We start from the raw sequence: 144179 nt of genomic DNA on the forward strand, positions 1-144179 counted from the left end.
AGTCTGAGCTTGCGAAGGAGGCAGATTAAAAGATGAACCTGCAAAGGGATGAGAAACAGAAAAGGATGAAAGAGCATTGTTAGAGGAAATGCCAAGATTCGTAGCTGAATACGAGTTCACATGGTTAATTTCCCTCTGCTTGTCATCAATATCACATGACTTGATGACAACCATCACTTCAGCGAGAGAGAGGCGACTGAGATCCTTAGTTTTCTTAATGACAGCTACATTCATGTCCCAAGATTTTGGGAGAGCATTCAGTAGCTTCTTGTTCACTTCAGACTTTGTGTAGAAAACTCCAGCCACAGTCATTTATGTATTAAGAGTTGTGAACCGCTGCAGTTGTGATTCAAGGGTCTCTCCGTGAATATATCTAAACATATTAAAATGTTGTCGCAGCATATCCTAGCGACACTCTCGCATATCTTCATTCCCTTCATACACCTCAATCAGGGCCTCCCACAAGGCTTTAGCCGAGGTATACTCTCTGAACCCCTGAGCAATATCTGGTGACAAGGCCATAGTCAATATGGCCAACGCCTTTTCCTGCTCCTCCACACTTTCAAAGTCTTCATCAGTATAATTGTCTATTTTCTTATCAACCACTTGCCTCGCAACTGTAGTAGTTACTCTGACTGAAGTCTTTATAACACATTTCCACAACTTGAATTCTTTCATTTTTATGTACTTTTCTATTCTATACTTCCACTCGGGAAACCCATCAGCAGACATGAGCCTAGGAATTTGCGTGGTGGTACCCATGACAACATCAAGCTCTTGAAATTGGTTTTGATTTTGAGATTCCATTTTGAGATTCCATTTTGAGTTAATTAAAATTAATTAAGATTCAAAAAGTAGAATAAAATAGAATTTACTGCTGAAAACACGATTTACTGCAAAAAGAATTTACTGCCGTAAGGAGCTTGTGGCCGTAAACTAGGAGTTTGCGGAGTAGAATTTATTGCAAAAATAATTTACTGCCGTAAGGAGCTTGCGGCCGTAAACTAGGAGTTTGCGGTCGTGAACTCCAACTTTTTGATTGATGTTTTTGGTTCAATTATTAACAAAAATTCAAGAGATTAATTTAGTTCACTGTCCAGGGTTCTTTGCGATTTACGAATATGGTCTTCAAATTAACAAACTTGCACCCAAAAATCGGTTCACGGCCAAAGAGCTTCAATTTACGGTTGAGGAACTTGACGGGTTTGCGGCCGTGTAAAGGAGCTTATAGCCATAAGCTTGGACCGGAAACTCCAAACACTTCAGATTTCTGATAAACAATAAAAACCCTTTGCAGAGAAACACGAACGTGTACCAAAAACGATTGTAGAATGCCTTTGACACCGGTTTTGCTCTGATACTAATTGTAAGGTCCAAAAACGGATCTTACCAGAGATCAAACGCAAGCAACAATCACATAAAACGAATTAATACGCAAATAAGTAACAAACCAAGCTTGCATATGTTTTATAGCTATAAACGTCTGATACAACTTGGTGGGAACCGTGAAAACAAAAGGCATCAACAACCAAAATCATCTAACACAACCCACTATTTATACGCCTATAGATCGTGAAGAGTTTACGGCCGTAAACTCAGTTACAACCATAAACTGCATTAAAAGCTAATTACAAACACACGCTATCATTAAACTGCAAGACCTAGACCAAACCACTATTCTAAGCCCTTCAGCACCGAAGACTCTCACACTTGAACTTCAAAGATACTAATAAACTGGTGCTTGGTGATCATGTGCGTGGACTTCCTGTTCTCAAATTTGAAAAAGATCACCTGTGCGCAGCATGCGAGATGGGCAAGTAGAGCAGAAAGAGTCACCCTTCTCGTATCAATACAAAAATCATCGAACCACTTGAATTAATGCACATCGACTTATGTGGTCCTTCGGCTATTGAAAGCATCGGTGGTAGTAAGTTCATACTTGTTATTGTAGATGAATTTTGATGCTTCACCTGGGTTTTCTTTCTTAAACAAAAATCAGAGGCAACTACCAAACTGAAGGTTTTCATCAAGCAAGTGGAATTGCACCTGCGAAAGGTGGTAAGAAACATAAGAAGCGATAATGTTCTAGAATTCAAAAAGAAAGACCTTGAAGAGTTTCTGGTTGAAAAGGGAGTAACTCACAACTTCTCTGCTCCCTATACTCCACAACAGAATGGGATCGTTGATAGGCGAAATCTTTCATTGTGTGAAGCAGCCCGAACCATGCTGAGTTTCGCTTCTCTTCCATTATACTTATGGGCAGATGCTATAGCTGTTGCTTGTTACACGCAGAACCGGTCCTTCCTCAACTAGCGATTTTCCATCACCCCATACGAAATCTTGAATAATCTCAAGCCCAATGTAAAGTTTTTCCATGTGTTCTGTTCGAGATGCTTTATTTTGAACTCCAAAGAGAACCGAAATAAGTTTGATGTAAAGGCAGATGAAGGGATCATTCTTGGCTATTAGCTTACTTCGAAATCATATAGGGTTCTGAATAAACGCTCAAGGAAAATTAAAGAAACCTACTATGTAACTTTTGATGATAATTATATGAAGAAAATTCAAGCAAGCTAAGGTCCAACGGAAGAAATATTTCCGACATCAGGACAAGTCTTGATTCCCATTTCCAATCTATTAGAATACATGTTGCTCTTTGATGAAGCAGAGAAGGCGATCAACTCAGAAGCGAAAGCAGCAGATAACAAGATCGATTCCTTGAAGAAAATTATCGATGAAGCTGCTAAAGTCATGGAAATTGAACCTCAACAACCAACCAAGAAGACGACTCAAAGCGAACCTACTGCATCAAATGATCATCCAACCACCAATGACCCTCCAAGAGAAAGCTCAATACTCCAGGGGGAGGGTTCGTCAACACCAAAAACAACCGAATTGCCTTTCCAGGGGGAGAATCCTTCAAAAACACCAACCTATGAAGATCTATATAAGGGGGAGAGTACTGAACCTGACATAGGATTCGGTTCGCCATTTGAGGGGGAGAATGAAAAAGCAAATGACGAAGGCGATCTGTCATAACTTGAAGAAGAAGTCAATGCTGAGTTGGATCCTGCCTATGATCCAAATTACCCTCCTCTCATAAAGTGGACAAAGGATCATCCTATAACTCAAATACTTGGTAAATCATCTGAGGGAGTTCTCACACGCTCTCAACTGAAGGCGAAGCAAGCTGCTTTATTCTCTCAAGTAGAATTCTACATGTTTAATTCATTTGTCTCCAAAATTGAACCGAAAATGGTACATGTTGCTCTTGATCACTCTGATTGGGTGCAAGCTATGCAAGACAAACTCCATGAGTTTGAATGAAATCGTGTTTGGAGGCTGTTTCCCACACCAAAGGATGCATCTATAGTTGGTTTAACATGGGTTTTTAGAAATAAGTTAAAAAAAGAGGGTAACGTCATTCGCAACAAAGGGAGGATAGTGGTGAAAGGATATTGCCAGGAAGAAGGAATAGATTATGAAGAGACCTTCGCTCCCATAGCAAGGTTGGAATCAGTGAGAATCTTTTTAGCAGATGTTACACATAAAAACTTCGAAGTTTTCCAAATGGATGTAAAATGTGCTTTCTTGAATGGATAACTAGAAGAAACGGTATACGTTGAGCAACCACCCAGATTTGTGAACGAAAAGTATCCTGATCATTGCTACATACTGGATAAAGCAGTCTATGGTTTGAAGCAAACCCTGAGAGCCTGGTATGAAACTCTAACACGTTTTCTAAAAATGTCAAAATTCAAACAAGGTTCGGTTGAACCAACCTTCTTTTGCAAGAAAAAGGGCGAACACTTAATGATAGTTCAGATTTATATCGATGACATCATCTTCGGCTCCACGAATCCTAGCTTAACAGCTGAATTCAGGAAGTTGATGGAGAATAAATTTGAAATGAGCGCAATGGGTTTGATTAACTTTTTCCTTGGATTGAATATAAGATAGGGACAAGAAGGTATCTTCATTAATTAGGAAGCGTACACGAAGACTTTGCTGGCGAAGTTCGGCATGACTAGAGATTCCAAAGTAAAGGTTCCAATGGCATTTGGCATGAATCTAACTCAATCTCTTGAGAAACCAGCTGTTGATGAGACTCTCTGTCGTCAGATGATAGGATCTCTAATGTATTTAACAGCTAGTAGACCGGACATAATGTTCTATGTCTGCTATTATGCAAGGTTTCAAGCAAATCCAAGAGAAACTCATATGGTTGTAGTGAAAAATATCTTCCGGTAGTTGAAGCGAAACTCGTCTCTCGGTCTTTGGTATCTTGCAAAATCCAGCTTCTTTGTTCAAGCATTCCCTGACGCTGATCTTGGTGGATGTGGATTGGACCGATAGAGCACAACCGGTGGATGCCTGTTCCTTGATGGCAAACTTGTCAGCTGGCAGTCAAAGAAACAAACTTGCGTGTCTCTTTCCACATCCGAAGTTGAGTACATCGCTGCAACATCCTATACATCACAGATCATATGTATACAAAGTCAACTTAGAGATTATGGCTTAAGCATGAAGAAGATCCCTCTCTACTGTGACACAGAAAGTGCGATTTGTATATGTCACAATCCAGTGCAACACTCGAAGACTAAACATATTGCACTTAGATATCACTTCATAAAGGACCATGTGGAAGATGGTAACGTTGAAGTTCACTTCGTTCGGTACTCAGATCAACTGGCTGACATCTTCACTACTAAAGCCCTACCAGAAGCAAGCTTTAATAAAATTCTACAAGGTTTGGGAATGATGGATGTTGAGTCGGTACCGAAACCCATTTTGTATCACTAAAAATTGAAGAAGTGAAATAGAGCGAGCGCTCGGTCTATTTTGGCTCTAAATTTTCAGGAACCGAAATGAACCGAACGCTCGGTCTATTTCGGCTCTAGAATTATCTTTCACCAAAATGAACCAATCGCTCGGCCCATTTCGCTTCATCTTTTCTAAGTTATGGTTTCGGTTGTATATTTTTGTAAAGCAATTTTATTCTCTCGTGTGTTTACATTTAGTATTTATTTTCTTTTCTGTTTTTATTATTTTTCAGAAATTACAAAAATCCAAATATATTTTTATTTTCTGTTTTTATTCTTTTTCAGAAATTTACAAAAATCCAAAAATATTTTATTTTTATTCTTTTTCAGCGATTTTCAAAAATCCAAAAATATTTTTATTTTTCAAAATTTTGTTTTGTTTTGTTTCTTTTGGTTTGATAATCACAAATGCTATCTCGATTGGAGCCGGGGCAGGTATAACACTCTTATCTTTGTACTAGTTAGGTGTCCCTAGAAGCATGCTGCTACATGTAGACTGAAGCCTCCTAGACTATGAATGAAGCCTTAATGATTCGATCGACACCTATTGTTTCTTCCTAATAAGGCTGCTAAATTTACTCTTCTCACAACGAGTTAAGAGTTTTTTGCTTTGTCATTCTTTATTAGCAGAGGTACTTTCGGCTCTTTAACCACCTCATTATTCTCGATCACATTTCGCTTCACAATTGTAACCCTTGAGACATAGCAATTACCACTGAGGTTTATGGTTACATAACATCCGTGTTGATGATCTTGGTCACGATCACCACGTGCTGAGTGAGACCCAAAATCCAACATCTTGAATGAATTGACGGTGAACGCTAATATGTTCAAGCTATTACTTGTACTTTAAGAAATCTCCTTTTTAATTTTTGCGTGATCTTTATGATATCGTCTATCACCAAGACGTTTCCTCCCATAAGATCCAGTTTTAGTTTTGTTTTTGAGATTTCTTATTATTATCAAGTCACAACATAAATTCTCCAAACCTACTTGTTCAATAGACCACATCGGTCTCACAAGTACTTCATCTTACTTTCGGTCTTATTTTAAGTATCGAAGTTCGGTTGAAGCTAAACCACCCAATAAAGCCTATACTTGAAAAGATGCCTTTCAATGTTTCTTAACAAACATTTGATCGTATTTTATGGGAAACCACACAGACACTTCTCAGTCTTTCTTGACTTTGAAGGAAGAGATTCGTGCCCGGGATCATTCGTTTTATGTCTTTCAAGGCATCACTTTTATCCCATACACATCTTGCTTTATTTCTTTTCTTTGGCACACTCTTGCATAGAGATCTTTATGATTTTCCAAACTTTTGATTGTGGTACTAATGGTACTTTTCAGATTTGTGCTTTCGGTTCTAACAAATATGGTGGTTCACTTTCTTATTGAGGAGCGAAGGTGGTTTAACATGAACCTTTTTCAGAATTGAAGAGACGATATTTGGATAAAGACAAGAATTCTTTTTTGGGCGCGTGAATTTGAAACGGTTTCTACACCCACGCCTGCTGACGTGTTTCTAGGGAAACCAAGCTGTCAAATCCCGCTTTTACAAGCGACGTTTCAGAAATCGTATCATCACAACCGATGTTTTCTCTCTCCTAGAAACAATATAAAAGGAAGTTCCCACGCCTATTGTACCTTCTTACCTTCTTCAACTTCTCTCTAGAATACACTGGGCGACATACAATTGTTTATCTTCTTGAGTGCTTCAACAATGGCGGAATCATCTTGTATTCAAGATCAAACAACTTCTTCAACCTTGCTTAAGATAAAACCGAATCAGAATCTCATCATTCAATTGGATCCTTTTCTTTATGATTCGTACATGCTTCACGTCGTAGAGTGTCTCAATTATTCTCCATTGGTGATTGCTCTAACACAAGTCGAATCTGTTCCCATGTCTCTTTTATCACAAGTCTATTTCACTGCTTCCTACGACAAACGTTAGGAACGGATCTTTTTCGAAATCTTTAATCACAAGACATCAGTATCCAAAGCACGCTTTTGTTCTCTGCTAGGGCTTGCTGTTGATGCTTCTGTCATCTCTTCGGATTTCATAACAACCACTCAGTTGTTTTCAATGTTCTATGACATGGGATACACGGACGTTCTAACTACGGTGACGAAATTCAAGAAGTCCCGTTTACTGTCACACCCCAAAACCAAGAACGGCGGAAACGTTCTGGGGCGGAGGACGTCATGTACAGTATCACAACAATGAAAAGTAGTAAACAAGCAACAACATAATCCATTGCATTAATAATATAATTATTATACAAGTGTGTTCTGTCAAATTTTGATAAACACTAAAGCATAAATCAAAATGAAAGATGAGTCTTGAATGAGCTCCATCTTCTCTAAACCTTGCATCAGTACCTGTCTATGTTTGACCTGAGGATACAAGTTATTTTGAAAGAGAGTATCAGCTTTATAGCTGGTGAGATCATAAGTATTTTAGTGTCTTAATTTGTATGTAAGAATTTGTATGTATATGAATTGTAAGTATTGAAAATGTATATGAATTGTAAGTATTGAAAATGTATATGAACTGTTAGTATAAAAATGTTTGTAAAGCAACTGTAAACGTTTGAAAAACCCTAGAAATCCATATGATTCCTACTATTATATAAGGGTGTCTTCTACCAAGACCTGACTGTTCTAAATGTTCGTTTTTTGTAAAAGTGTGTAATTTTCCCAAGTGTAACTATCATTAACAAAATATAGTTTGTACATCTAATGTTTAAGTGAAATAATCACTAAATATATGTAAAGGGTAAATCAATGTAGTATTGTAGTGTAGTGCTATAAGAACTACTGTTGTACTAACTACCTTAAACCACATTTATATTAAGGTATCATGTGATTAATTGCACCATACTATCGACTGGTAACAACGACAAAGGTATGGTCGTAAAAAGAAATGACATTTGGCACCCGCAGACCTGCAAGTCCGGCTGCAGCTAGCAGCAAGGTGTAGGATAGTCAATCCAGTATAGATCTATACGCAAACTCACGCTCTCCCTCCAAGAGACTCTGGCTACAACACGGGCCATGACATTGAAGGCATGCTTCGATACAGTGGATCACAATTTTGTTAACGTATTCATGTATATGTACTCATGTAAGCGTAATCATGTAAAAGTATATGAACGTATGCCTTTGCTACCCAAAGGTACTGAACTGACTGAAAGGAACTATTATGTCCATATATGTATACATGATATATAACTAATGTTTAAACGACCTTCGGACGGGTACCCGATATCCCACCAGACCACATCCAAATCGAGGAAAAGAAAACAGGGTGGATAGCCTTCCTAAGTCTTTTAAACATTACTTATATAACTATACATATAGAGGCATGCAATTTATAATATAAAACCATAAAATGAGTTTTGTAAAACCTTTCAACATAATTATTATCTAAGAAAAGATCGATTTGATGTTAATCTATAAAACAGTTTGAAAGCATGGGTTTGATAAAACAGTTTAAGTATAAACAAACATTTGTTTGAAACACAGTTGTAAATGAGTTTGAAATGAAACAAAAAGAGTAAAATGTACAGTTTAATAAGGACTTTTAAACATATAAAGTGTTTATGAAAATCATTTGAAGGAAACTGTTTGGTAAAACGGCTAATGAGTAGTAAATCATTTGAACGCTGCTTATTAATCACATGTGCTTGATATAATAAGTAGCATGATTCTACTTGTATCCCCCCCCCCCCCCCCATAAAACATTTAAAAATAGTTAAAATGTTGATTAAGGGGTATGAACTCACCTGTTGTGGGTGATTCGGATTAACTGAAGAGGTAGGACTGCTAGGTGTCAAGTGAAGACTTTAGACACACACAATGGTCCTAATTAAATATGAAGACATATGTATATAAACAATTAGTGATTATAACACTAATTAAACATGTATAAACATCCTAATGCGATGAAAACACTTTTGGTCAAGTGCTAGGAGGCTAATGGGTTGCAACAAAGGAGTGCAAGACCTCTTATGGGAGTTTATGGTCAAAAGTGATGGGTTTTGAGCAAAACATCATTCCTATGGTGTACATGCAAACCCTAATAGCTTTTGGATCTAGTTTGTCTAATGAACATGCAATTGAAAATCCAAAGCTATAAACCCTATATCTAGCATACAATTAATCATATTAACATAAGATTGGGGTTTGTATCTTACCTTGATTGTTATGTAGCAATAACAATCTCAAATCCTCCTTTGAACTGGCTTTAGAAAGCTTAGAGTCACAAGTGTCACTCCTCTAACGGCTTACAAACACCAAGAGCAAGAGGATGAAGAATGATAAGAGAGGAGGCACCCAAAAACATGTAGAAACCCTAAGGAAACTCTTCACCACGTTTTTGGTGCTCTAGGGATCCTTAAATAGTGAGCCTATTAGGGTTATCTAACAAGGAAACCCTAATTTGATTGCTTAGGCCCTAAGCAACCGATGAACTCCATCCTTAGAGGCCTAGGATGATTTCTAATGGGTTTCCCCATAGAATTTGTCCACCCCTCTAATATGGAGTCCATTAGCCCAATATTCAACTATCATATAATTGACAGTTCTAGTCCCTTAAGTTTAATTAATGTCTTTTAGCCACAAAATTAATTCTTAATTAATTATTGACTAATATTAATTAAACAATATGATTTTTCCTTTAATATATTATTCTCATAATATATTAATAAATCATAATTAATCATCTCTCTCCATAATTCATCCTATCAAGTTGCTTTGGTGAAGGCAACCCAAAAGGACCATGCACCATCGGGTCAAGTACATACCAAAATAGTTATGGACTTAGACACTAATCCAACAGTCTCCCACTTGGATAAGTCTAATAACTATTTTGCGTATGAATTCAGATCCTGATCCACAATCGTAGCTTTCATAAGTCGCTGTCAACTCTGATCTTGTCATATACGCGTCCTTTAGATAAGGGATCGTATATTCCTCCATTCTAGATATCGTATAGACTGAGACATGGATTTAAATCATTATCTCTATACTTTTTTCCCGATTTCCAATTTATGGCGACTGACAATAGACTACAATAGAACACATCAAATTAGTCCCGGCTTGGCCAAGCGCTTAGGTGCCATCACTAAATCATCGAGGGGCCCACATATATCGCTTTCATCCCACTTTGGATAAAAGGAACGGATAAATTTTGATTCAATACTTTCTTGCACTCACTCACCGAATCACACACAACAATATGTTTTATGAAACCAAGTTACTGGTGCGTTTACATATTATCAATGTGTAACCGACTCACAAGATACAACTCACACATCTTGGTTTCAAGAATATACGATATTATCGTCTCACCAATCACTCGTGATAAAATCCATGAAGTGATCCAAGTGAGCGTGGGTTTATTCCAATGCTCAAATCATATTCATAAGCACTCATGAACGTTGCAGCAAACATTTGCTTATGTCTAATACACTTTAGACAATCCACACACCAATTCACGACAGTCTTCATTCATACCTACTTCCAACATATGAACGACTATGGTCCGTTCGAATAATTTGATTGTTCTGAACCAATTTAATTATTCAGGAAGTCGAAACATGCAAAGTGAAACACAAGAATAATACTAATCCCATATGGCCCAAACTCTGGGTATAAATAAAACATTTTATTTAATCACCATATTGATTACTCATTATTTGTTGTTTTGGGTAATCAACTTCTTACTTGGATTATTATTACACTTGTCCCATGCTCTCAGCATGCACACAATGTTTACCTACAGTCCTTACTTTGTGAAATAGATCAAATGAGCACATATCCAATTATACTCATTTCACAACTCCCAATCCTTATCATAAGTAGAAGAATATCAAAGTCTTGTTACTTATGCTAGATTCTAACATTTTATGCGTTGATTCTTTCGTAAAGTCATAGCTCAAAATCATCAAGACTTGGCCAATCTCTATCAGAAACAATTCTATAGATATGATGTCTCTCACTCAAAGTACATTCCTTTGAACATCCTTCTTGCATAAAAGTTTCTAATCTAGATATAGATTCTCAATATCCAACTCCCAATATGGAAACATTTCCATATTTTCCATATGTCAATTCATTCTTAATAGAATCTTATCTATTCATAATAATGTCATCCAATAGCATACTTCCAACTACTCACAAGCAACCAATATGGAAACATTTCCATATTTGCCATATGTCAATTCATTCTTAATAGAATCTTATCTATTCATAATATGGACCGAACTTTCTCAATCTTGATTTATTGCCTTATGGTAACACGAGTGCCCACCATGTCTTCCAAGTAGTTAAGTAGCTCACCCTTTCCTATCAATGTACTTTTCATTGATCAAGGTGCTTGCCTTTTATGCGTTCAAATGAGAACTCATAGAACTCAAATGCATAATTAACTCAATTGGAATGGCATAGAAACAAAATAATGTCAACGCGATAGGTCATAAACCTCAAGTCGTGTGCTAGTGATGATCGATAAGGTTTATTCTTGATTAGATCTTGAAAGTTTTCAAGACCATTAAGACTCCCACCGACTCCTTGACATATAAGATTCTTTTGTCAATAAACATTTCTTGACAAACAAATATTCAAGAGTTAGTGTAGCTTTTATCAAAACACTTCACAAAATTGGTCCTAGTTGGTCATTGTCTTATCCAAGACATCACAAATTTTCAATTTCAAATGTGCAAGAATAAGAAAACCTTTTCCAAATTCCACATTTGATGAACGTTATAAACCTTCTTGAGACTTGTCACTCAATTCACAATCTTAACTCTAAGACTTGTTTTTGGAACGAAGTATGATTGACTTCTTGATTTAACCATTTCTTCAATTCTTGATTCCTCTTCTCAGACATGCAATTGCACTAAGACCTACTTAGAGGATCAATTGAGATATGGTTCTTAATCATTAAGACCTATCATAAAACATAATAAAAAGTACTCTCCCTTCTTTTCAGAATAGAAAAACTTTTATCTTTCTGCCTACTTGATTCTTCTTATTCATTCTGCTATTGATTTGAACTCTTTCAATCAACTCGGAATTACACTTAATCTTATAAGTATAATCATATTTACTAAACATTTAGTAAATCATGACGAATATCTTTGTCACTCTTGTGGTGGACTTGATCAACACACAACCTTGTGTACTTGATATCCTAGTCCTTCACTTGACACTTTGTCAACGAATTAGTCTAATTTCCAAATATGAAATTTGTCATTCATTATGCAACCAAGTTGTATGATTCCAAGTTTCTGTCCAATTGAAACTTGGGCGATGAGAAACTTTCCCTATTCTTGTAAATTCTTGACATTTCCACAAATAACATAATTAAGAATCAAATCCATTATTTCTAATAATAGAAACCTTCAAACATCAATTTTTCATACACGCCATTGCAAGGATAAATAAATAATATAAAATCAAAATTTATTTTATTGCAGAAAAATTTGTCCTTACAATGCAATTCAATTGAAAAACTATGTTAATACATATTTCTTAGCAATCTTATTCTAACTCCAAGTATTAGCTCAAGAATCTAATCTTCAAGTAATGCGATCGAAATCCATTTCTTCACGATTAGATTCCGCTCACTTCTTCCCTTAAGCTTCCTCTCTTTTCTTCGATCCTACAAAACATTAAAATGTAATCTTATCACATAATGTATTAAGAATCTAGAATAAAACTTAAAAGAGTTAGTTAATGGATTTTACGTAAAGTAAAGCCATACGTTTTGACTCTCCCATCTCTTAGATCTCTTAAGTAAATAGGGCAACTTCGTCTCCAATGCCCCTTCTCTTGGCAATAGAAGTAAATGGATTCTTTGGTATGACAGAAGGAACTATCTCAGAATCTACCTTTTCTGGATCTCCAATGTCACCATTTTCAATATCCATTGAAGTTTGGGAGTTTGATTTACCAGACAAATTTGCTTGACCAGCTCGCCAAATCATTGCTGATTCAGCAGCTATAAGCAAACATGTAAAATCAATAAGGGTCACGTCATGATCCATCATATAGTACTTTCTAACGAACTCACTATATGATTCAGGAAGCGATTGAAGAACCCAGTCAACAGCCAACTTACCTAAAATCTCAACACTTAACATCCTTAACCTATCAATGTATGACTTCATCTCTAAGACGTCTACATACACAGGTTTCCTATGTTTACTTGCCAAAAGGGCTTGAGTGAGCATGAACTTTTCAAGCCTTCGAACTTGTGGGTTAGGGAGAATAATTGGAGGAGGTGGAGGAAGTGAAGCATGATCTCTTGTTCGCCGATCAAATCGTGGAATATCATCTTCATGTGGAAAGCTTGTTCCACGGGATTTCGGAAGACCATAGTTGTCATACTTTGACATCTACAAAATGGGAGAAAAATTCAAGTTAGTTGATTGATTGAGTCCTTAATAAATCACCCAAATGAGATATTAAGGCTAGGACCCAACACAATATTCTATAACTTAGGAGAGGATGCCGTAACCCAAATTGTAGAACATTTGAAGGTAAGTGAATGACGATTCACTAATTTCCACCATGAAAATCAAAAAAGAAATTTAAGTTTTAAATCTATTGAAAATTTCTAGATCTTTTGAGATTCATTGAACATTTCAATGGCATGTTTAAATCTTGATATGCCCCTCGATTTGTGACTGGGATGCCGAGGATCACAAAACAGGGTGTGAAAAACCATGCAAACTTACATGGTACCCCCAATGTTACAGTCACCTATTCGATGTGTCAGTTAACCACACACGCTCCACCGAACTATGACAAACATCGAGTCACCCTTTGCCACCTTTGCTTAGAACCATTTAATGTGCCGGTTAACCACACACGCTCCACTAACGTCTTCACAAGGGCACAAAGTCTAATTTCATGGAATTGCATCAATTCACTTTTGCCTAAAGTAACTAAGATTGGGAATTTTGTAAAAGCATTTAGTTACTTTTGTACTTCATTATACTTATAATGGAAGGTTTCTGTCCTATCCTACCCGTTCGGCTAACGACCCTCCACTAGTCAAGAGTGCGGTGGGTAAGAGTGGATACCCATTCAATCGCCATTTTATAGGCAATTTCCTTAAACACCCCTTATAGACCAGCTTCGTGAATGAGGCCTACTAACGGTAAGACTGACTATTTACTCATACATATATAATACTAGACTTTTAATGTTATATATAGTATAGGGTGTATTTTACACTTTTAAAATACTAGGTGGTCTAATTTAATGAATTATACTTTTAATTTAACTAAATGTGAACCATAACTTTATGGATTTATTGAATCTCTTTTAATTATACACCTTAATTAATTAATAAAACCATAAGGGTGTGATTTGAACTTTTCAAAACAATACTAGGGTTTTAGAATTAACATTTCTAAAATAAATTTTTAATCAACTTTTAAATTCCAAAACTTGAGGGCAAGTTTTGAAACATTTCAAAACATTAGCGTTTAACTATTTAAATTTCAAAAAACAAAACTTTTAAGTTAAAATTTAAACTATAAAACCTAAAGGGATTAATTTGAAACTTTTGCAAACTTTATCAAGAATATTCTAGATCACAAATTCAAATAAGGCAATTAATAATTAATTGGTGGTTATCTAATTTGACCTAGTCCAAATTCTTGCAAGAAATTCACCAAATAAGTCAAATAAATAAATCTAATCATATAAGGTAACAAATATTTGATTAATTGGTAATTATCTTCTATTTTGGTAAGGATATTCACCCAAAATCAATAAAAATCGGATTTTATTCATCAAAAACGTTTTTGGTAATAATCCTAAGCCAAAATAGCACAAAATCCCAATTTTCCCTCTTTCTGACCAGCTGACTCGTCGAGTCAGGCATGGACTCGGTGAGTTCATCTGTGGACTCGGAGAGTCCAGCCCCCAGAAACCCTAAATTTCGAATTTTAAGCAAGGATAATTCAGAATAGCATCAAATACATCAAACAAACAGCCATGGCTTTGATACCACTGATGGGTTTTGAGCAAAACATCATTCCTATGGTGTACATGCAAACCCTAATAGCTTTTGGATCTAGTTTGTCTAATGAACATGCAATTGAAAATCCAAAGCTATAAACCCTATATCTAGCATACAATTAATCATATTAACATAAGATTGGGGTTTAGATCTTACCTTGATTGTTATGTAGCAATAACAATCTCAAATCCTCCTTTGAACTGGCTTTAGAAAGGTTAGAGTCACAAGTGTCACTCCTCTAATGGCTCACAAACATCAAGAGCAAGAGGATGAAGAATGATAAGAGAGGAGGCACCCAAAAACATGTAGAAACCCTAAGGAAACTCTTCACCACGTTTTTGGTGCTCTAGGGATCCTTAAATAGTGAGGCTATTAGGGCTATGTAACAAGGAAACCCTAATTTGATTACTTAGGCCCTAAGCAACCGATGAACTCCATCCTTAGAGGCCTAGGATGATTTCTAATGGGTTTCCCCATAGAATTCGTCCACCCCTCTAATAGGGAGTCCATTAGCCCAATATTCAACTATCATACAATTGACAGTTCTAGTCCCTTAAGTTTAATTAATGTCTTTTAGCCACAAAATTAATTCTTAATTAATTATTGACTAATATTAATTAAACAATAGGATTTCTCCTTTAATATATTATTCTCATAATATATTAATAAATCATAATTAATCATCTCTCTCCATAATTCATCCTATCAAGTTGCTTTGGTGAAGACAACCCAAAAGGACCATGCACCATCGGGTCAAGTACATACCAAAATAGTTATGGACTTAGACACTAATCCAACAAAAAGACCATATGTGTTGGAGTTTATGGCCCAGGGGAGTAAACTCCTGGCCGTAAACTCTCTCTTAGGTCACTAAATGAAGCTTAACAATATTACAACTTAAGTGGTGAAGAGCTTCTAGTCTTAAACAAGTGTTTGGGCTTCTTTTTAACTCCTTTGAGGAGTTTACGGCCCATGGAACAAATCCCATGGAGATTACGGCCATAATCTCCCTTGGGAGGGTGTTTGTGGTGTTTTCAAGTCCCTAATTTATCCAAGAATGAATCAAGGAAATTGTCTAAGGCTTTGGGAGAGATTATAGCACCATTTGGCACTATTTCTTGGAGTTCACGGCCCTGGAACTTCTTGGGCCGTGAACACCTTTTTCTTGGTGTTCTAAAGGTGTTTGCTAGTCCTAAACTCATCTAGGTACATGTCTAAATTAGTCTCTTGGCTTAAGGAAGGCTTTTAGGGCATTTTGGCACATAAAAATGGAGTTCACGGCCCAAGAACTTCCTTGGCAGTGAACTCACTTCTTGCCTTTGTTTCTAATTGATTTTGTGGTCTAAAAATGTAATGGTGGCTTCTAGTTTGAGTTCCAAGGCTTTGAGGGACATTGGGCACTCTTTTAGCCCTTAAAAAGGAGTTTACTCTCCAAGTGTTCTTGGGCGGTAAACTCCCAAATCTTGGGGTTTTGATCCGATTTTGATGTTATAAAACACAATCTAAGCTATATAATACAACTAGATAGAAGTACTCACGATTTGGGATAAAAACCCGAAGATCCGTGCGAGAGAGAATTCGACTTTTCTCTAGTTGGAAATGTAACTAATGAATGAATATGGTTTAGATTTCTATATATAGTCCTGGGATTTTTGGCAGAAAATATTTTTATTCCGGGAATGAACTCTAATATCCTAGAGTATTGGAATAACAGTGTTGCACAAAACCCTAGTGCATCCACTCTCCTGATATCTCCTTAAGTGCTAATGCTGAAATACTCAAACTTATACCCAAAGTCTGGAATTTCACTGTAACTGTTCTAACTTCTATTGGCTTGATATGGTTTGTTCAAAATGGAAATTTCGGGTTGTCACATTTACCACCTCAATGGAATGGTCTACTTACTCTTCTCTACAAAGGGTTAGCAGAACGAGTTGCAGGGTCATATGGAGCAAGTAAAGGATTCATGACCATTCTTTATGGTCTCTACCAGGGAATCAATTTGGATTATGGATCACTACTCTAGTCACAACTGGTGTAGAGTCTCAACTCCTCAACCAAACATTCTGAGATTTCATGTGCTCGTTTCTGGACATTAGTCACTCGTAGAGCCATTGAGACTTTTCAGGTTCCTGTCATGGCGGATGCTCTGAAGTCTTCTATTGCTACGTTTCACCCGGTCAAAATTATAGTTACTGACCCTACAAAGTTCATATACATCGGTTCTATTCCTGAATCATTGAGCTGATGTGTCACCAGTGAAAGTAGAGTCATGGTGGATTACAGCAAATTGACTCCTTCGGGTCCAAGACAACTCACTCCTGAGATGAAGAGTTCTTTAGAGGCTGCTGACAAACCTGCAAAGAGGGGGAAGAAATCGGATTCTAAGAAAGTCGAAAACGAAGGTCCCCTATCTCCTAGAAAGCAAAAGGCTGATACCGCTGCACCTTCGGCTCCCAAAAAGAAAAAGGTCAAGAAGATGGCAAAACGACCGAAGGCTCCAACGCCTTATGATTCCGATTAAGAGGACCAACCAACCAATGAAGAAGAGGATGTTCAACATGAAGGCTCACCAAGGGGAAACACTCCTTCCCGTTCTCCAACTCCTGAAGTACATATTCATGTTCCTACTCATCCTCCTTCTCCAAAACAAACCACTATATCAATCTCAGTTGCTCCCATTTCACCTTCTGTCTCTTCTCAACCCACTACTACTGCTCCAATACCACCACCTATCTTTTCTCAAGCTACAACAACCACAACCACTGGCCCTTCGGTGAGTGTCAACGTATTTGATACGGGGGCACATACCGTTGGCATTGACACCCCTGTTACCACTAAACCTCTCTCACAATCACCATTGACAGACTTTGAGCCTATTCAGGGAGGCGAAGACTTTGACTTTGACTCCACTTACTATAGTCCCTATCGCATTCCAAGTGACGATGATGATGTTGCTCCGGTGACAAAGCAACATTTAAAAGATATTAATGATAAGCTTGATAAGTTGCTTACTTCCTCAACACCTTATTCTGATGTTGTGTGTTGAATAATAAAAGTGACCCTCTTGAACTCAACTACCGCAAAGGTTCAGCTCCCGCAGCCAATCCAGCATCCGAAGTCAAATCTGCAACTATAACCGCAACCATTCTTCATCAACAACCATCTCAGTATCCGGAGTCATCAAGTCTTCAGCATCCACAGTCTTAGTTATTTCTTTTACTTATCCTATGTAATGTACTCTATTGTCCAGCATGCCTTGCACGACTGCTTATAGAGTCTTAGCTTATTTCAGAGTCTCTATAAATAGACTCATTCTCTTGTAACAAAACTACTTATTACTACGCTTCTTAACTTCTTAATACACAAGATTTCTCCTTCAATCATCTCTCTTATCTTCTTCTTTTCTCTATCTTATTACTCTTCACACTCAAACTGCTACCGGAACATAACCTCTCTTTAGAGCAAGTCTTCTAGACTTAATCACTAAACTTGATCTCGCTTACTAACTCGGAGTGAACGCATTCCTTGTTATGAATCAGTTTAAGTGTATTCTTGATATAACAACTGTTGTCATTTACATTTCTTTACTTTCTGCAACTAACTATCTAACTATCTAACTATATTATTGTTGAGCTTTTAGATCCTTGAGATTAACTCTATTCCGTAATATACTTGTACTAACGTTTGTTCAAGTGTGTCTCCAAGTTTTTCTCTCAACAATTGGTATCAGAGCCAAAGTGGTTGCTTTTTCAATATCGGAACTCTGATTTTTCATTAAGCCTTCTATACCACTAAAGCTCATTTCTCAAAAAAAAAAAACAAAATGGCACAATCGTTATCTCTGAATGTCTCTAATAGTGTTGGTGGTTCTAACCGAGCCCCAATACTGGTAGCAAATGAATATCATCACTGGTCACAAAGAATGGAGAGGTACTTAATAAGACTGGGTAGAGATGTATGTCGATCCGTGGAAGAAGGACCACATGTTCCAATCCTCACACCAGCTCAAACTGACGACGCGGCAACCCGACTAGGAGGAGGTCAACCAACTATGAGCCGTCCTACCAAAGATGATCTCGATAAAATGGAAAATGATGTTGTTGCTTTTTATGAAATTTCTTGTGATGTCGCTCCTGACAACTTTGATATTATCATAAACTACAAGTCAGCAAAAGAGATCTGGGATGTACTCAAAAACGTGTACGGAGGCTCAGAACAAGCACAAGATAAGAAGCTCACTACCGCACTCAACGACTTCAACAACTTCAAATCTCATGCTGGTGAAAGTTTGGAAGACTCCTTCAAGAGATTCAACCTGATAGTCACAAAGTTATCAAATGCTGGTACCGTCCGCAGCAACCATGAAACCAATCTTCAGTTCCTTAATGGCTTAGGACGACACTGGACTACTGCCAAAATGATAGTCCAAGGTGACAGGAAGATTCACTCTTTATCACTCTACAAACTCTTTGGAGAACTTTAAGCACAAGAATCCACCGTACTCAAATACTGTGCTGACTTCGGAGGACCACTTGCTCTCATAGCACAAGATCCACCACAATCACCTTACTCTTTATCGTATGACACCCCACCGCAGTCATATGAAGCGGATTCAGAGTATGATGATGAAGAAGAGTTTCAGAAGGCTATTGCTCTCGTTAGCCAAAAGTTCAACCGCATACCACATTCCTCTTTCCGCAAGAATCAACAATTCAACAAACCTCCATTCAACCGTAACTTCGGTCCTCAGAACAACAACTCTCGGTATACTAAAGCCTCTCAGAACAATCAACCTAAGGAGGTACCGCAGTCTCCTCAGAATAATGACTCCGGTACTCAATCCAAAGACAAGACTGATGTTGTGATTTGTCACAAATGCAATAAAGAAAATCACTTCGCCAAAGACTGTAAGGCCAATGTAGTCAAGGACAGAGCTTTCTATCTTAGAATGGCTCAAGAGTTGGAAGAAAAAGAAAAAGCAAGGGCATATGTGGCTCAAGTTAAAAAAGACCACCAAGTTTGGTCATCAGGAGATGAAGAAGAGACCATCAGCAGTGTTAAGGGAAAATGAAAATCTGCATGTTGGCCACTGCGGATGATGATGGACCAGCAATGTTGAACAAAAACTACTGCTACATGGCGAAACATGGGACTCTACGCATCATCGAACAGGTAAAACTCATGATCCAAACTTTAAATTATAACATGCATGACTGTCAACCATACACAGATGATCTTAATGACACTTGTGTTGCCGTCCTTACATACTATAACAAAGCCCTAGATGAGAAGAACATTGCGTCCCAAGAGATGTTCCATGTGAGAGGAAGACTGGATAACAAGAGACTTAAGATGGTAATGTTAGAAAGGGATCTAGATATAGAGAAAGATGCTAGAATGTTATGTGAAACCCAGTTAGAAATAGCCTTGAATCAAAGAGATTTAGCTCAAAGAGAAATTGTACGATTGAATCTTTTAATTGAAAAACTGTTTAATGAAAGTGAGGCTACTGAAAATTTGGTAAATAATGGAACCGTGGACAATACATATAATTGGGGTTGGTCAAATGGGTATCCTACCGCAATGGATTCCTCACTCCGGTTCAACAAAGACAGAGTGTATGTCCCTCTTGATAGAGAATTTCATTTCCCTGCCAATGACAAGACTTTTCCCGAAGATATCCAAACTCACTTTGGTATATTGCACAATTTGAGAAATAATTGTGTCATTGAGGAAATTGTGCCCGAGGATTCTAGTCACACTAATCCTGTCCATGCAACCTCGGACCATGCATCATTTAAGAATACATTAATCGTCCCTGGCTCCAAACATGTTTGGATGCCTAAACTAACCGTGTAATTCTCAGGCTTTGTGCAAGGAGGAACATGAAGAAGAATGGTTAATTGACAGTTCCTGCTCCTTGCACATGACCGAAAGGTTAGAGTACCTTCGGGATTTCATGCCTATATGCAACGGTGGAAATGTCACGTTTGGCAACAATGCAAACGGTGTCATCTGAGGTTACGGTGTTCTCACTACGGGGAACTTTTCCATTCAGAAGGTTGCTTATGTAGAAGGTCTTAAACACAATCTCATCAGTGTTGGCCAACTATGTAAAGCAGGACATCGTGTTGAATTTGATAATCAATTCTGTTACACAATGACGTGTGATCACAGTACTTGCTTAATCAAATCTCGATCCGAAGGCACGATGTACCCTCTTGATGTTTCTCTCATCATTGGTAAACCACAGTTGTGTTTTCTGTCCAAAGCTGTATCCGAAGTCTGCTGGCTATGGCACCGCAAGCTAGCTGATCTCAACTTTCGCTACATCAACAACCTCGTCACAGGAGAACTAGTCTGTGGTCTCCCCATTCTCAAATTCAGCAACAACACTCTTTTTCCAGCGTGTGAATATGGTAAACAAGCAAAAGCAAGCCATCCTCTGATAATGGATTCTTCTATCACTGAACCACTGGAGCTATTACACATTGATCTCTGTGGTCCTTCAACCGTAGCCAGTCTTCACCACAAAAAGTATAAACTGGTTATTGTTGATGACTATACACGCTTCACATGGGTCTTCTTTCTTAGAATCGAATCAGAGACACCGCAGATCTTCATTAACTTCATCAAAGAAATCGAACTTCAGATCAAGCTTCCAGTCAGACGCATCCGCAGTGATAATGGAACAGAGTTCACTAATCATCTTCTCAACAGTTTCTTGGTGTCCAAGGGTATTTCTCACAATTTTTCAGTACCCTATACACCTCAACAAAATGGTGTAGTAGAGAGAAGAAACCGCACACTCGTTGAAGCAGCCAGATCCATGCTTAACTTCGCCCAACTTCCTCTCTACTTCTGGGCTGAAGTAGTAGCAACTGCATGCTTTGTTCAAAATTGAACTATCATATGCAAGCGTCTCAATAAAACACCATATGAAGGTCTCAACAATCGCAAACCCAATGTTCGTTTCTTTCATATCTTTGGATGTAGATGCTTCGTGATCAACAATAGAGACCAACTCAACAAGTTTGCACCAAAGTCTGACGAAGGTATCTTCCTTGGTTATTCTACTAACAAGGTTCCGTATCGTGTACTTATCAGAAGAACAAGGTTGATCATCGAAAGCTTCGATGTGAAATTTGATGACTCTCACATCCGCAGTGCACCTCCATCCATTGAAACAACTGCAATCATGGAAAGTGACATTCCAGCTATTTCTGGACCTCTGAATCTAGTTGAAATCAACTATGATGATCTGTTTGATCCCATTGAAACGGCGAAACTATCCGAAGTCCTAGTGTCACCCGCAACTCAACAACAACATGCCGACGTATCTGGACCATCTCTATCTGAAGTAGTATCGCTCAATACTTCCACCTCTCCAGTTGAGGGGGAAAGCTCTACTTTGGATCATTTAGCAACCGTTGAGGTTCCAGTACCTGATGCTGCTTACATTCCTGCCCGAAGTGAAACCTCACCATCAAACGAACCTTCGGAGGACTCAGATGACGAATTCATAGAGAATATTGACACTAGATCCGATCCTAGAATTGTCACTATCCCATCCGCATTCCAGGGGGAACCTTCACAGGTTCCAGAGGAACTCCCATCCGCAATCTAGGGGGAACCTCAACCTCTGCTAATTCCTCAAGTAAATTCTGCTCCATTAGATCAAGATGATTTAGCAGGATGTTCTCAAGTCCAGGGGGAACTGCCTTCCCCAACCGCAGATTCCCCTGACATCCAAGATATCTCTTCTACCGCAGCTGCTGATCATCTGATGCCACGACTTCATGTATGGAAAAGAGACCACCCACCAGGTCAAATTTTTGGAAACCCATCCGCAGGTATTGTAGTGACAAAGAACATGGTTTGGCATGCGGAATTAAAGCTTGCACATTGAACATGGTGATTTGGGTGTTTAAGAGATATATTGAATGTATATGGTGTTACAAAAAAGATCTAGATCTAGACTACATAATTAACACACACTTACACACTTACTTCTACATCTCTCAAGCACACCTCTACAAGTGGACAAACCCACCTTATATAGAGGTGTTTACATGTCTCTCTCTCACTCTAAGTAACAAATGGGTCTAAAGGCTAATGCATCACATGTTAGTGGGTTCTACAAAAGTCAAACAATTACAAAGTTAATCATGAATAACTTTGCACCCCAACATTCTCCCCCTCAAAGTTAGGAATGAATGACCCACTTCAAATCTTCCAAAATCAAGCACTACGCGGTTCGAGCCTCAAAGGTGACACATGTCGAAACGAACTTCAATCTTCAATTCTTCCATGACTCTTCAATTTGGGCTCTAGGATGTGAGACCATACAATCCGAGCAGCAACGAATGATTAAGAGTATTCCAAACTCCAAATAATCACCCAAAAGTTGCGCATAAAAACACACCCCAAAAATCTTCAATAAAACCAAACCCATTTCGAATACATCACTTCCGAACTTCCAATTGCATCATCTCGTAGGCTTCAAAACTTCAAGATCACTTCGGTCTTCAAATCCGCGTAATATGAAAAATTCAAGTTCGAATTTCCATATAAAACTTCTCCCCCTTTTTATAATCGAAATTTGATTATAAAACTCCAAAGGAAAAAGAACGTGCTCTATTCGGAATTTTTCGTGTCAAAACTCCCTCTTAACATGTGGCATAAACTTTGTGCTTCAATCCGGAAAATCCAAAAAATAATGAATTTTTATCTTCGTTCACGGATCGCCTTTGACAAATTTTCTCAAAAATGGGTAGAAATTGTCAATTCCAAAATTCTACAGTGACCCGTTGCGCCCAAGACAGCAAAATATGCAAAACTCTCCCCCTTTTCCAAAGCTGTGTAGAAAGCGTCAATTTGCACAAACAGCAGGGGCCTGAAATGCACAATCTTCAATTTTCAGCAAAAAATAGTCCTTTTCGAATTTGGGTGCAAACTGCCAAAAATTCGAAGTCTCAGGGACCATCTTCGAAAATTCTGCTCTTTGTGTTCAAACATACGAAGACTTGTTCCAAAAATGCGAAGCCTCAACAATTTTCGAAGTTGGGTGAAAAGTGTCAAAAATTCGAAACTTGCTTTAATTTTCGAAGTGTCAAAAATTCGAAGGTTTAGGGGCTATTTTTGAAATTGTGTCATTTAACCAAAACATTCGAAGCTTTTTGATGCCATACATACGAAGCCTTTTTCCAATTGACAACTACTCGAAATTTAAAGGACTACATTCGAAAAATTTTCTTCTTATATTCATACAAAGCTTTTTGTGATCAAAGATACGAAGACTTTGGCAAAACATACGAAGCATACGAAGAGTTGACTGTGAACAGTAATGAACAGTGATACCCTTCGTATGTTAACCCAGTTCTTTGATTCTTCGTTAATTTCATTACATTTACAGGGACCCTTCGTTCAAATCAAAACATCCTTCGTATCTCAATCACCATTATACTCTTCGAAAATTAGTAACCTAAACCTAACATTCATCCAAACCATTCGCTCAAACTATAAACTGCTTGACCCAGTTCACAAACAGAGAAACCCTTCGTATATTAACTATCAAAATCATCTTCCCAAATCTTTGTTCTCATAGTCTTCGTTTTTTTTTTTTTTTTTTTTTTTACTTTCTTACTGTTCTTCCCAAATCATCGATCAAAAAACGAAGGCTTCGTTTTTATCGACCAGCAGGGCTTCGTTTTTAAGCATCGATTTCAGATCACCAACCTTGAACCCTTTGTAAATAAACGATCAAAATTCTTCGTATATTCAAAATCGATTTCCACCCAGTTCATCAAAATCAAAATCACTGACCATATATGAACCCTTCGTTCAAAATCCCAACTATTCCAAATCACAGGTATTCGCATTTTGTTCAAGTACTCAAATACTCCATCCGTTCTTAACATCACAGCCCTTCGAATCATTAAAACATCCAACTCCAACCCATCTATCAACCATCGACCAAAATTAACATCTCTACTCCAAATATCGACTTCAATTCTTTGTTTTTCATATAACAATCCAAAATCGATCACCAAACTCAGTTAATATCAACAATCAACAACTATTCGCTTTGAAATTAAAAACACAATTCCAGTCATCGCTTTTTGATGATCGACATCTATCCATTGAGCAACTCAGCTTTTCCAAGTTAACATCAGATATCGAACTTATAACTCCAATCGAATTACCAAACATAAACATCATGCTGGTTTCGAAATCAAATACAAATCCGATTGATCTTCCTTTTCAGTCAATTTCAATTTTGATTTGTCAAGAACATTTATTTTGACTTCAGAAAGTCAACTTGAATAAAATCAACAATATCGATAGCAAATTAGATTTCATGAGATTTCTTGACATGAATCAAATCATCAATTATTAAAACAATTTAATGAAATCGATAGAAAAAAAATTGATTATACTCAGATGCGTTATTGAGGAAACGATGAAGAGCAGACACAATGATACAATCAAATAGCGATAATGTACAAGTCGATTGACAAACACCATAAGATTCAACCGATTTTAATGAATCATTGGGCTCCAATGATTGGATTCAATTACACTTGGGCTTAAAAACAAAGGTTAAGGAACAGTAACGAGTTCAATCAGAATGAATCATCAATTGGGCCTTCGAAAATGTGAATGATGAACAGTGAATATCAAGATTTTTGTTTGGGCTCAAAATTGATCATATAGTAATTTCAACGAACAGTAAACAAACACAAGATTTTGATTTGATTTTTCTAATTTGATCTTAAAAAAAATATGTTGGATCATCAATGGGGTAAAAACGGATTAGATCCAACGAAACAAACTGATCAAAAATTCAAAAACGTTATGCACGATTTAAACGAGATTAATAGAGATCATAGAGAGAGCCTCACCAAAATTGATCAAATTGTGACAAAAATTTCCAAACCGAGAATCGTTCTTCAAATATCACCTTGATCTTGAAGACCCGCTCTGATACCAATTATAGTGACAAAGAACATGGTTTGGCATGCGGAATTAAAGCTTGCACAATTGAACATGGTGATTTGGGTGTTTAAGAGATATATTGAATGTATATGGTGTTACAAAAAAGATCTAGATCTAGACTACATAATTAACACACACTTACACACTCACTTCTACATCTCTCAAGCACACCTCTACAAGTGGACAAACCCACCTTATATAGAGGTGTTTACATGTCTCTCTCTCACTCTAAGTAACAAATGGTTCTAAAGGCTAATGCACCACATGTAAGTGGGTTTTACAAAATTCAAACAATTACAAAGTCAATCATGAATAACTTTGCACCCCAACAGGTATCCAGACTCGATCTTCCAAAGACTTATCTGACCACTGCCATTATGCAGCATTTATGTCTTCAGCAACCTCCAGGCTTTGAAAATGTTGAATTTCTTGACCACTGCTACAAGCTTGAAAAAGTAGTCTACGGTCTGAAACAAGCCCCAAGAGCTTGGTATGAGACACTCTCTGAATTTCTTGTCTCATCCGGGTACAAAAGAGGAGTGATTGATCCCACATTATTCAGAAAAGCAAATGGTGACCATCTTATGATGGTATAAATATATGTGGATGATATCATCCTCAGATCGACCGATCAAGGCATGGTAGATGAATTTGCAAAGTTCATGACCAACAAATTCAAAATGAGCATGAATAGAGAGATTAATTTCTTTCTAGGTCTTCAAGTTAAACAAATTCAGCAAGGAATTTTCATTCACCAAGAGAAATACACCACCGAACTTCTGAAGAAATATTCAATGGACAACTGCTCTCCTGCTAAGGTCCCTATGGCCTTCGGTTATAAGATCTCTGTTGATCCCTCTGGTGAATCTATTGATCACAAGACTTATAGAGGTATCATTGGTTCGATGATGTACCTCACCGCAAGCAGACCTGGCATTGTCTTTGCAACTGGTGTATGCGCAAGATACCAGGCTAATCCAAAAGTGTCTCACATGACCGCAACCAAACAAATTCTTCGGTATCTTAAAGGAAGCAAATCTATGGGCTTATGGTATCCCGCAGGCAATGACTTCAGTCTTCAAGCCTTCACCGATGCCGATCATGCAGGTTGTAAGCTCGATAGAAAAAGCACATCAGGTGGATGTCAATTCCTAGGAGGAAGACTTGTGAGCTGGTCCTCAAGAAAACAAACGTGTGTATCTCTATCTACCGCAGAAGCAGAATATGTGGCCGTAGCCAGCTGCTGTTCCCAAGTTCTTTGGATGAAGACACAATTGCTAGACTACAGGTACAGAATGATCCGGATACCAATTTACTGTGACTCTGAAAGTGCTATAGCGATCTCTCATAATCCTATTCAGCACTCCAAGACAAAACACATTGAGTTACGGTATCATTTCATCAAAGATCATATTCTGAAAGGTAATATTGAACTCATTTTTGTTCCTACTCATGAAGAGATTGCTGATGTTTTTACAAAAGCTCTTGACTCTACCAAACTCAATGCATTCTTACAAATGTTGGGAATGATGAATCCGGACCCGCAATTCATTATGAAGTGTTAGCTACCGCAGACCATCATTGGTCTCCGTTGCGGTTCTAACTGAGAATTACATATGACAGATGGTTTTGGTACTGCAGTCTAGGTACCGCAACCATATGTCATACGTATCTCTCATGGGTTTTAATGTTCTTTTATTTCTAATTTTTGTACAAGTGTTTTCTCACAGATTCTCTTTGATGTCTTTCTTTGTTCATCCGCGATGGAGTTTTTCAACCGCAATGATGTTTTCATCCACAATCACCTTAAATAAATTCCAACAGATTCATTAACTCTCATTAACTCACAAATCCTTGTGTGCTATTTAATGATCTTTCATTAAATAAAATACAAACATTCCCTTTAGAAACTGTTACATTCCCTTTCTGAATAAACCCAGGACCAGACCTATTTTAGGGATAATGACAAAAAGAACGATTTCCAAATCAAACCGTTCTCAACCTGTCTTTTCTTCTCTCAACCACGTCCCATCAGTTACTACATTCTCTCTCATCAACCCTCGATTACCTGACGTATTACCATGCGTCAAATCCGCCATTAAATGCAAAACCTCTTTAAAGATTTCTCAAAATCTCTTCAAAAACCGCTTCATATTCGTGTGGCTGAGATTCAATCCCATAATAATTGATTCCCCCCAAAAACCCCATTCAACTTCTTACCCCCTTCCATCTTTTACCTAGGGTTAAAATTCTTTTACCCTCTTTATAAACCCACCTTCTTCTCCAAAATCGTTTACGCTCTCTAATAATCGATTATTCTCTCTCAAACTCTCCAAAACTCGCAAAAGCTCTCAAGAACTCCAATCTCAATCTCTCAATGGTGAAATTTGGTGCATCAAAGAAGCAATCAAAGGCTTCAGGCTCCATGACTCAAACTGGTTCCATAACACCAACAATCGCCTCAAGCAACTTCCGTGCAGTGTTTGAAGATCATCAATCGTATAATGCTCCAACAAAACTGATGATCAAGCATCTCAAGAGTCACATCCTATTTGGCCCATTCGACGCATTCACTGATGTTGTTCCCGTTTCTACACTCTTCAAGTGTGCTTTTTCTGCATACAGACCACTGGAAAACCCACAAGAAGTGCATCTCAACCTCATCAATGATTCCTTGGTCATCTTGACCAAAGAGAAGTTCTTGACTGGCATAAACCTTTTGATTCATCCTTCCATCAAGATCTTCACACCATCATTATCTGACATCACCACCGCACTCTACCAAATGGGTTATCAGAAACCGATCCGAGGGATTGGTGAATTCAAGAAGAACCAACTGCCTGCGGTTTGGCAGTTCGTATGCCACTTTGTCATCCGCTGTCTGTCTGGCAGAACCGGAGGTATAGATTGTTGGGTTTTGAACAATCTAACACTTCCTAAGTGCGCATGGAACCCTAATAAACCTTGGATCTATGTTTGTCTAAATACATGCAAAATAATAATTTTTCCAAGGTTCATAACCTATCTAACATGGCATGGGGTACTTTTAAACATAAAAGAATTAGATGAGATTACATACCTTGTGATGATGAGTTCGATTCCTAAGGAGTTTGAGGGCCAAGCACCAATAGTGTGAATGCCTCAAATGGAATCACAAATCACCACAAACTCTTGGAAAACTTTGAGAGAGTACACACACTTGTAATTTTCGGCCACACACAAAACTCACACAACTAGTGCCACTAGTGGCTATTTCATGCAACATAAGCATGCTTATATAGTGTACATGATTAGGGTGAAACCCTAATAACCCATGTCTTTTCCTTTCCAAGGATCCATGGGTTAAAAGCTCCATGGATCATCCATGGACTTCCATATAAGCCTAGCCCATTAACAAATGAGTGTTAGCCCACATTATATAAAACCAATAGCCCACAATCTAATTAGTCTTCTTTTTAATCTCTAAATTAATTCATAATTAATTTAAGACTAACACTAATTAAATAACTTCATATTAATATATTATAACTTACAATATATTAATAAACATATGTGTATAACTCTCATAAAATTATCCATAAATAGTTTGGATGAAATGCAACCCAAATGGACCATGCCGGGTCGGGTCAAGTATATACCAAATAAGTTATGGACTTAGACACCTTATCCAACAGACTCCCACTTGGATAAGTCTAATAACTATATTTGCGTATGTTACTTCAGGAACCAACCAGCAATCGTAGCTCTCGAAAACTCTGTTGAACTATGAAGCGCCATTTTAGATAAGTGATCATATACTCCTTTGTTCTCATGATATCAGCCGGAAAAATACATGGAACAACGTCGTACTTATTGTCCAGCAGTTTGTTTCCCGATTTTCGATTTTTTTGACAAAGAACTTAATCGAACACATCAATTTAGTTCTGACCGGCCGGTACATAGGTCACAACAAAATCATCGAGGGGCCCAGATATCGCTTCTATTTCTAGAAGGAACAGATAAACTTTGACTCATATGCTTGTTCTACTACTTGTTGAATTGTACACAAAGGCACGTTTTATAACATCAAGTTACTGATGCGTTTACGTGCAATCAATGCACAACCAACACATAGGTAACACCTCATATCTCTAGGTTTGAAGATTTATATGATATTACCGTCTCACGATCACTCGAGATAAATTCCATGAAGTGATACAAGTGAGCGTGGGTTTAATCCAATACTCATAACTTATGAGCACTCATGAATGTTGTAGCAACCATTGCTATGACTAAACCCATTTAGCCATCTACAAACTCGATTCATGACAGTCTTGATTCATACCTACTTCCAACATATGAACGACTGTGGAGTGTTTAAATAACTTAGTCATTTGGAAAGAATAACCTAGCTATTTTGGAAGTCAAAACATGCAAAGTGAAACACAATAATAATCGAATCCAATATGGTCTCAGAACCCTTTTGAATATAAATAGAACCACCTTTTATTTATCACCATATTGATTACACATTATTCATTGTATAATGTTTCAAATAATCAACTTAATACTTGAATAAAAACAACAGTCGTCCCATGCTCCTAGCATGTACACTTTGTTTTTCTAAACAATAGTTATGCCATACTCCAAGTATGCACACTATGTTTGTCTATGATCCTTACATTGTGATGTAGATCAATTGAACATGATTCCAATGATACTCATTTCACAATCCCAAATCCTTATTGTAAATGTGAGAATCCCCGATTCCTATCATTTACCAAAAAAACTGTTAGATTTTAAACTTTTATGCAATGTTCCTCTTGTAATGATTATGCACAAAGTCACCAAAACCTTGTCACCAGTCATTACAAAGTATTCCAAAGAAGGTCAACTTCTATGGAACGGAAGTCTCATATTCAAAGTACATTGCTTTGAACATCCTTCTTGCATTAAGGTTTTCTAATCTTACATAGATTGAATAACTTCCACCTATGGAGACATTTCCATAGTCCAATTTTGACTATCACTTCCGAACAAGAGTTACTTCTTTTCAGAATATATCAATATGGTCCTTTCCGACAACTTACATCATACTTCCAATTGTCCCTGAGCAACCAATCTTTGACGAACCTCAGATTTGTCCTCGACAATTGCTTAATCACTTTAGTCATATCCAGTTCTAGACTTTTTCCTTCTTAATTCCTTAAGCATTTGGAAAATTTAGAAAAGATGAATATTATAGCACATGCAATCGATCCTATATCCGAAGCATATGGGACACGATTCATGATGTTTGACATAAAGACATGATACTAGACAAGTCTTTTGCTACAATATTTTTTATTTGCCATGTTTTCAAAATTTAACTATGAAGAGGGATGCCGTAATCATAATCGAACTTTGAAAACGCAATATATATAGAATTTCTTCAAGTTGAACCATTCCAACATAAAATTCATATATATATTCTTGACTATAGATGATTAAAATCTCAATCTAAGCTTTAGAATTGAAATGAAGTATAATTTCCTCTCCCTTAATTATAGCAAAACAACTTTTCAACCCCTGCAACTTCATGAATTGAAACTTTGTTTTCTATAATTAACATTGCTAACTTGCAACACTAAACGTAATAATCATGCTCCCACTAACATGATGATTACCATCATAACACTTATGCTCCCACTAGCTCTGACATATTTCTAGAAATTTGCTGGACTTCTGAAATTTAGATTCATACACCCTTTCTTAGATAGCTCACATGTGTGTCTAAACAATTTTCAGAACTATGAAAAGGGATGCCGTAATCATAGTCTCAATTGCTTAGGCATTTGCCATTTCTCACAAGTCCATGTTAGTGTGCCAGTTAACCACACGCGCTCCACTAACGACTTTTGAAAATGCAAATAACACAATTGATATCTACGTAAAATCTACTTAGTGAAAGCGTTTCCTCACCATCATTTTCATGAATCGGAGAGAAACCTTATGACACTTAGATTTTATAGTGTATGAGTTCCTATCTATGTGAATGTGTCAAAACCATGATCACAAGATAAGATAAGTGACAAATTCAGCCTAACATGGATTAAACTTGTTCAATCTTAGTTTCTTGTCACCTTGGTAGCACAAGGCCCACCAATGCTTCCAAGTTGAACTCTGATAACTCACATGCAAATTCAACTTATTTGAAGTAGGTACAGAAATAAGAATTATGTCAACACGATAGGTTGCAAACCTTAAGTCGTGTGCTAGTGATAAATTACAGGTTTTACTCTTGATTAAATCTTGAAACTCTTTCAAGATCTTTAAGGCTCCCACTGTCCCCTTGACATATAAGTTTCCCCAGTCAAGAACCATTCCTTGACAAAACAAATATTCAAGGGATAGTGCGGATTCTTATCAAGACTAACACTTCACACAATTGGTCTTAGTTGGTCTTTGTCTCATCCAAGACATCACAACTTACCAATCTCAAATGTACAAAGGTAGAAACATTTTACACTACATTTGATAAGTGTTTTAAACCTTACTTTATGTCACTCAATGTTACAATCTTGGAGTATGACTCTAAGAATTATTTTGGAACGAAGTATGACTCATCTTCTTGATTTTAACCAATCCAACAATTCATGTCCTCTCTTCTTAGCCATAACAAAGCACTAAGACGTCCTTAGAGTATGAATTTGTGATATGGTTTCATAATCATTAAGATGATCATAAAATATGATACTAAAGTACTCTCCCATCCTTTCAGATTTGAGAAACTTTTATCTTTCTGCCTAATTTGATTCTTCTCATTTGTTTTGTCATACATTGTAACCTTTCCAATGTTACAGAATTATACTTAACCTTATAAGTATAATCATATTTACTAATCTTCAGTAAATCATGACAAATCAATCTTTGTGGTGGACCTTGACCAGCGCACACCCAGTGTACCTAATTCCTTAGTCCTTCAATTGACTCACATATACATGTGATCAAAGAATTAGTCTTAATTTTCAAAGATGAAAATTCTCATTCATCATACAATACAACTTGTATGATTCCAAGTTTCTGTCCAATTGAAACTTGGGTGATGAAAAACTTTCTTCATTTGGTAAATTCAGACGCTACCACAAATGAAAGAATCAAATCCACTTTCCAATATTGCTATTACTGGAAACATATAAGCAACAATTTTCCACAGATGCCATTGTAAGGATATTTTTAAAATAAATAAAATTAAAACCCTTTTTTCTTTTATTTTAAAACTTTGCGGAAAAACTTATCCTTACAATCCACATGAAAACCTTGTTGTTATCTATTCATAAGCAATATATTATAACTCTTAAGCAACAACTCAAAATTCTGATTACCGAACCATGCAATCGAAACCCACTTTCGCAATCAGAATCAACATATACTTACTTTAAGCTTCCTATCTTTTCTTTGATTCTTAAAAACATCAACATGTGACCCATCCACATTATGTAATAAGAATCTCCAAATAGGAACTTAATAGAGTTAGACAGTGGACTTTACCCGAAGTAGAGTCAAACCTCTTGACTTGATCAACCTTATGACCTTTCAGGTGAATATGGCAGTTTCGCAATCAGTGTCCCTTCCTTTGGCAACAAAACACATGGACCCTTTGGTAATGGCACATGGGACTATCTCAGACTTAGCCTTTCTCTTTACCATTTGGTCAACCGAGTTGACTATGGCCGATTCCTTTCCATTGGGAAGAGAAATCTTTTTCTAGATATCCAATGCTACCATTGTCAATGTCCATGTAGACTTGGGAAGTTGTTCTTTTAATCAAATTTGCTTTACTGGTGTTCCAAATCATTGCTGATTCCACAACACCAAGCAAATAGATAACATCATTAAGGGTCATGTCATAGTCTGTCTCATAGTAGTCCCAAAGAGACTCACTATGTTTCTAAGAAAGTGATTGAACATCCAACCTTCACGAGACTTTGACACCCAACTCTCCCGGCTTGTCAATATGTGACTTTATCTCCAAGATGTGAGCACACATAGACTATGCTTGCCAATAGGGATTGAGTGACTTTAAACTTTTCAATAACTTGTGGGTGAGGGAGAATAATTGGAGGAGGTGGAGGAAGTGAAGCATGATGTTGAGGGACACCATCTTCAAGAGATTTGGGAAGATCATAGTTGTCTGAACCAGACATCTATAATGGGAGAAAATCAAGTTAGTTGATTCAAAGTCCTTAATATAACACCCAATATGAAATATTAAGGCTAGGACCCAACACAATATTTTATAATTTGGAAGAGGGATGCCGTAATCCAAGCTATAAAATATTTGAAGGTAGGCGAATGACGATTCACCAATTTCCACCATGAAAAACGAAATAATTTATTAGGTTTTAATTGGATTTGAAATTCCTAGATCTTTTGATATTCATTGAACTTTTCAATGGCATGTTTCAATCTCGAGTGTGCCCTCTCAAATTTTGTGACTGGGATGCCGAGGATCACAAAACAAGGTGTGAATAACCATACCAATTCACTTGGTACCCTTAATATTATCACCTAATAAATGTGCCGGTTAACCACACACGCTCCATTGATCTATGACAAACATTAAGTCACCCTTCATGATCCTTACTAGTCCAAGTTAGTGTGCCGGTTAACCACACACGCTCCACCAACGACTTGGTAAGGTACAAAGTGTGAATTCCATGGGCTAGCACCAAATTCACATTTTTCCTAAAGTAACTAAGATTAGGAATTAAATAAAAATATTCAGTTACTTTATAATATTCATTATACTTTTAATGAGAATTTAAAGTCATTGTCCTACCCGTTCGGCTAACGACCCTCCACCAGTCAAGCAAGCGGTGGGTGAGAGTGGACACCCATTAAGTCGCCATTTTATAGGCAACAACCTTATACCCACCTTATAGACCAGCTTCGTGAATGAGGCCTACTAACAGTAAAACGACTTGTTCTTATACATATATATAATAATTAACCATTAATGTTATAAATAGTATAAGTGTTGAATTTTAACTTTTAAAATTCTAAGTGTTGGAATTAAAGTTTATTAAAGTGTGTGAAACTTTTCCAAATTCCAAAACTTGAGGGCAAGTTTTGAAACTATTCAAAACTAATTAATTCCATGATTTATGTGTTTAAAGTAGTTTTAATCCAAAAACTCTTCAAGCTCCATAACTTGAGGACAAGTTATGGAAGACTTTAAACTAATATATTTATTAATGAAGTGACTCTTGAACCTCCATAACTTAAGGACAAGACTCTTTATCTTTTGTAACCATCCAAGACTTTTCATTTCATAACTTATGAATTAAAGGTTCATAAAAATTAAGACTCTTCATTTTCATGTAACTTATGTGTTTTAAGTGTGTGTTAAATAAAAGTGACCTTTGGATATCCATAACTTGAGGACAAATTATGGACTCCATTAAAACACATAAATGATCAAGAATTAATTCTAAACAATTCAGCAAATAATTTCTATCATCTTCTAAATTAATAAGAACATGAACATGATCATCAAAATTTCAAGAATTATAAGAACACATAAAATCATGGAATTTTGATTATAACTTTGAAATTGGTCCACCATCATCATTACCACATCAAAAACAGGTTTTATGAGTCCAAAACAGTTTAAGGTAATGATTCTAGACCAATTCCAGCACCAAAACTCGAAGATATGTTGTCTGGGGGTCCAACTCGTCGAGTGCATGAACTAACTCGCCGAGTTGGGTGAGTTTTGCCTTGGACTCGTCGAGTCCCTTCATGGACTCGGCGAGTCAGCAGTGCAGACAGCATAAAATCTTCGATTTTCAGCAATTTGCATCAAGTATTCAAACAAGCAAGTCTAGGCTCTGATACCACTGTTGGGTTTTGAACAATCTAACACTTCTTAAGTGTGCATGCAACCCTAATAAACCTTGGATCTATGTTTGTCTAAATACATGCAAAATAATAATTTTTCCAAGGTTCATAACCTATCTAACATGGCATGGGGTACTTTTAAACATAAAAGAATTAGATGAGATTACATACCTTTTGATGATGAGTCTGATTCCTAAGGAGTTTGAGGGTCAAGCACCAATAGTGTGAATGCCTCAAATGGAATCACAAATCACCACAAACTCTTGGAAAACTTTGAGAGAGTACACACACTTGTAATTTTCGGCCACACACAAAAGTCACACAACTAGTGCCACTAGTGGCTATTTCATGCAACATAAACATGCTTATATAGTGTACATGATTAGGGTGAAACCCTAATAACCCATGTCTTTTCCTTTCCAAGGATCCATGGGTTAAAAGCTCCATGGATCATCCATGGACTTCCATATAAGCCTAGCCCATTAACAAATGAGTGTTAGCCCACATTATATAAAACCAATAGCCCACAATCTAATTAGTCTTCCTTTTAATCTCTAAATTAATTCATAATTAATTTAAGACTAACACTAATTAAATAACTTCATATTAATATATTATAACTTACAATATATTAATAAACATATGTGTATAACTCTCATAAAATTATCCATAAATAGTTTGGATGAAATGCAACCCAAATGGACCATGTCGGGTCGGGTCAAGTATATACCAAATAAGTTATGGACTTAGACACCTTATCCAACATAGACAACATGGGCTTAAAGCTGTTAGAGTTGGTGTGGAGCATCTACACAAGCCACGATGTCAACTACGGTCAGATTCTCTGGGATGATTTCCTCCAGTACATTCCCAAAGAGCACCCTAGAGATAACCCAACCGAGCTCACCTTTGCTCGATTCTGGTCTCTATGCATTTCTAATCTACATGCGGATGCTGGTCTCGACATGGGCAGTGACATCAACTTCTTTGTCACCAATGATCTAAAAAGGTACAATCCCTCTCCTGATCAAACTCTTTTTGGACCTATCCATAGGCTCCCCATTCACATCCTTACCTTGCTTGGTCTCGAGACTACTGATGTCTCAGATCATATTGAGGCTACGGAGGGTATTATCCCATACCCTTCTACCCCACCTCTTCCTTCTACTACCATTCTTCCTGAGGGTACCACAGCCCCCTCTGCCACTACATTTTCTAACATTTCTCAACGGAGAAAATCTATGGCTTCTAAAAAGAAAGCTACCACACCCAAGAAGAAAGCCCCAAAACAAACCGCACCTTCCAAGAAACGGAAAACCAAAACTACCACTATATCGAGCAGTGATTCTGATGAAGATAGACAACCGATAGCAATTCTCAAGAAAAGAAAGACAACCGAACCCACTGGCCAAATGTGTGACCGGACTGATACTGCAGCCTCTCAACAGGCTCCGGTAGTCCTTGGGGTGGCCGCACACCCATTCAATACCTCTATCGAATACCACTCAACCTCATCATGTAAGATTTTTTCATCATCTTCTTCATCCGAATGTGGAGACAGCCCCCCAGTTTTATCTCAAGTAGATAAATCTGGAAAACGCCCTAAGGTCTCAAGGGCTTCCAGACTACATATCTTTTCTTATGAGGAGTTAGACTCCATCCTCTTGCAAGTATCCCAAACACTTCAAACATCACTCCATCCGCAGGGCATCTCTTTCGCCCATGCCAGAACTGGGCCGAGGCCAGACTTGACCACGGGTCAAAGAGACCGAGGAAGCCCAGGAAATCCTACTCTGCTTACATCTTTATCAGGTGGTTTTGGCATGGTGAGCACTAATGTGCCAGGATCCGTGAACCCAAGGGACACCTTGGTGCGAACTCAAGGAATTGACGATGACGATTCTAGTGACTCTTGGAGTTAGTATCAACCAATTACTGATGCTAAAATCAAGAAATATGCTGCTTTCAAAAGAGCATTCCAGGCCCGCAAGGAGCAACAAGTCAAACAACAACAGCAGAAGGAACAAGAAATCTTGTTTGTGGCTAAGTACTGGGCAAATGCCATCAGCAATGCCCATACTGCTGCCACAATCCAAAAGGTTCAAACCTGGATGGATCAAATGGCAGAAACCGTATTGAAAGCTCAAGCCTCAACCGCAGCCGCAGATACATCTAATGTTCCTCTTACTTCAACTCCTGTTCCACCTACCACAATCAACCCAATCAAGACGAAGAGCCAGCTATTGAACTCAGCTCGGCCCCACCCTTCGGTTTTGATGATGAAGACATACAAGAGGTCAACAAACCAAATCCTTCCGATGATGACCTAATGATGTTCGAAGAAGAAGAAGAGTCCAGTGGTTCTCAACACTCAACTTCTAAGCCCAAGGAAAAGAAAAAGAAAAAGAAGAAAGTTGCTGTCACAAGAAAAGAGTTTCTCAATCTCCAAGCTAAAGTCGATCAGATTTTAGCTACGGTCAAGCCTACTCAATCTCCACCTGAAGATATTCCAGGACCGCAGTCCCTCATTGAAAGCATCGAACGACTTGAGACAAGAGAGCGTATGGCTGCTGAGCGCATCTCTCTCAAGGTCGAAATGGGGATTCGATCGCTTGATAACAACCGCAGGGCCGATCATCAAGACTTTATGGCCACAATGGAACGCCTCATTACTGAGTTGACCGCAATCAAACAAGGCTTACAAACAGCCATTGCGGATCAAGATGCTTTATCTCAAAGAGTAATACATGAGACTCACACTGCCTACGAATCCACTATCTCTGTTCTTCATGCCACAATCAATCGGATGCAGAAATCCCTTACCTCCAATTTTCATGGCCCTGAGATGCTTCAGCATACAAAATACATACACAAGCTACTCTTTAACTCTTCCATTCCAGACAACTCCCAACTGGCTGAAACAATGAAAATTCACTTTGTAGAAGTCTGTGCCAAGGTGGATGGATTAAAACAATGGCTTGAGGAAGCACCTACGATGCATACCTCAAGAGGGGGAAGTGATGAAGAAGGTCATCGCTCAGACACATCCATCCGTCAGAGCCCTCCAATCACCACAACAAAAATTCCCACACCGCAGCCTTCACTTCCACCATCTCAAAATATTCCATCTCCCTACTCATCACCCAAAAACAACCTGAACAGACCTGAGACTCCTCCTCATTTCAAAAACCTTGAGGAACATATGTCTTCAGAAAGCTCCACAGACTCCCCTGCCACAGCTCAAAGAAAACAAGACTGGAAAGCAGCCAAGTTAGCTGAACTTATCCGGAGAGACTGCGGATTCGATACTATGATCGATGAATCGCTGATCAACTCATGGGTCAATCTGCACCGCAGGCTGCTAGATGAAGAATACACTCCCCGTCTCACTTATGCTGAACCACCATCCGATGGTTATTCGGATATTCCAATCTCTCCCAATGCCAAGTATTTTGCTGTTTTTGAATCCTTCGACCGCAGTCTTCCTGACCACAAGCGACTGCCGATGGAATTTGAAAGACTCACTCACTTCTATGCGAAGCATGGCTCTTCAGTGGAAAAACGTATGGTCTAACGATAGACCATCCGCAGTGAAAAACTACAAGATGCGGAAGTTTATGAAAGCTGAATTTGCTCAATTCACTCTTACCAAAAGAGAGCATGACTACATCCGCACCCAGGCAGACTTCCCCTGCATGAACCCTGAAGAAATATTTCTCATTGCCAGAGTCTTTCAGAACAAAGCAGAGAAGCATCCGAAGATGCAGATTGCTCTTGACAAAGCCAAAACCTTTCTTAAGGACACTGTTTGCGACTTCGCCAAGATTGATGCGGACATCCACCCCACCATCATCAAGAAATTTGACCTTCCACCACTTGAACCAGTGCCTATGCTTACAGAAGGCTATGAAGAAAGATCTCTAGGCGCAACCAACTTTCCAGAACTTGGCATCATATTCAAACGGAAGACAGACAATGTCAAATACTTCATTCCGATGAATGCCATGCACCGCCTGCCCAAGAAGCAACTTGACATCTGCAAGACCGCAGTAGAAAGATCAAAGCACACTACTGCTGAAGTCAAGTTTGAGATCACAAAAAGAATCACTTGGCTGGAAAATGTTAGAAAATTTTGGTGGATTTTGATCAAGTTCCTCAAACTTGATAACTGAACCGGAGTTAAAGAGGTCACTTAGGGGGAAATTGTTGAATCATAAAAGTGACCCTCTTGAACTCAACTACCGCAACCTTCTCTTTACTACCGCAACAGTTCAGCTCCCGCATCCAATCCAACATCCGAAGTCAAATCTGCAACTATAACCGCAACCATTCTTCATCAGCAACCATCTCAGCATCCGGAGTCATCAAGTCTTCAGCATTCGCAGTCTTAGTTATTTCTTTTACTTATCCTATGTAATGTACTCTATTGTCTAGCATGCCTTGCACGGCTGCTTATAGAGTCTTAGCTTATTTCAGAGTCTCTATAAATAGACTCATTCTCTTGTAACAAAACTACTTATTACTACGCTTCTTAACTTCTTAATACACAAGATTTCTCCTTCAATCATCTCTCTTATCTTCTTCTTTTCTCTATCTTATTACTCTTCACACTCAAACTGCTACTGAAACATAACCTCTCTTCGGAGCAAGTCTTCTAGACTTAATCACTAAACTTGATCTCACTTACTAACTCGGAGTGAATGCATTCCTTGTTATGAATCAGTTTAAGTGTATTCTTGATATAACAACTGTTGTCATTTACATTTCTTTACTTTCCGCAACTAACTATCTAACTATCTAACTATATTATTGTTGAGATTTTAGATCCTTGAGATTAACTCTATTCCGCAATATACTTGTACTAACGTTTGTTCAAGTGTGTCTCCAAGTTTTTCTCTCAACATTGTGTTAAAAGCGTTTCTTGACACTGCTCTTCAGCAATATACAGCCTCAATCAACAAATCCACAAAGGCTGTGGATGCCTCTACATCAACCTGCAAGAAAGCAACAACCAAAGTAACTGATATAGTTCACGATTCGAAGATCTTCTTGGAATCGTTCAAAGGCCATGCCGACTCCAATGCTGCGAAGGTCAATGCTTCGATTGATTCTCTCACCAAGTCCCTTCAAGAAGAAACAACAAAGTTTGATTTTGTTCGAACTGAGCTTCAGGCTGATCACACTTCTCTTCTCACTTCGGTCAATTCTTGCCATGGAAAATAGGATTATGGATGAACTTGCTCTAAAGACCACACAAGTTGAAGTCAGAAACGCTCACCTTGCTCAAGCTCAGAAGGAGATTGCTTCACTCAAGACCGAGAGGGCCATTCTTAAAATCAGTGTTAGGGATGTTCTTTCGATTCTCAGTAATGTTGTCAACACTCATGATCTTGTTCTCACCCTCACCATCCAGAATCATTTAACAGCTAAACTTCTTCCTGCTATTCAGATTTTAAGTCAGATTTAGGGTGTTACGGAGCCTGTGGTCACTCCGCAACAAGGGTGAGAAGCTGATCAAAATCCTCCAATTCCACCCAAAGTCACTATCAAAATCGAACCGAAGGTTAATGTAGCTTCGGGTTCTGGTGGACAAGAAAAACCAAAGGGTATTGTGGAAGATAGTGATGATGAAGAAGAAGAAACTATTGCTGATGCTTTAAAGCAAAAGAAAAGGGAAAAAGAGGCTGATGAAAATTTGAAAACAGGCAGAGAGAGAGAGAGAGAGAAGATGAAGAGCGAAAGCCGAAAGCAGCTCAAAAGAGTGTTGTGGGAGATAGTGATGATGAAGAAGAAGGTACTATTGCTGATGCTTTAAAGCGAAAGAAAAGGGAAAAAGAGGCTAATGAAAATTTGAAAACAGATAGAGAGAGAGAGAGAGAGAGAGAGAAGATGAAGAGCGAAAGCAAAAAGCAGCTCAAGATGATCTGATTTGCAAGCAGGCTCTCTTTCCCACCTAGACACGAAAAAGATTAATTAAAGAAGCAATTGAGTCTCCTAGAACTCACTGGTTGGAACATGTGACCTCTTTTGAATGTGAAAACACGACGGATTCTCAGTTTGATATGCCTATCACCTGTAGGGCATTCGTGTTCCATTGTTTTGATTTAACGGTTGAAGTCCCTTCTCCTCACCCACAGGTTGATCGAGATCTAATACATTTTTATTTTGAATGTGCTCAACCCCAATACTTGACATGGAGTGCTCAGAAAATAACCTCTGTCAAGGTATTGAAACCATATGATGCTGGGAAATTTATCAACGTGAAGTTCAGGGTGACCCGAGGTTCTGATAACTCGGTTCATATGATTTCGTTAGCTGATATTCCAAACCTAAACCCACATGATTGGATTCTGTTGTTCAATATTCGACTTACTAATCAAGAGCAGTATGGCACGATCCTCAATCACATTAAGAGAATGTTGGCTTCCTACATCCATGAGGTTGCTAAGATGGATCAGGAGATTGCAAACGTTCTGAGAAAGAAGCCAATTGTGAAGAATATTGGGAAGCCAGGTGATTTAAATAAGATGAAATTAGGCAAGATTGATCCAGTCCATCACACTATCATGTTCACTAGAAGCGAAGGTGAAAGATTCCTTTTCGCTCTTGTTAACAAACACATGTTCTCCACTTCCTGCTTGGAGCAAGTTCTTGACATAACTCACATGTGTAAACAGAATAGTGATTCAGATAAGAAGAACTTCTCTGACATGGTTCTGTGGTATATATCCTTTCGTCACACTCTTTTGTCCATTATACCGAAGGTGTTCAAGACCGTGAAGAATTTTGTTCTTTCTCAACCGAACTAGTCTCTCGCCTCTATTGACGCAAATGGGGAGATTGTTGGGTTTAGAGTGTTGCGTCATATGGGCTTAATGTTGATATTTTGATTACCCGGTTTGGGCCTGTCCAACCGTGGTTTAAGCTTAGGGTTAGACTATATATTATGCATGCATGTAGAGCTTTAAAGATGTCGTTCTCATTAATAGCTTTTGGATCGTAACCCTAAAACACATCTCTACAGTCGAAGTTCTTCATCGAGCTCTTCTGAGGTGTGAGATATTAATCATTCAACATAATTTGATCAATTCTTGTGTTGTTTGATTACTTCATTCTTGTTTATCTGTTTTGAATCTGTCGATCTACTAGCACTATAATCTCATCAAAAATAATGAGACTTTAATGAAATAATGGTAAAATAATGAGACTTTAACGAAACCGAGTAAGTATTGAAACCGATAAACCGGAAAATATGGTCAAATCATCATTTTTATCAGTAATTAGGATTTTTTCATAAATTATGGTGAAATATTAAGAATTTTCCGCATATTATAATATATATATATATATATATATATATATATATATATATATATATATATATATATATATAGTCTGATTTTTTTAAATGACTTAAATTATTAAGAAAGTCATATAAAAATGCATATGCGCATATGAAAGATGCGTATATGCACAAAGGTCGAAAAATGCATGCGTCCACCTTTCGTGTATGCATATGTTTTTACAAACACATTTTTATTTGACCGACTTAATGCTTTTAATCACTTTTTTAATAAAAAAAAATCACACGAAAAGGTTCGTAAGGTTTGTGGATCTTTGATTTCTCCATTTTTTATGCTTATTTGCTTTCTTTGTAGTTTGATACTTAATTAAAACCGAAAACACTTAATCTCAATGGTGGTGATGGGGTGGTTTTTACATAAATAAAGGGATAAAAGAGGTGGAAGGGTTTTGGTGTTACATTTACTTGGTGCAATGGTGCGAATATGGTGTTCGTCGTGGTGGAAAAGACACTGACGGTGGGTGTTTTTTTGACAAACGATGGTTCGTAATAGAAAAAGGGATCAACCGAGCAGATGTCGACTTTGGGTGGTTTAAGGTAGAAGGAGTAAAATCAGAGTCTAGGGTGGCAGCGGTGGTGGTGAAGGCGATGATGCATGGTAACAACAACAAGTTGTATAGAGGTTTAAGACGGAAGGAGTAAAATCAGAGTCTAGGGTGGTGGTGATGGCGATGAGGCATGGTGACAGCAGCAGGTGGTAGAGAGGTGGAGGTAATGATTATGTTTTATGAAAGAGAAGGGTTAAGAGAATAGAGATAAAGAATATAAACAAAATGCGGATTACAAACCGTCTAAATAATTGAAATTAGAACCACCGCTCTTAACTCCCATTATCTAATTACCATTTTACCATGGGAGAGTTGAGGAGGGCAAAGTGAGCAGCCGCACATGTCCAATTTTTTTATTACATATTTTTATTTAAAAATAAAAACTTATAATAACCATAAGGACATTTTTTTATTGTTTGTCCTGGGCTTTTGAAAATATTTACTCTCAGGACCGACCCTGTATTTTACCCAAAATATTTTAAATAAGCTTTTAATTAATTATAAATGATTTAATATTATAAACTACATGTGTAATATTCTAATTGCTCTTTTCATTTTCGATATATATATATATATATATATATATATATATATATATATATATATATATATATATATATATATCAACGGATGAACGGACGGGGCTCAAAGCAAATGTGGGGCCATTTAAATTGGTAAAGACAACGTCAAAGCATCCGTTTAAGGGGACATGTTAGAGTGTTGTTATCATACATTATTGGTGGAATGGTGGGTGGAGCTTTATATAAAACCCTCAACTATGCATAACAAGCCAGCAACTTATATCTTTGCCTTTTGCTCGAGAATATTAAAGCCCCTCATTTAACTACAAGTTAACTATAAAAATTGTCATTCTAGTTGTTTCAATATTGTATGTTTAATCCAACATTTAAAAAATTGATATATCTTTTTTTTTTTTATGGTTTCAAAATTGCCTCCATATAAAAAAAATCTAGTTATCCTTTCTACTCTCTCTCTCTCTCTCTCTCTCTCTCCCCCCCCCCCCCCCCCCCCCCATATTTTTAAGTAATATAAAAATAAAAATATCCATACCACCTCACACTTATACCCCTAATAGAGTGTGTAAGCTCGAGAAATCCATGTATGGATTGAAACAGGCACCTCGCAGATGGAATCTTTGCTTCGATGAGAAAGTCAAAGAGTTCGGTTTTTTGAGGAGTGAAGATGAATCTTGTGTCTATGTCAAGGCTAGTGGGAGTATAATTAGCTTTTTAGTACTGTATGTGGATGACATAATACTCATAGGAAATGACATCCCAACCTTGCAGGAAGTGAAGACCTGGCTTAGGAAATGTTTCTCTATGAAAGACCTAGGAGAAGTTGTCTATATTCTAGGGATAAGGATTCTGAGAGGCCGGAGTAAAAGACTAACTGGACTTAGTCAGAGTACCTACTTGGATAAGGTGCTGAAGAGGGTCAGCATGCAAGATTCCAAGAAAGGAGAGTTACCCATCCAGAGTAACGCCAGACTGAGTAAAACTCAGAGCCCGAGTACTGAGGCTGAGATAGCAGAAATGAGTCAAGTACCTTATGCTTCTGCAGTAGGCTTGATCATGTATGCTATGACCTGAACTCGTCTTGATGTGGCCTTTGCCTTGAGCATGGTCAACAGATATCAGGGGAACCCTGGCAAGGCTCACGAGACAGGGGTAAAGAATATCCTCAAGTACTTGCGGAGGACTAAGGAATGGGTCCTTACCCTCGGTGGGAGTGATGACTTGAGAGTTGTAGGGTATAGTGATGCTAGCTTTCAGACTGAGAGGGATAATTTCCGCTCTCATTCAGGCTGGGTCTTTACCTTAAACGGAGGAGCAATCACTTGGAAGAGTTCAAAGCAGGAGACAGTGGCTGATTTAACTTGCAAATCAGAGTACATAGCAGCAAGAGAGGCAGCAAAGGAGCCGATATGGTTGAAGAACTTTATTGGAGACCTTGGAGTTGTACCAGCTATAAAGGAGCCAATGGAAATTTTCTGTGATAGTGAAAGTGCAGTTGCCTTAGCCAAGGAACCAAGGGATCACGGGAGATCCAGACACATCGACAGAAAATACCATTTCATTAGACATCGAATAGAAGGACTCCTCGTGAAACAGGGTATCATCGGATGAGAACCCAGTAGATCCCCTCACGAAGGGACTAAGTCGGGTTAAGCATCTCCAGCATGCTCGGAGCATAGGGCTGAAGGATGATATTAGTTTTAGTAGTTAGATAATTTTTAAATTTGTAAAGTGTAATTGACATTTGATGATGAATAAAAGTTGTGTTTATTTATGAGTAAAGTTTTGCTATCTTTTGTCAATCGTTTACTATATTTTTTTTGCATGTTTTGACTTCCAGAATAATTATGTTTGGTATATCATATTATTCGAATTCTCCATAGTCGGTCATATGTTGGAAATAGGTATGAATCAAGACTGTCATGAGTTGGTTGCAGAGGTCTAAGCTGTTGGACATGGCTACAACACTCATGAGTGCTCGTAAGCTCTAAGCATTGGATTCAACCCACGCTCATTGGTATTACTTCATGGAATTTATCTCGGGTGATCATGAGACGGTAATATCATATAAGTCTTCAAACATAGAAATATGACTTGTTGCCTATGAGTTGGTTATGCATTGATCGTACGAAAATGCATTGGTAACTCGATGTTATAAAACGTACTTTTGTGTATGATTCAACAAGTAGTAGAACAAGCATATGAGTCAAAGTTTATCTGTTCCTTCTTGGATTAGAAACGGATATCTAGGCCCCTCGATGATTTTGTTTTGACCTATGTATCGGTCCCGGTTAGAACCGAATTGATGTGTTCAATTTAGTTCTATGTCAAACAAATCGGAAATCGGGAAACAAACTGTTGGACAATAAGTAAGACATTGTTCCATGTATTTGTCTAGCTGATATCTAAAACAAAGGATTATATGATCACTTATCATAAATGACGTAACATCATCTTCTCAATTCTGAGAGACCTTGAAAGAGCTACGATTGTTGATCGGTTCCTGTAGTCATACTTGCAGTTATAGTTATTAGACATATCCAAGTGGGAGACTGTTGGATAAGGTGTCTATGTCCATAACTATATTTGGTATGTACTTAACCTGACCCGACATGGTCCATTTGGGTTGCATGGCATCATGCATTTGGATAAACTAAAATGAGAGAAATAACACTTATGGTTAATATATTATAAGTTCTAATATATTAATAATATTATTTAATTAGTATTGATCAAGAATTAATTTAGAGTTAATTAAGTGATCAAAATATGACTAATTAAATATATGGGTTGATTATGTAAATCATCCATACTTGAATAGTGGACTAGATACTCCATGGATTATCAAGTTGGGCTAAGGTCCATAGGATGCTCAATGGGAGTTATAAACTCATGGGTCATGGAAATGAAGAGTCATGTCACATTAGCGTTTACATGGTGTAACCATAGATGTAACACACTATATAAAGAACATGATATCATCTAAAATCGGCTACACTAAGAAAAGAAGAGGGCTAGACCAATTTTGAAGTGTTCTCCATTCTGTCAAAGTTATTCCAAAGCACTTGGTGTTGTGTGAAACATTTGAGGCATCACACTTGGGGTGCTAGGATCTCAAGGTTTTCAAGGTATCAAATCAACTACAAGGTATGTAATTCTAGCCATCTTTTATGTTAAAAGTTCCCCATGTATGCTAGATTGGTTTATGAACCATGGAAATCATATTTTGCAGGTATTTTAGACAAACATAGATCCAAGGTTTTTTAGGGTTTCATGTAAACTTAGGGGTGTTAGAATGCTCATAACCCATCAGAGCCATCATTTCCTTTCTTTATTTTTGAAGACTTCCAGATTTCTTTGATTAGACTTTGATAAATTGCTCGATTGAGGGTTAAAGGTGTAGCCAAGCAACATTCCTTCAGCCCATGAATCATGGACTTGAATTCACTATGTGCAACAGGAGGATTAACCAATAAGATTGCCAGATTGTGACTTTCTGCAAATTTAAGTTCTGCCATTTTGACTTACATGAACCGAGCCAACTGAGAAAACATATTATTTGAACGATAAGGCATATGTTTTGTCCAAAAAGATTTAATATGGCTTCAATTTCCAAAAAAAATTGAGTTTTTGGTTGGAAAAGGGGTTTATGGCCGTAAGCCCTTCAATGGTCGTAAACGCCGACGATTTAATTTTTCCGATTAATGCATCGATTCAAGGTCATTTTTCTGTTAGAACAGCTTTTTAATGGTGAGAATGTGCATACCTACAAGATCGAACAGTCAATTTCGAGATTTAAACACAAATTTCGGTGAGTCGATGAATATTCAATGAGAGAATTAGAGGGAGTTTACAGCCGTAAATTTGAAAATGGAGCATAAAGTGTTTACAGCTGGAAACTGTAGCATTTATACCAAACCCATGACCCGGTCCAAGAACACATGGGCTGCACCACTTCAATTCCAAGTCCAATACCACAAATTATTAAAAATAATTCATTTTGAGGATTTTAAAAATAAACTAAAACAAAATAAAATAAATAAATAAAATTTAAACTAAAATAATAATAACTAATTTAAAATTTTAAATTAAATTTTTTTTAATTTTTAATTATAGCAAAATAAAAATAAAAATAAAATAACGATAAAACTGAAATTAAAAATGAATTAACACTAATTTCTCTTTGACCAAAGCTAATAGTATATTGTGAGTTTGGAATCAAAGTTCTTAGACAACCTGAATCTGTTTATTAGTACATTCTCCCTCATATATAGATCTGGTCAATCGCCGGTATTGTGGTCCACTTAAACACGAAAGATTGTGACAAAATTAGGATATACTACAAGTGACAAGACATTTTAATCTTGCCATTTTAAACAAAATTCCTAAGGAACATTCATCTGAGAACGACCAAGGATATTGTTGTCCACCTAAATTAAGCAGCGAGATCTACAGACAACCTATTACTTGATTCATTTTAGATGTACTAGAACATGTTTCTCGCTTCCTGATATACCCCAATAATCAAGAACTTCCGAGATACTCCTTACTTTAGGTAAGCAGACAATTATTATGGGAGATGACAAATTTAGAGTGCATATGTTGTACACCCAGGTCGGATCTTCCGATCACGCAGATGGTGAAACATATGTCGTACCAGATTCAAAAGGATTGAGAAGTAGAATGGTGCATATGTTGTGTACCAGGTCAGATTAGCAGTCACGCAAAGGAGGCATCATATGGCTAACATGTAGAAAGAATGGAATAGAAGGATATGCAGAGAGACAGAGTTGCATATGCTGCAATCCAGGTCGGATCTTCCGATCACGCAGAGGAGGCATCATATGACTAACAGAAAGAAAGTAAGAAAATAACCTTCTGCAGACCTATTTTGTCGGAATTTCCCCGACCGTCCCGTCAATATCAAAATTAAGGACAAAGTCCATACATCGAGGAAAAGTTAAGCCACGGTTCTAGATACATATTATTTAATGTAATCTGCAGGTTCCCATGTATATCTCTCTGTTCAACCTACCCAAGCGTCATATTGTCAAGCTAAATGGATCTGTCTAGGTCAATATTTGTCAAGTCATTTGATTCCTTAAATTCATATATGCCTAGTCAAGTCCAATTTAAAACTTTCGTGCCTACCAACGCATCGAACATAGAGCCTAGACAATTCAACTTTGATACTTTACACAAATTCAAATGACCTGTTATCACCAAGTTTATATCACTTCCCAACACAACATCTATAGAACAAAGTTAGCACACAATATTTTTGAGTTTTTCAAATCTTTTGAGAAGAAAAATAAATAGAAAAAAAAATTGGATTTTTTAATTTTCGATATATAAATATAAATATATATATATATATATATATATATATATATATATATATATATATATATATATATATATAGTTTTGGTTTTTGTTTATTTCTCCCCCTAAATTTGTGTATGGGAGATAATGAAAACTAAATGTGCAAATTTAAAATAACCCAAAACACATCGTTTTCAAAAATTCGACAAGCACATCGAACCGAGCTTTGTTAAACGGTTTTGTGAACAAATATCCGCCACATTATCAGCAGTGAGAACTTGTTCCAACCGAATGAGTGAACACTCATAACAATCTCTGATAAAATACACTTTGATATCGATGTGCTTGGTTTTCGTGTGTTGGACAAGATTATTGGCAATTTGAATTGAGCCTCATTATCGCAAAAAATGAGGGTTTCTAGAAAATTCAAACCGTAATCCATGAGCTGATGTTGTATCTAGATAACTTGAGAACAACAAGCAGAAGCGGCTACGTATTCCGCCTCTGCTGTTGAGGTGGATACGGTATGCTATTTCTCGCACTGCCATGACACCTACCGATCACCAAGAAATTGACAACCTCTAGACGTTTATTTCCTGTCAAGCTCACAACCTCCATAATTACTGTCAGCAAAAGCATATAAATCAAACTCAGAATTTTTCGGATACAAAAGACCTAGTTTTGGGGTGCCTTTGAGATACCGAAATATTCTTTTGACAGCAATAAAATGTGAAAGTTTAGGATTAGCCTGATATCATACGCATTTACAAACCGCGAACATGATGTCTGGCCTGCATGTTGTTAAATACATCAACGATCTGGTTAATGATCTGTAGTCAGTCCGATCTACGGATTTGCCTTCAATATCAGGAGTTAGTAGAGGCCTCTCAGCCATTGGCGTCAGTGCAGGTTTTGCATCTCGAAACCTAAACTTCTCTAGCATATCTTATACATAATTGGCTTGATTTAGCAGGATTCCGGTTGATTCTTGTTTGACCAGAAGCCCCAAAAACATGGTCATCTCCCCCAAAGAACTCATCTCGAACCTTTTCTTCATAACGTTTTCGAACTCTTTGCACATTTTTGAACTTGTTGACCCAAGAATGATATCATCGATATAGATTTGAACAAGAATTTGATCGGAACCAACATGCTTAATGAATAAGGTTTGATCGATTGTCCCTCGCGAATGGCCATGATCGAGGAAATGCTTCGTATGAGTAGCATACCAAGCCTATGGAGCTTGGTGTAACCCATATAAAGCTTTGTCCAACTTGTAGACGTGATTCGGAAATTTTGAATTGACAAACCCAAGAGGTTGATCAACATAGATCTCTTCCTTCACAGCGCCCTACAAGAAGGCAGTATTGACATCCATCTGGTAAACCGTGAAGTTTATGTAAGAAGCATATGCAAGGAAGATGCAAATAGCCTCCAAGCGAGCTACTGGAGCAAAAACTTCGGTGTAGTCAAGACCCTCAATTTGATGAAATCCACGTATAACCAATCGGACCTTATTTCACACAATAACCCCTGAATCATCTTGCTTGTTTCGATAGACCCAACGCGTGTCAAGTGACTTTTTGCCCTTAGGTAATTCAACCAGCTTCCAAACCCCAAGCTTCTCAAATTGACTCAATTCCTAATGCATAGCATCCATCCAGCTGGGCTCATTCAAATCCATTTGAACATTCTTCGGCTCTATTTGAGATATGAAGCAAGAATAGAAACATGTATTGACAACCCCACTCTGACTTCGCGTTGGAACACCATTACCCAGCTGGCCAATGACGTTTTCGATTGGGTGATCATGTTGAATTCTGGAAGGTAGCTCCTGGCTGATGTCATTAAGTGTTACGAGAAGATTGTGAATATTTACAAATCCATCATCAGCTGATTGATCCACTTAAGACGTTCTTGATGGGTTTGAGCCATAAGAACTTTCCTATGTGCACATGCAAACCCTAATGCTTGGATCTAGATTTCTCTAATTGAACATGCAATGTATCCAAGACTTACAATTCTAGATCTAGTGAAAAAAATTGAATCATAACATATGAAATCAGATCTAGAAGAATACCTTAAGTTGATTGCTTGAAACTTCTTGTTCTTGGAGCTTAGAGTCATAATTGTCACTCCTCTAATGGCTTACAAACACCAACTATCAAGAGGATGATCTTGAGAGAGAGAGGAGGTGAGGAAATCGACTCTAGGGTTTCTATCTTGCAAGAGTGGCCGATTTCCCTCACCCATGGGGTCTATTTATACTATGAGCTACTAGGGTTACACCCTTAACCCTAATTGAATAACTTAGGCCCTAAGCAATCCAAAGATCCTTCTAGATATGAGGCTTGGACGAATTTAAGATATCCTAACCCTAAAATTCGTCCCCCCCTAATATCCATAAGGATTCATAGCCCAAAAACACAACTATCATACATTTGACAGTTTATGCCCCTTTATTCAATTAACCTCTTTAAGTCACCAAATTAATTCTCAATTAATTTATGACTTGTATCAATCAAATAATATTATTATTCCTTTAATATATTATTCTCATAATATATTAATAATATCTCTTCTCTCTTTACAAATCACCCTGTCAAGTTGCTATGGTGAAGGCAACCCAAAAGGACCATGCACAACCGGGTCAAGTACTTACCAAATATAGTTACAACCTTAGACACTAATCCAACAGTCTCCCACTTGGATAAGTCTAGTAACTATATATGCAAACACAATCTGATTAGCAATAGTAGCTCTCAAAGACGCTGTCAAACTCTGATCTTATCAGTATCTTGTCCTTTAGATAAGGGATCGTACAGTCCTCTGTTTAGATATTGTGCGGACAATCTCATGGAACATAGTCATACTTATTGTCCAGCAGTTGGTTTCTCGATCTCAGATTCATTTGACGTAGAACTTAATTGAACACATCAATTCAGTCCTGACCGGGCCCGGCACATAAGTCAAATTTAATCATCGAGGGGCCCTGATATCGCTTTTACCCTCTTAGGATAAAAGTAACAGATAAACTTCGACTTATATGCGTTTACTATTTACTAATCAACTATACACAACAATGCGTTTTATAACATTAATTTACTGATGCGGTTTCGCATTGTCAATGCGCAACCAATTAATAAACAATAAACCATATATCTTGGTTTTAAGACCATATGATATTATCGTCTAGCGATCACTTGCGGTACATTCCATAAAGTGATTCCAGCAAGCGCGGGTTTATTCCAATGCTCAAAACTTGATCATAAGCACTCATGAACGTTGCAACAAACCTTTGCTATGTCTAATACCTTTTAGACAATCTACACACCAATTCATGACAATCTTCATTCATACCTACTTCCAACATATGAATGATTGCGGACCATTCGAATAATTCGATTATTCTTAATAACTCAATTATTCAGGAAGTCAAAACATGCAAAGTGAAATGATAGTTAAACAATTAACATAAGACAGTAGCTTTACTTATAAATAATACTCCTTTATTTAATCATCAAATGTCAATTACATTTATCTATTACATGTTTCTAAACTATCTAATCTAAACTAATATCGTCTTTCAGCCCAATGCTTCTAGCGTGCTACAAGTGCTTAACCCTACTCAGTCCCTTCGTAAGCGGATCTGCTGGGTTATCCTATGACGATACCCTCTTTTCTACGAGGTGTCCTTCTTCTACTCGATGTCTAATAAAGTGATATTTTCTGTCGATATGTCGAGATCTACCATGATCCCTCGGTTCCTTGGTCAAGGCAACCACTCCTTCATTATCACAGAAAATTTCCATAGGATCTTTTATGGCAGGCACAACTCCAAGGTCACCAATGAAGTTCTTCAACCGCATTGCCTCCTTTGATGCTTCGCTCGCTGCAATGTACTCTGATTCGCACGTTGAATTAGCTACGGTCTATTGCTTGGAACTTTTCCAAGTCACTGCTCCTCCATTAAGGGTAAAGACCCAGCCCGACTGAGAACGGTAATTGTCCCTGTTGGTCTGAAAGCTGGCGTCACTATACCCTCGCACCTTTAAGTCATCACTCCCACCGAGGACTAAAAACCACTCCTTGGTCCTCCGAAGGTACTTAAGGATATTCTTGACCGCGACCCAATGAGCTCTGCCAGGGTTCCCTTGATATCTACTGACCATGCTCAAAGCAAAGGCCACATCAGGGTGAGTACAAGTCATAGCATACATGATTGAGCCAACTGCGGAAGCGTAAGGTACGCGGCTCATCTCAGCTATCTCGGCTTCTGTACTCGTACTTTGATTCTTACTCAATTTGGCATTACTTTGTATCGGTAGCTCTCCCTTCTTTGAGTTTTCCATACTAAAACGTTTTACTCCCTTATCCAAGTAAGTTTTCTGACTAAGTCCTATTAGTCTCTTACTTCGTTCTCTCACTATCCTTATTCCCAAAATATAGGAAGCCTCTCCGAGGTCCTTTATAGCGAAGCACTTCCCGAGCCAGGACTTAACCTCCTGCAGAGTCGGGATGTCGTTTCCTATGAGCAATATGTCATCGACATACAGAACGAGGAAGCTAACTATACTCCCACTGGCCTTGACTTATACACATGATTCATCTTCACTTCGTACAAATCCAAACTCTTTGACTTTCTCATCGAAGCAAAGATTCCATTTGCGAGATGCTTGCTTAAGTCCATAAATGGACTTATCAAGCTTGCACACTCTATTGGGACGCTTCGTATCGACAAAACCCTCTGGCTGAGCCATGTAAACATCATCACCCTAATAGACTTTATTTTAGCAACTGGTGAGAAGGTCTCATCATAGTCAACTCCGGGAGTTTGAGTAAAGCCCTTCACAACCAATCGTGCCTTATACGTGTGCACATTCCCATCCACGTCGGTCTTCTTCTTGAAGATCCATTTGCACCCAACCGTCTTACGTCCGGGCACATTGTCAACCAAATTCCAAACTTGGTTGTCATACATGGACTGAATCTCGCTATCCATCGCCTCTTTCCATTTTGCAGACTCTGGGCCTACCATGGATTCCTTATAGCTATTAGGTTCATCTAGATTTATTAGTGTACCATCACTAATATACATGTCCCCCTCAGTAGTAATATGAAAACCATAAAACTGGGGTTGAACTCTAACTCTTTCGTAACGTCTAAGAGGTAAGGACTCGTCAATTGGTTCAACCGAAGTTTCCTCCTCGGGTTGAGCGCCAGCGTTAGAGGTTCCTTCATCGCTCGACTCTTGAATCTATTCAAGATCAATTTGTCTCCCACTGTCCCCTTGGCTTATGAGTTCTCGCTCTCGGAAAACCCCTCTCCTCGCAACGAAGACAACATTGTCACTCGGTCTATAGAAGAGATATCCAAAGGATTTATGCGGGTAGCCGATGAAAATACACTGCTCACTACAAGGTTCGAGCTTGTCGTGAGTTTCTCATCTTACGAAAACCTCACAACCCCAAACCTTGATATGTGCCAACGAGGGAGCTTTCCCTGTCCATATCTCGTGAGGTGTTTTGGCAACCTTCTTTGTAGGGACTCGGTTAAGGATATGGGTGGCAGTCTCTAAGGCATACCCCCAGAATGAGATAGCTAGTGAAGCACGACTCATCATAGAACGAACCATGTCTAACAGGGTTCGATTACGCCTTTCTGCCACACCATTCAACTGCGGTGTCCTAGGTTGCATCAATTACGAAACTATTCCACATTCCTTGAGATAGTCGTGGAATTCAAGACTTAGGTACTCTCCTCCTCGATCGGATCGAAGCATCTTGATTTTCCTGCCCAATTGATTCTCCACTTCATGTTTGAACTCTTTGAACTTTTCAAACGTTTCTGAATTGTGCTTGATTAAGTAAATATACCCATATCTACTATAATCGTCGGTGAAAGTCACGTAGAAGTGGTTCTCATCCTTTGTGGTGGATCTAAAGGGCCCACACACGTCGATATGTATGAGATCCAATAAACCCTCACCCCTCTCACAAGTGCCAGTGAAGGGTGACTTGTTCATCTTTCCAAGTAAACAAGATTCGCACGTGTCATCTTCCCTAAGGTCGAATGACTCCAACACTCCATCCTTTTGGAGTTGGGCTATGCGCTTCTTGTTGACATGTCCAAGACAACAATGCCACAAGCATGCTTTATCCATACTATTGGAAGAATCCATACACAACACATCATTTCCTAGGTTATCTACAACCATAACAATTTCATAAATTCCATTACAAGGCATTGCTTCAAAATATAAAACACCATTTAGATAAGCATAAATCGAACCATTCTCATTATTAAACAAATATCTAAATCCTTGTCTAAATAAACCATGAAATGAAATGATGTTTCTTGCCATATCTGGTGAGTAGCAACAACTATTTAAATCTAAACTCAATCCATTACTAAGCACTAGAGAATACACTCCAATCTTGGTCACAGGCGACGATCTTCTGTTCCCCATGATTAGATTTATTCTTCCAAGCTCCACATCCCTATTTATTCTTAGTCCCTGCACATCAGAACAAATGTGATAACCACATCCTGTATCAAGAACCCAAGAAATATCATGAGATGAATCATTAGATTTAATTGTGTAAATACCTGCGAAAGATGGCTTGATCTTCCCATCCTTGATGGCTTGCAGATATTCCGGGCAGCTTCTCTTCTAATGCCCTATTTTGTGGCAATGGTGGCACTCTGCCTCCTTTGGGTTTAGGTTGGGCTTAGCAGGGCCAACCTTGGTCCCACTAGAAGAGGAACCATCTTGGGACTTTCCCTTGTGGTGGCTTTTTGAAGAAGCCTTCCTCTTCTTGCCCCTTCCCTGCCCAATAGCCAAAACAGGAGCAGCGGGTGGATTGGGAGTTAATGCAACTGACTTGTCCTTGAGGTTGCTCTCAGCAGTCCTTAGGATCCCTTGGAGTTTGCTTAGGGTGACCTCTTCCTTGTTCATGCGGTAGGTCATCCTAAATTGGTTGTAGCACGAGGGCAAGGAGTGAAGAACAATGTCGATAGCCAAATCTTCCCCAAAGTTGACATTCAACTTGCGAAGATGATCAGCATATCTTTGCATCTTTTTCAAGTGCACGGTTAGAGACTCTCCACTTCACATCTTAGCAGTGATCATATTCATTATGATTTCATAGCGCTCTTGCCTCGCGCTTTGGTGGTATCTCTCCAGTAAGTCTTGATGCATCTCGTACGGATACATGTCCTCATAGGACTTTTGGAATTCGGGGTTCATCGTGGCTAGCATAATGTAATGGACTTTCGTTGCATCATGCTCATGGGTCTCAAAGACAGCCATTTCTTCGGGAGTAGCGATTTTTGGATTGATCTTTTCGAGCTTCTCGTCGAGGACATACTCTTTGTCCTCGTAGCGCGCAATCGTGCGAATGTATCTTATCCATTTGCTAAAGTTCAATCCGTCAAAAGTCACTTTTTGACAAAGGCTCATTAGCGTGAATGAGCTAGCAGCAGCGTTGTTCGCGTTAGACATATACAAATAGAAAGGAACAAAGTTTGATTAGAGTTAAGTCCCTAATTAACACCCAAAATGAAAAATTAGGGCTAGGACCCAACAACATTATTTACACATTAGAAAATGGATGCCGTAATCCAACATGCAAATAATTTGGAGGTAAGTGAATGACGATTCACTAATTCTTCACCATGAAAAACATAAGCTTAAGTTTTAAATGTATTGAGAATTCCTAGATTTCTTTGAGATTCATTGAACTTTTCAATGGCATGTTTAAATCTCGATATGCCCCTCTAGTTTGTGACTGGGATGCCGAGGATCACAAAGCGGGTCTGAATAACCATCCAAATATACGTGATGCCCTCATTGTTACAGTCATCTATTCGATGTGCCGGTAAACCACACACGCTCCATCGAACTATGACAAACAATGAGTCACCCTTTGCTACATTTTCTTATAACCAATTAGTGTGCCGGTTAACCACACACGCTCCACTAACTTCTCAGCAAGGGTACAAAGTGTAATTTCATGGGATCGCATCAATTCACTTTTCCTAAAGTAACTAAGATTGGGAATTTTATGAAACACGTTTAGTTACTTTATATAGATTCATTATACTTATTAATGAGGAGAGGATTGCCCTATCCTACCCATTCGGCTAACGACCATCCACCAGTCAAGCAAGCAGTGGGTGTGAGTGTACACCCATTAAGCGCCATTTTATAGGTAGCAACCTTATACCCACCTTATAGACTGGCTTCGTGAATGAGGCCTACTAACGGTAAGACTAGCATTTTAAATCATATATATATATATATATATATATATATATATATATATATATATATATAATTAAGCTTGTAATAATATAATAGTATAGTGTTGAATTTTAAACTTGTAAAATTCTAGGGTTTGAAATTTAAACTATTCAAATTAAAATTTTAATCACAAAACTTAAATTTCAAAACTTGAGGACAAGTTTTAAACTTTTCAAAGCATAAGGATCAAATAGCAAATAATATAAATCAACTAATCAGATTATTTAAATTTTATCTATTCAATATTAATTGCAAGACAATTCACCAATTCAATTCAAATAATCAATTATTATCATATAAGGAAATTATTATTCAATTAAATGGTATCTTTTGTTTGGTCAAGAATATACCCAAATATATGATAAAATTCGGATTTTAATGACCCAAAACAATTAAGGCAAGTATCCTCAAGCAAAACAGCAAGAAATCCCGAAATCAACTCTAACTGGCGCTAGAACTCGCCGAGTTCCACTATGAACTCGCCGAGTTTGAGCTACTCGCCGAGTCCACAATGGAACTCGTCGAGTTCACCAGTCAGAATCACAAAAATCGAATTTTGTTTTCAAGCAAAAGCAATCAACCAAAGCATCAATTCAATAGAAATCAATCAAAGCTCTGATACCACTGATGGGTTTGAGCCATAAGAACTTTCCTATGTGCACATGTAAACCCTAATGTTTGGATCTAGGTTTCTCTAATTGAACATGCAATGTATCCAAGGCTTACAATTCTAGATCTAGTGAAATTAATTGAATCATAACATATGAAATCAGATCTAGAAGAATACCTTAAGTTGATTGATTGAAACTTCTTTTTCTTGGAGCTTAGAGTCATAATTGTCACTCCTCTAATGGCTTACAAACACCAACTATCAAGAGGATGATCTTGAGAGAGAGAGGAGGTGAGGAAATCGACTCTAGGGTTTCTATCTTGCAAGAGTGGCCGATTTCCCTCACCCATGGGGTCTATTTATACTATGAGCTACTAGGGTTACACCCTTAACCCTAATTGAATAACTTAGGCCCTAAGCAATCCAAAGATCCTTCTAGATATGAGGCTTGGACGAATTTAAGATATCCTAACCCTAAAATTCGTCCCCCCTAATATCCATAAGGATTCATAGCCCAAAAACACAACTATCATACATTTGACAGTTTATGCCCCTTTATTCAATTAACCTCTTTAAGTCACCAAATTAATTCTCAATTAATTTATGACTTGTATCAATCAAATAATATTATTATTCCTTTAATATATTATTCTCATAATATATTAATAATATCTCTTCTCTCTTTACAAATCACCCTGTCAAGTTGCTATGGTGAAGGCAACCCAAAAGGACCATGCACAACCGGGTCAAGTACTTACCAAATATAGTTACAACCTTAGACACTAATCCAACAGTCTCCCACTTGGATAAGTCTAGTAACTATATATGCAAACACAATCTGATTAGCAATAGTAGCTCTCAAAGACGCTGTCAAACTCTGATCTTATCAGTATCTTGTCCTTTAGATAAGGGATCGTACAGTCCTCTGTTTAGATATTGTGCGGACAATCTCATGGAACATAGTCATACTTATTGTCCAGCAGTTGGTTTCTCGATCTCAGATTCATTTGACGTAGAACTTAATTGAACACATCAATTCAGTCCTGACCGGGCCCGGCACATAAGTCAAATTTAATCATCGAGGGGCCCTGATATCGCTTTTACCCTCTTAGGATAAAAGTAACAGATAAACTTCGACTTATATGCGTTTACTATTTACTAATCAACTATACACAACAATGCGTTTTATAACATTAATTTACTGATGCGGTTTCGCATTGTCAATGCGCAACCAATTAATAAACAATAAACCATATATCTTGGTTTTAAGACCATATGATATTATCGTCTAGCGATCACTTGCGGTACATTCCATAAAGTGATTCCAGCAAGCGCGGGTTTATTCCAATGCTCAAAACTTGATCATAAGCACTCATGAACGTTGCAACAAACCTTTGCTATGTCTAATACCTTTTAGACAATCTACACACCAATTCATGACAATCTTCATTCATACCTACTTCCAACATATGAATGATTGCGGACCATTCGAATAATTCGATTATTCTTAATAACTCAATTATTCAGGAAGTCAAAACATGCAAAGTGAAATGATAGTTAAACAATTAACATAAGACAGTAGCTTTACTTATAAATAATACTCCTTTATTTAATCATCAAATGTCAATTACATTTATCTATTACATGTTTCTAAACTATCTAATCTAAACTAATATCGTCTTTCAGCCCAATGCTTCTAGCGTGCTACAAGTGCTTAACCCTACTCAGTCCCTTCGTAAGCGGATCTGCTGGGTTATCCTATGACGATACCCTCTTTTCTACGAGGTGTCCTTCTTCTACTCGATGTCTAATAAAGTGATATTTTCTGTCGATATGTCGAGATCTACCATGATCCCTCGGTTCCTTGGTCAAGGCAACCACTCCTTCATTATCACAGAAAATTTCCATAGGATCTTTTATGGCAGGCACAACTCCAAGGTCACCAATGAAGTTCTTCAACCGCATTGCCTCCTTTGATGCTTCGCTCGCTGCAATGTACTCTGATTCGCACGTTGAATTAGCTACGGTCTATTGCTTGGAACTTTTCCAAGTCACTGCTCCTCCATTAAGGGTAAAGACCCAGCCCGACTGAGAACGGTAATTGTCCCTGTTGGTCTGAAAGCTGGCGTCACTATACCCTCGCACCTTTAAGTCATCACTCCCACCGAGGACTAAAAACCACTCCTTGGTCCTCCGAAGGTACTTAAGGATATTCTTGACCGCGACCCAATGAGCTCTGCCAGGGTTCCCTTGATATCTACTGACCATGCTCAAAGCAAAGGCCACATCAGGGTGAGTACAAGTCATAGCATACATGATTGAGCCAACTGCGGAAGTGTAAGGTACGCGGCTCATCTCAGCTATCTCGGCTTCTGTACTCGTACTTTGATTCTTACTCAATTTGGCATTACTTTGTATCGGTAGCTCTCCCTTCTTTGAGTTTTCCATACTAAAACGTTTTACTCCCTTATCCAAGTAAGTTTTCTGACTAAGTCCTATTAGTCTCTTACTTCGTTCTCTCACTATCCTTATTCCCAAAATATAGGAAGCCTCTCCGAGGTCCTTTATAGCGAAGCACTTCCCGAGCCAGGACTTAACCTCCTGCAGAGTCGGGATGTCGTTTCCTATGAGCAATATGTCATCGACATACAGAACGAGGAAGCTAACTATACTCCCACTGGCCTTGACTTATACACATGATTCATCTTCACTTCGTACAAATCCAAACTCTTTGACTTTCTCATCGAAGCAAAGATTCCATTTGCGAGATGCTTGCTTAAGTCCATAAATGGACTTATCAAGCTTGCACACTCTATTGGGACGCTTCGTATCGACAAAACCCTCTGGCTGAGCCATGTAAACATCATCACCCTAATAGACTTTATTTTAGCAACTGGTGAGAAGGTCTCATCATAGTCAACTCCGGGAGTTTGAGTAAAGCCCTTCACAACCAATCGTGCCTTATACGTGTGCACATTCCCATCCACGTCGGTCTTCTTCTTGAAGATCCATTTGCACCCAACCGTCTTACGTCCGGGCACATTGTCAACCAAATTCCAAACTTGGTTGTCATACATGGACTGAATCTCGCTATCCATCGCCTCTTTCCATTTTGCAGACTCTGGGCCTACCATGGATTCCTTATAGCTATTAGGTTCATCTAGATTTATTAGTGTACCATCACTAATATACATGTCCCCCTCAGTAGTAATATGAAAACCATAAAACTGGGGTTGAACTCTAACTCTTTCGTAACGTCTAAGAGGTAAGGACTCGTCAATTGGTTCAACCGAAGTTTCCTCCTCGGGTTGAGCGCCAGCGTTAGAGGTTCCTTCATCGCTCGACTCTTGAATCTATTCAAGATCAATTTGTCTCCCACTGTCCCCTTGGCTTATGAGTTCTCGCTCTCGGAAAACCCCTCTCCTCGCAACGAAGACAACATTGTCACTCGGTCTATAGAAGAGATATCCAAAGGATTTATGCGGGTAGCCGATGAAAATACACTGCTCACTACAAGGTTCGAGCTTGTCGTGAGTTTCTCATCTTACGAAAACCTCACAACCCCAAACCTTGATATGTGCCAACGAGGGAGCTTTCCCTGTCCATATCTCGTGAGGTGTTTTGGCAACCTTCTTTGTAGGGACTCGGTTAAGGATATGGGTGGCAGTCTCTAAGGCATACCCCCAGAATGAGATAGCTAGTGAAGCACGACTCATCATAGAACGAACCATGTCTAACAGGGTTCGATTACGCCTTTCTGCCACACCATTCAACTGCGGTGTCCTAGGTTGCATCAATTACGAAACTATTCCACATTCCTTGAGATAGTCGTGGAATTCAAGACTTAGGTACTCTCCTCCTCGATCGGATCGAAGCATCTTGATTTTCCTGCCCAATTGATTCTCCACTTCATGTTTGAACTCTTTGAACTTTTCAAACGTTTCTGAATTGTGCTTGATTAAGTAAATATACCCATATCTACTATAATCGTCGGTGAAAGTCACGTAGAAGTGGTTCTCATCCTTTGTGGTGGATCTAAAGGGCCCACACACGTCGATATGTATGAGATCCAATAAACCCTCACCCCTCTCACAAGTGCCAGTGAAGGGTGACTTGTTCATCTTTCCAAGTAAACAAGATTCGCACGTGTCATCTTCCCTAAGGTCGAATGACTCCAACACTCCATCCTTTTGGAGTTGGGCTATGCGCTTCTTGTTGACATGTCCAAGACAACAATGCCACAAGCATGCTTTATCCATACTATTGGAAGAATCCATACACAACACATCATTTCCTAGGTTATCTACAACCATAACAATTTCATAAATTCCATTACAAGGCATTGCTTCAAAATATAAAACACCATTTAGATAAGCATAAATCGAACCATTCTCATTATTAAACAAATATCTAAATCCTTGTCTAAATAAACCATGAAATGAAATGATGTTTCTTGCCATATCTGGTGAGTAGCAACAACTATTTAAATCTAAACTCAATCCATTACTAAGCACTAGAGAATACACTCCAATCTTGGTCACAGGCGACGATCTTCTGTTCCCCATGATTAGATTTATTCTTCCAAGCTCCACATCCCTATTTATTCTTAGTCCCTGCACATCAGAACAAATGTGATAACCACATCCTGTATCAAGAACCCAAGAAATATCATGAGATGAATCATTAGATTTAATTGTGTAAATACCTGCGAAAGATGGCTTGATCTTCCCATCCTTGATGGCTTGCAGATATTCCGGGCAGCTTCTCTTCTAATGCCCTATTTTGTGGCAATGGTGGCACTCTGCCTCCTTTGGGTTTAGGTTGGGCTTAGCAGGGCCAACCTTGGTCCCACTAGAAGAGGAACCATCTTGGGACTTTCCCTTGTGGTGGCTTTTTGAAGAAGCCTTCCTCTTCTTGCCCCTTCCCTGCCCAATAGCCAAAACAGGAGCAGCGGGTGGATTGGGAGTTAATGCAACTGACTTGTCCTTGAGGTTGCTCTCAGCAGTCCTTAGGATCCCTTGGAGTTTGCTTAGGGTGACCTCTTCCTTGTTCATGCGGTAGGTCATCCTAAATTGGTTGTAGCACGAGGGCAAGGAGTGAAGAACAATGTCGATAGCCAAATCTTCCCCAAAGTTGACATTCAACTTGCGAAGATGATCAGCATATCTTTGCATCTTTTTCAAGTGCACGGTTAGAGACTCTCCACTTCACATCTTAGCAGTGATCATATTCATTATGATTTCATAGCGCTCTTGCCTCGCGCTTTGGTGGTATCTCTCCAGTAAGTCTTGATGCATCTCGTACGGATACATGTCCTCATAGGACTTTTGGAATTCGGGGTTCATCGTGGCTAGCATAATGTAATGGACTTTCGTTGCATCATGCTCATGGGTCTCAAAGACAGCCATTTCTTCGGGAGTAGCGATTTTTGGATTGATCTTTTCGAGCTTCTCGTCGAGGACATACTCTTTGTCCTCGTAGCGCGCAATCGTGCGAATGTATCTTATCCATTTGCTAAAGTTCAATCCGTCAAAAGTCACTTTTTGACAAAGGCTCATTAGCGTGAATGAGCTAGCAGCAGCGTTGTTCGCGTTAGACATATACAAATAGAAAGGAACAAAGTTTGATTAGAGTTAAGTCCCTAATTAACACCCAAAATGAAAAATTAGGGCTAGGACCCAACAACATTATTTACACATTAGAAAATGGATGCCGTAATCCAACATGCAAATAATTTGGAGGTAAGTGAATGACGATTCACTAATTCTTCACCATGAAAAACATAAGCTTAAGTTTTAAATGTATTGAGAATTCCTAGATTTCTTTGAGATTCATTGAACTTTTCAATGGCATGTTTAAATCTCGATATGCCCCTCTAGTTTGTGACTGGGATGCCGAGGATCACAAAGCGGGTCTGAATAACCATCCAAATATACGTGATGCCCTCATTGTTACAGTCATCTATTCGATGTGCCGGTAAACCACACACGCTCCATCGAACTATGACAAACAATGAGTCACCCTTTGCTACATTTTCTTATAACCAATTAGTGTGCCGGTTAACCACACACGCTCCACTAACTTCTCAGCAAGGGTACAAAGTGTAATTTCATGGGATCGCATCAATTCACTTTTCCTAAAGTAACTAAGATTGGGAATTTTATGAAACACGTTTAGTTACTTTATATAGATTCATTATACTTATTAATGAGGAGAGGATTGCCCTATCCTACCCATTCGGCTAACGACCATCCACCAGTCAAGCAAGCAGTGGGTGTGAGTGTACACCCATTAAGCGCCATTTTATAGGTAGCAACCTTATACCCACCTTATAGACTGGCTTCGTGAATGAGGCCTACTAACGGTAAGACTAGCATTTTAAATCATATATATATATATATATATATATATATATATATATATATATATATATATATATATATATATATATATATATATATATAATTAAGCTTGTAATAATATAATAGTATAGTGTTGAATTTTAAACTTGTAAAATTCTAGGGTTTGAAATTTAAACTATTCAAATTAAAATTTTAATCACAAAACTTAAATTTCAAAACTTGAGGACAAGTTTTAAACTTTTCAAAGCATAAGGATCAAATAGCAAATAATATAAATCAACTAATCAGATTATTTAAATTTTATCTATTCAATATTAATTGCAAGACAATTCACCAATTCAATTCAAATAATCAATTATTATCATATAAGGAAATTATTATTCAATTAAATGGTAATTATCTTTTGTTTGGTCAAGAATATACCCAAATATATGATAAAATTCGGATTTTAATGACCCAAAACAATTAAGGCAAGTATCCTCAAGCAAAACAGCAAGAAATCCCGAAATCAACTCTAACTGGCGCTAGAACTCGCCGAGTTCCACTATGAACTCGCCGAGTTTGAGCTACTCGCCGAGTCCACAATGGAACTCGTCGAGTTCACCAGTCAGAATCACAAAAATCGAATTTTGTTTTCAAGCAAAAGCAATCAACCAAAGCATCAATTCAATAGAAATCAATCAAAGCTCTGATACCACTGATGGGTTTGAGCCATAAGAACTTTCCTATGTGCACATGTAAACCCTAATGTTTGGATCTAGGTTTCTCTAATTGAACATGCAATGTATCCAAGGCTTACAATTCTAGATCTAGTGAAATTAATTGAATCATAACATATGAAATCAGATCTAGAAGAATACCTTAAGTTGATTGATTGAAACTTCTTTTTCTTGGAGCTTAGAGTCATAATTGTCACTCCTCTAATGGCTTACAAACACCAACTATCAAGAGGATGATCTTGAGAGAGAGAGGAGGTGAGGAAATCGACTCTAGGGTTTCTATCTTGCAAGAGTGGCCGATTTCCCTCACCCATGGGGTCTATTTATACTATGAGCTACTAGGGTTACACCCTTAACCCTAATTGAATAACTTAGGCCCTAAGCAATCCAAAGATCCTTCTAGATATGAGGCTTGGACGAATTTAAGATATCCTAACCCTAAAATTCGTCCCCCCTAATATCCATAAGGATTCATAGCCCAAAAACACAACTATCATACATTTGACAGTTTATGCCCCTTTATTCAATTAACCTCTTTAAGTCACCAAATTAATTCTCAATTAATTTATGACTTGTATCAATCAAATAATATTATTATTCCTTTAATATATTATTCTCATAATATATTAATAATATCTCTTCTCTCTTTACAAATCACCCTGTCAAGTTGCTATGGTGAAGGCAACCCAAAAGGACCATGCACAACCGGGTCAAGTACTTACCAAATATAGTTACAGCCTTAGACGCAAATCCAACAGTTCTAGAATCGTGATAGGGGCCTGATATGAACTCGTTAGTAATTGGATCAGGAAAGAGAAGTTTTATAAACGTTTGAGTAGCAGTGGAAGCATCTCTGGACATAAATTCTCTTTCATCAGGAGTAAGAGGAATGGCATCAGCATCTGGATTATTTTCTTTACTTTGAGAATCAAACAAATTACTCAACAAAGATGTATCCACTGAAGGAGTCTTAGACGACACCACCGGTGGTCTGTAAATAACTTCTTCATCCTCATCTTCAATCACAGTCTTCGAGCTAGAAAAGGAACCAGACAGATCATCTGAAAACACATTGAGCGATTTAAACAAAGATGTATAGTCAAACAGCCAATTTGGTCCGACTCTAGCATCCGTCTCATTCTCCTTCAACCAACGCACATCGTAGGATTCCACAATTTGCTTTTTCTTCTTATTGTAAACCCTATCCGTCGTGCGAGCAGCATACCCCACAAAGTAACAGTCATCAGCTTTGGCGTTGAATTTTGGGTTGGAATCCAGATGAAGGAGGGTGCAGGGATAGCCAAAGATACAGAAGTGACTAACAGATGGTCTGTGATCATAGAGAATTTCGTACGGGGTCTTCATATGAGATTTGTTGATCAATACACGATTTTGGGCATAACACGCCATATTGATCGCCTCGCCCAAAAGAAAACTGGAAGTTTGGAGTCACATAACATCGTCCTCGCAGCGTCTTTTAATGTTCGATTTTGCCGCTCAGCAACACCATTTTGTTGCAGTGTGTGAGCAACACTATATTGATGCACGATCCCTTTTTCCACACAAAAATGATCAAGAACAACATTCTTGAATTCTGTCCCGTTGTCAGTTCTGAGCGCCTTCACCCGTTGGTTGGTTTGGTTCTCTATCATCACAATAAACTTCTTAATCAAATCAGCAACCCCAACTTTGTTGGACAGGAAGAAGACCCACGTGAAACGCGAGAAATCATCGATCACAATCAGAAAATATGAATTTCTATTGATGTTGAGGGCGTTGACAGACCAAATAAGTCCATATGTAACAATTGGAGCACCTGGCTGATTGAATTGACATGTTTAGGTAGGTGTGGCTTTCTGTGATGTTTTCCTTGGGCGCACGCCACACACTTTTCAAATGTGATGAAATCTTTATCAGGAAGCCCACACACTATTTCATTTTTATCAAGTCGATTCAAGTTCTTTGCATTGGCATGTCCAAGTCTTTGATGCCACAACATAGCATTGTGCTCTGCAAATTTTGAGAAGAGGCGAGTGACTTGTTCAGGAAGATTGTTGTTCACATCAATGATATATGCATTGCCGTCCCTTTTTGATTTAACAAGAATCCACTCATTTGGGATAACAATGTTTGGCTTCAGAATCAGACATTCTTTATCTGTGAAATGTGTCGAAGCTCAGCACTCCATTTGAAACTGTTCCTTTCTGAGTGATTTTGCCGCCATCTCCTCCCGCAAAGGAAACGTACCCCCCATTAAAATTCTGAATGTCGTATAGTTGGGAGATGTTTCCTGTCATGTGCCTCGAACAACCGTTGTCGACATACCAAGGTCTAGCAACATTCCTCCGCAGTTGTTCCTGCACAATGAGCAATATTATTTAGTTTTGGGAACCCAGGTCATTACAATCATGGGTCTACCCTTTACGTTGACAAATTTATCTTTTGAATTTATTAAATTTACATCAAATACACATTCATAGGATGACGATGATCGGACAATTGTGGATTTGGGCACCCATTTGTAGTTAGGTTTTAAAAAATTTACAGGTGGATTAGGAACATTTTTCTTCTTCTTTGAGCGTTTAGCTTTTCGGCTACGAGTAGTCGAAGATCCAAACGCACCCTTTGACAAAATTGACATTGGCTCAGTTATAGTCGATTTATAGAAAACTTGTTTGTTCGGTTTAGGATATGCCTTTTTCTTGTTATTAAGAATTTTCCAACCATCCTCACGAAGACGAGATCTCGAGGACTTTCTAGTTAAAGACCTTCCTCGAGATTCATTTTCTTTCCTCGGTGTTGAAAAATGCACAAACATTCGGTTGGAACAATTTCGAGCAATATGACTGGCAGTACCGCAGTTAAAACAAATTTGTTTATTTTCACAAGACCTGGTACTGCCCTTAACATTTTTCATGCTCTTATTGACCCTCCTACTATTTCCATAAGAGCAAGTGCATGATTCAGGTTGTGTGACAGGCGTGGATGAGGTGGATGTGCTAGTGACAGATTCAGTTTTAGTAGGATTCACAAAAACAACTCCACAATTATTAGAAGTATTAATGTTTTACACCACATCATCACAAAGAAAAACATTAGTCTTAACATCAAAAACAAGTTCACATCTTTTGAAATAGGAACACCAAATTTTGACACAAAATTATTATCAAATTCAATTCTTCAATTCTCCTGCTTTTCTTGGCTTACTGATGAATCTGCATCAGAAGTAGAAACGTTAGTATCTAAAATCCTAGCACTACAATCTGTTGCATGTTTAGCAGCTGATTTACCATAAACCATAAATGGTTCCCGGTCAATCTCAGCTTGAGTTAATGGTGATCCAATATAACTGTGATTGAATGGGGGAGGGACACTCTCATAGCCTATGCCTACTTGTTTCTGGTCCTTCCATTTCATTTGGTGTTCAATTATTGTTGCAACTCTTTCACTTGACACATCGAATTTTTTGAAGTTAAATTTAGCATTTGCAAAACAAGTCTTCAATGTGTCAAGTTCCGCAGTTGCAGCAGCAAATTCTTGTTCAAGACATTTAAAATCAACGCACTTATCACTGTATTGAGCCTGTAGCTTCCTGAAGTCCTTAGTTTTGGCCTCTAGTTGTTCTTTTAAGGGTTTTTGGCCTTTCCTAAGTTGATATCTCTCGTATTTAAGTTTCTCTATCTCTCTACGCATAATATCAATATGTTCATGTAGATTTTTGACATTGTCAATGCAAGTTTGAGAGCAAGAACTTTCACTGACCTCTTTTGCAGGATCTAGAGTAGATTCCACCATAAACGCGTATTGTAGTTCCATTATTTTTGCCTATGCATCCACTTCAGTTTCTCCATTTGCAGTGTCGTTGATCTAGGCAAGATGCGCATTTTCAGGTCCCGAGATGTTTAGGGCCTGAATTTGGTCATCCCAGTCAAAGGTGTGAGCCACTACAGTGAGATTTGTGGTCTGGTTGCTGGTTGTAGCTCCCCTGTTATTACCAACTGACACCATTGTGCTTTCATTATTTTCTCTTTTGTCAGGTTTTTGGCAATCTCTGGCAAAATGGCCAGGTTCGTGGCAGTTAAAGCACCAGAGTTTGCTTTTGCTGAATCCCACCTTCTTCTCTACATTCATTCCCTAGTTGTTCTTGCCGGTCTTCTTGGAGAACTGTTTTGCACGGAACACTGCCATAGCGATTTGCCAAGTTATATCCATTTCCTCCACATCTTCAGGATGAATTTGATCCAAATCAGCAAATGACAATTGAGGAGGTAGTTCACCCGCCACAAAAGCATTATAACAATTAACAAGACCGGTTGCAAGAGCCAAATTTTCGTCATTTTCTTTGGGAGCAAAAGTTGGAGCGGGAGCCGAAGCAGGTGCCGTTGAAGAAGAAGTAGCTTGTGGATATGATATTGGAGGTAGAACACATTGCATAGATGGAATGACATATGAGGATGGTTGGGTACCAGCAAACAGTTGAACTTGAGGAGTGGTGAAAGATGAAAAAACATTGTTGGATTGAATCCTGAGATTAACAGTGGAGTATGAATTGACATGGTTGATCTTTCTCTACTTGTCATCTAAATCACAGGCTTTAATAATTGCCATTGTTTCAACTAGACTTAGACGATTGAGGTCCTTTGTCTTCTTGATCACAACGACATTCATATCCCATGACCTTGGCAGAGAATTGAGCAACTTCTTGTTTATTTCAGACCTAGTGACCAGGATGCCTGCAGAGTTCATCGCAGTTGTAAGAGTGATGAACCCCTACAGTTATGCTTCAAGAGATTCTCCCAAGATATAATTGAACATGTTGAATTTTTGTCTCAACATATCCTGACGACTTTCTCTCATATCTTCATTGCCTTCATAAACTTCAATCAAGGCCTCCCATAGTGCTTTAGCAGATGTGTATTCCCGAAAACCTTGAGCAATTTCAGGTGAAAGAGCCATAGTGAGAGTAGCAAGTGCCTTTTCTTGTTGTTCAACAACATCAAATTCTTCATCAGTATAATCAACAAAATTCTTGTCAACAACTATTCCGTTTACACGTGTTGTTGTGATTCTGACAGGTCCCTTTAAGATACTTCTCCAGATTTTGAAATCCTTCGTCTTGATATACTGTTCCATCCGAGATTTCCATTCTGGAAAACCTTCTGCAGATAGCAAACATGGAATACATGTGGTTGTTCCCATTATGGAATCCAATTCATGATGAATCGATGAGTTTTGTGAGTCCATTTTTTGTTTTTTTTTTAACTAATTACCTTATATTATTAACTTGAAGAACCAAGAGTGAAACAAAAGTCAAATCAAATAGACTATTTATGGCCAAGAGTTTATGGCCGTAATCAGTTTACGGGCGGAAGCTTGTTTACGGCCATACACAAGTTTCCGGTCCTTGCAGTTTACGGTCTTAGAGGATATGATGTTTACGGTCTTTGCAGATCAACAGATTACAGCCATAGAAAGAGTTTACGGTCGTACTCCTTTCAAAAATTTTAACTGAAAACTTCCAGAAGTTATAAAAAACAAGTTTTTCCAACAGATTTAATCCCTTAAGCTATGAAGACGTAGAATCAAGCCTTGAACAATGAATAAGCTGAAAATCTTTTAACCGTGAATCCGATTGAAATCTGCTTTGACACCAGATTGCTCTGATACCAATTATAAGGTCCCTCAAACTGAGAATCCGAACCAGTGATCAAACAGTTAACAATCAAACAAATCAAGAATTCAGTAGAAGACATATTAATCCAAGCATGCACACGATTTATATCAAATAAACGTCAAATACACCTTGGTTACACACTCAAACCATAAACTCTATAAGACACTCTCTGATTCGTCAACAACCCTGAAACAACTCTAACAAGTCCTATATATAGGGGGTAGTTAGCCGTAAACCTGTTTACGGCCGTACACACATGCACAACCGTAAACACAGATAAAATAAGCAAAACATGACCATGAACTTAATAAGACCTATACATATGATTGCCTAGCCCAAACCACAAAATAATGACTTGTCTCATTTTTCTTCTTTTCTTTAGGCTAACAGTTCCACTACACCTATTTAGCTTCTTTGGTTGCCTTTAGATCATAGTATGAACTAGGGTTTTATGATGATGAATTTTCTGAAGGATTTTCTTCTAGATCTGGTATCCTCTTCTTAATTTCTTCAAGTTGCATGCAAAGAGCTTCTAGCTATTCTTGTTTCTAACTGATAAATCCATATTTCAGATTTCGTTCAGCTTTGAAGCCTTTAACATAAGAATATGGATCTTCTTTCATCAGATTTGGAAAGCAAGACATAGGAGTAACAAAAGTATCTTCGTTTATCTTTCTCTCCACAAATTGTTTTTTCATTTGAGAGAAGTATGTGGTCCTTCAACTGATACTACATCAACCATTACTCGCCACATAGATGAATAAGTATTATAACTTTTGTAATCTTTCTTCTATATCTTGGTAGTATAACAAAAGTTTCTTCTTCTTTTTTATTATTTTTGTGGATTCTGAAAAAAAAAATATCAGACCTTCTATGAACAAATCTTAGAACAGATGTTCTAAACTGCTCTGATAACTTGAATGTATAAGAAAACATATTCAGATACCAATCAAATGTTTGTATCGATCGAATACACTCAAGTATTAATAACAAAGAACTAACAATCAAATCAAAGATTGCACAAAAAAACTAAATAACACGTATAATCACAAAGATACTTTAACAATAAAGAATGTTTTCACCAAGAGAATGAAGGGCACAAAGACATTACATTAGGCTTTCACCCTAATGTTGAATATATACAATTACAATAAATGAAATCTCACTAATTAAGGGATGTATACCTATCAAAATAAAGGCCTGATACTAATCACCAAGATTACAGATCGGATATATATATATATATATATATATATATATATATATATATATATATATATATATATATTCAACATTAGGGTGAAACTCTAATGTAATGTCTTTGTGACCTTCATTTTTTTTGGTGAGAACATTCTTTCATGGTGAAAGTATCTTTGTGATTATACATGTTCTTTAGTTTTTATGCGTAATCTTTGATTTGTTTGGTTGTTCTTTGTTATTCGTACTTGAGTGTATCAGAAAACCTGCTTTGATACCAATCGAATGTTTGTATCGATCGGATACACTCAAAGACGGTCACAAAGACATTACATTAGGGTTTCACCTTAATGTTGAATATATACGATTACAATAAATGAATTCCCACTAATTAAGTGATGCATACCTATCTAAATAAAGTTATGATCCTAATCACCAAAATTACGGATCATATATCTATTTTATATATATATATATATATATATATATATATATATATATATATATATATATATATATATATAGACACACACACGTATGACTCCCTAATATACGACATATATCTTCCTAATATATAATGATCATGGCAATACTTATGTAGGTGCCGGCACAAGCGCTGACGTGGGTGGACAACGTGTGGTGTTTGACTCATCAAATCATAAGGTGTGACCTTACAATATATATATATATATATATATATATATATATATATATATATATATATATATATATATATATATATATATATATATATATATATATAGCAACAGGATTGGGTGAGGACTCATTTTAAAGTGAGTACTTTTGAGGACACCTTAAAAAAATTGAAAAAAAATCTAAAAAAATACAAATCATAAAATCGAGCATAGATCTATGTCTGGGAGAAAAAAATTAGAAAATAAAAATTTTGATCATTAAAATTGAATTATGGATCATAATGATGCAAAATAAAAAATTAAAATTGAATCATGGATCAATTTTAATGATGGAAAAAAAAATCCAATTTTTTTCTCCTGGACATAGATCTATGCTCGATTTTATGATTTGTACTTTTTTTATATATATATTTTTTAATTTTTTTAATGTGTCCTCACGAATCCTCACTTTAAAATGAGTCATTACAGGAACCGGACCGTGTATATATATATATATATATATATATATATATATATATATATATATATATATATATATATATATATATATATATATATATATATATATATATATATCTCCTATCAATGAGTTCAACCAAATCAATATGATTCGAGATAAGTTATCTATCTTGAACCATATTCATTTAAAACTTTTACGACTTTTCATTTTATGACATTTTATATATCGGTCAATTGAAATATTTTTATTACATAACTCCCATAACTTTTCAAATTATGTTAGTTAATTCATCATTTAATTCTAATAGTTTTCCTATATAAGAACATTATTTTAACAATAGGTTGCATACACTTTATTTTCTTCTCTTTTTTTTCATTTCATAATATAGAGTCCATGAAAATTGACAAGAATGTAAATGTATAGGGAATTACAAAGCAAAAGATGATTACACGTGACTTAACATATTGTATTTGTAAATGTGTGGTTTTTTGGCATGTAACATTCTAATTAGTAATATCCGAATAATAAAAGTGTATTTTTATTTTTTCTTTCCATCTCTTTTTTCCATCAACTTCTTTAAATTTCAAGAAAAATATTACAATTGTACACTTTGAGTCAAAAGAAAAGGATGATACGTTTTTAGTTATTTTGTTATAGTTTCTTAATATATGATTGTGGTATATTTTTGTTGAATACACTATTTCAATAATTTGTCATAATTATCTAAGTATATTAATAGCTTTAACGTAGGGATAGAAATCCGTTAGTGTCTTGACTTTTTTTAGGTTGTGATATTCACCACCAATACAAACAAGTATGTTATTCATACTTTTCTAGTATTATAAATCCTTTTCAATTCTATTATACTCTACTTTATCATGACATATTTTAAAAAATAATGGTAATATGTAATACGGAAAAAAGTTTGACATGTTCATTCTAAATTCATATGAATATATACAAGGTTTTGACAAAAAAAAAAAAAAAAAAAAAAAAAAAAAAAAAAAAACAAAAAAACAAAAAAACACGTTCGTTGGACGGTGATAACGAGTTATTTGTACATACACCAATAATAAATATGTTATTTCAAATGATGTTGTTTATGTAATTGAAAAATATTGAAAGATGTAGATTTTAAATTAATTAACAATGACAATAAATAAATTAAATTGAAAATTTTATTAAACTATAAATATATAAAAGTATAAATTATGACAAGTTGAAAATGATATTTGGTATTGAAAAAACTTAGATATGGTCATTCTAAATGCATACGAAGATATATAAGGTTTTGGAAAAAAAAAGAAAAAAAAAACATTTATCTGACGGTGATAACGAATTATTCGTATATACACTAATAATAAATATGTTATTTGTTATTTCAAATGATAAAAAATATTGTTGATGTAATTGAAAAATATTGAAAGACGTTAGATTTTAAATTAATTAACAATGACAGTAAATAAATTAAACTGAAAATTCTATTAAATTATAAATAATGACAACTTGAAAATGATACTTGGTATTTGAATATATATATATATATATATATATATATATATATATATATATATATATATATATATATATATATATATATATATATATATATATATATATATATATATATATATATATATGGTGAAGTTCAATAGAGAACCATAATTAACTAAGGAACCAATTTTTTTTCAATTTTTAGAACTTATTTTTTATAAAAAAAAAACTAAAAATACAGAAATTCATAACTTTTTATCCTTTTTCCAATGATATAAAATTCAGTTTTTTTTACGTCAAATTCACAATATGAATCTTCGAAAATTCACAACGTGAATCCGAAAAATATTTTTTCACATTCACAATGTTAATATATGACGTTCAAATAACATTTTTTTATCATATTAATTATTTGTTGAACAATATATATTTTTCTATAACTTTTACAATATAATTTCATTTATATATATATATATATATATATATATATATATATATATATATATATATATATATATATATATATATATATATATATATATATATATATATATATATGACAAATAACTTATTAAAATCTTTATCCAATTATTGGTTCCATAGAATCATTGGTGGACTAATTAATCAGTTACAGTTAGGGTTAATAATTGATGTACACTTTACTTTCCTTTTGTCTTTGTATTGTCTTTTGTGAGTGGTTCTGATATTTATAATAGTATTGGGTGAGACTTTTCTTTACTTATAGTCTATAAAATGTTCAAACAAAATAGCAAAATTGAACATTTGTTAATAAAAGAAACTATAGACTTATGACATGTGCTCATCTGTATGTGTTTATATATGCGCATATTTCTAATATATATATATATATATATATATATATATATATATATATATATATATATATATATTAGAAATATTAGAAATATGCGCATATATAAACACAATGTTGTTATATAGATAACTTTAAATATAGAACCTTTTAAAATGATTTAGTTTTAAGAGCCAAATAATAATTTTATTTTCTTTTAGTCATGTTTTAAAGAATAGAATCGAATGTTATGAAATGAAAAAGTTCATTATAACTTAAAGAAATCCATTGAAGTTTAGTGGGAAAGAATATAAAATAAATATGAGAAATTAAATGTTTTCCTATTTTTTTGTTCCTATATATCTTCTTAACCAACGAAATGGTGACATGTGTAACATTTAATGCTCATTTAATGATATTTTAGGATACTAATATAACACATGTCATCAATTAAGTGGATAGAAAGATTTGTAGGATTAAAAGGTAGGAGAATATTTAATTTCTTAATAAATATTCAATGAATGTAACTCAAATCGTTTGGTACTTTATGGAAAACTCTTTCCAAAATATATTGAAAACGTTGACCGGATAATATATATATGTACTTTTCAAATTAAATTTCATTCCTTTTCATTTTAAAAGTGACAAGCTTTAGTAATTAGTTTCGATAAAGTTGGCCATGGAATTTCGATGCTATAGCACAATTTAAATCATTTTAAGAATGTACGTGAGTTTATGAAGCATAGTAACATAAAGATCATGCTTTATTTGGATATACAGAACCAAAACTATATTTTTATAGGGTTTGTATATAAGCTTGGTTACATTATATATATATATATATATATATATATATATATATATATATATATATATATATATATATATATATATATATATATATGCTTAGGTTATTTTGTTTTTACTAAGTATTTTGTGTGCCAGAATGCACAGATCTGGACCAATAAATGAAATTAATCAATGGACATGATTTGAGAGTGTATGATATTACAATGGGATGTATCATAAAATCACACAACTTTTAGAGAAGGGTATTTTGGACAATTAACTACATTTATAAAATGAAATTTTCGGATTTTTAGGAATGATTAATTCTCCTAATTTAAAAAAATATGAATTTTTTAATTAATTCAATTTAAATTTTTACCGATTATATTCTGTCAGAATATTTTTTGTTAGAATGATGCTCTTTTAGAATATTATTCTAATAGAATATTATTTTTTTAGAATGATGTTTTTTCAAAATTTTATTCTAATAGAATATCATTGAAGAAAAACAAAATTCTTGAATCAGATATTGAAAAATAACAAACATCCTAATATATTCTTATACATCCGAACTTAAATACAAATTCATACATATTCTTACAGACTAAAATCCTTATACATTTTTAATATAATTATACATATTCTAAAAGAATATGAAGGTCTTCAACGCCTTCTTCCAGCCATTCCTATCACAAATACAACAAAAACTAATAATTGTTAAAAACATGTTACTTGCAATTAAATATCACTTAATATATTCTGGTAGAGTAAATAGAATATAACAGAATACATATAATACATTCTGGCAGAATATATCGATTCTATTATGGTAATATACATAATTTCCAGCAACATATTTGATTTAGAATGCATACAAGGTTCAAAGAGTAAATTAATTTGTGTTGATGAAAAATAAAAAGGCACAAACAACCTAGAATTGTATTCCATACAGAAGTGGAATAATACACAACCGCATTTATTCCAGCCAATTGTTTTCAGCAATACCAAGATCCTTGGCAAGATACTCAAGTGCACCATTGACAACACTGAAATAGAAAACAGATTTGGAATTAGATGAGAATTATATTATAGAACAGTAGTAGTTTTATGATGTAGAATTATGTGATGCACCCTAGATGATATCCGAACAATATTGCTCCCAGACTTGCAATACCAACATAAGGCAAAACTGATCCAGAAGACTTTGATTGGATCTTGAGAGGAGTAATATCTCCATCTTAATTATCATAGAAGTTTCATCTCATCAACAAGAAGTGGTTTAACTTATGTATCATAAAGTTAAGTTGCAGTTTAGAATCAGAGCTTCAAAATTAATTCTATTAACAAGGTACAATAAGAAATAGTAAAATAATAAGAAATACAAATAAATAAACAGATAAAACAAAAGAATTAGTCAAACAAGGAAGTTTTCCAAAATGTGAACCATGCAACTTTTTCAAAAAAGTAATAAAGACCCGATCCAATAAATCTTTTAACTTCAAAGGCCATTAGTTTTATTTCTCCGAGATATCTTCCCGTCAGGATATTCTATAAAAGAGAACACAAACACAATCAAAATACATCAAAACAGATCACATACAAAAAATGACTTTAAATATTTATGTATTGTAGATGGATTCTAAACTTCATGTTTACCAAGAACAGAAGAGATTCAACTTATTAGTCTTTGTAAACAATAAGTTATAAGGTTACAATGTTTGTAACCTTCAAGTTATGAGAGTCACCAAGACAATACTCGAAGCTTTCATTCATTGTGAATCTTGATAGAAACGATGAGGAGCATTTTATTGTTGTAGAGGTCTTTGAATTTCATATGGGAATCGAAGTGATAGTAGTGGCATCAATGAAAATTAGACGTGTCATGTTCATAAATTCACATCATCTCATAAAAATAAAGATAGGCTGTGAGAGAAGGGTAGGACTAGTGTCCAGAAAAACAAGTTCGTACATAGTTCTTTATTATCATGACTCTATGGTATGATACTTAGTGTCTTTCAGCATGTCATCAGCCTTAGGAAGAGTGATGTTGGTGCTGAAGAAAAGATGCAGAGCCAGCTCCAACCAACTCTACTCAGAAGATCCTGCACCAAAGGTTGGATACCCTGATTATTTCCCAAAGGACAAATCAATGATGATCAACACCAAGGAGGGGGGACAGAAGATCTTGAGACTTAGAGAGAGAGATAGATAGAGAGAGAGAGAGAGAGAGATGGTGAAAAGAAAACACATGCTAAATAATAGTACTACAACGTGCAATGTATACTCCTTTGGTAAAATGAAAGCTAAAAGAAATTTCTAGAGCATAAAGTGTTTTATATCTAACTCAATAAAATAAAAACTAGAAACTTATTCTTAGTAGTTAAAAATTGCAAAATGCAATGTAAAGAAAGCATAAATCAATATCGTCAAGTATAAATTGATTCAAAACATGTAAATGTCATTTTTCCTAAAGGAAGTAAGCACGATTGAGTTCTTTGAGTGCATTTATTTTCCTTCATCACCATCAAAAAGGACTTTGTATCCAGCATCACACAGTTGGATGATAGATATGAGATTGTTTTGAAGACCGTCGACATAGAATACATCCTTTATTTCAACTGTGTTTGCACTATATTATTTTGAGACCTTTTTTTACAGTTCCTTCACTGTTATCTCCAAAAGTAACAATAGGATCATCTTTCTCCACATAGTCATTCAAGAGAAACTTAAGGTCAGTTATACGTTTAGAACATCCATTTTCTAAGTACCATGCATGCTATTGGCCCTAAAACATTGAGGAGGAGTTCCAGCTTTACAACATTGACTTCCTTGCAGCTTGATAAAGATCAAAATCAAACTTATTAAGGTTGTTACCATAGATTTCATCAATACGGGCAATAATACCTTTAACCTTTGCTCCTTCATCTTCTAAAGACACATCTTCTTCTACAAATTCTTTGGGGCAAAATCTTTCCTTCTTCAAACGGGCAATAATACAAAATCTTTCCTTCTTCAAACGGGCAATAATACAAAATCTTTCCTTCTTTGCAATGATGGCCTTAGGATGAGATATGTTTTCATTCTTCATGTGGGGCAACAAATTCTTGTATACAACCTCCTAGTTTTTAGAACTTTGAGGTTCTTTCTTATCTTTACAATCCCTAGCAAAGTGATCATGACTTCCATTGTTGAAGCAATTTCCTACATTCTTTCTTTCACAACTACTCCTTTTTGTTGAATTGTTTACCTTAGGCTAAAATCTTCTAGATTTATTTGACCTACTGTAACACCATAAATTTTCAAACAAAATTTTCATCTAAAATCACATAATTTTTATAACACATTTCACAAAAATCTCATTTATTTAATTTACAAATCACAACTCCATAATTGTTTGATTAAAATCCAGGATCCTCAAAACATAACTCTTTCACTGGTGTACACAATCAAGTTGGTTCCTTTCCGCGATCCTGAGAAAAAACTGAAACACATAACACATAACACGGTAAGCACGAAGCTTAGTGAGTTTCCCAAATACTACACATATCTCAATAGCCTCTCATGGCTATACTTAGATAAGACCCTCCGGTCAATGTGTCTCAGTGGGACCCTCCGATCCCACAACTCGGGTGGACCCTCCGGTCCTAACTCAAGAAACTCATAATAATAATACTCAACATAAATCACAAAGACATAATGTAGAATATCACAATACATAGATAAGATCATAAGACATCTCATTCCCACAAAGATACCACTCATGGTAAATATAGTGAAAAGACTCACCTCGGATGATGAACAACCCCTATAAACGTTGTTGTTCTGCACCGGCCTCTATCTCTAAGCAAAACCCACAATTAACCCAATTAGAAACTAAGTCCAAACTCTCACTCATTAGGTCTAAAGGTATCCCACTAACCAGCCCATTAATAAACTAAAACCCATTGGTCCCACCAAGGCCCAATAATAAACAGGCTCTCACGAGGCCCAACTCTCAAATCTAATGGCAAGCCTAACCCAAGGGCCCAAAGTACACACACACACACACACACACACACATATATATATATATATATATATATATATATATATATATATATATATATATATTCCTCTAGTCCAAAACTCTAGTGCAACAAGCCCAAACTCCAGGCCCAACATTCAAAGCCCAAAATGAGACTTAGCCCAAAAGTCCACAGTGAGGTTACGCGGGGCGTACATCCCTTGGTACACTCATCGTACTCACAAATCCAGATTGGGACCCTTTGTCAGTACGTGGGGCGTACTAGAATTACACTCAGCGTACTTCCCAGATTCACTCTTTCTACTCATTTGGTCTTAATCCATTAAGACCTTGGCTCATATCACAGATCTAGACTCCCTAATAGCTATTACTCCATAAAGTAGTGACTTTAAGCCTTGGCATGGATGATAAGGTCACAAACACACAAAAATCTCACTCTTCTATCACAAAATTCTCATATCTCATGCATGGCTTGATTCCAACGTCCAAATCTTGATTTTTATGACATTACACCACTAAATACACTCAAAGGGGTTGATCAAAGTCTCTAGAGCTCAATATCTCATAAAGTTTCCAACTTTTGGCACAAAACCCCTAAAATAATCTACTAAGATGCACAAATCAAAATAGTGAGAAAGTTTGAAGCTTTATACCTCTATATGAAGCTCCCAAAATAGATGCTCATATCCAAGGGCCTGGACCCTCACTCCTTATTATCCAAAGATTCTTCTTCACTCCAAGAACACACAAAAACACTCAAAGGCTCTCAAATGCACTCATAATCTCCAGGAACGAATGTTTAGGGTTTAAGAGGGTTTGAAATCTGAGGATGGTGGCCAGGAATGAGGCCATCTCATTCTTTATATAAGGACACACCCAAAATTAGGGTTTTCACTCTTTGCCTAGTACGCCCAGCGTACTAGGTGGCTACGCTTAAAAATCATGCACATGAGTACGCTAAGCATACACGCACGTATGCCCAACGTACTCAACTGCCACCTTTCTCAAATAAGGAATTATTCCTACAAAAACTTCAAACTTCCCTTGCTTCCTCGATATAACTCCGTTTCCAATGAACCTCATATCGACAGAAAGGTGACGAGATGACATACGCTTCTAGCAACTCGTCGCAACCCCGAGACTTCCTCATGCCCAGGTCGCACCCCACGAACCCTAATCACGGACGATCCAAAACAGGATAATACAATTCCCCCCCCCCCCCCCCCACTTGAATTAGATTTCGCCCTCGAAATCGCTCCTTATCACACATAGATCGAACCCAATAACCCGAGAAGTACCACCAAAAGGACCTCATATCATACAACAATTTCTTCCAAAGATACCTGAATCCAACAGGGACTCCCGACCCCAAAGAAGGATATACCCTTCTGCCGCTGCGGTACTCGATCTGACTCTCCAGAACATGAAAACCCAAATGGTTTGTCTCCCTGCCAGACCACCCTCGCAAAACATCATCATGTTAATCGCTCATCGACTAACAGACTCTAAGAACACTCTACCAACTTTGATTCTCTAATCGATCTCGGTCGAACTCTAGAGGAATGGAAAGGTCATAACCCACTAAGGACCACCGCCTGAACAGCTTTCAAAACTCTTCTAAAGGAACGATCCTCAAAACTTTTCCCTTAGACAAGGAAGAGGTCAAGCCAGCTCCAAACGATCCTCTGAAACCCTTAATCATAACTCCCAATTTATCTCAAATGTCCCTTCCAACACTGAGCACCAGGTCAATTCCGACCCAATAGTTGAACCTCCAAAGGTTACCCACTGCATACCCAATAAAACGGCTTACCGGCTTCCTTATCACAATAACTACCTCGGCTCATTGTGACACACAAGTCACGAAGTTCGCTTTACCCCAACCGAATACTACAACCCCATCTGAAGTCATCTCACCTCCGACCTCTCTCGTCTACAATCTACTGGTTCCAATGCATCTCGCGGTTCTTTCCATACCAAAGAAACTGACCCACTCCGGTTTGAGACATCAGATGGAGATCATTACCCGTCAAAATGAAACCCATCTGCGAATCTGGAACCTCATCTCGCCTACTCAATACACAAATTGTCCCAAACTCAACACGAGAGTCTAATTCCACAGTAGAATTGGAACCACTCATTTCCAATCTGATACTCAACACGAGCCCGCGATTCGCGAATTTATACACACACCACCTTTCCAATTCCTTCCAATTATGATAATCCCTCCTCAATCCGGAATACAATAATCCTCGACCGATACGGAGACCCCAATCTCGCCCCTGGTCCAACAACCAGGTTCCAGAAGACTCAAGTGGTAAGGCTACCCAAGCCAAAGAACTCCTCTGCGTCATACTCTGACTAGTGAATACTACAGCTCCCGGTAGAACAGTATTCACACTTATCGACTACTGAGTGCTACGGTCCCCCATGGTAGTCCTACGACACCCCCTCACTGACTCGTGAATGCTACGGCTCCCCACAGTATCACCACACTCTCTCGCTAACCAGTGAATACTACGGCTCCCCGCAGTACCACGACACTCTCTTGCTGACTAGTGAGTACTACAGCTCCCCGCAATATCATAGCACTCTCTCGCTAACCAGTGAATACTATGGCTCCCTGTAGTATCACGACACTCCCTCGCTGACTAGTGAGTACTACGGCTCCCCACAGTATCACAACACTCTCTCGCTAACCAGTGAATAATACGGCTCCCGACAGTACCATGACACTCTCTTACTGACTAGTGAGTACTACGGCTCCCCGTAATATCACAACACTCTGTCGCTTACTGACTCACCATAGGCACACACCATGGTTTTCCTGATAATCCCAAGCGATTACTCCTACTCAGATCCACTTACCCTCTTATCACCCCATAATCTCATCATCAAGCCATCACTACACTGAGTTCACCAGCTCATGCTCCGCAGCTCAACATAGATAGGTGCATACACCCACCCAACTTATGCACCACCACTCCTGATGTAAGTTCTCGTAGGCAAGGCACTTTTCTCAGCAGAGATACACCCTTGGACAGTCCTACTCTGGCGACACTTAACTGATGGGTTCCCAATGGAACCAAAGTTTCATGGTACTCCACTCCCCATCCCACAATCCGAGTCTCAACATGACCAAAAATTAGGACCCCATACTCGGGCACCTCAGTACACCATCACAACATCTCACGATGTCTTGCCTCAACCACTGATCTTCCATTTATGCAACTTGAAACCTCTAAATACTCCCATCTCACAAATTGAAACATAGACGAATCGTCAACGACTGAAAACAAGTTGACGAAAATCCGAAGCTCCACCCTCTACTGATCACCGCCCATACGAACTACTCACACCGAATCTAAAATTGGTTGACAAATCAACTGCTGCCCCTCCTGGAGTGTAGACCACAATCTATACCTATACTCGCAAATCTTAGCTATTGCAACCTGAACTCAGCGACCCAACCGCCTCGAACTCAACATTTGCAAACCCGAAAAAAATCCTAGCCATAATAAATTCTCTGACCAACGGCCACCTGTCGTGGATTCACTCATCCTTCCTTAAGCACATACCCATACATCATCCCGCCTTGCACCTCGCCTCATCCACCAATAACCTAGGTCTCATGTGTCCGCACCGCGGATCTCCATAACCAGTTCTCTAACCGCACTTGAACGGATCGTTGATCCTCTCAATAGAATACTCAGTTCTCCCCCACTCAGGGTTCGAACCATCACCAATTGGCATACCAACAATCTACTCCATAGACAGCTTCACCAGATATATCACACTTGACTCTTGGAACGTACCACATAATCACTTCAATGATATTCCCGATAGAACCAAGTAATTCCAAATATCCCGTAATTCAGACAAAAATCTCAGAATCCTCCCAACATGACTGCCTCTAGTCATCTCGAATCCTCATATCGATATAACGTCGGATACCCCAACTGTTCTGAATTAGTCCTGACTCTCGGTCCGGAAATAATGCACTATCACACACTTCGTCTCTGACTCCTTGACCAGCCTGCCATCACGGGAATCATCATAAAAGCAAGAGACCCCACCCTCATAGTCGATACACAACGAAGACAATGAGGGCCACCGCCCCAATATACCCCTTTTAACCACCTGAAACTGCCGCTCAAATTATGCCTCCCTCAAAAGACTCCTCCTTGTTCTCTTCCATCATAGACCCATAAATGACTCTCTCATGGTATAAAAAATGCCTCGCAGCAAACATACTGCCCAAAATACTCTGGTGAAAAGGTTGCAACCCTATGCTACCCCACGGGGTTTACCTCCAAACTCTGAAAACCGGAAGCTCGTCATCTCTTTTGCTTCTCCCAGGAAACGGGGATAGCACAACTCTTGCCACAGAAGATGACGCCTCATCTATCATTCGATTGCTCAACTCAGACTGCGATCCTCTAATAAGCACCATCTCTACTCATCCCTGAGTCTTACGACTCCAACTGGCATCTCACCAAAAATCTCTTGGAAACTAACTCAATTTCCCTCTCAAGGTGTGCTCCATTGAGACTCGTTCAATATGGCCCTTTGGCCCCACACTCTATCACATATGATCTCGGTCTAATCAATCCCATCAGGATAACTGGTAAAACCAGAAGCACTAACCGCCACGAATCATGGTACTCGAACCATGTGATCACCTCTCAATCTGCTACGAATCATGGTACCCGAACCATGTTATCTCCCCTCAATCTGCTACTTTGAACCTCTGGAACTCTCCCTGTTTCAATTACGGGTCCTTTTCTTTCAGTATTACGGGCCCATACTACCTGCCACATCTACCCATACTTTCCACATAGATCGTCCCAGATTTCCTAAGTAGTTGCTCAACCTTCTCGATCACAATCCCGTTAAACATGGTCGCTCCCCAGTGAATACTCTCCTTTATCAGCGTACTCATCTGACTAAGATCACTCCGTAGGCTCTTCCTAGGTTCTCACACTTCTGTTCCATCATCTGCTGAAGAACTCCTTATGATGCCAACCATCTACCTCTTGAATATCGTCATGAAGCAAGCAACATTCGAGCATCGAATAATCTCCTCCAACACGTAAACCCACTCTAGGCTACAACTCTATTTTCTCTACTCACACTTAAAAGGTATCACCAAACTCAAGCAACCCTACCTCTCGCAGGTATCTAACTACCCCCTTAGTAGGCTTCTCCAAGGCTCATCTAGGTATCTCTCCTAGATTACTCCTCTACTCAAAGCTCTCTCAAAAAGATTCATGTTGGATACTCTTATTCAGCACATACTCAAAGCACATCACAGATAACAATAATTCCTAGGCTAAAGCATCACAAATCAGGCAACTCTAGCCCTAATATATGAAATACTTAGCCTATCATCTAGCATGCATCACTAATATCTCAATAATAACTCATAACACAAATAAGTAAGGGTATTTTGGGAAATCACCTTTCACGCTCTGGCTGATTGCACACACCGCTCCTTCTCGTTTTCTCTTAGAAACTCTTGCTCGTTTTAGAAAAATCATTTCTTTTGAATTTTTTTCTAAAATCCTCATTTTGAGTCCAGACACACCCGAAGGTGTATCTGAATCCCTCAAACCAAGGCTCTGATACCAACTTGTAACACTATAAATTTTCAAACAAAATTTTCATTTAAAATCACATAATTCTCATAACACATTTCACAAAAATCTCATTTATTTAATTTACAAATCGCAACTCCATAATTGTTTGATTAAAATCTAGGATCCTCAAAACATAACTCTTTCACGGGTGTGTACAATCAAGCTGGTGCCTTCCTACGATCCTGAGAAAAAACTGAAACACATAACACATAACACGGTAAGCACGAAGCTTAGTGAGTTCCCCAAAATACTACACATATCTCAATAGCCTCTCATGGCCATACTCAGATAAGACCCTCCGGTCAATGTGTCTCAATGGGACCCTTCGGTCCCACAACTCGGGTGGACCCTCTGGACCTAACTCAAGAAGCTCATAATAATAATACTCAGGATAGATCACAAAGAAATAATGCAGAATATAGATAAGCACATAAGACATCTCATTCCCACAAAGATACCACTCATGGTAAGTATAGTGAGAAGACTCACATCGGATGATGAACATGATGGGTATTGAGCACTACATCATTCCTATGGTATGCATGCAAACCCTAAAGCTTTGGATCTAGTTTGTCTAATGAACATGCAATAATCATCCAAAGCCATAAGCCCTAGATCTAACATACAATAATCAATATTATCATAATATAGGGTTTCGATCTTACCTTTGATTGTTATGTAGCAATAACAATCTATTCCTTCTTGTAATTGGCTTCTGAAAGTTTAGTGTCACAAGTGTCACACCTCTAATGGCTCACAAAAACCAAGAGCAAGAGGATGACTTAGGAGAGGAGAAGGAAGCACCAAAAATGTCCAAGAAACTCCAAGGAATGCTTAGCCACGTTTTTGGGTGCCCTAGGTGTCTTTATATAGTGAGGCTATTAGGGTTTTGAACTAGGAAACCCTAATATGACTGCTTAGGCCCTAAGAAGCCTCTATGGAGTCCAACTTTATGGAGTCCAACAGCCCAATATCCAACTATCACACAATTGACAGTTCTAGCCCCCTTTATTTAATTAATGTCTTTTAGCCACAAAATTAATTCTTTTTAATTCTTGACTAATATTAATTAAACAATATGATTTCTATTTTAATATATTATTCATATAATATATTAATAAATCATAATTAATCTCTTTCTCCACAAATAATCCTATCAAGTTGCTTTGGTGAAGGCAACCCAAAAGGACCGTGCTCACAATCGGGTCAGGTACATACCAAAATAGTTATGGACTTAGACAATAATCCAACAGTCTCCCACTTGGATAAGTCTAACAACTATTCTACGTACGACTTCGAACCTGATTAGTAATTGTAGCTTTCAAAAGTCACTGTCAACTCTGATCTTATCAGAAGCGTGTCCTTTAGATAAGGGATCATATATTCCTCCATTCTAGATATCATATGAACTGAGACATGGATTTAAATCATACTCTCTATTCATGTGTTTTTTTCCCAATTTCTGATTTATGACGACTAACAACAGACTACAATTGAACACATCAACTTAGACCCGGCTTGGCCAAGTGCTTAGGTGTCATCACTAAATCATCAAGGGTCCCACATATATTGCTTTTATCCCATTTTGGGTAAAAGGAACGGATAAACTTCGACTCAATGCTTGCTTGTACTCATGCACCGAATCACACACAACAATATGTTTTATAACACCAAGTTATTGGTGCGTTTACATATTATCAATGTGTAACCGACTCGCAAGATACAACTCACACATCTCAGTTTCAAGAATATAAGATATTATCGTCTCACCAATCACTTGTGATAAAATCCATGAAGCGATCCAAGTGAGTGTGGGTTTAATCCAAAGCTCAATTTATATTCATAAGCACTCGTGAATGTTGCAACAAACATTTTATATGTCTAATACACTTTAGGCAATCTACAAACCAATTCATGACAATCTTCTTTCATACCTAATCCTAAAGTATGAGCGACTATGGAACGTTTGAATAATCTTATTATTCAGGAAGTCAAAACATGCAAAGTGAAACACAAGAATAATCGAACTCAATATGGCCCCAAACTTTTGAGTATAAATAAAACTCCTTTTATTTAATCACCATATTGATTACACATTATTCATTGTATAATGTTTCGGGTAATCAACTTATTACTTGAATTATAACAACAATTGTCCCATGCTCTTAGCATGCACATTATGTTTACCTATGGTCCTTACTTTGTGAAATAGTATAATTAAATAACATTTTCAATCGCACTCATTTCACAATTCCCAATCCTTACCACAAGTGTGAGAATACCAAATTCTTGCCACTTATATAATATGTTAGATTTCAACATTTTATGCAACAATTCTTTCGTAATGTCATAGCACCAAAGTCACAAAGACTTTGTCAATGAAATTACAAAGTCATCTATTAGATATTGTTACAATACAATTCCATAGTCATGAAGTCTCACATTCAAATTACATTCCTTTGAACATCCAATATGGAAACAATTCCATATTTACCATATGACAACTCATTATTAATAGAATCATATCTAATAATAATAATCCCAATATGGTCCTTTCATTACTATACTTCCAACTGCTCATAAGAGACCAATCCTTAGCGAACCTTAGATTGTCCTCTTGACAGTTGTTTAATCACCTTTAGTCATATCTGGTTCCAATCCTTTTTCCCTCTTAATGCCCTAGGTATTTGGAAAATTTTAGAACACACGAATATTATAGCATATGCAATCGATCCTATGCCCAAAGTATATGGGATACGATTCATAATGTCTTACATAAAGACATGATACTTGACTAGTTTTTTGCTACAATATCTCTATTTGCCATGTTCTAACAATTCGAACTATGAAGAGGGATGCCGTAATCATAATCAAATTTGAGAACACAATCTTAATTTTATATGACTAAATTAGATAAAAAAAATCAATCCAAGCTTTTAGAACTGAAATGAAGTATAAAATTCTCTCCTTTAATTATAGCAAAACAACTTTTCAACCCTTGCAACTTTGCGAATTGAACCTTTTGTTTTCTGTAATTAATATTGTTATCTCGCAATACTTACCATAATCATCATGCTTCCACTCACATGATGATTATAAATTTTCCAAGCATAACACTTATGCTCCCTACTAGCTTTGACACGTATTCAGAAATTAGCTGGACTTCTAGAAACCAATACTTATTGACTTTATTTACAAAAGTTTAGATTTCTGAAACCGAGACGCTTTGATAAGCCTTTATCTAAGCTTCTCGAACTCATACACCTTTCCTTAGATAACCTATATGTGTGTTTAAACAATTTTAGAACTTATAACAATAAGTCTAAACTGTTCAGACCCATTTTCCATTTCCCACAATTCGAACTATGAAGAGGGATGCAATTATCATAATCGAATTTGAGAAATGCAAATTACATAATGCTATCTTCAAAGTCTCTCTTAGTGAATGTGTTTCCTCACAATCATTTTCATGAAGGAGAGAAACCTTATGACACTCAGATTTTGTGGTGTATGTGTTCCTATCTATGTGAATTTGTCATAACCATTATCATAAGACAATAATTGTGATAAATCCAAAATCTTATGGATTGAACTTGTCCATTCTTAATTTCTTGCCATCAAGGGTCCTACCATTGCTTCCAAGTTATTGAGCAGCTAACCCCTACCTTTCAATGTACTTTCCATTGATTAAGGTACCTTGCCCCTATGCAACCTATTGAGAAGTCATAGAATTCACATGCATAGTTGACCAAACTGGAATGGCACAGAAACAAGAATATGTCAACGTGATAGGTTAGAAACCTCAAGTCGTGTGCTAGTAATTAACAGCAAGTTTACTCTCGATTAGTTCTTGAAACTTTTCAAGACTCTAGTGCAACAAGCCCAACACTCAAGGCCCAAAATGAGACTTAGCCCAAAAGTCGACAGTGAGGTTACGCGGGGCGTACCTCCCTTGGTACGCCCAGCGTACTCACGAATCCAGATTGGGACCCTTGGTCAGTACGTGGGGCGTACTATAATTGCGCTCAACGTACTTCCCAGATTCACTCTTTCTACTCATTTGGTCTTAATCCGTTAAGACCTTGGGTAAAATCACATATCTGGACTCCCTAATAGCTCTTACTCCATAAAGTCGGTGAATTTAAGCCTTGTAATGGCTGATAAGGCCACAAACACACAAAACTCTCACTCTCCTATCATAAAATGCTCATATCTCATGCATGGCTTGATTCTAAAGTCCAAGTCTTGATTTTTATGACGCTACACCACTAGATTTACTCAAAGGGTTTGATCAAAGTCTTTGGAGATCAATATCTCATAAAGTCTCCAACTTTTGGAACAAAAACCCTAAAATACTCTACTAAGATGCACAAATCAAAAGAGTGATAAAGTTTGAAGCTTTATTCCTCTATATGAAGCTCCTAACATAGATATGCTCAGATCCAAGGGCCTAGACTCTCACTCCTTCTCCAAACATTCTTTTTCACTCCAAGAACACAAAAAAACACTCAAAGGCTCTCAAATGCACGCACAAGCTCCATGAACGAAGGTTTAGGGTTTAAGAGGGTTTGAAATCTGAGGATGGTGGCCAGGAATGAGGCCATCTCATTCTTTATATAAGGACACATCCAAAATTAGGGTTTTCACGCTGTGCCTAGTACACCCAGTGTACTAGGTGGCTCCGCTTAAAAATCACGTGCATGAGTACACTTAGCGTACACACACGTACGCCTAGCGTATTCAACTGTTACCTTTGTCAAATAAGGGATTATTCCTGCCAAAACTTCAAACTTCCATTGCATCCTCGATAAAACTCCGTTTCCAATGAACCTCATATCCACGGAAAGTTGACGAGATGCCTTACGCTTCTAGCAACTTGTCGCAACCCCAAGGCTTCCTCATGCCTTGGTTGTAGCCCACGAACCCTAATCACGGACGCTCCAAAACAAGATGTTACACCTACTTTCTTCATATCATTAACAATAAGTGTAGCATTGGAAACTAATTCATTAGGAGAATAATCATCATGCATTTCACCCTGATCGGATTCATCAAAGTCGCTAACAACAACGACATTTTCTTTCTCGGAGACAAGAGCCACATATTTTTCTTTGTTGGAATCCCTCATGATATCTTTTTGAAGAGCTTTAGTTTCTTCGTAGTTTCATAGATTTCCAAACAGAGAATTGAGATCCATGAGGTTGATCTTCTCGCTAGTTTTTAGAACATCAGCGTGATGTTCCCAGCTTTTCCCAAGAGAATCCAAAAACTTTAAAACCAACTGGGAAGAATTTTTGGTGATTCCCAACCTGCACATATCATTCACTAAATAGTTAAACTTGTTAAAGGTTTAGGTTAAAACTCACATTTCTGAGCAAAAAAAATTCTTGTATCGCCGGTTAAGGTTATTGATGGTAGCTGCTTGAACTTCCAAATGGCCTTCGCAGGCCACAGTCAGTGTCTCCGTCATCTGCTAAGCAAAATCACCATTTTGAACCAGATGATACATGTGATATGGAAGAGAGTTTCCTATGGTTGCCCTTGCTCTTACATAAAGACTTATAAGTCATTTTTCATCATCATCGTATCTTGACTTTAGTTTTTGTTTCCTCGGACCAGTGGCTACATTCTCAACCATAGGTTGATACATATGGACCATGTTCAAAAATATTGGGCATGTCATAGTCCATGGTCTCGAGAACATCCATGACTTTTGTTTTCCAAATGGCAAAGTTGTGATCACCAAATAGAGGGATTTGGTTAACTACAAGAGACTTTATATTATATGAGGAAGACATGATAACTTGAATGTATCAAAGAACTTGCTCTGATACCATTTGAAGGTTCACTTGATCGGACAGAAACAAGTATAAACACAAAGAAAGATGATAGAAAAAAAAAATAACAGAAGAACAACGATTATCACAATGATGATTTTTCACTAAGAAAAGTGTTCTCACAAAGCGAACGGTGCACAAAGCGGTCACAAAGATGATCACATAGATGCATTAGGGTTTAGCCCAAAAGCATATATACGATTGCGATAAATATAAATCCCTTTATTTTACAGATGTAATCTAATCTATGTATAATCAGATCTTAATCACTAAGATTACGGATCATATATCCATTCTATAAATACAAAGCTATCTATAAATATAAAATATCTAACCTACTAATATACAAAAGTATCAGACTTTATACAAAACCATCATGCTGTCGTTCATGCTATGTAGACGCTGGAGCTAACGTTGACGCTAGCGCTAGTGTAGACACTGGTGGACAACATCTGAAAAGATGTTTGATTCATCAAATCATAAGGTGTGACCTTACACTCCTAAACCCTCTTTATTTCACAAATAAATTTTAGTAGAGAATCTTCAATGGTGATTGAAAATTGGATTATTTCGTCAATAGAAGACAATCAATCTCAAGTAATTCTAAACATTTTATGTTTTTGATGTTGTAATGTAAATTCTTCAATGTTACATCATGATTCTTGAATGTATGAAGTTCGATTAATGTTACATTCATGTATGAAGTTTGAATTTATGATTGTTGAATAATTTGTATTGTTATCTTAAATGCCTAATGTTGATTATTTAATGTTACATCTTGATTATTGATTCTTGAATGCCTTATGTTTAATGGCTAATATTGAATTTGTTAATTCCTTATTCTTGAATGCCTTATGTTCAATGTTACATCATAATTCTTGATTATTTGAATGTATTATGTCGAATACCTAACTAATTGTTTTTAATTTATTGTATTGTAGGATGATGATGCATTTTGTTGATAACACCCCGCATATTATTGATTTTGTTGATACCAATAGTGAAGAAAAAATATTGAAGATCATATGACATTGCCAAAGGAAGAAAGAAGGGCACAACAAAAACAAGATAAAAATATTGGGATTCATATGAAGCAATTTTGGATGAAGATGGAAAGAAAACCAGTAAACCTTAGTGTGTTTATTGCTTTAAAATATTTAGTTCCAATACAAACATAAACAAAACGTCTAGCATAATTAGACATGCGAGAAAATGCCAACAAAATTCAGATAATATTCAAGGAAAAAGTACTTTACAATTAAAAAAAACAAGCTTTTGGGAGGGTAGTAGTGTCACCACAAGGAAACACGATTAAGTTAGTGAAATATTTTTATCTCTAAGAGTCATTATAGAATGATATTTGCTAATGATGTATGGTCCTTTTATGGTTAGAATTTTCATTTAACTATTTTTATTTCTTGAACTTTTACTAACATCCCGAGCAAGCCCAAGACCTTGGATTTATTCAATATCTTGGATTGTCATCATGTTTATTATAATATCTTGTGCAGGGTCTACAAGCTTGACTAGAAAAGAGTAGACCAGGTCAATAACACATGGTCAAAACCTTTTCATCGTTGAATACCATCGAAACAAATGGTTCATGTTTCAAGGAAGATGCCTAAAATGCTAGATTAGTTGTTGTTATCACTATGTATAAAAGCCTAGCTAATCACTTACTAACATATACATACTCACTTCCAGTCTCAGTCTTATTCTCTCAACACTTAAGCACTTTTACATATACTTTAAGATAAAGTAGTACTTGTAAGTTTATTTCGATTAATATAAGTGTTGGATTAGGTGTCTAAGGCTATAACCATAATTGGTATGTACTTGACCCGATAGTAGCATGGTCCTTATAGGTTGCCTTCACCATAGCAACTTGACCGGATGAATTATGAGAAAGAGGTTGATAAATGATTTATTAATATATTATAAGAATAATATATTAATTGAGAAATCATATTATTTAATTAGTATTGATAAGAAATTAATTTGGAATTAATTTAGTGATCAAAAGATACTAATTAAAAGAATGGAGACTGATATTTCAAATCACTGATAGTTGCAATTGGGCTGAAGAATCACCTTGCAATAAGGGTGGACGAATTCTATGGGAGGCTCATAGAGAATTCGTACAAGGACTATTCTAGAAGGGGTCATGGGCTGCTTAAGGATTAAGCAGTCAAATTAGGGTTTCACCTAAAAACCCTAGCAGCCACAAGTATAAATAGACCCCATGGCTTACAGTTTTCGGCCTATTTGTGCTTCTAAGAGAACCCTAGCTGAAAATCCTCGCCTCCATCTCTCTCTCTCTTGTTCATCCAAATGTTAGTGGTGTTTATGACTCCATTAGAGGTGCAACAATTGAGTCACTAAGCTCTAGAAGGTCAAGATCAAGGAAAGGATTACTTGTTATTACTAGTTAACAAAAAAGGTATCATTCCAACTTATGTTTATTCACTAAATCCAAAAATTGTATGCTAGATTAGGGATCATGTTTTGGATAATTGAATTTCATGTATAACTTGAGAAAAATCTAGATCCAAAGCAATTAGGGTTGCATGTGCACCATAAGAATGTTGTAATGCTCAAAACCCATCAGTTGTATCAGAGATTATGGTGTTTTTCTATTATATTTGATGCATTTATGAATTGTTCAATGCAAAAGGAAAATCGATTTTTGTTTCTTCCTGATGAACATGACGTGTTCATAATGGAACACGACGTGTTGGTCATCCACGATGTGTTATGGCATGATACGACGTGGAGACCAATCAGTTGGAAGATTTTTGGCCTAAATTAGATTTGGATAATTACCATAAGTTGTTTTACTAATTAAAATTCGAATTTTCTGATATGGTATTGATTATCCTCATCTAATTGGAAGATTATGATCAAAACCTGCCCTCAAGTTTTGGAATTTAAAAAATTTTGATTAAAAGTTTTAGTTTTGAAATATTAAATTCTAAAACCCTAGTGTTTTGAAAGTTTAAAATACAAACCTTATACTATTATAAAATTAAAAGGTTAATACTTATATATATATATATATATATATATATATATATATATATATATATATATATATATATATATAAAATATGAGTCAGTGTTACCGTTAGTAGACCTCATTCACGAAGCTGGTCTATAAGGGGTGTTTAAGGATGTGGCGTGTAAAATGACCATCATTAGGTATCCACTCTTACCCACCACATTCTTAGCTAGTGGAGGGTCATTAGCCGAACGGGTAGGATAGGACATTAATTCCTCGTTAATAAGTATAATGAAAGTTATAAAGTAACTAAATGTTTTTATAGTTTCCCAATCTTAGTTACTTTAGGAAAATGTGAAAATGATGCTAGTCCATGAAATTACTCTTTGCACCTTGTCAAGTCGTTAGTGGGGCGTGTGTGGTTAACCGGCACAATAACTTGGACTAACAAGGGTGGCGAAGGGTAGCTCGAGAATTATCATAGATAAATGGAGTGTGTGTGGTTAACCGACACATTGATTAGGTGGTAAATGACTCGAGAGTGCCAAGCTAATTTGCATGGTTATTCACACCTTGTTTATGATCCTCGGTATCCCAGTCACAAAATTGAAGGGCGTAATCGAGATTAAACATGCCATTGAAAATTTCAATGAATCTCAAAAGAATCTAGCAATTTCAGTTCATTTAAAACCTAACTGTTCATTTCATTTTTCGTGGTGGAATTGGTAAATCATCATTTACCTACCTTCATATAATTTGCAATTTGATTACGACATCCCTCTTCCGAATTGTGAATTATAGTGTTGGGTCCTAGCCTTAATGATGAGTTGACAAAACTCTTTAGATCGATTAGATCTTCAACGTGTTAATGAAAAACAAATAATCAAAAAATGAAAACAAAAGTTGAATCAAAATAAAGCTTAATGATTCCAATATAGTCACACCTCAGCAGAGCTCGATAAAGAACTTCTGCTGTAGAGGTGAGCTAGGGTTTTACAATGCAATTAATGAGAGTAATAATCTAAAAAGTTAATGATAAGATTGCATGCATGCAACTTATATACTAAACCATAAAACAAAACACACAGCTGGACATGCCCAAACCGGTGACAAAAACTGGACTAACAACCGAGCCCATGACGCAACACTATAAGCCCAACAATCTCCCCCTTTGTGTCAATTGGGGCGAGACTTCACTTCGGTGGAGGTTGAGGAGTTCGCTACACAAGCTTGAAAAACCTTGGAATAATGGAAAGTATAGTTCGTCTGAAAGCCATATACCGCCGAATCAAATCTGTGAACTGCTTCTTGTCTACCTCACTGTTTTGATCACATTCCTGGATAATCTCGAGAATATGATTCAAGCAGGAATCATAGAATATATGTTTATCAGCAAGAGCAAACAGACATCTTTGACCTTCGCGCCTAATAAACATAACAGTCTGAAACTGTGAGTCTATTTTACCCCTCACCATCTGCTCAATATCCCATGCGTTCCCGATTGGATTGATTGAAGGCTTCTTTCGAATCGCTAAGGCAACCTCTAGATCCATCTTAGCTACTTCGTGAATGTAGCAAACCAGCATCCCCTTGATGTGACCTATTATTGGTTTGTACTCCTTTGGGTTGGCAAGCATAATGTTGTTCAGGAGAATCCAATCATGCAGATTCAGATTCAGTAAGTCAGCAAGTGTGATTGTATGAGCCAAACCGTCTGATCCTCGAGTCACTTTGAGCTTGATGTTGAGGAACTTCCCTGCTGGAGTAGGCTACAATACTTTAACAGTTGTGATCTTCTTGTTACTCCAAGTCAGGTACTGGGGTTGAGAGAACTCATGATAATACTCAAGCAAGTCCTGATCAACCTTCAGATCTGGAGAAGGAATCACCACTGTAGACTCAAAGCAGTGAAAGATGAAGGCCTTGCGAGTGATAGGAATATCAAATTGAGAATCTTTAGAATTCTCAACATCGAACGAAAGAACAAGCTCTAGCCAATGAGAGCTTGGTGCTTCAATAACCTCCTTTCTAAGCCTTTCTAACGACCACAGAAGAAACTTCAATTTCCTTTGATTAATTAGATTCGCTTCTCTCTCTTTATTCTCTTAATTGATCGCTTCTTGAACCTTATCTTTAATCTGTTGAACAGAGGGCTTGGCTTTTTAAGGACTTGATTTAGGAATCGTTTCTTCAATATCATCAACATCGTCCTCATCATCATCATCAACAATTTCTTTTCCTTTATTTTGAACACCAGAACTCGAAGCTTCTGTCCCTTTCAGTTCAGTAACCACCTTCGGTTGTTGTGGTTTCGGTTGTGAGGTTTCGGTGGTTGAGATGAAGGCTTCTTTTCTTCTCCCCCTTGTTGCAGAGGGACAACGGACTCCGGAACACCCTCAATGCGACTCAGAATATCAAGCGCTTGCCTCAACTTCTCATCCAGATGACGTCTAACAGAGATTGTAAGAACTGAATCATGGGCTTCGAGAAGATGAAGGAGAATTGAATGAACATCACCCACTGAGGTTTTAACCACATTCCGCTCTTGATTGTTAGAACACAATGCTTCAAGATCCTTGTTCTCTTGATTGAGCTTTAGAGTCTGGGTTTTTAGTTGAGTGGATTTTATAGCGAGCTCATCCATCACTCTGATTTCCAAAGCAAGATCTGCCTGAAGTCTATCCAAAAGCTCAGAGACAGATACTTGAAGCTTGACTTGATCAGAGGTTAAGTTCTTTCGAATCGCCTCAAAATGCTCTTTCTCTTGTTGAAGAGATTGAGTTAAGCTCTGAATAATGGTGTTGACTTTGTTGACATTTTGGTCTGCAGCAACCTGTAAAGACTCAAGAAAAAGATTAGAATTTTGAATTAGTTTATTGACTTTTTCGGTCGCTTCAGTGCAAACTTTGGTTGAAGCATCAATAGCAGAGGTGGCTTTGGTGATTGAAGCTTCATGTTCCTTGATCGAGGTGGCCATCATGTTTTTGACAGCAGATTCAGAAGAAGAATCATCAGTAAAAGAGGAGGCCATAAGCTTGTCAAGCTTTTCGTTCAGCTCCTTGAGATGACACTTGGTGATAGGTGCATCACATCATCATCGCTTTGCACTATATAGGGATTGTAATAGAATGTGTCAAATTCGACATCCTCTCCTCCAAGAACTGGGGCGGTTTCGGTTGATGGTGTAGGTGAGAGAGGTTTAGATGTAACAGGGGTGTCATCCAAGAAAGACTTTGCACCAAATGAGTCCAAAGAACAAAACCATAGTCCAAGTTTACTCCATTGTAAATACCATAGAGAAGAGTCATGAAATGCTTGCTAGCCCCTTCTGAACCAGCAACCCTCTCAGAAATACCTTTGAAGAGCAGGGCGAAAAGGCCATTCCATTGAGGAGGAATGCAGGACTTCTTGACTTTGGTTACTGTCGTGAGGAGTTCTGCATACCCCATATTACAGAACCTGGAGAAGAGCTGAGAAGTGGTGATGGATTCAGGGTTGACCATGGCGGTGTCGTAAGGGAGTCGTAGTAGTGCGAAAAATTGATCCTTGGAAATCGATGTCTTTCGATCGAGAACTTCAAAGAAAACCCTCTCTTTTGCCTAGTCATAGGTTGCTATGGAGTACACCTGTGAGAGAAAAGACATTGGTATGGATTCGACCTTCGTCAAAGCAATGACGAGTGGGGAGTACTTGAGACATTCAACCACATTGAGCATATAGGGATCGTAGGCAAACGGTGTGAGATTGATCAGAAGATTCTGATTCGCCTTGATGGAGAGAAGAGTTGATCGAGCAGAGGTTTCATAGACTGAAGAGGATTCTGCCATTGTTGAAGCTAGATGTAGAAGAAGATGAACAGTGGAGAAAGAATCGCCGGTATTCGCTTTGAAAATATGAGAGCAGTAAAAGAGTAAAGGTAATTGTGAAAACCTTTTATACTGTCAAACAGGAGAGAGAAAGAAATCGTAATCATATCATAGATGAAAAAATCTCAGTCGACGCCTAGAAAACCTGGATTGTACAACTGTTACACCTAGATAGGCGGTGACATCAGCGATCGTTTCAAATTCACACGTCTTTCCATACTTATCTCATCCTTATCGATTCAAATGTCGGACTCTTCATATCCATGCTGACTCATCTTTTCGCTTTTAATAGACTATATTCCATCATAATGAACCGGAGCTATATATATATATATATATATATATATATATATATATATATATATATATATATATATATATATATATATATATATATATATGAAAATAGCTTATTAGAAACCGAACCAGAGATTGGAAAATCAAAGATCCTCGTGCAAATATAGTGTCAAAGATAAAGAAATAAAGCAAATGTTTTGTGGGATAAATGTGATGTTTAGAAAGACATAAAACAATGGATCCCGGACACGAATCTCTACCTTCAAAGTCAAGAAAGACTTCAAAGTGCTTGTTTGGTTTCCCTTTGATTTACGATTAAATGCCTGTAAAGAGACATCGAAAGGCATCTTTTTCTATATAGCTATTAGGGTGGCTTTTCGCTTCAATCCATACTTTGGTACTTAATATAAGACCGAAAGTGGACGAAGTACTTGTGAGACCAGTGCAACCTTTTAAACAAGTAGGTTTTGACCATTTTTAGTGACCGGATGAAAAAGGAAATCTCAAAAACAAAAAAAAAAATAAAACTGGATCTTATGGGAAGAAACGTCTTGGTGTAAGACAATTTCATAAAGATCACGCAAAAATAAAAGGAGATTTCAAGTAATAGCTCGAACGTATACGCAATCCACCATCAATTCATATAAGGTGTTGGATTTTGGGTTACATAAACCTCAGGGGTAATTTTTGAGAATCTCGAGGGTTACAATTATGGAGTGAAAGGAGATGGAGAAATAAGATAAGGTGGTTAAGAAATCATAAGCACCCTTGCTATTTGAAAGTAACAAAGCATAAAACTCTTAACTCAATATGAGAAGAGTAAGGTAGCTCATGAATTGAGTAAATTTAGCAGCCTAATTGGGAAGAAATGATTGGCGTCGATCAAATCATTAAGGCTTCACTCACAGTCTTGGAGGCTTTGTTCTACATACAACAACATGCTTCTTGGGACACTTAACTAGTACAAAGATAGAAGTGGTATACCTGCTTTAGCTCCGATCATTATTGCTCCTGTGATCGTCAAGCTTAAGAAAAGGAAAACACACGAAACGAAACATAAGAGAAAAACATTTTTGAACCTTTGGAATTTTCTGAAAAAGAATAAACTAAAAAAAATATTTTGGAGTTTGTGAAAAATAAAAACAGAAAATAAAGTATTTTTGGATTTTATGAAAAGTAAGAGAAAAACATAAAATAAATAAAGTGTACAAAAGGAACAACCGAAAAGTCACCATTATATAAGAGGCGAAAAGGACTGAGCGTTCGGTTCATTTCGGATCCCGAAAAATCAGGACCTGAAACAGACCGAGCGTTCGCTCTATTTCGCTTCCAACTTCTAATGAGGTGAAAGCGATTTCGGTACAGATTCAGCTTCCATCATGCCTAAGCCTTGTAAGATTTTATTAAAACTTGCTTCAGGAAAGGCTTTCGTAAAGATGTCAGCTAATTGATCAGTGGTTCTTACAAAATGTATTTCGACATTACCATCTTCCACGTGATCCTTAATAAAATGATACCTCAGTGCTATGTGTTTCATTTTGGAGTGTTGCATTGGGTTGTGACATATCCTTATTGCACTTTCAGAGTCACAATATAATGGAATTTTCTTTATGTTCAGGCCATAGTCTCGAAGTTGACTTTGTATCCAAATGACATGTGATGTACATGATGTTGCAGCGATATACTCTGCTTCGGCTGTAGAAAGAGACACACAGGTTTGTTTCTTCGATTTCCAGCTAAAAAGTTTGCCATCAAGGAACTGACATCCTCCACTAGTGCTCTTTCGGTCCAGTACACATCCTCCTAGATCAGCATCAGAAAATGCCTGAACAAAGAATCCTGATTTTCCTGGGTACCATAGGCCAAGAGAAGAGGTTCGCTTCAAATATCAAAAGATATTCTTCACAGCCAACATGTGAGGTTCTCGAGGATTAGCTTGAAACCTGGCACAATAACAAATAGAAAAAATTATGTCTGGTTGACTTGTTGTTAGATACATCAAGGACCCTATCATTTGACGATAGAGGGTCATGTCAGCAGCCGGTTTGTCCAGAGAAGGTGTTAACTTCGTGCCAAACGCCATAGGAACTTTCAATTTTGAGTCTCCCATCATTCCAAACTTAGAAAGCAAGGTCATCGTGTACGCCTCTTGATTAATAAAAATGCCTTTTGGTCCCTATCTAATATTTAAGCCAAGGAAGAAGTTAATTGGACCCATCGAGCTCATTTCAAATTTAGTCTCCATTAACTTCCTGAATTCTGCTGTTAAGCCAGGATTCGTGGAGTCGAAGATGATATCATCGACGTAAATTTATACAATCATAAGATGGTCACCCTCTTTCTTACGAAAGAAGGTTGGGTCAAGCGAGCCTTGTTTAAACTTTGACATTTTTAGAAATCAAGTTAATGTTTTATACCATGCTCTTGGTGCTTGCTTCAGACCATAAACCGCCTTGTCCAGAATGTAGCAATGATCTGGATACTTCTCGTTCACAAAACCTGGAGGTTTCTCTACATACACCGTTTCTTTGAATGCTCCATTTAGAAATGCACACTTGACGTCCATTTGATATGCTTTATAGTTCTTGTGAGCAGCATAGGCCCGAAAGATTCTCACTGATTCTAACCTGGCTACTAGAGCGAAGGTCTCTTCGTAGTCTATTCCTTCTTCTTGATAGTATCCCTTCACAACCAGCCTTGCTTAGTTACGAATTACATTCCTTTCTTTGTCCATTTTGTTTTGAAATACCCATTTCAGACCAACTACAAATGCATCCTTTGGTGTAGGAATCAGTCTCCATACCTTGTTTCCCTCAAACTCGTTGAGTTCGTCTTGCATTGCCTGTACCCAATCAGAATGATCGAGTGCAGTGTTGACAGTCTTTAGTTTAATTTTTGAGAAAAACGAATTAAACATGCAAAATTCCAATTGATAGAATAATACAGTTTGCTTCGCTTTCGGTTGAGACCGAGTAAGAACTCTTTCTGATGAATCACCAATTATTTAGGTTTTTGGATGATCTTTTGTCCATTTGATGAGAGGAGGGTAATTTGGATCATAGGAGGGATCCAACTCAGCATTTACTTCTTCTTTGAAATCTGACTGAGTATCATCATCATTTGTATTTGCATTCTCCCCCTCAAATGATGAGACAGTTACTGCTTCAGGCATTGAATTCTCCCCCTCAATTGGACATTCGGTTAATATGTTGGTTGATGGGTTCTTCCCCTAGAATGGTAATTCAGGGTCATCTGATGAAGATGAACCCTCCCCCTGAAATGTACAACTTTCTTTTGGAGGTTCGCTTTTACTAGGTTGTTCGGTAGACCCCGGTTGTTCTTTTTCCATATGCTTCGCTGTGTCATCACTGATTCGCTTCAAGGTATAAATCTTATTGTCAGCTGCCTTTGCTTCAGAGTGAATGGATTTCTCTGGTTCATCAAATAATGACATGTATTGCTCAAATAGATTCAAAATGGAAACAGTGACTTGACTAGACGTTGGAAAGATTTCCTCCATTGAACCTTCGGTTGTTTGAAGCTTCTTGACGTAGTTGTCATCGAAGGTAACATAATAGGTTTCTTCAATTTTCTTGGAACGCTTGTTCAGAACCATATATGCCTTGGAGTTTAATGAGTAGCCAATAAAAATTCCTTCATCAGCTTTGACATCAAACTTGTTTCAGTGCTTCTTTGAATTAAAAATAAAGCATCTAGAACCGAACACATGGAAGAACATAACACTTGATTTACGATTGTTCAAGATCTCATATGGAGTAATAGAAAAATGCTTGTTGAGAAGAGATCTGTTCTGAGTGTAGCAAGCAGCAGAAATAGCATCAGCCCAGAAATATAAAGGTAACGAGGCGAAACTGAGCATGGTTCGGGCTGCTTCACACAATGAGGGGTTTCGCCTTTCAACGACACCATTTTTTTGTGGAGTGTAGGGAGCAGAAAAGTTGTGAGATATTCCTTTTTCAGCAAGAAAGTCTTCAAATTCATTATTCTTGAACTCCAGCCCATTGTCACTTTGAATATTTCGAACCAGCTTATGCAGTTGAAGCTCTATTTGCTTGATAAAAACCTCAAGCTTTGGTGTAGCCTCTAATTTATGTTTAATAAAGAACACCCAGGTGAAACGAGAAAAATCATCTACAATTACTAGTATATATTTGTTACCATCAATGCTTTCAATAGTCGAAGGTCCACATAAATCAATATGCAGAAGCTCAAGTGGTTCAATGATCTTAGTTTTGACACGAGTTGGATGACTTTTTATGCTTTGCTTTCCCATTTCACATGCAGCACACAGATGTTCTTTATCAAACTTGAGTATTGGTAGTCCTCATACATGATCACCAATAACTAGCTTGTTGATGTCTTTGAAATTGAGGTGCGAGAGCTTTCGGTGCCATAACCAACTTTCGTCAGAGTGTGCTTTCGTTAGCAGACACACAACTGGCTTTCCTCGAATGCGATTCAAGTTTAGTGGGTACATTTCGCCTTTTCTTTTGGATTTTAATAGAACTGTTTTGGATTTCTTCTCTACTAGATCCTTCATCATCGAATGAAACCTTCAGTCCTGTTCCCACTACCAGTTGTAAAACACTGATGAGATTGTGTTGCAATCCCTCTACGTATGCTACTTTTCTGATCGAGAATTTGCCATTTGTAATCATTCCCTAGCCTTTTATTGTGCCAAATGAGTTATTGTCATACTTAACACATCGACCATCCTTAAGAGCTCGAAACTCCTGAAGCTCTTCCTTTCTCCCTGTCATGTGACGTGAGCATCCACTATCAATGTACCATTCGTTGTCAAACTGCTCGTCACGCATAACCTGCAAAAATTTAAGCAGATTTAGGAACCCAAAATTTCTTGGCCCTTGTGTGCCTTTTTCAGAACAGCGTATTACAATAGAAGAATCAACCAAGTAAGTTCGTTTTATTAGAGTTGTTTCATCTTTTCGTTTGATTGTAAAAACTTTGATTTTATTTTCTTTTAACGATTCGACCTTAGGGTTATTGTTTTCTAATTTTTGGTTTTTTTCCCTAGGTTAGTACTCATCTTCTTTTCGTCTCCTAAGACGATCTTCCCTTTTCCATTCACATCTTCTTTAGAATTGTGCCTTGAGTGAGAGGAGTGTGTTTTAGAAACAAAACATTACTTTCAGGTCCTTTCGCTTGAGGATGAGGAGCCGAAACTACCCTTTCAATTGTTGGGTTGAGGATCGAAACTACTCTTTCAATTTTTTTTCGCTTCTATTTCGAGGACCAAAATTTCCTTTTTGGTTTGTTTGACTACATGAATGGAATTAAGCACAAGAAGTAGATTGATTCATTCACACTCCTTTATCCTTAGCATTTGAACTCTTGTCTGATCGAACATAATTGTGGTTTTGGGACTTCCAAAACTATTTCCTTTCAGTAAGATTCTTCTAGTATCTCCTGTTACGTTGATTTTTCTTTTCAGAGACCTGTTTGGGAGTTTTATGGATGTTTACCTTTGGTTTCGATCTTTCTTTATGACTTTCACTCTTCAATGAGGAGGTTTCGCTTGTCACCTTAACTGATTCACTTGGAATCTTTTTGGTACCACTGGTTTATGGCACATCAAAACGTGTAGGTTTGTTGAGTGGTTCTGCCACATATCTGCCTTTAACCCTCCATGAAGTTCTTTCAGAAAGACCGACTGTTTCATTAACATTGTCCATTGGTGCTGACTAAAAAAATCCATCACATCCTCCAACATTATCTTCATCGACTAATGTTGTGAGTTCGGTTGTTTGCTTCTGTGTAACGCCAGTAGCTGTATAGACTTGATTTGGTGTGGTTTGAACCTTCTGATACACCACAGATTTTTCTTTCATGACTTTGGACTTGTTTTGGGACAAACGAGCAAACTCAACAGAATTTTCAGAAATAAGATTTTTGGTAGGTCCGGGTTCGCTCTTGACAAATTCAGAACAATCCACCTCATCTTCTACAGATATTTCACTCATATCATCATCCTCGTCAAATTCAGAAGTATTTTTAATATTAATTTTTGTTTCTGAACTCAACTTGGCGTTCAAAGAGTCAAATTTCTGTATAGTTTCGGTTCTAATCTTCAATTTATCATTTTCATCCAATAAATTCTTAAGCGTGTCCTTATGGTCTTTGGACTGGATAAAAGATTCAGTTTTGTCAAGACCAATTTTATAGCAAGGAGAAACTTCATCAGACGAGACAACAACTTCACAATCATAAACATCAACATCAATTTTTTCATCCTTTAATTCAAGGAAGGGAAGAATCATTCTGTGGATTTTCCTACCTATTTCACAATCTAGATGCAACTGAGTAATATTGGAATATAAACGTTTAGCAATTAAAAAAACGTTTCTCTATTTTAAAAGCTTCAAATTATCCCTTTGCAAATAAATTGTCTCATCCTTAATTCTAATTATCTCTTTCTCCTTTTGCTCAATCCATATTCGCCTCTCCTCACTCTTCGAAGACACCCTTCTAAGTTGATCAGTTAGGTTACAATTTGTGAGGCGATTTTCGGTTAAATTACCACTTAAACTAGAAAATTTAGATTTTAAACCGTTCAATTATTTTTGATAGTTTGTGACAGGGATTTTTAAAGATTCGAGAATAGAGTGTACCTTCTTGATCAATTGATCACACTCATTGATCTGCTCTCCAATAGGCTTGGCAGCAAAGCACCTGTCTTCTTGTTCCTTCCCTTCTTCTCGGCCCCTATCGGTGGTGTAACCCCTCATCTGTGACACTCCAGCTGTCACCATCAAGCACTTTCTCACTTCTTCATCCTCTGAGTCAGTGGACCAAACTTCAACACCACCAAACTCATCATTTGCAACATTTTCATGCACAATAAGAATATTCATAGTGTTATTTGCAACACCTTTCTTCTTCTTAATCTCTTCCAGCTTTCGCAGGTGGCATGCTTCATGATCTTCACTTCCATTCTTCTCTGTCATCTTTCTTAACATACAGTCTTTGGCAAAATGGTTTTTGCCTCCAAAAAAGTGACAATTGAATCCTGAGTCACTTGACATCTTGCTCTCTTTCTTCGGTTCTTCTTGTTGGTGAGTGATCTTTGGTCCTCCTTTGCTTTTTCGGAGCTGTAGTTTTCTTGCCAGTTTCGGTTCTTATTGGTGGGAAACTTTCTGCGAATAAACTTCTTTGGGTTTGACACCATCAATGCATATTCTTCACTGGTCAAATCAAATTCAGACAAATCTAAATCTTCTTCCTCTTCAACTATACTCTTTCCTTTGGAAATTAGAGCCAAGGAACCCATGCTTGAAACGACATACGTTTCTCTAGTCACAGCACCTTCATGTGACTTCAATATCCCTACTAGCTTCGCCAAAGAATAAGCCTTGAATTGTTCATGGTCCTTTATTGTAGATACTACAGCCATCCATTCAGATCTTAGGCCATTCATGAATGTGACCTTCTATTCAATAACTTTCCTCTCTATTCCATGCTTTATCATTTTGCTAAGAAGATGATTAAAGCGATCAAAGGCTTGAATAAGCTTCTCTTCAGGTTTCTACTTGAAGTCTCCAAACTCTGAAAGCAATAGAGTATGAATCGAATGCTCAAGATCCTCATCTGTAGAATATAGCTCTTTCAGTCTGTCCAAAACCTCTTTTGTCGTCGTGCATGAGCTAACCAACCGAAAGGTGTCAGACTGTATGGAAAACCTAATCATTCTAAGCGCTTTAATATTGCATGCAAACTTATCCTTCTCATCTTGAGGAACATCTTTAACATCAACCATAAGTTGGTTGTATTCCTTCTGAGTTTTTATGATTCTTTTTGTGCCATAGTGAGCGAATGGACCAACGGTGATCGCTTCCTAGATCAAATACCCATTACCTTCGGAGCCAATTACATAGTCTTCAAAGTGATGCGTCCATACTTCGTAATCCTATGTATAAAGAATGGGAATTCTAGTTGTAGATCCAATGATGTTGGAAATATTAATAGGGTTTGTGTTGGAATCGTCGTGTGACATGATGATATTATGAAAAACCTGTTCAAGATCAGACGTGTAAACAAAGTTAGGGTAAAATCGAAAATAAGAACAACATCAATAACAAGATGATGGTTTCTAACAGAGATCAATATTAGCGGAAAAACCCTGAAACCTTCTTTAACAGAAGAGATGCGTATAGATTACACAGTCTCCTGCTCTAATACCAATTGATGAGTTGAAAAACTCTTTAGATCGATTAGATCTTCAACAGGTTAATGAAAAACAAATAATAAAACAATGCAAACAAAAGTTGAATCAAAATAAAGCTTAATGATTCCGATATAGTCACACCTCAGCAGAGCTCGATAAAGAACTTCCGTTGTAGAGGTGAGCTAGGGTTTTACAATGCAATTAATGAGAGTAATAATCTAAAACATTAATGATAAGATTGCATGCATGCAACTTATATACTAAACCCTAAAACAAAACACACGGCTGGACATGCCCAAACCGGTGACAAAAACTGGACTAACAACCGAGCCCATGACGCAACACTATAAGCCCAACACTTAATATTTCATTTCGGTGTTATATTAAGGATTCTTTATCTAATCAATACTTTGTCTCTTTTATTTTTCAGATGTCTGGCTCAAACAATGCTTCTAGCTCAAACTCCTCAAGCTCATTTTCTCTTAACAACACTTATGGGAGGGTCACCTTCGATGGGTCCAATTTCAATGATTTGATCCGCAACATTCGTATGGCCCTTCGATACGAGGAAAAAGAATACGTCCTAGATGAAAAGCTCAAAGAGATAGATGAAACCAAAGCTTCTGCTGAAGAGATAGCTGAGTATAGGGTCACGAAAAAGACGTAACAAAGGTGTCGTGTATAATGGTATCCACTATGACTCCTGAGCTCCATCGGTTCTACAAGGACTACTAGCCTTACAAAATGTGCGAAGATTTGATGGAAAAGTACCATCAAAGTACGCGTCAAGAAAGGTATGATATGTCGCCTTGTTGATGGCAACCAAGATAAAAGATGGAGAGTCCATCACGAGCCACTTGCAAAGAATGCAAAGGTATGTGGATCATCTGCTCAAGTTGAATGTCAACTTTGACAAAGAGTTGGTGATTGATATCTTTCTCCACTCTTTGCCTCCTTGTTATGATCAGTTCAAGATGACTTATCATATAAACAAGGAGGAAGTTACCTTAAGCAAACTTCAAGGTCTGTTCAGAACTATTGAAAGTGGATTGAAGGACAAAGCTTTCGCATCCACTCCTACTGTTGCTGCCCCAGTCCTGGCTATTGGGCAAGGGAAGAGAAAGAAGAGGAAAGATCCCTCTAAGAATCACAAAGGAAGGTCTCACGATGGATCTTCTTCGAATGGATCCTAAGGAAAAGGTGGTTCTGTTGCTCCTTCATCTGATCCAAAAGAAGCAGAGTGCTTCTACTGTGACGACAAAGGGCATTGGAAACAAAGTTGCCCGAAATACTTGTAGGATATCAAGGATGTAAAGATAAAGCCCTTCTTCGCATGTATTTATACTATTCAATCTAATAACTGATCACATGCGATTTCTTGGGTCCTTGATACAGAATGTGGTTTTCACATTTGTTCTGATTTGCAGGGGCTAAGAAGAAGTAGGGATGTGGAGCATGGGAAGATGAACCTCATAATGGGGAATAGAAAATCGTCGCCTTTCACCAAGATTGGGTTTTATTCTTTAGTGCTTAGTAGTGGGTTAGGTTTAAAGTTGAATGATTGTTGCTACTTGTCAAAAATGACAAGGAATATTATTTCTTTTCATGGTTTGTACAAACAAGGCTTTAGATTTTCATTTAATAAATAAATTTGCTCTATTAATGCTTTTTATAACGGTGCTTTATATTTTGAATCACTGCCTTGTAATTTTGTATATGAAATTGTGATGGTTGTAGACAACTTAGGAAATAATGTGTTACATATCGATTCGTCTAATAGTTTAGACTAGGCATGCTTGTGGCATTAGCGTCTTGGACATATCAACAAGAAGCGCATAGCCTAACTGCAAAAGGATGGAGTCTTGGAGTCATTTGACCCAAAGTCGGATGACACGTTCGAATCTTGTTTAGTTGGAAAGATGACTAAATCACCTTTCACTGGTACTTTTGAAAAAGGTGAGAGGTTGTTGGATCTCATACACACCGATGTGTATGAGCCCTTTAGAACCACCACAAGGGATGCTAACCGCTTCTATGTTACATTCACCGACGATTATAGCAGATATGGATATATCGACTTAATCAAGCACAAGTCGAAAACCTTTGAAAATTTCAAAGAGTTAAAACAAGAAGTGGAGAATCAATTGGGCAGGAAGATAAAGATGCTCATATCCGATAAGGATGGTGAGTATCTTAGTGTCGATTTCCACGACTATCTTAAGGAATGTGGAATTGTTTCACAATTGACGCCGCCTAGGACACCGCAACTCAATGGTGTGGCTGAGAGGCACAATCGAACCTTGTTGGACATGGTTCGTTCCATGATGAGTCGAGCTTCGCTACTTATCTCCTTTTGGGGGTACGCCTTGGAGACTACCGCTCATATCCTTAATCTAGTCCCAACTAAGAAGGTTGCCAAAATTCCTCACAAGATGTGGACAGGGAAGGTTCCCTTGTTGGCACAAATCAAGGTTTAGGGTTGTGAGGCTTTCATAAGACGACTCACGAAAAGCTTGAATCTCGTAGTGAGTGGTGTATTTTCATCGGCTACCCACATAAGTCTTTTGGATATCTTTTCTACAGACCAAGTGACAACGTGGTCTTCGTAGCAAGGATAAGGGTTTTCCGTGAGAGAGAAATCATATGCCAAGAGGACAGTGGGAGGCAAATTGATCTTGAAGAGCTTCAAGAATCAATCAATGAAGGAACCTCTAACCCTAGCGCTCAACTTGAAGAAGAGATTCATGTTGAACCAATTGACGAGTCCTTACCTCTACGACATTCCAGTAGAGTTAGTGTTCCACCTGTGTTGTATGGTTTCCATATAACAGCTGAATGTGATATGTTTATCAGCGATAGTACACTGATAATTTTTGATGAACCCAACAACTACAAGGAAGCCAAGGCGGCCCGGAGTCTGCAAAATGGAAAGAGGCAATGGATATCGATATTCAATCTATGTAAGGCAATCAAATTTGGAACTTGGTTGACAATGTGTCGGGTCGTAAGACAGTCGGTGCAAGTGGATCTTCAAGAAGAAGACAAAAATGGATGGGAAAGGGCATACGTTCAAGGCACGATTGGTTACGAAGGGCTTTACTCAAACCCCGGGGGTTGACTATGATGAGACCTTCTCACCAGTGGCCAAGATCAAGTCTATTAGGGTTATGTTGGCCATCGTTGCGTTTCATGATTATGAAATTTGGCAGATGGATGTCAAAATCGCCTTCCTTAACGGGAAGCTGGCTGAAGATGTTTACATGTGCCAGCTAGAAGGTTTTGTAGATGCCAAATACCCTAATAGAGTGTGTAAGCTTGAGAAATCCATTTATGGATTGAAACAAGTGTCTCGCAGATGGAATCTTTGTTTCGATGAGAAAGTCAAAGAGTTTGGATTTTTGAGAAGCGAGGATGAGTCATGTGTGTATGTCAAGGCTAGTGGGAGTATAGTTAGCTTTCTGTTTTTGTATGTTGATGACATACTACTCATAGGAAACGACATCCCAACCTTGCAGGAAGTTAAGTCCTGGCTTGGGAAGTGTTTCGCTATGAAGGATCCATGGGAAGCTGCTTACATTCTGGGGATAAGGATATTGAGAAACAGAAGTAGGAGACTAATAGGACTTAGTCAAAGTACTTACTTGGACAAGGTGCTGAAACGTTTTAGCTTGGAGAATTCCAAGAAAGGGGAACTACCAATCCAAAGCAATACCAAGTTGAGTAAGTCTCAGAGCTCGAGTACCGATGCCGAGATAGCGAAAATGAGTCGAGTGCCATATGCTTCTGTCGTTGGCTCGATCATGTACGCTATAACATGTAATCGCTCTGATGTGGATTTTGCGTTGAGCATGGTTATCCGATATCCAGGGAACCCGGGTAGAGCTCATTGGACTGAAGTAAAGAATATTCTTAAGTACCTGCGAAGGACTAAGGACTAGTTCCTTACCCTTGGTAGGAGTGATGAATTGAGAGTGACATGGTATAGTGACACCAACTTTCAGACTGACAGAGATAACTTCTGCTCTCAGTCGAGCTGGGTATTTACACTGAATGGAGGAGCGATTACTTGGAAAAGTTCCAAGCACGAGATTGTGACTGATTCAACGTGCAAATCAGAGTACATAGCAGAGAGCGAAGCGTCGAAGGAGGCAATATGGTTGAAGAACTTCATTGGAGACCTTTGAGTTATAACACTTCATCAGACATCGGGTAGAAGAGGGACTCCTCGTAGTCAAGAGGGTATCGTCAGAGGAGAACCCAACAGATCCCCTCACAAAGGATCTGAGCAGGGTTAAGCACTTACAACAAGCAAGGAGCACTGGTCTGAAGGACGATATTAGTTTTAGTGATTAGATAGTTGTTTAGAAACTTTTAATAGATAAATGTATTTGACATTTGATGATTAAATAAAGGAGTTTTATTTATGCGTAAAGTTTACTATCTTGTGTTGATCGTTTACTATTGTCTCACTTTTGCATGTTTTACTTCTAGAATAATTATATTTTTCAAATTATCCACAGTCGATCATACTTTGGGAGTAAGTTATGAGGTTAGACTATCATGAATTGGTTTGTAGATTGTCTAAGTGCATAGACATGGCAAAGGTTTGTTGCAACGTTCATGAGTACTTTTGAAATAAGATTTGAGTATTTTATTAAATCCATGCTCATTTGAATCACTTCATGGAATTTATCACGAGTGATTGTGAGACAATAATATCATATAATCTTTAAACCGAGATATATGATTTGTTTTTTACAAGTCAATTGTGCATTGATAATGCGTAAAAACATCAATAACTTAATGTTATAAAAAGTGTTGTTGTGTACAATTTAATAAGTAAATAGTATAAGCATATAAGTCAAAGATTATCTGTTCCTTTTATTCTAAGAGGGTAAAAGCGATATCTTGGGCCCCTCGATGATTTTGTGTTGATTTATGTGTCAATCCAGTCATGAATAAATTGATGTGTTTAATTAAGCTCTATGTCATACTGATGTGTGTTAAACGAACTAGTTTTAATCTTAACAAACTCAAATAAAAACAAACAAACACGGGCAATCTACTTATCAATAGTAGTTTAGTTGAAGAAAGTAAGGTATCAAACACAGGGAACGGTAACAGCTAGAATTAATACTATTTATCTAAATAAAACAATTAATTAAAATGGGGGTTTCTCTCTAGTTTTGCAAGACTAGAAAACTTACGTAAGCAAATAACACTAACACAAAAGACAACTAAACAACTAAACTGAATAGAAGGTAACTAGATTTAATGATAAAAGAGACTTTTGTTTAGGTTCGACTCACTTATTCCTATGGTTGATTTCATGGCAAGTGCAATGGATTAATATGTCATTGGATACCGATTTCTAATGTGATTAGATTCATGTTCACTATTACTAATCCTTAGCAAACTAGTTAATTCAAATAGTAGCCAGTCGATTAAACTAACGAGTTTCCTAGTTGTTCAATTCGGATCAAGTAAGACTTGTAGTATTAGCAAACTGAATTTGTCAATTCAATTAACTCATGTGTTGGGATGAAAACCCTAATTGAGATTTGATGAACAAGATGCGGAAAATAAGAACAAACACAAATACGAAGATTATGTCGAATGATCACTCGATTTATTCAAATATGAGGAATAAATTACACTTAAGAAATAAGAATCTAACTCTACAAGAAACCTCATAACGTGGCGGCTACATTTTGCCTCACTCTTAACCCTAATTGTGAATAATACATGACTATTTATAGGGAAAAGACAAGTCTTGGGCTTGTAACCTAGAATTCATCAAAGGGGCCCATTGCCATCATCCATGGAGTGCTTTGAAACCCTACAATCTCCCCCTCAAAGTATGGAATGGATGACAATGCTTTAACTTCCAAAACAAGCATCTAGCAAATAAAAAGATTTGCAACGAGGAATATATGAAGCAATCCACGAATCTTGATTCTTCAATAGTCTTCAAACACGGGCTCTAGGATATATAAATAAAGCACTGAAGTAATGTCTTTAAACTTCATTTTCGAATGTAATCCCAAAGAATCTTCATGAAAACCATACCCGCCATAAAAACCCATTTCAGAACAAAGAAACCGAATCACTTCTTGTCTTTGAAGAGCTCCCCCTCCAAGTCACAATGATCTTCAAATAAGCTAATGATATAAGTCATCAAAAAATATCATGTAACAACCCAAACTTTAAGATTCGTAACGCCACTTGATCGAGAAAATCCAAGAAGTCGGAGATATAACAAGTCCTCAGCAGAGCTCGATGAAAAACTTCCGCTATAAAGGATACTTCTATGTAAAATCTTTAGCAGAGCTCGATGAAGAACTTCCACTGTAAAAGCTACCTTCATAATTCTACCACAAGCTTTATCAAAAATCTTCAACTTTGAAAAGTCACAAATCCAATTTCGAATGGCCATACCAAATTCTCCCCCAATTTATAATCAAAAACATGATTATAAAGCCTTCAAATGGTCATGAGAATGATCTTGAATGGATAAAAATTTACTAAGCTCCCCCGCAACAAAATGATATACACAATGAAGTATAAAATCCGAAAAAGTCGTGAAAATTTTACGTTATTGCAAAAAACGACTTTCCGAACCGCCAAGACTTGATGGAAACCATAATTTTCTGTTCACGAAAAAATATATGCATAAAAGAATTCAAAACTGTTCACGAGCCCTTAATATTGTAAACTTTCTCGAAAATGGGCTGAAATTATCACTTTCCAGAAACTCAGGGGCTGAAATTGTAATCAAGCACCAATAAACCCCTTTATTTGCAACAAAATCTGGAATTGGTCCAAAACCACCAAAGCATGAAAAGTATAGGGACCAGATCGTCAAGTTCTTGAAGTTGCAGGGACCAAGTGTGAAACTTTGAGTTATCTTCATCATTTGAAACCTGATAAAAGGATGCGACTGGAATAGTGATTTTAAACGAATGGTCACTGACGAACCTACAAATATGACTCCAATTAGTTTCATCTACTTTCGTTCCGAGCACAAGCGACTGAATCTATGTAACGACCAAAATTTCAAAACAATTAAAACCTTTCAAAAACCACCCATTTTAATAACGTTGTTACAAAAAGGTTTTCAATACATTATTTAACAAAGTATTTTTCCCAGGTTCAAATCATAAAACACCAACGCGGGGAACGGTACGATCACGCCTTTGCCTTGCCACAGACTCCTGAGAACCTGAAAACATAAAACCACAACTGTAAGCCCAAAAGCATAGTGAGATACCCCCAAAAATACCAACCACAAATACGCCCTTCCAGGCCACGACCTCTCGGGCCAAAACATATCGCCTTCCGGCCCATAACATATTGCCTTCCGGCCCATAACATATTGCCTTCCGTCCCATAACATAAAATGCCCACGTAACATCACAGATCATAGAACAACCTTACATATCGGGTCAAACCCCAGACCAAGCAACTGTACACATAACATATAATCATTCAACAGATCACAGTCAGCGAATCGATCAACAGATCACATAACATATCATTACCCTAACCAAGATACCAGACTAACCGGTCACTAGCATAACATCACCCTACGAATCAGTCAACATACTAATTACACACATACGCCTTTCCAGGCCATGACCTTCCGGTCCACATCGCAATGCCTTCCGGCCCACAACATGTAATGCCTTCCGGCCCACAACATATAATGCCTTCCGGCCCATAACGTAATGCCTTCCGGCCCATATTCCACAATATCATAACAACATACACTACCCGGATTTCCATCCGATAAAGGGTCGGCCTTGGTGCCATAGACCCTGTCGATATAGTGAGGATAACTCACCTCGAAACTGCCGATTTAACAGATAACCCAAACTGCTCCGTTCACTGATACGATCTCCACCACCAGACAACCACCAATGCACTGAACTCAAAACAATAATCAACAATTACCAAAATGCCCCTGGAAACCACTGGTCAACCCTTGGTCAAAGACAAGGTCAAAGTCAACCCCTGACTGACTCTACTCGCCGAGTCAACCCGATGACTCGCCGTGTCCCCATACTCAGAACTTCACTCAATCCGCGACCTAACTCGCCGAGTCACCCCGAGACTCGCCGAGTCCACAACTTCTGAGTCCTCTCGCACACAACTCACCGAGTCATCCCTTGACTCACCGATTCCCGACTCGACCAGAAAATATTGGGACTCTTCGACAAGACTCGCCGAGTCCAAGAACAGACTCGCCGAGTCTAAGGCTATCTTCAACCTACTCGCCGAGTTGTTCATACAACTCGCCGAGTTCCAGGCCATCTTCATCCAACTCGCCGAGTTGTTCTTCCAACTCGTCGAGTCCCAGCTCATCTTCAAGCAACTCGTCGAGTACACCCATGTGACTCGCCGAGTACCACTGGTCTGAATCCATACAGAAGCACTCCAAGCCATGCAATTGATCCAAAACATAGATCTAGCTTCCTACAACCCCTTCATCACATAAAGTGGCAAACTTTACGTGAATCCAACGAGATCTAGGCTTTTTGCACTTTGGTTTAGGGTTTTGGGACATGAAAGCTTCACTAAACACTCCAACATAGGGACTTTCATGCTCTCTGATTCTTCTCCACTCCAGATCTGAGGTAGCAACCTCAGATCTAACCTCTAGACTTCCAATTTCATCCATAGGCAAGATCCCACAAATCCCAAAATGAAGAAACAACATAACAATAGCCCAAGAACGAGATATTACCTCCAATGGACGCCCCAACTGCAATGAAACTCGAATCCAAGCAAATCCCCTTGCTCCAAGCCTCTCTTTCTCTAAGATCTCTTCAAAACCACCTCTCCAAGCTCCAATTTGCTCAACAATGGTGCTTCTCCACGATTTTAGGGTTTTTGGGACTCAAGGGGGAATAAAGAGGCTGGAAGGAAAACATAATGTTCTTTATATAGGGCTCAACCCCGAGAATTAGGGTTTTCTCCACTCAGCGCCTACTCGCTGAGTCCTCCTTACCGACTCGCCGAGTCAGCTACTTAACACGCGTCCCAGCCGCGACTCTACTCGCCGAGTCCATCCATGGACTCGCCGAGTCACTCTTCCACAACTTACTCTCTTAGCCCTTCAACTCTACTCTTGATATTTCGGGATGTTACAATCTAATTTCGTTCCAAGATCGTCAATTATACTCCCGAAGCGAACCCAACCGAGCGTTCAGTTCCATTCGTTTCCATTTGAGACATTCGCTTCCAGGTCCGTTCCAAGCTTCATCAGGCGAATCACCTTTCGCTTTCGGTCCTTCCTCCGTTCGCTCCAACCATTAATAAGCGAACCCAAGTTCGTTGTTCCAGGTTCGGTCCTAATTCATCAGCATTACCCCAAGGCGAATCCACTTACAGGTTCGCTTATTGTTCTCACTCTGCATTCGCTTCAAGCCCATTCGTTCCAAGTGCAACACATGAACCCAATCACACTTCCGATTGCGAGTCAAGAGCAATTCTAATTCCGAATCAAGCCATTTTACTTCACAATTCTGAATCAAGCTAGTTCTGAATAGATGGTCCAATTAATTTAAGTTCCGATCGCGAGACTCGCTTGACAATAAGGTTCCAAATACAAAACCATTTCCAATCAGAAAACTGAGTTCCGATTCCTAACAGTCCACATAACAATACTGAATTATGTTCTAGTTCTGAACCCATCCAAAAGAAATACCGATACCGATTTCAAAGATTCTAACTCGACATAAATTCTGAATATTGTTCAAGTATCGAGCACATCCATATTGATTCCATCATCTAGATTTCAAATGGTTTTGATTTTGATTTTGATTTTTTTTGGTTTAACTATCCAAATCAAGATACAATCTAGTTCAACCGATCGGCATTTATTCATCATAAAACTTCAAAGATTGCATTCAACAAAAACCCAATCGATTCTCCAAAGGTCGATTTCTTCTACAAGTCATCAGTAATTTTCAAAGATCAATATAGATTGTAAAATCAAATTGACTGTAAGAATAGGAATGAGAAAACCGATCAAAATGTGATCTTGGATTAAGACAAGCCAAAAACCGATTCATCAAAAATAATAATAATACAAGCACCGATTGTTAATCTTTGATAGACCAGAAGAGATCAAACAGATGGATGAACTGAGTAACAATACGCAAAGAAAGTGACGCACACGGGAACAAGAATATAATATTAGGGCTAAAAGAATGGATCACGAACAGTAAAGATAAAACCTTTGGGCCATATCAAAAGTGGTATAATAAAGTGATTTTGGATCAAACAATTGACCAGATCCAATCAAAACGTACAAACAGAACACACGCCAAATTAAAAAAAAAATACCCAGAAGAACGGTATAAATCTCCATGAACAGTGATTTGAACAAAAATCTCGATTCCATGCCGCCAAAACACCAAAATCTTCAATAACTTGTGCAGAAAATCATCAAACCAAGAACCGATACCTCAAAAATCAATAGATCTTCAAAGACCCGCTCTGATACCACTTGTTGGGATGAAAATCCTAATTGAGATTTGATGAACAAGATGCGGAAAATAAGAACAAACACAAATACGAAGATTATGTCGAATGATCACTCGATTTATTCAAATATGAGGAATAAATTACACTTAATAAATAAGAATCTAACTCTACAAGAAACCTCACAATGTGGCGGCTACATTTTGCCTCACTCTTAACCCTAATTGTGAATAATACATGACTATTTATAGGGAGAAGACAAGTCTTTGGCTTTTAACCTAGAATTCATCAAAGGGGCCCATTGCCATCATCCATGGAGTGCTTTGAAACCCTACATCATGTATGGTTGTTCATCATACATGCTTACACATTAACTTACTCATTTTCTTAGTTAGTCCTAGGTTCATATTCACTAATTCTAGGCATAAAATATTGTTTTCACAAATCCATATGATTCAAGCAATTAAGATGATGTGCATGAAACTCAATAAATTAATTATTAACATAAAATAATTATTGCTAACACATAAGGGTCTTTAACAAGCTTAACAAGACAATTCACCAAATCAAAACTAATCCATGCCATAAAATCAAACCATAGTTATAAGTTTATCTACCCTAAACAGAAGCAAAGAGTTTTTAGCTCATGTCTACAATAATTAACAATCCAAAAACAAAATCTAATGATGTAAACATAGTTTATGCAAAAGATTAAGTAAAATTATAGTGTTTGTTGCCTTTGATCTCTTACAACTTGACTTCTAGGTTGAATTCTCGAAAACCAGAGCTCCAAGAACCCTTCTGGCCTCCAAAAATCGTCAAAAGCTTCCAGAATTAGTTAGGGTTCCGAATGAAAGTGTTTCTATATATAGATTCTGAAAACAGAGCCAACTCGACGAGTTTTTTGACCCAACTCATCGAGTTGGTCATTAAAATCCTGTGTACGGCAAGTCAGCGTTAAGAATCGCGAACTTTCTGATCAACTCGTCGAGTTGATGACCAACCAGTCGAGTTCGTTTGGAATCAATGTTTTCTCAAAACATGAAAGTCGTCCGAAATTATGTCTAGTTTTCATAATATTTTGAATCTCGTCAATCGGAGTTACGGTTCATGATATGGCCAAAACACTGACGAGGGGTCAAGTTATCCAACAACATCCTTCTTTCTTCAAAATCCAAGATCAAAGCTTCCAATTGCTAAATCCGCTTCCTTTTCCATCCGAGCATGTCATTGTTGCTGAAAAATGAAATTCTAAACTAATTAAGCACCTTTTGTTCATTAAATGAGATAAAATCAACATAAAGTATTAAGATAATATATAAATTATATGACTAAATATGCCAATATCACATACAAATCAGAAGTCAGGAAACAAATTGTTGGACATTAAGAATGATTATGATCCATGTCATTGACCACACGATATCTTGTAGAATGTAGGATTATATGATCTCTTATCTAAAGGACGCGTCATTGACTAGGTCATAGTTCAGCAACGACTTTTGTGAGCTATGATTGCTAATCAGATTTTGAATCCGTACTTGCAGCTATAGTTACTAGACTTATCCAAGTGGGAGACTGTTGGATTAGGTGTCTAATCCGATAACTATAATTGGTATGTACTTGACCCGATAGTAGCATGGTCCTTTTGGGTTGCCTTCACCATAGCAACTTGACGGGATGAATTATGAGAAAGAGGTTGATAAATGATTTATTAATATATTATAAGACTAGTATATTAATTGAGAAATCATATTATTTAATTAGTATTGATCATAAATTAATTTAGTGATCAAAAGAGACTAATTAAAAGAACGGGGAGTGATATTTCAAATCACTTATAGTTGCAATTGAGCCGATGGATCACCTTGGAATAAGGTTGGACGAATTCTATGGGATACCCATAGAGAATTCGTCCAATGACTATTCTAGAAGGGGTCCATGGGCTGCTTAAGGATTAAGCAGTCAAATTAGGGTTTCACCTAAAACCCAAGCAGCCACAAGTATAAATAGACCCCGTGGATTATAGTTTTCGGCCTACCTATGCTTCTAAGATAATCCTAGCTAAAAATCTTAGCCTTCATCTCTCTCTTGTTCATCCAATTGCTAGTGGTGTTTGTGACTTCATTAGAGGTGCAGCAACTGAGTCACTAAGCTCTTGAAGGTCAAGATCAAGGAAAGGATTACTTGTTATTACTAGTTAACAAGAAAGGTATTCTTCCAACTTATGTTTAATCACTAAATCCGAAAATTGTATGCTAGATTAGGGATCTTGCTTTGGATAATTGAATTGCATGTAAAACTTGAGAAAAACCTAGATCCAAAGCACTTATGGTTGCATGTGCACCATAGGAATGTTGTAATGCTAAAAACCCATCAATAAGTTCTAAGGCATACGATTTTATCACCTCTTGAGGTTTTATGCATGAGATCCAAAAGTATTATGGGATTTCTTCATACTTCACTGTGTTCTTGCATTTACTATTACCTATTTATGGTTGTTTGATCAATTATAACATTTTCTCTAATTTACTTGATTACTAATTTGATTCTTTTGTCAAAACTACTACGATATTATGTGATACCTTGGTAACTTTTTAAATATCTTGAGTTTTATTATACGAATTCGATTGTTAAATAACTTCAACACTATTTTTCTACCAAAACATTTCAAATATACTCATTTGCATGATAAAATAAACATTTAAATAAATAGTTCAATAAATATCATTATTTTCTTCCCATGATCTTGGGCAGGACCAAGATCTTCAACACATTTCAAGATCTTAAACACCTTGATTTACGTAAATTATATTAAATATCATACCACAATTACTATTTTGGTTAAGAAATTAGTTTATTAGTTTTTGACCAAAACAATTTGGTGTCATCCGTGCGACAAGTGGTGTTATTACATTTTCTCCTTAAAGTTATCCAAAAAGCTTTTTTTTCAAATTTTCAAATCACTTACACATTTTCACTAAAAGTGTATTCTTTACCAAATTCTATTTCTAGCATTATCCCATTCATCTTTGCTATTCAAAGCCTACCTCCACCTTCTACTATCAACCTAGAAACAAAGAATGCCGAGATCCCTAGAAGGACCGTCCCACCATCTTCATCGATCAACAACTCAATATAAATAAAAAAAAGATAAGGAGAAGATACATACTCGTCACCACGTCAGGAGCTGCTCGTGCCTCCTTAGCCATCAGCTGGAACGTCCTGATCTTCGCCCCTGGCGCATCTATCCGGCCCTAACGACCGTCAGTAATCCTGACCACACTTGAAGCAGCCAGAACCCACCCATTGTACGTCCCTTCGTGCGACTTGTCGCACTTGCCACAGCGGCTACGGCCATGCTGGCCTCTCGGTCTAGAATCTGATACCTTGGGCCTCTTGCCCGAACCCTCAACACTCGCAGCAGAATATAGCTTCCTCTTTCTCTCCATCTCCAAGTCAATCTCCCTCTCCCTAGCCCTCGCTGTCATGTCTTCCAGTGTCTTACAGCTGGATCGGCTAACAAACTACCGAATGTCGCTCCTCAACATCTCATGCTACCTGGCCTTCGTCATCTCCTCGTCTGCCACATACTTCAGAACCAGAAGTGCCCTCTCCCTGAATGTCGCACCCGAAACCGATGGCGGAAACGTTTCGGGGCGGAGGACGTCATGTCAAGTATCACAACCAATGTACATAGCAAGCATAGTAATTACAACCATTACATTACATAGGAATATTTACATTTGTTTGAAATCAAGGTAATACATGTTATATATATATATATATATATATATATATATATATATATATATCAGTATAACAAAAGTAAAGACAAGACTTCTATACGCTCCATCTTCTCCAAAAGAAAGCGGGTTACCTATCTAACGTGAACCTGAGAATACAAGCAGTTTTAGAAATATCAGCATAAAGCTGGTGAGTTCATAAGCGGTTTGTTTATGTGAAAGAAAATCTTCCTTTAAGTTTGCGAAAAGTTGTTTCCCAAGAAAATCCCATATTTTCTTATAAAAGAAGTTTGGTTATCCATTTGTTAAACAGCCTGTTTATGACAAGTCAAGTTAAGTTATCCCAGGAAAAACCCTTATTTTCCTTAAAAGTTGATGGTTGGTTATCGATCCGAAATAAAGCGTACAAGTATCTACCATACTTGCAATCTTAAGTAAAGTTTCCCTGAAAGTTTGGTTATCCTTGGAAAGTACATTAGTTTTAACACGTATATAAAACTAATCAGTAAGTTGTGAACTAGTACCTAAGGGTATTACTGATACCCTCTAGTAATCAAACAGTTATTACTTTGAGCTTAGTTCACTAAGTTCATTATTACTTAAGAGTAAATCTCCATTATCTAAGTTGCGAGTTCCATAACCATACGATAGACTAGACATGGCAATAAGAATTCCAATATCATTTTATGACTTTTGTCACCCGTAGACCTGTCGGTCCCACTGTAGCTAGCAGCAAGGTGCGGGGTAGTCAGCCCCGTATAGATATATACATTCAAGTCATGTTCTCCCTCCAAGAGATTCTGGTTACAGGGGCGGTCCTCCACTCGCGTATCTTCGTGGAGTGTTACTGAGGACGTGTCTCCAATCTTAAGAATAAGGAATTTACAAGTAATAATACGGAAAAATATAGTTTTATGAATGGCATGAAATCCTTTGTGAAACATAAAATATAACATTTTATAATAAGTTTCACAATTAGTTTGAAAACTAACTCTGCAAGTTAAACGGTTGGTAATACGGTTTTCAGTGTTAAAAGCATACTAAACATTTAACATTTCATACGAAAAAATAAGTTTGAGTACAAGATTGCCTTGTACTTTTGCTTGTATTCCTCCCCTGACAACATGAAAAACACAGAACATGGTGTAGGGGTATGAACTCACCAGACGAGAAATGTGTCGGTTAGGATGCTAAGTGTCAGTTTAGGACTTGAACATGCGCGAGGATCCTATGTAACATGAGGAGATACATAATTGTATCTAATTAGACTTTGAACTACTAATTTAAGTAAGATAATACACTCTGAGGCGCAAAAACACTTTATCTCAAGTGTTAGGAATGATCCGGGTTACATCTAAGGGGGTGTAGGGCCTAGTTATGGAGTTTACTCTTCAAGAGTAAACTCTTAGAGGAGATTACGTCCCATAGACCATATCCCCTTGAGTTTACAGCCATAAAATCATGGGGTGGTGTGTTCTTGGATGTTTAAAGGTCTTACAATGCACAAGGGAAGGTTCTAAGGTTGAATCAAAGGCTTAGGAAGTGATCGGGACTTGAATTGACCTTGGAAAAGGGGTTTACGGTTCTTGAAGGACCCTTGGTGAGTTTACTACCATAAACACATGATTTTATGGCCGTAAAATCATGCTTGGTCCATTCTTCATGTGTTTTGGTGGTTGTAGGTTAAGCATACAAAGTTCCAGACCCAAATATAAGCCATTCAAGGTGTTAAGGGCACTTAACACCCTTTGGAGGTGTTTACAGTTTTGAGAGACCTTCCCAAACTATAAGCTCAAGTGTGGCTCATGTTTACATGGTTTGGTGCATCCCATTAAGGAATACAAGGTTCTAGGCACTCATGCAAGCTTTTAGAGGTGTTTAAGGGGCAATTTAACACCTTAAAAGGTGTTTATGGTCTATGAAGGAGTGTTTACGGTCCAATAATGTTCTTGGGCCGTAAACTCATGTTTAATACCCCAAATGACATGATTTTGGTGTTCTAAGCTCATACATACAAGTCTTTAAGTCATAGCTAAGCACTAGAAAGGATTTGGAAGGGTTTTCGGGCTTTAAAACCCTCTTATAGGAGTTTACGGTTTTGGGAGGTATTCCCAAACCGTAAACACATGATTTTGAGAGTTTTGGATGATTTAAACACAGATTTTCATGCTTAACAAGTTAAACAACAAGCTATGATAGATTACTTACGATTTTGGAGCTTGAAGGGGCGTTTTTGGATCAAAACTCGAGTTGTAGAGAGAGAGTAGAGAGAGAAAGTTATGAGGAGGTGGGAAAAAGCTCAAATGAAGGTCACTCATCCTTTATATAAGGCTTGAGTTTGTGGGCCAAGTGGGAATCCACCCAATACCGACGTTAAACGGAGTTTATGGTCGTACCCGATTTAATGGTCGTAATCCGACTTAGTTGTAACTAAAAATTTTCCAAAGGATTATCGAGTGTGTTTCACGTGATTTTATTTCGTTCTGACACTTAAGAAAATAAAATAAAAACATTAATTGATTTGCCTAACCCAAAAGTTAACGGAAAATTTCATTAAAAATAAATTTTATAAAATAACGGAAATGGGTTACAGTGACGGAATAAATTTCGGGTTGTCACACTGAACATAGTAGTCATCTCAGTCACCGTCTCTATCGTCTAACGGAGATCTGGAAACTCTCACGCCAGCTGTTGCACCTTGATCACCAGTGCAAACTCGGCTCGGAACCTGGTCGATAAATCACTCCAAGACATCGAATCAATAGCATCACCTCCTACAACATGCCTTACCTCCTCCCACCAATCACGATCCCTGTCCTTCAGGAGGCAAGAAACTAGTATGAACTTGTTCCCCTCGGGACAACGGCTGGTACGGAAGGCGTTGGCAATATCTTCCAACCACCTGATGCTCGCAATGGGGTCCCTAGCCCAATGATAGTATGGTGCTCCACATGCCTAAAACTCCCTAAAAGTCAGAGAGCGCATGCCAATCAATGCGACAATCTCAGCACAAAAGGAACTCAATCTCTCATCAATAATATCCAAAATACCCTCCTTGACCGAGCCAAAGATCATAGGAGTCTGATCAAGGATGTTGCGCGTAATATTGGATGAGATGAACTCCCTCGTCTGATCATCAAGCTGCCCGACTCTAGAACCTAAGTCTGAACCCTCCCCGACACCGGAATTGCCCAATGGCCTGCCTTGCAATACCACCATACTGAAAATAGACCATAAAACTATCATAATAAGCATCAATGTGTATATCGGGGAAATCATAACTGCACAAGCTCTCTGGATTCATTACAACCCTCCTTGAATCGAGTACGGATCCTCTGCTGCCAGTAGTACGGGCCCATACTGTAACGCCCATGTTTCTAGGCTAGGCATTAATATTGATGTAATAGTCTAGGTTAACATTTGTAACTCATTTTGAAATAATAGAAATGTATTATGTGAGTATTATGTGTTTTATGCTTAATCGTGTGGCTTATATGAATTAAGAATAAAAATAAGCGTAATAATAAAATATCAGATAAGCCCAATATCTATGAAGGAAGTTGTAGTGGCCGTGACAAGGGTTCCGGATATATAAAGAATGCCGAAATCCGAGTTATAACGAAGGAGTTATGACCTGTCGAAGTTTCACGACAGAACCGGTACGACACTGAATAACATAAATAGTGAGTTTACGAAAGAGTGATATTTAGCCTTAGTGATCTAAACAAAAGTTGTAGAATACGTTAAACCGAGAGCGTGCATAAGAAGAACGTCTAAATCTGACTTCATATGAGAAAGTTGTGATTTTTTGAAGTTTCGACTTAACGGTATGCAGCCCAAAGTTCGAATATGAGATCGAATGATTTCTAGCCGAAACAATCTAAACGAGAATCGAAGATCTCACCGATAGTAGTCAAACAGTAAAAAGACAGAAGAAAACGGACGTCAGATGAAGGAGTTATGAATTTCTAACGGAGTTTTCCAGTCTGAGCCTACTAAAACAATATAATAAAAGTTAAATTCAAAATTAGCCGACGGAGTCTAAACAAGAGTTGTAGAGCATAATCTCACCTACGTGTCCATATAAAGAACGTCGAAAACAGAGCTCATATGCGAAAGATATGAATTTCTGAAGTTCGGGGCATGAACTTCAACCCCTGTGTCAGAGGTCGCGACGTGAGCACAGTGTTCACGACGTGATCAGGTGATGGACATCTTCCAGGGCAAGTGGTCATGACGAACGCAGTGACCTATCGAGCTCACGACGTGAGAATTAGTGGCTCACGATGTGAGCATATGATTTCAGCCTCCTATAAATAGAAGTCAAGTCCAGCCGTTTATGGTTGCCAAATCTCTTTCCTCTCACTCCATATTACCTCGATTTACGTGCAAGTTATACCCCCAAAGCCCCAGTATCATCCCGAGACCCGAAGCAAGTCCCAAAGCCCCGAAGATCCTGAGAAACAGAGTTCCCACGCCGAAACTCTGCCCGCGAGAAACCCGGTGTGTGAAGATATCCCAGATTCATCGAAGAGTTACTACTTGAAGAGTCGTAGTGCTGTCCGATAATCTCCTTATCAAGTGAGTGCATAGTTCCTTTCATATACACGATTTTAATACAAGTATTGATGAATGTATTAGATATATGATATGAGTAAGTGTGTAGTTGTTTTCTGATAATACACATATATGAATTATACTCTATGAAATACGTGCTATGTGATTATATACTATTTGTTATGTGGTATGAGTATTGAATGAATATGTTATACAAGTTTTAAGCTGTATATAAACCAGTGTTGCAGAAATCGGCCTAATCGGCGATTAATCGCTAATCGGACCTCCACCGATGAGATTTATTGCTAATCGGTCACTATAATCGGGTTTGGTAAATACATGTCAAATTCAGAATTAATCGGACCTAATCGGGTTTGGTTAACGCAGGTCAAAGTCAGACCTAATCGCCGATTAATCACTTTTTTTGTAGGATTAAAATTAGATTTATAATTTTTTGAATAATTTTCTTAATAATTAATGGTCCCCGATTAATCCCCGCCTAGCCGATTAGTCCCTAATCGCTAGTCCACCGATTAGCGATTTCTGCAACCATGATATACACAAGTATATTTTATCTACAAATATGTTGGGTAGAATATGGGTAGATAGTGATGTGTGATGAAATAAAAATGGTGAGAGGCCTCGATGTCAATGTGATCTAGTCGTCCAGCAGAATATGGATGACGACCACGGACTTTTCTAGACAGTTCAGTGGAACGCTGGCAGGCTCATAACCTGTAGGTGTAGTGAACTTGGGTGTTCATTTGTTGTATTCTATCCCCCTCATGGTTGCCTTAAGACATTCATTGCTGAGGAAACCCCTTTGCAGTAGTGTCTGTCCCGATGAAAATCCTATATTAGGTCCCTTGTAATAGTTGTTGTCATAGGGACGTAAAGTGAGGATAACGGGAATGGGTAATTAGGTTATTGTTGGTTGGTGAAATTAAATATAATTATTTATTGTGGGTTGAAAACCCTATATGCTCACTAGGCTCCCAAGCCTGACCCACTCAGTTTCTTTGTATTACAGGTAATGGCGCGAGAGCATAAGTTGGAGAACTTGTGAAGATGTTTTTGTTTATAGACCAGTAGTTGTATATAAGTGTGTAAGGTCTATGTTTTATTGTTTATGCTTTTGTGTCTGTATCGAAACATGACGTCCCGAGTTTTAATATATAATGAAAATACATTTCTTTAAGAAATGCTTTGATAAACCTTATTTTATCATGTATCATTGTATTGTTTTGGGGACAAATTCCACAACTCTTTTAAATCAATGGATTTACTCTGAAATTATTTTAAAAGCGTAAGTGAAACCGGTCTTTTCTTGCTGTGAATTTGGGGATCTCACACATACTACCTTCCACATCTATCAGTACTTTTCTATAGAAGTGCCTTCACTAAGCCAAGTTACTCTATAACCAACATATTCCTCACAGCTAGGGCTCCCAGCACTAAATCTCATCCTAGGTTTTCCTAGGGCAAACTCCACACCACTATCTGCCATCAGCTGCAAAGGGAATTCATGCTAACCTTCTCTAACTATCTCATAAATACAATTACATATTACAAATACTAGATAATTCTTCGAATGAGATTTCTCTCCCTACAACGATTGTACTCAAACAAGAGTTGCGCAATAGAGCTAAACCTAACCTTCTGAAATTATTTAGTTTTCATAATATGTAACTTAACATAGTTGCTTACTAACTACTTGAGATTATCAAGAAATCCTAAAAGCACAAAGCAAGCAGCATTCAAGCATCAAGTAAACATAACTGAGCATAACCTAATTGATGGGTTTTGAGCATTCTAACACTCCTATGTGGACATGCAACCCTAGAACCCTTGGATCTATGTTTTCTCTATTATACATGCAAATATGATTTTTCCAAGGTTCTCATCCTAACTAACATATAATGGGGTACTTGTAATATAAAACTTAGTGGGATGACATACCTTTTTCTTGTGGTTGGTTCCTTGGAGCTTCAAGAGCCTAGCACCAATAATATGGATGCCTCAAGTGGAATCACAAATCACCAAAACACCTTGGAAAGCCTGAGAGAATAGTAATCACACTAGAAATCGACCCACTCTTGTTTACTCACACACTAGTCCATTTTAAGTGCCAAAGACCTCTTTATATAGTATGGAGGATTAGGCTTACATTCATGTAAACCCTAATACCCATGACCTTTCTTTTCCATAGGATCCATGGGTTAAAAACTCCATGGACTATCCATGCAAGCTTATCCTAAACTAAATGAACTGGCCCATCCTATATATAAGAGTCCATATTTAATTAGTTCCTTTTGATCACTAAATTAAATCTAAATTAATTCTTGATCAATACTAATTAAATAATATGATTTCATATTAATATATAACAACTTATAATATATTAATAAACCATAGACACTATTCTCAAAAGACTATCCATACAAACTGTTCCGGTGAAGTGCAACCCAAATGGACCATGCTACTCTCGGGCCGAGTACATGCCAATAATAGTTATGGTCTTAGATATCTAATCCAACACTAATCAGATCATCCTATCAATGATTGATCAGTACTAGCATGCAAATCTATAAGCTCATACAACATGCATACAAAGGCACTCTCTCCTTGATCCTTAGCCCTAAACTAGCATGCAATTCAAAATTCACAATTCATATCATATATAATCATGTATGGGTATTTTGGGATAACTTACTTGAGCTCGGCTGATTGCACGCACCACACCCTTTTCTCATCTAGAAATTCTTTTTATAAAAATGTTTTGCTTCAAAATTTTCTACCTAGTCCTTAGTTTGAGTTCAAACAAACCCGTGAGTGTGCCTGAATCCCTCAAACCAAGGCTCTGATACCAACTTGAAACATCCAAAAATATGTTCCCAAAAATTTCCATTTAATAATAAATAAAATAATATTTTCCCATAACATCCAACACAAGAATAAAACCAATGTATCAAGTTATCATAACTCAGAGTAAAACATCATAGCAGAATGTCAATGGTGTGTGTGCAATGCAGTCACCCCGAGCTCTTCCCTTTACAACCGCAAGTACCTGAAACATAATGTAACATCCCAAAATCCAAGACCAAAAATTTCATTTTTAATTTAATAATTCATAAAAAAAATTATTGAAAACTTTATTATGTTATCTCATATCATAAAAACCATAAGTCATATGTCTCAAAACAAGTCATAATAATTTCAGAGTACAAATCCCAAGAGCATCATAGTGCAGAAAATACTGGTGTGATGCGCTGCAGTCATGTCGGATCCTTTCCCTTCGAATAGGAAGTACCTAAAACTAAAACTGAAAACGGTAAGCACAAAGCTTAGTGAGTTCCCCTATCATACCACATACCAAACAATCACATAATGCCTAGCATACCTGGGTGTTGGCCTCCCCTAGCATATCGGTAACTGTCTAGCATATCTAAGTGGTGGCCTCCCCTTCGATCTCTTTCAACCAATAACTGCCTAGCATATCTGGGTGCTGGCCTACCCCTTCGGTATCTTTCAACCGGTAACTGGGGACTATTTCACCCTTACCATTACCACATAATACCCTAGCATATACATATAAATCATATACTGCCTAGCATATCTGGGTGCCGGCCTCCCTTTCGGTCTTTTTCAACTGGTAACCGGGGATTATTTCACCCCTACTACTACCACATAATAAAATAACATACTATTACATAAAGCATAACAGATAGTGACATACCATACAATTATCACAAAGACAACCATCTCAACTATAATCAATACTAGTGGGCCGACATTGGTGCGTTCGACCCACTCCTACTGGAAGGTAACTCGCCTCGATAACTGGGAACAGGTGCAAAAACTCATGCTCTGAAACCAACCGCTCTCAGGCTCCTACACATAAACATTTCCTTTAATTATCCTTTCGTACTCATGACCCCTTAAGGATCAACTTTGGTCAAAGTCAAAGTCAAAGTCAACATCCTGTTCAAAGTCAACATCCTAGTTAACTCAACTCGCCGAGTTGGTCCATCAACTCGTCGAGTTCCATGAATCATAAAAACTTGAAATCGCGATCCAAATCATCGAGTTCTTTCATGATCTCGTCGAGTTCCTCCCTATAACGGAGTCGGGACTTCTCCAATCAACTCGTCGAGTCATCCTTGAACTCGTCGAGTTTTGCCCTTTACAGACTCAGGACACTTCGACCCAACTCGTCAAGTTCCTCTATTGACTCAATGAGTTCTTCAGTCTGTTGAGCCATCTTAATAGATTAAGCTCTTATCCTTCATATCTAAGCCCCATACTTCATCTACATACTGAAAATGTCCTTTCAAGGGTAAAGTTTCCAACTCTACCCATTAATAGCCCTACTTGATGGGTTTAGCTCAAACCCTAATTATTTAAGACCTAGATCTAGATCCAAAAGCCATAATATTTCAAACTAAAGCATAAAAACTGAGCTCTAGACCCTATACACCATATGAACACGTACAGTCCCTGACTTACCCTCCATGCATGGCCTTTTGGAGCTTAAAAGGCCAAAATGACACCTTAAAGCTTGCATGGGGCTTTAATGGCCACAAAGTTTGCACCTTTATGCCATGAAAGCCCTCTATGATTCCAGATATGATGATATACTCACTTGGTACGTCCCTTTCCCAAGGACCATGTTACTTGGACCAAAAACTCAATAAAAGTGAAGATGAAGAGATCTAAGCATATTATAGATAAGATAAGAGCTTTATACCTCTAATGAACTAGAAATTAAGCTAGACCTTTGGATCTCCTCTTCTCCAAAACTTCTTTGTTCCTTATTCAAGTCTCTTCTTCTTCTTCAAAACCTCAATAATGCACCAAAAATGGCACAAAACTCTCAAAAGTGTATTAGGATTTTGTGGATAGGTTTTGGGACGATGGAGGCTGCAAATGAGGGCAGCATTTAGAGGTTAAGGTGTTTAAATAGGGCGCTAAACCCTGAAAATTAGGGTTTCACTCTAGCAACCCTACTCGTCAAGTTAAGACTGTCAACTCGTCAAGTAGACTTTAAATCCCACGTCCAAATTTCATTCCTACTCGACGAGTTTGGGGCCTCCAACTCGTCGAGTTCCTATACAAAAATGAATAAAATGATTTAAAATACACACCAGGAACCGGGCCTTACACATAAACTAAAAATCATACGCACAAACCTTAGTGAGTTCCCCCAAAATACCACATACCAAACATACAATAAACATATAGAGGGCCCCGCCCGGCTTCGGACCCCATCCAGCATCGGGCCCCGCCCGGCATCGAGCTGAGCTCGATAAAATGGGCCCCGCCCAACATACAATAACATATATCAAAATAAACACATACACATTCAATAACCATAGAGATACATGGCATACAGATATCCATCTGGCCCCGCCCGACATCGGACCTTAACTCGGTTTTACATAGCACATGCAGGAGTCACGGAGACAACTAGCATACTAACAACATAATATAAACATGGGCCGGCCTTGGTGCCTTCGACAAGCTAAAATTGGTAAGGAAACTCACCTCGAATACATAAAGGTAGTTGAACGGATCCCGTCTCCGAATATCGACTCTACTCAACCCCTAAACCTAAAAGACTTCCTTAAGTTTAGCACAAAATGCCCAGAAGCCCCTTATAGGTCAAACTTGGTCAAAGACTAAAGTCAAAGTCAAAGTCAACAATCCGAGTTGACTCAACTCGCCGAGTTCATCCATAAACTCAATGAGGTTATCTATCAGTCTCCAAAGTCGGAGGAAACCGATCCAACTCGCCGAGTTCTTCCATAAACTCGTCGAGTTCTCCAGAATTTCAACATCTTAATCCATTAAGACACCCTTAACGAAACTAAGGGCTTCATAACTTAGATCTTAACTGAAATGGACTCAAGAAGGGTAAACTTTCCAACTTTACCCTTAAGAACCACCAAAATGGATTCCAAACCCAAATCCTAGGCTTAAAAGGGTAAGGACTTAATTATTTAGCACTAAGCCACTTAACGCATAATCCCAAACTATAGATCTGGCCCTAAAAGCTAAAAGACCATGTAAAGTTTCCAACTTTACCATCAAGCATGCTTAGAAGAAGCTCAAATGCTCAAAAGAAGCCATAAGATGGACTTAATGAATGCATGGAGCCCTTAAGGCCATAAAGTTGGCACCTTTATGCCAAAAGAGCTTATGAGGATCATAAATCTGAAAGGATAGCACTTGGGACGTTCTACAACTCCATCTACCACCCAAACATGACTAAAAGCATCTAGACTAACCCGAAAAGAGATCTAATCAAATATTAAGCAAGGTTAGAACTTTATACTCGAAATATGCAGGAAATGGTGCAAAAAATCAAGATCTGAAGGCTTATACTTGAATCACCACCTTGCACCAAACTTCTCTTCCTTCAATGAGCTTAAACACACCAAAACACACTCATAATAAGCTCATAGCACTCAAGGAGGCTCTAACATTTTGAGATTAGGGTTAGGCACTATGGAGGCTAGAAATGAGGCCAACACCTGGGGCTTAAGGTGTTTAAATAGGGTGAAAACCCCTAAAATTAGGATTTCATCCCCTGCTGCCAACTCGTCGAGTTAAGGCACCTCAACTCACCGAGTCGACTCATTAAATTTTGCGGCTAAAATGACTTCAACACGTCGAGTTGAGGCTTCTAACTCAATGAGTTCTCTAGGAAAAATGCAAAAATTTGAAATAAAAATCATACCATAAACCAGGTGTTACATAAAATATGAGTAAGATTGAACAGGGTGATCTAAATAAGATCTGGTTTCAGCTCAATTACTTTTGGAATGAGTACAAGAGAGTCATAGTGAGAGAAATCTCAAATTATACAAATGTGCAAAAGTTACAACCCTCTACTATACTTACCCTATTTATAGGATATTCACGGAAACAAAAAAAAATACTAAGACTCAACATTACATTGTGAACCACTCAAATGCCTAGCAAATAAATTACATAATGAAGTTTTGTTGACCTTTTACTATTCGATATCTAAGATACTACATAAGGTTCGTCAGCTCACAACTTATATTGACTCTACATATGGGCTCGTACTACCGAAAGCACAAGATCCATACAAGGATCAAGAAAATTCACAAGGTTGGTTGGGAACTGGTTGTTGGTAGACAGTGTGGTATAACATTAGGTTTAATTGTAGTATGTTTCTATTTCTATTAGTCTTTAGGTTATGGCTGCTTTGGATTAAGACAATTTGGTGCTTGTTCGAGCCTAAGCAGTCATGGCAGTTTGGGCCTGAACGGTGCAAACATGTACGATTTGGTTTAACTTAAGGTGTCGAATACTGTGTTCAAAGTAGTGCTAGTTTGAGTCGTAGGACTTAAGTAGGGAGTGATTGTGTTGATCGTACTTAGGATTGCAACATGAGGCTTGTTTATTGACCGGTGGATGGGATGCCGTTTTCTATGATGGGGTCATGTTCTTCCAGCCTCCCATGTTCGAGGGAGAAGAGATCAGATGTGTGTCAGTTGATAGATAGAACAAAAGGATGATGTTCTCCACATCAGATCCTGACACAAGGGGGTAAATTTTGGTTCATAGTAAATCGTTTCCATCCTTCAGTAAAAGGACATTTAAGATTTATTATTCTTCGGTTCGATGGCCAGAGTGGAGATCATGTCATATGTCGAGCTTTTGATATGATTTTCAGAAGATCGGGTGTCTCCCTTGGCAGATAAGAGAATTCTATAGTTATGTTTTATTTGCTAGAGCTATTTTTACAGCATCTATAAAGGATTTTGGAAGTTTTAGGAGTGTAAGGTTGTGCGTCATTTCATCAAATGCAAGATTTTATTGTATGAGGTTCGGTTCTGAGGGTGTGCCTCGTTTATCAAATGGTTTACTGGTCGAATTTTCTAGGAACAAGGCAGATGCAGTGGGAGGTTCTGAGGTCTCCATCTAAGATCTAGAGTTTTCGCGAGTTTGGTTGATTATTATCTGAAGTTGTATCGTGTTTTGTGTTTTGCTCGATGAGAGTCAATGTTGGCATGTATCTTTTGAGTTGGTCTAAGGCTTTTTTGTTTGCAGACATCATTATGTCGTAGTTCGAACCCTAAGTGGGGGAGAACTAAGTATTATGCTTATAGGATTAGCGGTATGCTCAATGTTTATAGGTTCAGTGTAATGGGTCAAGGGAATTTATGGTCCAAGTGCGCATGGTTTTTTGTTTAGGTTTATTGTTGCATAAGAGAATGAAGGTAGGATACCAATGAAGTCCTTGTGGTTAGGAAGTCTTCTCATTACGTTTTTTAAGGATCCGCATGTATCCGTCTTCATCAACAAGAATCCAAGAATTGGTCAGATCGAGTGCAAAGCAAGTTTCCGGCATGCCTATGTCTATAGGGGTGCATTTGAAAGTTGTACGGCAAGGAACTCTCTATGGTTAGTAGTTCCTTTTGGAAACGCCAAGAATCTTGATAGGGAGCATTTGAGTTGCTAAGGTTGTGCATTGGATATAGAGAACATGGTTAGATCGCAGTATGGTTCAGTTATCTTTAGGAGAGATGGGCAATTGTTGATCTATCGGTTGGCTTCAAAGTTCGGTAAGAGTATTTTCATGTGGGCTTTGTTCGTTATGTGTGGGATCATTAGGTTTATTTTTCAATCCATTTTCAATCGTTGGTTGTTTCTTTCATCATCAACGATTGAGGTTATTCGAAGGCTTCAATCTGTATTAGTTGAAGGTGCAATTAATGTGTTAACTTTTTTCAAGTTATGTAAAGTGTAGATCTTGGTATTTATGTATGTGTACTCTTGACTATTTGGTTATGGAATTTTTGCTCCTGGTAGGCTTCAGTTGGAAGTTGTCCTTGGTTATTGGGAGTTCGAATGACGGAGTGATGTTGTTTACTTTTTCAGGTGGGGATATGGGCCTACGTAGAGTCAAGTTTTTGCATGTAGCATTTGTTAGGTTGGTGTTTGGATTGACCTGATCAAGGTTATGGCAATATTTCTGAAATTTTTTGGAATTTTTCTACAAATTTGGAAGCTTTATTGGTTTAATTGTGCATTGGTGGGATCTATTCAACTTCATTTAAGGTGTGGGATCTTATTTTGGTTGTCATGAGAATGTTTCTATTAGCGGTAAAGGTTCGTTGCTTCGTTTGATCCATTGGTACTTCATCCTGTGGGTAAGGGTGTAATGGAGAAGGAATGTGTTAAACCTAGGATTGGTTTCTTGTTCTCTATGGGTAATATGAAATCTTGATAGTCCATCAAAGATTGTGGTAAAGGGTGTATGTGGACTGAGTAAAATAGCATGAGGACACTTGGTCCACTTTCATGACATAGTTATTGTTTGATTTATTTATTTCAATTTGGAACAAGCGTTCAACCATCTATCTTGTTTTTTGGTTGTATACGACCATGTTTTTACTAATGATGCATCAGTGACAGTCCAGACTGTAGAAGGGTTGTGCGTTATAGAATGGTATGGCTTGTGTTGTGTTTGGTAAGTGTTGAGCGAGATGTTGACTGGGTTCTAGCAAGTCAATGGGATGATGATCATGTTCCAATGGGCCCACTGAGGTGATGGTCGTGAGTCTTCATGCCCATGGATGGATGATGGAAAAAGCGATTTAGAACCTACGCTTATCATTCTAATGGTTGGATGGTGTCACGAGGTATCGTGAACCATCATGGATTTGACTTGTGTGAGTTGGACCCGACTGTTATGTAATGGAGATCCATAGATTGGTATTTTAGTTATTTGGCATAGTTAGGTGTTTGAGTAGCACGATATTGTTGTTAATGGCATAGTTACCTGCAGGATTGGGGCGGGAATTTGTAGGAGGTAACTTGTTGGGAAGGTCATGATTGTTTATTAAAAGTTCCTTGTCGAGTTCCTTATTAATGGATCCTTGCTCAATTTTTGATAACGATTTCGTATAAGTTAGATCAACAGTAATGGAGTTTAGTATGGGTTTCTTGGATGATTTGTTAGATGGATTCACACCTGTGCTAGTGTGGGAGTCTGGATGACCTGCGAGATTTTCTTTTGGATTGACCATTTTTGCGCTCTTAGGAGAAATGGGTATGTGATGACTTGTCAGGAATTCACATATATACTTAAGAACTTTTAGGCATGATTTTTGAATTTAGGATTGGCTAGAATTCACAATCAAATTGGCTTGAGTGTTCGTTCTGCATGTTATAGTGGTGTCCTTAGTCATGGGTAGGGTTAGATATGACAAATGGATGATTGTCAACCATTATGTATGTTCCTAGAGTTTTAGGCTAATGAATTCCTAGTTTTTGTGAGTATGATGATGGAGTTGGTTTATAGTCGCAATTTCGACAGTTTTCTTGGTGTGATTGGTTGTCACTATGAGTGGGATTGTACCGCTCTGAGAGGAAATGAGTTGTTGCAAGTGAGTATTTCAGGTGATTTGGTTGTTTTCTGATGGTGGTTGGGTTTTTAGTGACTTCTCAATTTTCTCTATGGATGTTTTGATTATCTGAAGCAGTTAGATGAAGCATACAGATTGTGTTAGTGCGATTTACATAAATTCTAATCGAGACGGATTTCGAGGACGAAATCCTGTTTAAGTGGGGGAGAATTATAAGATCCAGTTTTGGGAGGTTTCTGATTTTGGGTTAGCAGACCGTAATTTGATTGAATAAGGGTCTTAGGGTTCAAGATAATAGATTTTAGACCATATTGGATGTTTATAATATTGGTTAAGTGACTTAAGCCCTTGAATTATGTTTGGGAGTCAAATGATAAAATGGGAAAAGGCAATATTCTAGACTTCTTGCATATGCTAACGAATTTAGTTTAGTATGTTTTAAGTCAAAAGTAATTATATATAATTATGGGGCTTAGCAATACCTTTACATGCAAATAAATATCACTAAAACGTAGTTGAAACGAAAAAGTTATGGTTGTTTGAAGTTGTGACGGATTTGGGGAAAAACTTGTCACCACGATGTAGTGAGGATTTCACCATGCAGTGGTGAGCTCTGCATCCTAAGCCAATTGAATTTGGGTTTCGTTCATATTTAAAGGCTTCAACCCCTTCTTTTAGGTCATTTTGTTGCCTCCATTTTTATCATGAACCCCTCTTTTAGCAAAACCTATCCTCCATTCATATATTGGAGTCCTCCTTTCTCTTCTTGTCCATTTTATGGTGCTTTGCGGTTTTTAAGTGTGTCATTCTGCAAAGACATGGTTTTGGAGATTGACAATTGAATAGATCGACCTTCATATACCTTTTGGATCCTTGTGAGTTACAAAGATCCTTGATTTATTTTGTTTCATCATTAGATCTATGAGTATTTGGTGTTTTGGTTCATTTTAATGAGTTTTGGTCCCTTTGTGACTTGTTCCATGAAGTTTGAAGAACTCCATGACCTTAGGTTCATGTTTAAAGCTTAGATCTAGAGATTTGTTGGAGTAAAGAGTGTATCCAAGAACTCTCTTTACTCCATACATAAAGAAAGTGGATTTTTGGGCATTTCTAGCTTAGGATTTTAGATCTTGGAAGTTTGTGTTGGGTTTTAGTATACTACAACATCCTATGGTGCACATACAACCATAAAAGCTTAGGACCTATGTTTTCTCTAATTATACATGCAATATTGTTTCCAAAGCTTTAAGCGTACAACTAGCATACAAATGACATAAATAATATGAAATACTAGTTAGGATGACATACCTCTTATGTAGCTTGAAACCTTGTTGTATTTGGCCTTTAAAATCTTAGCCCTAATAGTGTGGAAGCCTCATACGAAATCACAACACATCATGGACAAAGGTGGAACTTGAGAGAGAATTCCATGCACCCAAAAACACCCATGAACTCCAAGAACATGCATGTGGGCGTTTTTAGGTTAAGAACTTGTATTTATATGTTAGATTTCAAGGGTCATGGGTATAACCCAAAACCATACCCATGGGTTTATGATCCATGGTTCATGTGGCCCAACTCTTTATGTATCCATACATAAACTTGGTCCAACATGGATCATAAGTCCAACACATAAATATAAATAATTACCATAATTAGTCCCCATAGATTTAATTAGTATCTTTTGATCACTAAATTAATTCCAGATTAATTCCTGATCAATACTAATTAAAACATATGATTTCATATTAATATATTATAACTTATAATATATTAATAAATCATATATATAACCTTCTCTCAAGAATCCATCCTAACAAATTGTCCTGATGATAACCCAAATGGACCATGTTACTCTCGGGTCAAGTACATACCAATAATAGTTATGGGCTTAGACATCTAATCCAATAGTTTGTGGCATTATTATGGATAAAGTTGGAAACTTTATCCATCTAAACATCATGTTGATTTAGATCTGAAGGTTGGAGACTTGGACTTAATGGATTAAGTTGAAAAAGATGCATTTCTGGACCCCTTGAGACATAAATTTTAGATCTTGGTTATTTGGACCATCCTAATGGATAAAGTTGGTAACTTTATCCATTATGGAGCTCTTAAGTACCATATCTAAAAGTTGTAATATTGGGCTTAAGGGTTAAGTGCTTAACCCATTAGGCTATTTTGGGCCACTTCCCATGACATGACATCATGCTCTCTACAACATGGTGGTGAGTTTCTCCGCAACTGTTTTGTCATGTGGTTGCCATGGCGCGGTGGCTGGTCATCGACTTTGACCGTTGACCGTTGATTTTTTGACTAGTTTGACCTTTGGTCAAACTATGATAGAATTAAGTGTTTAACTAAGGACTAGTTCTGGTTTGGTTTTAGGTAGTGTGCATTAGTTGTTATGTTGCTGAGTTTTTATGTTGAGTTTATGTTCGTTAGCTTAGGTGAATTTTCTCACTTTACTTTGTACTATAGTGTGTATCCTTTGTATGTTAGGATGTTGATATGTTGTGCTAGTTTGTTAGATAGGAAGATTTTTTATGATTACATGTGTTTTTGTTATTGTTTATTTGCATATGTCGACATATTATGGTTCGATTGAGGCGGTCCAATTGTGTGCTGAAGGCTAAAAGGCATGAGCGGTCAATTCATATTGTATGCCTAAGTAAGGTAGTCTAGTACATATTATAGGTCGTAGGAGAATGGTCCAGTGTGTGGCTGTAGGCTTTTAAGAGTGGTGTAAAACCTGATTTCTAGTATGTATTTTCACTTCTTAAAGTTGAGATTTATGGTTGGCTACAACGTGGTGAAGGGGTTACCACGACGTGGAAACCATACATGAAACGCTTGTTCATTTTGGATCCCATGATGTGGCAGGATGCTTTTCATGATGTGGGGGAACAGACGTGGAATACAGGATGGACGTTGCTAAGTTCTCGAGGTAGTCGAAGTTTATAGGCTACGGGACCGATCCTAGCGAGGATCTCGAAAGGTCCTATGTACCTCGGGTTAAGTTTTCCGCGCTTTCCAAATCGTATCATGCCTTTCCAGGGCGAGACCTTTAACAGGACACGATCTCCAACCTGGAATTCCAGAGGTTTCCGTCGTTTATCGGCGTAACTCTTCTGTCTGTCTCGTGAAGCTTTCAGTCGTTCTCGGATTTGGATGATCTTCTCGGTGGTTTCGTGGATGATTTCAGGACCAATGAGAGCACTGTCAGGGACTTGACTCTTAGCTAGTTACGTGTCCCCTGCCTCGGCCCAGCACAGAGGGGATCTGCACTTGCGACCGTAGAGGGCTTCGAATGGGGCAGCCTTGATACTGGTGTGGTAGCTGTTGTTATACGAGAACTCGGTCAATGGTAAATGAGTGTCCCATGACTTTCCAAAATCGACGACACATGCTCTCAGCATGTCTTCCAGGGTCTGGATAGTTCTCTCACTCTGCCCATCTGTCTGAGGATGATAAGTTGTACTCATATCCAGCTTAGTTCCAAGAGTTTTCTGAGTGTCCCAAAGCACTATTGTTATACCTTGGCCTCTTCTTGGAAGTTTTGGCTCATTTTGGTGTTCTTGGTACATTTTGAAGGAATGAGAAGAAGGCATTGGTGCAAGAATTAAGCAAGCAACTCCTCTCCGTCTTTGGAATCATTCTTTGGACCATTTGTATGTCTTCAAGTTCCTATCTTGATGATTCCTTCATTGTAGATCTACTTTTCCTTCAATTTTTTGGTCCATATTTGGAGTTTGTGTGTTGGGATGAGATAAAGTTTGCAACTTTATGGCTCACGTAGGTCCCTTGAGCCTTATATCCTTCAGATCTAGGATTTGGTTGAGATTTGTGAGCTTTCATGAGACTTAGGCCATTTTCTATACCTTTCAACCTAGTTTGAGTGAAGGACATACATGGGTCATCCATGTCCATAAAGTTTGGATTTTTACAAGCATTTAGAGTTCCTAGTAGCTTAATCGAAAGTAGGAGTCGAGGGCTTAATGGATTACAGACTCAATCCATTAAGATGTTCACAGACAGTAGCCACGAAGTGGCGAGTTGGACGCCACGACATGGGAAAGGAAAGGATCATCGACTCTTCTGTCTTTATATTACAATGACGTGACCATGGGTAAGCCACAACGTGGGGGTCAATTGATGTTGACTTTAACCGTTGACTTTTTGACTTGGTTGACTTTCGGTCAATTTGTTAATCTTAGTGTGTGGACCTAGGCTTGTGTTGGGTCTAAAACATTGGTTTATACTTTACTTTTATAGGAAAATATATTTTTCTGTAATGTAATATACATTTGTGGTTGTGTTTACGACCATGTGAATGTTTACGGCCGTAAACCAGTTGTCAGCCGTGAACCCATCTATGGCCCACGTTCCCCAAGTATATATATATATATATATATATATATATATATATATATATATATATATATATATGTATATATATGTGTGTGTGTTAGGGGTGAGGAGTGGTTAATGAGTGTACGACTAGAGGAGCTTAACTGTGTGTATTCTAAGGTGTTCTAGAGAGAGAAAGGAGATAAGGTGCAAGTGTGTGTGAATATTGTGTATTGTTCATCATTCCAATCTTGAATACATCATAGATTCATATTATTATTATTCTTATTCTCTTCTATTTTGATCTGACATCATCCGTTTGATTGGGATTTCACACCATCAAATGGATCTGATTGATACACAAGTGGATTTGGGACTTACAATTGGTATTAGAGCTTGGTTTGTATCAATCAATTTGTCCTGATTTGGAGCTTATTTGATCTTATTTTTAAAAGAATTTTTGCGTTTTTGGATAGATCTCTGAAAATTAAGGGGGGTTTGTTCTTAACATTTTTGATAAAATCGAGTTTTAGATCGAGTTTTGAAGCAAAAAGAGTGAAAAACGTCGTTTTTCTTCGCATTTGTTGAAGGGTCTACAGCCCTTGAAGGTTGTACGGCCCAAGAAGGGTTTACGGCCCGAAGTGAGTTTACAGCCTCGGAGATTACGACCTCGGTTTACGGTCCTCGGTTTACGGCTCAGCATCGTCGTACGTGTACGGTTCTCGGACGTTTATGGCCTCGGTTTGCAGTCTTTGGTGTACGGCCAGACTCGTGTGTCTGGCTTCGGAGTTTACGGCTCAGCAGCATCATCAAAAATAGGAAACATTTTTTAGGGTGCCAGGAATGAAACCCGGGTGTTTTGCATACTCCTTCCGTCCGCCTTACCAACTCATCTAGCTTGCTAGATGTTCCTTTACTTCCCTTTTTAATTCATAAAGCTTCGCTGTTTTGCCTTTAATTTCGCAAATTTGTCATTTTCAGCCCAAAAATCAATTTCTTTTAATTTTGAAATCCATTTTTCAACCAAAAATTTTAGTTTTTAATTTTTGACTTTTTACTTAAAATTTTGACTTTGACTTTCAAGTTTGACCTTTGACTTTAAACTTTGATTTTTTCGTTTAACTTTCAAATTTTCAAATTTAATTTTTCGGTTTGACTTTTTGAGTTTGACTTTTAAGTTTGATTTTTTAAATTTAAATTTTAAGGTTGACTTTTGAGTATTTAGTTAAAATGACATTTTTGGTAAACAATGAGTTCTTCAAGCATCCCGGTCAATGAAGTTTCATCTTCTAAATCTTATGAAGCTACGATTAAATTTCTTCGTGAACAAATTGATTTGCTAAAAAGAGAAAAAAAAGGACCTAAAATATGAGGGGTACCAACTTAGGAAAGGCCAGAAACCATTAAAAGAACAACTAGAGGCCAAGACTAGTGATTTTAATAAACTACAGGATGATTATAGTAACAAATGTGTAAACTATAAATATGTTAAGAAAGAGCTTGCCACTGTAACTGCCGAACTTGATGCATTAAAAGCAAAATATAAAGATGCTGAATTCAACTTTAAGAAGTTTGATGTGTCAAGTAAGGTAGTTGTGTCCATGATTGACAATTGTTTGAAATTTAAAGATAACCAACAAAAGGGTCTAGGGTATGATAGTGTCCCTCCTCCTTTCAATTATAACTACACATCCATCTCTATGACACGGGAAGAAATAGACAGGGAGGCAACTCTTCAGCATGGGAAAAATGCTGTGATTGTGCCAGAAAAGGTTGAGGTGAACGTTTCTAATGATTCTGTTACATGTGCAGGTAAAGTAGCAGAAGATGAGAACAAGGAGAACACTATTGAACAAACCAATGACTCATTGAACTCAGAATCTGTTGCTTCTGATCAACCTGCTATTGGTAAATACAGGCCACCAACACAAGTGAAACAAAGTGTCTGTTGCAAGTGTGATTGTCGGAATAATCAAAGACAAGGCAAGAATACGCCACCAGGGGCAGGAAGAAACTGATGGGTTTTGAGCATTCTAACACTTCCTAAGTGCACATGCAACCCTAATAAACCTTGGATCTATGTTTGTCTAAGATACATGCAAATAATTATTTTTCCAAGGTTCATATCCTAACTAGCATGGCATGGGGAACATGAATCAAATAAAGCTAGTAGAAATACTTACCTTGTAGTTGTAGTTGATTGTTTGGAGTTTTAGAGCCTAGCACCAATAGTGTGGATGCCTCAAATGGAAATCACAAATCACCACAAACTTGGAACTTTGAGAGAATAGTCACTACTATCTTGAAATCGGCCCTCACCTCAACAAGTGTCAACTAGTGTGATTTCAAGAACCAAAGCCTTCTTTATATAGTGTGGTGGATTAGGGTTACATCCATGTAAACCCTAATACCCATGTCTCTTCATTTCCATGAGATCCATGGGTTAAAGCTCCATGGAGTATCCATGGACTTTTCCATGCAAGCCTAGCCCATTCCAAATAAGCCTTAGCCCACACTATATAAATATAGAAGCCCATATTTAATTAGTAATATCTTTGATCTCTAAATTAATCCTAGATTAATTATAGATCAATACTAATTAAATAATATGATCTTATATTAATATATTAGAACTTATAATATATTAATAAATCATAACTTGTATTATTCTCAACAGATTATCCATAAATTGTTCGACTGAAGTGCAACCCAAATGGACCATGCCAGGTCGGGTCAAGTACATACCAAATATAGTTATGGACTTAGACACTATATCCAACAGAAACAACTTCCTAAAGAAGAAAAAGACATGTTTTCACTGTAGAACACCTGGACACATTGCTCGAAACTGTCCAAATCGAACATATGTTCCGTACTACACACAAGGCTAGCAGAACGCACCAAGAGGGAGATATTCCAAAAGAAAAACCCTTCAAGGCCACGTTCAAACAATGGTGACTGGAATGCACAAAAGGCCAAGAATCAAAATCCCACAGTCAAGAAGGGAATGTCGGCCAAAAAGGACAATTCAAGAGATGCTCAAATGAAACCAAGACCGGCTAGGTCAAAGTCATCTCAACGGCCGACATCAAGCTCAAAAGCAAGTGCTGAGACACCCATTGGATCGAAAAAGAAATGGGTTAAATCTAACTACAAATGGGTACCAAAGGTTCAATCTCCCAAATCTTCTAATA

The sequence above is a fragment of the Lactuca serriola genome, chromosome 8, assembly GCF_051521515.1.
Source record: "Lactuca serriola cultivar US96UC23 chromosome 8, Lser_US96UC23_V15, whole genome shotgun sequence".
In the NCBI taxonomy this organism is placed as follows: domain Eukaryota; kingdom Viridiplantae; phylum Streptophyta; class Magnoliopsida; order Asterales; family Asteraceae; genus Lactuca; species Lactuca serriola.